Source organism: Neofelis nebulosa, chromosome X (assembly GCF_028018385.1).
Source record: "Neofelis nebulosa isolate mNeoNeb1 chromosome X, mNeoNeb1.pri, whole genome shotgun sequence".
Classification (NCBI taxonomy): Eukaryota; Metazoa; Chordata; class Mammalia; order Carnivora; family Felidae; genus Neofelis; species Neofelis nebulosa.
The window spans coordinates 94,915,443-95,059,621 of record NC_080800.1 but is presented as its reverse complement, the minus strand read 5'-3'; the positions used below and the strand labels follow the sequence as shown (position 1 = coordinate 95,059,621).

Below are 144,179 nucleotides of genomic sequence, written 5' to 3'. Positions count from 1 at the left end.
TCCTCTACCCAATTTTCAATCAGATTATTCATTTTTTTCTGTGTTGAGTTGTATAAGTTCTTTATATATTTTGGGTTTTACCCCTTATTGGTCATATTATTTGTAAACATCTTCTCCCATTCAGTAGGCTGCCTTTTTGTTTTGTTGATGATTTTCTTTGCTGTAGGAAAGCTTTTTATTTTGTTATACCACATCACTAATCATCAGGAAAATGCAAATCAAAACCACAATGAAATATCTCCTCATGCCTGCCAGAATGGCTAAAATAAAAAAGACAACAAATAACAAGTATTGGCAAGGATGTGGAGAAAAGGGAACCCTTGTACACTTGGAAATGCAAATAGATACAACCACTATGGAAAACAATATAGAGGGTCCTCAAAAAGTTAAAAATACAACTACCATAAGATCCAGTCATTCCCAAAGAAAATGAAAACCCTAATTCAAAAAGATATATACATCTTTATGTTTACTGCAGCATTATTTACAATAGCTAAGATATGGAAGCAACCTAAGTGTCCATCAGTGGATGAATAGATAAAGAATATGTGGTATACACACACACACACACACACACACACACACACACACACACTGGAATGTTACTCAGCCATAAAAAGAATGAGATCTTGGCATTTGCAACAACATGGATGGACCTAGAGGGTATCAGGCTAAGTGAAGTAAGTCAGAGAAAGACAAATACCATAGGATTTCACTTATATGTGGAATCATTTTTTTAAAAATGTTTATTCATTTATTTTGAGAGAGAGAGAGAGAGAGAGAGAGAGAGAGAGAGAGAGCACGCACATACATGAGTGAGCTAGGGACAGAGAGGGAGAGAGAGAATCCCAAGCAGGCTCCACGCTGTCAGCACAGAGCCCTACATCAGGCTTGATCTCACGAACCATGAGATCATGAACCAAGCTGAAATCAAGAGTTGGAGGCTTAACCAACTGAGGCACCTAGGCACCCCAAGGAATCTAAAAAACAAATGAATAAACAATAAAATAGACTCTTAAATACAGAGGACAAACTATCAATTGCTAGAGTGGTGGTGGGTGAAGGGATAGGCAAAAAGATAAAGAGGATGAAAAGGTAAAACCTTCCAGTTACTAAGGGTTCCTGGGTGACTCAGTCAGTTAAGCTTCGACTCTTGGTTTCAGCTTAGGTCATAATCTGACGGTTTGTGCGTTCAAGCCCCTCATCAGGCTCCCGGCTGAAAGTGCAGAACCTAATTGCGATTCTCTCTCTCTCCCTCTCTGCCCCTCCTGTGCATGTACTCTTTCTCAAAATAAATAAATAAACTTAAAAAAAACTTCCAGTCACTAAGTAAATAAGTCATGGAGATATAAAGTACAGCATAGAAAATGTAGTCGATAATATTGTATAATGACAGTGGCTATACTTATAATGGTGAGCTGGGAGTAATGTATAGAAGTGTCCAACCAATATGTTGGGTGCCAGAAACTAATATAATATCATATGTCGATTACACTTCAGTAAAAAAATTTAAACACACAATGTGCACATACATACACAAATTAGCAGATCTTTCAGGAAATTTCAGGAAAACTTTGAAATCATTCTTAAGAGCACCTGGACTTAGGGAGCTCCATGTCTCTTCCAATTTTGCTCATCTGTGATTCTAGTATCTTCCATCATTCAAATCATATAGGCATAATTTGAATTAGCATAATAATAATTTCTAAGGATGGCCAGCAAAACACAAGATCGGGATACTTTTTGCCCTGATTACTTAGCCACATTTTTCCCTGGTTGCTTTGCCTCAAACACACAACTTTTGGGTTTTTTAAAAAAGCTTTATTAATAGAAATATAACTGACAGAACATAAACTGCCCCATTTAAGGCGTACAGTTTATGGGTGGCTCAGTTGGTTGAGCGTCCAACTCTTGATTTCAGCTCAGGTCATGATCTCATGGTTCGTGAGATTGAGCCCAACGTCAGGATTCTCTCTCTCCCTCTCTCTGCCCCTCCCCCGCTTATGTGGGACAGCTCTCTCCCTCTCAAAATAAAATAAACTTAAAAAAATAGAGTGTACAATGTATAAAATCAATATATGTTACACCTGAGAAATGATCGCCATAATCAAAGTAACAAACACATGCATTACATCATGCTTCATAATCCTTTGGAACATATAGTAAGGAGGACTACACTGTTGTTCCAAAGAGGTGATTTAGTTATTTACTTCTTGCTTAACCAGGGATAAGTTATTATTAAGGCAATTACATATATACTTTAAAAACATGCACCTGGTGTATTTGAATGCACCTGAGAAATTTCTTATGTACTTGGCACTTTCTGCCATAGATCAAATTTTATTTAAGTAATCCTTTCATAAAAATCCTGAATTAATGAGCGTTATTGTATGTCCTATCACTGATTTTGGTTTAAGGGTACTTTGAGAATTAATTGTTGTAAATATAGACTCTTTGGCATAGTTCCAACCATAAGAAATTATGAAAGAGGGGCGCCTGGGTGGCTCAGTCGGCTGAGTGTCCGACTTCGGCTCAGTTCATGATCTCACAGTTTGTGAGTTCGAGCCCCGTGTTGGGCTCTGTGCTGACAGTGCAGAGCCTGGAGCCCGCTTGAGTTCTGTCTCCTTCTCTCTCTGCCCCTGCCCTGCTCATGCTCTCTCTCAAAAATAAACATTTAAAAAATAAAAATAAATAAATTATGAAAGAAATTTTATAGAATTCTATAATCAGAAAAGTTGAAATTATTTGGAGTTTCTTAAAAATAGCAAGAACCTGGTCAATATATGTTCATGGATGCTTGGTTATGGTCCTGGAGAAGCCTCATGTTAAACTCAGTAAGTCAGCTAAGGAAACAGCAGGTATTGTCTTATGTATTATGTATGTAGTATGTGTTATGTGTGGTATGGCTCAATTTCTCTTTAATGGCAATTGGGAAAGTGACTGTCCGAATAGAAGTATAGACTGGCAGCCACCTTTTGCCTGAGGTGTCTGATACAACAATTTCTTTTTTTTTAATGCTTATTCTTATTTTTGAGAGAGAGAGAGAGACACAGAGAGAGACAGAGCATGAGCAGGGGAGGGACAGAGAGAGACACACACAGAATCAGAAGCAGGCTCCAGGATATCAGCACAGAGCCCGACGTGGGGCTCGAACTCACAAACTGAGATCATGACCTGAGCCGAAGTCGGACACCTAACCAACTGAGCCACCCAGGCACCCCATCTTTTGTGACACTTTTTAAATGTTATTTCAGTTATACAGTGCTTAACCTTTGTGGATTCAAAACATAACCACAGATACTGCTTATTTTTTTGGTAGCATGATAGGTAAGCACTGTAAACAAGTGAAATATCTATCAACTGGCAATAATGATAAGAAATAAATGAGAAATCTTACCAACCATGAAATATGAAGCTATTTATCTGTAGCTTTATAATTCGGAATTATAAGTATTAATACATCATGAAAATAACATATATAATTTACTAAATGCTGATGTATATGCACATCTGTGATAACATCACTAAATCAACATAAGGAACATATTCACTGTCCCCTGAAATTACCTTTTCCACTCTGTCATCCTCCCCTCACACATTCCTGTCCCCTAACCACTCCTGGAAAGTCATTGATCTGCTGTATATCACTATTCGAAATTCTACATTTTCTGGCGTTTTATATAAATGAAATCGTAGACTGTGTGCTCTTTTTCCTCTGCCCTTTTATTTTTTTTAACATTTTTTTAAAGTTTACTTGGGGCGCCTGGGTGGCGCAGTCGGTTAAGCGTCCGACTTCAGCCAGGTCACGATCTCGCGGTCCGTGAGTTCGAGCCCCGCATCAGGGTCTGGGCTGATGGCTCGGAGCCTGGAGCCTGTTTCCGATTCTGTGTCTCCCTCTCTCTCTGCCCCTCCCCCGTTCATGCTCTGTCTCTCTCTGTCCCAAAAATAAAAAACATTGAAAAAAAAAATATAAAGTTTACTTATTTATTTTGAGGAAGGGGGGAGAGAGAGGGAGAGAGAGAGACTGCAAGTAGGGGAGGGGGAGAGACGGAGAGAGAGAGAATCCTACGCACGAACCCCTGAGATCACGACCTAAACCAAAATAAAGCTAGATACCTATGTGTGTGGGTCACTGTGTAAACATTCATTTCATATGCCTTAATTTCTACTGAGATATACCTATGGTAAAATTCATTTGCAAAGTGTACAAAATTGTACAAGTTTGGCAAAGGTATATAGTCATGCATCCACCATCACAATCAAGATATGGAATATTTCTATATGACTCCAGAAAGTTTTCTCAGGTTCCTTTGTTGTCTGTGATCTCATTCTACTTCCAGCCCTTGGCAACTACTGATCTAATTTCTGTGTCCATATAGTTTTTAAAAGTCATATACATGGAATCACAGAGCAATAATCCTTTTGTTTCTGGCTCCTTTCACCTAGCACAACGCTTCTGAGATTCATGCATGGTGCTTCCTATATCAGTGGCTCATTCACTCATTTTATTGTTGAGTGTCTCATTGTATGGATATATTTTATCTAATCACCAGTTGCTGGACATTTAAATCATTTCCAGGATTCGGGGTTTCTGAAAAGCCCAGATATAAGGGAGAACTTCAGATCTTCATATGGGTTTGAGTTCCAGTCTAGAATCCTTTTTATTTCAACCTAAAGGGTTTCCTTTCGCATTTCTTACGGGGCAGATGGAGTGGTCATGAACTCCCATTAGCTTTTGTTTATCTGAATTTCTCATTCCGTTTCATTTCGCTCTTTTGTTGTGGTTTTGTCCCGGTTCTTTCATTTGATTCTGTGTGTGTCTCTCTCTTTGTCCTGCTATCTTTCAACGAGAAGATGGAAGAATGTGGTCTTCTCACTTTGTCTGATCTTGAAAGCAACGGCCTTGTGAAGGAGAGGTCCTGGCGTGGCCTCTCCTGTGGTGCAATGTCCCCTGTTCACCAGAACTAGGCACTTTAGGGGTGTCTCCTGTGTGTGCCCTGCTGTTGTGGCTAAACCACGTGGCATTCCTTCAGGTTTCACTTCCTTTCAACAGGTAGTTCTTTGTAGAACTGCAAGATAGTAACCCACTTCTGTCTGCTGTGGTCTCCAATGTCACTCCTCTCCATAGCCACAAAATGATGTAATCTCTCTTTCTTTCTCTCTCTGCTAAGAGTGAACGCTTCTTGGCTTTCTTGAAGAATCTAATTTAAACATTTCAAATGAGGGGCGCCTGACGGGCTCCATGGGTAGAGCATGCGACTCTTGATCTCCGAGTTGTGATTTCAAGCCCCACGTTGGGCATGGAGCTACTTTTAAAAAAAATTAAATAAATAAATAAATAAATAGGGCACCTGGGTGGCTCAGTCGGTTGAGCATCCTACTCTTGATTGTGGCTTCTCTCTCTCTCTCTCTCTCTCAAAAATAAATAAAAATAAACTTTCAAAAACTATTCAAAGTTATAATGAGGATCAAAGGGGATAACAGATGTGAAAACTTTGATAAGCATATATTACTATACAAATGGGTATTACTTATGTTATTAGAAGACAGCTGGGTCGCTGGTGCTGTGAGGCACACTGTTTAAAGCTAATTGGCTCCCAGGGGAATCAAACCATGACCCTATGTTAATTATCCATAGTTGAACCAACTAGTCTAACAGGCCCAAGCCATATAGATTAATTCTTCTTTATAGTTGTTCATCGTGAAATCTAATTTTGCATTATTTTGGAATACTATTTCACAAAGCTTTTGATCAGGGTGCCAACCCTTCTAGCATTACTGTTAGCAGAAGTAGGCATCCTGCGGAGCTTAAAATGCTTATCAACTATCTATAGAAGTCGTTTGCATATACTGTTGCTAAATACCTTGAATGGTGACAAATAACAAAAAGCACAATAAAATGCTTGCATCACCTTGAATGTGTAAGAAAACACAAATGTCTACCATTATGAATTATTTGCTACATATGAAAAAAAACTTTTTTTGTACATTTATTTATTTTAGACAGAGAGAACACTAGTAGGGGAGGGGCAGAGAGTAAAGGACACAGAATCGGAAACAGGCTCCAGGCTGTCAGCACAGAGCCCGACGCGGGGCTCGAACTCACAAACCGTGCAATCATGACCTGAGCCGCAGTCAAGACGCTTACCCGACTGAGCCACCCAGGCGCCCCTATTTGCTACATATTTTACTGCAAGCATTTCAACACTGGATTATTTGTATTACAGGAACCTGGACCCGCAGGTTGCCCATAAATTTCAGGACCTCTTTGACCACATTCACAGGCAGATGGAGAGCCACATCCACAGCCACCTCTGCACCTGCCCCCTCTATCCTGAGGAGTTGCTCCTTCTCTTCCAACTTCTTTACCTACAACAAGTGGTAAACCATCACCACCACCATCACCTTTGTTGGGGAACCTCCTCTTCCGATATCACCACTTGCTGTCTCTTATGGAATAAAACAGAAATAAATGTGTAAATCTCAATTCCCTGTATTAATTCTTGAATTGCATGAGTTGGTTCTCCTTTGTAGGAATCGACTCGAGAATATAAAATTGATATAGAAAGGAAAGGAGAATTAATAAGGTGGTATAGAGAGGGGCGCCTGAGTGGCTCAGTTGCTTAAGGGTCCGACTTCGGCTCAGGTCATGATCTTGCAGCTTGTGGGTTCGAGCCCCGCGTCGGGCTCTGTGCTGACAGCTTGGAGCCTGGAGCCTGCTTCGGATTCTGTGTCTCCCTCTCTCTCTGCCCTTTCCCCCGTGTCTCTCTCTCTCTCTCTCTTTCTCAAAAATAAATAAACATTAAAAAATTTTAAATAAATAAATAAATGAAGTGGTGTAGGGATAAATATATTCTTTTCTAAGGCTGCCATAATAAATTCCTACAAACCGAATGGCTTCTAAAAACAAAATCTTTTCTGTCAATTCCGAAAGCCAGAAATCCCCCATCAAGGTGTTGGCAGGGCCCCGCTCCCTCTGGAGGCTCTAGGAGACAACCTCTTCCTTGCGCCTTCCAGCTTCTGGTGGCTGCTGCCATCCCTTGACTCATGGCTTCATCTCCCTTTGCTCGGTGTTCACAGGGCCATCCCCTCAGCGTCTGTTTGTAATCTCCTCCTTCCTCTCTCTTATGAGGATACATGTGGTTTAAAAAAAAAAAGATACATGTGGTTTGGGGGCGCCTGGGTGGCTCAGTCACTTAAGGGTCCAACTCTTGGTTTCTGCTCAGGTCATGATCTCCCAGGTTCACGGGTTCAAGCCCTGTGTCGGGTTCTGGGCTGGCAGTGAAGCCTGCCTGGGATTCTCTCTGTTTCCCTCTCTCTCTGCCCCTCCCCCTCACCCACTTACCCCTCTCCCCCACCCCCCATCAATCCTCAGTTTGTTCTCAGTATCCAGGAGTCTCTTATACATTTAAATAAATAAACATTTAAAAAAGATACATGTGATTGAATTTAGAGCCCATTCAGATAACCCACGATAAGACCCAATGCTGTAAAAAAAATTTTTACTTTTAATTCCAGTATAGTTAACGTATAGTGTTATATTAGCTTCAGATGCATAGTATAATGATTCACCAATTCTGTATATCACAAGATGAGAGTGCTCTTAAACCCCTTCACCTCTGTCACCCATTGCCCCATGCACCTCACCTGGTATGATGTCATGCCATAGGAAAGCAAGCTTGAGTAAATCAGAAACGAAAACAATCATGATGATGTCTGTGGTCGATGGGATCACTGGTCCCAATCTTCACTCCCTTGCGCATCCACACCCTTTGTCATGTGACCTTGCCGTTTCTCTCAGGAGAGTGAGTGTATATTTTCACATTTTCCAGTTGTGTCTCAGAAATAGGGTTGGCATTTGCCAAAGCCATGTGAGAAGTGACGATAGCCAGTTCTGAGCCTAGCCACCTGGCTGAGCCTAACTCAGATCATCCAACCACCAGGCAATCTGCAAATGCATGAGCAAAAACTAGGTTTACTGTCAACATCACTGAGATTGTGTAATTTTCTCTAGGCCATGATAGTTACATAATACAGTACACAGCAGTGCTCAGAAATACAGAACAAAAATTGAGAGGCAATGTAAAAAATGGCTATGAGCCCACATTTGGGGAGTTGAAGTCCAGATCTGCCATTTACTATCTGTGGGAACATCAAGAAATCACTTAAGCTCCCCATTCCTCAGTTTCATTTGTAAAAAAAAAAAAAAAAAAAAAAAAAAAAAAAAAAAAAAAAAAAAAGAAAGAGAGAAAGAAAGAAAGAAAAGGATGATGACAGTTTTTTGTACCTTGTCATACCTTGTTGGGATAGCATATGATTATACTGATATATAAAATACTAAGAATATTAGCTTGCACACAGGAATCACTACATGTGTTTGCTATAATTATGATTATAATCATCATCAGGGGCTGAGGATCCAGTGTGATCTACAAACTAGTCTTGAACCAGTCACAGGTGTCATAGAGAACTGCCAAAATGTAGTATAAATATTTGTTCACAATGTACATTCTCCCCAACGCTGGATGAAAGTTGCCTCGGTTTCACCAATACACCTAGATATAATAATCCTCAATACCCTACAAATTGATCTGAAGACTGAGAACAAAGTCCACAACTAAAGGGAGAGAAGAGGCCAAACCAAAGAAGATAAAAAGTGCGGAGATGCAGTTTGGGAGAGAAATGGATCATGGCTGCTGTGTGCGTGGGGGGGTGTGAGTTGCAGTCACATAGAAAGGTAAGAGATGATAACACAGGGGAGCACAGCGAAAATGAATCCCCACAGCAATTGGCTGGGAAAGCAAGCAGGGATGAATTTCTTGACTTCTGACAACCAGTGGGGTTCAAAGCCTGGTTTTCAAAAAGGTCAGTGAAGATGTGGTTTATATATACGATGGAATACTACTTGGCAACGAGAAAGAATGAAATCTGGTCCTTTGCAGCAACATGGATGGAATTGGAAGGTATTATGCTGAGCGAAATAAGTCAGTCAGAGAAGGGCAGATATCCTATGTTTTCACTCATATGTGGATCTTGAGAAACTGAACAGAAGACCATAGGGGGAAGGGAAGGGGGGAAAAAAGTTATAGAGAAGGAGGGAGGCAAACCAGAAGAGACTCTTGGATACTGAGAACAAACTGAGGGTTGATGGGGGGTGGGAGGGAGGGGAAAGTGGGTGATGGGCATTGAGGACGGCACCTGTTGGGATGAGCACTGGGTGTTGTATGGAAACCAAGTTGACAATAAATTCTATTTAAAAAATAATGAAAAATAAAAGATAAATAAATAAAAAAGGTCAGCGAGCTTGACTGAGATAGAGCCCAGAGGGAACTGCACTATTCTTGGAGAGAAGGCAAACAACCTGCAGACGTGCAGCATGGAAACCACAATCTGAAGAATGCCTGGGGCACACACTGGGGAGGTAATTTGCTCATTTCAGAGCCACACTGGGGAGGTGATTTGCTCACTTCAGAGCGCGTCCTGGAGAGGCAGCATTCATGGAGAGACTCCTCCGGGGACAAAGGAACATGTGTGAGTTACACATAGACCCCAAATAGCCTAAGCAATCTTGAAAAAAGTAAAGCAAAGCTGGAGACATCACAACTTTGGACTTCGAGTTATATTACAATGCTGTAGTAATCAAGACAGTATGATACTAGCACAAAATAGACACATAGATCAATAGAGCAGAATAGAACAGCCAGAAATAAACCCACAACTATGTGGTCATTTTATTTAGTCTTTGAGAAACAGTAAATATCCAATAGGAAAGACTTTCTCTTCAACAAATAGCGTTGGGAGGGGCGCCTGGGTGGCTCAGTTGGTTAAGCATCTGACTTCAGCTCAGGTCATGATCTTCCGGTTCGTGGGTTCAAGGCCCCGTATAGGGCTCTCTGCTATCCGCACAGAGCCTGCTTCAGATCCTCTGTCCTTCTCCTTCTGCCCCTCCCCCACTCATTCTCCCTCTCTCTCTCTCTCTCTCTCTCTCTCTCAAAAGTAAAATAAACATTAAAGAAAATAGTGTTGAGACACCTGAGCTTAGCTCAAATCATTTGCAACATGCAAAAGAATGAAACTAGGCCACTTTCTTATACCATACACAGACATAAATTCAAAGTGGATTAAAGACCTACATGTGACATGTGAAACCATAAAAATCCTAGAGAACACAGGCAGGAACTTCTTTGACGTTGGCTGTAGCAATGTTTTTCTACATATGTCTTCTGAGGCAAGGGACACAAAACCAAAAATAAACTAGTGGGAGTACATCCAAATAAGCTGTTGCACAGTGAAAGAAACAATCAACAAAACTAAAAGGCAACCTACGGAATGGGAGAAGATATTTGCAAATGACATATCCAATATAATGTTAGTATCCAAAATATATAAAGAACTTACACAGCTCAACACCCTGAAAACAAATAATTCAATTAAAAACGGACAGAAGACACGAACAGACATTTCTCAAAAGAAGACATCCAGGTGGCCAATAAACACCTAAAAAGATGTTCATCATGACTTACCATCAGGGAAATGCAAATCAAAACTAAAATGAGATGCCACCTCACACCGGTCAGAGTGACTAAAATCAACAACACAAGAAACAAGTGTTGGTGAGGATATGGAGAAAAAGGAACCCTCCTGCACTGCTGTTTAAAAATAGAACTACCCTGAGACCGAGCAATTGCACCACCTAGCATTTACCCAGAGAAACACTAATTCAAAGGGATACACGCACCCCTATGTATATAAGCAGCATTATTCAGAATAGTCAAACTATTGAAGCTGCCCAAGTGTCCATTGATAGATGAATGGATAAAGAAGATGTGGTATATATGGACAATTGAATATCATTCAGCCCTAAAAATAAATGAAATCTTGCCATTTGCAGCTATATGGATGGAGCTAGAGAGTACAATGCTGAGCAAATTAAGGCAGTTAGAGAAAGATAAATGTCCTATGATTTCACTCACACGGAGAATGTAAGAAACAAGCAAATGAGCAAATGGGAGGAAGAGGGGAGAGAGAGAGAAACCAACTCAAGAAACAGACTCTTAACGATAGAGAACAAACTGATGGTTACCAGAAGGGAGGTGGGTGGGGGGTGGGTGAAATAGATGATGGGGATTAAAGAGGGCACTTGTCTTGAGCACCAGGTGTTGTACGTTGTATGTTTAAAAAAAAAAAAAACAAAGTAACTTCTTTCATTTATAAAAAAGCTCCCATTTGTTTACAGCCTCACAAACAATAAGAATTATCTGGTTGTAGCTTTGGCTAGTCTGATAAGGGAACCACCGGATTTCAGTATTGTTTTCTTTTCTATTTTTGAGATGGGGGAGGGGCAGAGAGAGAGAGAGAGAGAGAGAGAGAGAGAGAGAATCCCAAGCAGGCTCCATGCTGTCTGTGCAGAGCCCTACATGGGGCTCAAACTCACAAACCCGTGAGATCATGACCTGAGCCGAAATCAAGAGTTGGACACTTAACCAACAGAGCCACCCAGATGCCCTTCAGTGTTGTTTCCTAAAGGCATACATATAAACACTAGCCAGATGAAACATCGATTTATGTATTCATAGCTTATTCTATTTCCTTTTCTTTTTAAAGTTTTTAAATGTTCATTGTTTATTTTTGACAGAGAGAGAAAGAGAGAGTGCAACCTAGCGGGGGAGGGGCAGAGAGAGAGGGAGACACAGAATCCAAAGCAGACTCCAGGCTCTGAGCTGTCAGCACAGGGCACAACAGTGGAGCTCGAACTCACGAACCGCAAGCTCATGATGTGAGCCCAAGCTGAAGTCAGACGCTTAACTGACTGAGCCACCCAGGAGCCCCTATTTCCTTTTCTATGAGGTGCCTGATCGTATCTATGTCCTATTTTTCATCAGGATGTTTGTCTTTAAATACTTATTTTTCAGAATCTATCATTAAATGCATTCAGCTTTTGTCTCTTCTTTTTGAATTTCTCAAAATTTAGTATTTAGTTTATGGCATGTGTCACAGTTTTTTTCATCTAATCAGATTTGCCAAACTCTTTCTTTTAATCTTTATTTATTTTTGAGAGAGAGGGTGAGCGGGGAGGTGCAGAGACAGAGGGGGACAGAGGATCCAAAGCAGGCTCCGCCCTCACAGAAGAGAGCCCGATGCGGGGCTTGGACCCATGAACCATGGGATCATGACCTGAGCCGAAGTGGCCACTCAACCAACTGAGCCATCCAGGCGCCCACCAAACTCTTATTAATGCAGGGCTTTGGGTGAGGCTTAGGAGCCTGTTGAGGACAGATAGCCAGTCAACACAGGAGTTACACATACAAGCTTACAATCAGGCAGATACGATGTGAAATCTGGCTCTGCCACTTGATATGGGCATGATCTTAGGCAAGTTTCTTAATCACTCCTTACACTAGTTGTCTTCTTCGTAAAATGGGCATAATATACTTAGCTGACAGAGGACTGGTCTCACTAACAAATCTGGCTTTCAGATTAAGCACTAAACATGCTTCTACTCAGTACTATTTTTTTTTGAAATTGTATCTTCTTTTTTAGTTATGTTTTTAAACAGGCTCTCCGTCCAACGCGGGGCTTGAACTTCCAACCTCAAGATCAAGAGTCGTGTGCTCTATGGACTGAGCCAGCCAGGCATCCCGGGTCCATAGACGTTTTAAATAACATGCATTTAAATCATATAGTTGCACGGTTTTTAGTGTAGTCACAGACATGTGAAATTATCACCAGACTCAGTTGTAGAACATTGTCGTGAAATCAAAAAGCAACCCTGTACCCTTTAGTTACTACTCCCCAAACCTCATGCTTCTGTTGACCCTAAGCAACCACTAATTAACTCTCTGTCTCCATAGGTTTGCCTATTCTAAACATGTTATTAAAATGGAATCATAGGGGCATCTCGGTGGCTTGGTTGGTTAACCCTCCGACTTTGGCCCAGGTGATTATCTCATCGTTCGTGGGTTCAGGCTCCATGTCCGTCACTGTACTGACAGCTCCCTCAGTGTATTGTGACATAACTTGCACACCATAAAATTCACTCTTCTTAAGTGTATATTTCAATGGTTTACTAAATTTACAGAGTTGTACAGCCATCATCATAATCAAGTTGATAACATTTCTATGATCGGGGCACCTGGGTGGTTCAGTCGGTTAAGCATCTAACTCTTGATTTCGGCTCAGGTCATGATCTCACAGTTTGTGAGTTCAAGTCCCATGTTAGACTCTGCACTTGACAGTGTAGAGCCTGCTTGGGATTCTCCCTCTCTCTCTCTCTCTGCCCCTCCCTCACTTGTGCACTCTCTGGAGGGCTCTCTCTCTTAAAATACATAAATAAAATTTAAAAAACAGTTTAGAACATTTCTATGATCCCTAAAAGATCCCTCCTGCCTGTTTGCTGTCACTACCCTGTCCCAGCCCCAGACCTAGGGAATCACTAATCTACTCTCTGCCTCTATGGATTTGCCGTTTTTGGATATTTCATATAAATGGCATCATACAATATGTGCTCATGTATCTGGCTCCTTTCATTTCCCATGATGCTTTTGAGGTTAATCCATGTTGTAGTTTGTACCAGTAGATTGTTCCTTTTTATTAATGAGTGCACTCCATTGTATGGAGACATGACATTTTGTTCATTTCATTCATCACTTGATGGACATTTAGATTGTTTCTACCTTTTGATTATTATAAAAACTTTAAAATTTTTAACAATTTATTATGAAAAATTCCAAACATGTGTTGAACTCCCACAGACCCATCAACCAGCTTCAACATTACCAGTAACATCTGCCATTGTTATTTATCTAGACCCTTCTCAGACATCTTGTCATTTTACTCTTTAACTTTGTCCTATAAGTACATGAATTTTTATTTAATTTTCAAGAGGTAATATATTCGTAGGATTCTCAGATCAAAGAGTAAAAAGATATACAGTAAAAAGTTTCTGGAAACATCTATACCCCATCTGCTCCGTTTTCACTCAGTACCTTCCAACTACTTTTATTTTCACGTACTCTTCTAGAATGCATATACAAGAAAATATGAATATATAGTCTGCCTACTTTTTAAAATATTTATTATTTTTTAATTTAAATCCAGGTTAGTTAACATGTAGTGTAATAATAATTTCAGAAATAGTATTTAGTGATTCATCACTTACATATGACACCCAGTGCTCATCCCAACAAGTGTCCTCCTTAATGCCCTTTTAGCCCCATGCCCCCACCCAATACCTCACCAGCAATATTCAGTTTGTTCTCTATATTTAAGAGTCTCTTATAGTTGGGGCACCTGGGTGGCTTCGTCAGTTGGGCATCCGACTTCGGCTCAGGTCATGGTCGCGCGGTCCGTGGGTTCAAGCCCCGCATCGGACTCTGTGCTGACAGCTGGGAGCCTGGAGCCTGTTTCGGATTCTGTGTCTCCCTCTCTCTTTGCCCCTCCCCTGCTCATCCACTCTCTCTCTCAAAAATAAACATTAAAAAAAAAAAGAGTCTCTTATGGTTTGTCTCCCTCTCTGTTTTTATATTATATTTACTTCCCTTCCTTTATGTTCATCTGTTTTGTATATTAAATTCCACATAAGAGTGAAATTACATATTTGTCTTTCTCTGACTGACTTATTTCACTTAGCATAATACCTTCCAGTTCCATCCACATTGTTGCAAATGGCAAGATTTCATTCTTTTTGATCACTAATATTCCATTGCATATATATACCACATCTTTGTCTATTCATCAATCAATGGACATTTGGGCTCTTTCCATACTTTGGCTATTGCTGCTAGTGCTGCTATAAACATTGGGGTGCATGTGCCCCTTTGAATCAGCACTCCTGTATCCCTTGGATAAATACCTAATAGTGCAATTGCTGGGTCATAGAGTAGTTCTATTTTTAATTGTTTGAGGAACCTCCATACTGTTTTCCAGAGCGGCTGCACCAGTTTGCATTCCCACCAACAATGCAAAAGAGATCCTCTTTCTCTGCATCCTCACCAACATCTGTTGTTGCCTGAGTTGTTAATTTTAGCTATTCTGACAGGCGTAAGGTGATATCTCATTCTGGTTTTGATTTGTATTTCCCTGATGATGAGTGATGTTGAACATTTTTTCATGTGTCTGTTAGCCATCTGGATGTCATCTTTGGAAAAGGGCCTATTTGTGTGTTTTGCCCATTTCTTCACTGGATTATTTGTTTTGGGGGTGTTGAGTTTGAGAAATCCTTTATCGATTTGGATACTAGCCCTTTATCTGATATGTCATTTGCAAATATCTCCCATTCCATTGGTTGCATTTTAGTTTTGCTGGTTGTTTCCTTTGTTGTGCAGAAGCTTTTTATCTTGATGAGGTCCCAATTGTATAGTTTTGCTTTTGTTTCCCTTGTCTCAGTCACAGGTCAAGTAAGAAGTTGCTGCAGCTGAGGTCAAAGAGGTTGTTGCCTGTTTTATACTGTAGGATTTTGATGGCTTTCTGTCTTACATTTAGGTGTTTCATCTATTTTGACTTTATTTTTGTGTATGGTGTAAGAAAGTGGTCCAGGTTCATTCTTCTCCATGTCGCTGTCCAGTTTTCCCAACACCACTTTCTTTTTTTTTTTTTTTTCAACTTTTTTTTTTTTTTTTTTTAATTTTATTTTTGGGACAGAGAGACAGAGCATGAATGGGGGAGGGGCAGAGAGAGAGAGAGACACAGAATCGGAAACAGGCTCCAGGCTCCGAGCCATCAGCCCAGAGCCTGACGCGGGGCTCGAACTCACGGACCGCGAGATCGTGACCTGGCTGAAGTCGGACGCTTAACCGACTGCGCCACCCAGGCGCCCCACCCAACACCACTTTCTAAAGAGACTGTCTTTATTCCACTGGATATTCTTTCCTGCTTTGTCAAAGATTAGTTGGCCATACATTTGTGGGTCCATTTCTGGTTCTCTATTCTGTTCCACTGATCTGAGTGTCTGTTCTTGTGCCAGTACCATACTGATTTGATGATTACAGCTTTATAATACAGCTTGAAGTCTGGGATTGTGATGCCTTCTGCTTTGGTTTTCTAATTCAAGATTGCTTTGGCTATTTGGGGTCTTTTCTGGTTCCATACAGATTTTAGGATTGTTTGTTCTAGCTCTGTGATGAACACCGGTGTTATTTTGATAGGGATTGCATTGAATATGTAGATTACTTTGAGTAGTATTGACATTTCAACGATATTTGTTCTTCATATCCAGGAGCATGGGATCTTTTTCCATTTCTTTGTGTCTTCTTCAATTCCTTTCGTTAGGTTTCTATAGTTTTCAGTATATAGATTTTTTTCACCTCTTTGGTTAGGTTTTTTCCTAGGTACTTTATAGGTTTTGGTGCAATTGGAAATGGGATTGATTCCTTGATTTCTCTTTCTGCTGCTTCATTATTGGTGTATACATATGCAACCAATTTCTGTACATTGATTTTGTATCTTGCGACTTTGCTGAATTCACGCATTAATTCTAACAGTTTTTTGGTGGAGTCTTTGGGTGTCCCACATAGAGTATCATGCCATCTGTGAAGAGTGAAAATTTGACTTCCTCCTTGCTGATTTGGATGCCTTTTCTTTCTTTGTGTTGTCTGATTGCTGAGGCTAGGACTTCCAGCACTATGTTGAATAACAGTGGTAAGAGTGGACATCCTTCTCGTGTTCCTGACCTTATGAGGAAAGCTCTCAGTTTTTCCCCATTGAGGATGATGTTAGCAGTGGGTCTTTCATATATGGCATTTATCATCTTGAGGTTTGATCCTTCTATCCCAACTTTCCTGAGGGTTTTTTTTTTTAATCAAGGAAGGATCCTGTAATTTGTCAAATTCTTTTTCAGCATCTATTGAGAGGATCATGTGGTTCTTATCTTTTCTTTTATTAATGTGATGTATCATACTGACTGATTTATGGATATTGAACTAGCCCTGCATCCCAGGGATAAATCCCACTTGATTGTGGTGAATAATTCTTCTAATGTATTGTTGGATCCAGTTTGCTAGTATCTTGTTGAGAATTTTTGCATCCAAGTTCATCAGGGAAATTGGTCTGTAGTTCTTTTTACTGGGATCTTTGTCTGGTTTTGGAATCAAGGTAATGCTGGCCTCATAGAATGAGTTTGGGAGTTTTCCTTCCATTTTTATTTTTTGGAACAGCTTCAAAAGAATAGGTGTTAACTCTTCTTTAAATGTTTGGTAGAATTTCCCTGGAAAGCCATCCAGCCCTGGACTCTTGTGTGTTGGGAGATTCTGATTACTGATTCAATTTCTTTACTGGTTATGGGTATATTCAAATTTTCTATCTCTTCCTGTTTCAGTTTTGGTAGTTCTTATGTTTCTAGGAATTTGTCCATTTCTTCCAGATTGCCATTTTATTGGCATAGAATTGCTCATAATATCCCCTTGTTTTTATTTCTGCTGTGTTGGTTGTGATCTCTCCTCTTTCATTTGTGATTTTATTTATTTGGGTCCTTTCCTTTTTCTTTTTGATCCGTCTGTCCAGGCGATTATCAATTTTGTAATTTTTTCGAAGAATCAGCTCCTGGTTTCATTGATCTTTAATACTGTTTTCTTGATTTTGATATCATTGATTTCTGCTCTAATCTTTATTATTTCCCTCCTGCCTGTTTTGGGCTTTATTTGCTGTTCTTTTTCCAGCTCTTTAAGGCATAAGGTTAGGTTGTGTATTTGAGAACTTTCCTCCTTCTTTAGGAGGGCCTGGATTGCTATATACTTCCCTCTTATGACTGCCTTTAGTGCATCCCAGAGGTTTTGGGCTGTCGTGTTTCCATTTTCATTGGCTTTCATGTACTTTTTAATTTCCTCTTTAATTTCTTGGTTAACCCATTCATTCTGTAGTAGGATGTTCTTTAATGTCCAAGTATATATATCGTCTTTCCAAATTTTTTCTTGTGGTTGATTTTGAGTTTCATAGCATTGTGGTCTGAAAGTATGCAAGGTATGATCTCGATCTTGTACTTGTTGAGGGCTGCTTTGTGTCCCACTATGTGTTCTATTCTAAAGAATGTTCCATGTGCACTCGAGAAGAATGTGTATTCTGCTGATTTAGGATGAAATGTTCTGTATATATCTGTTAAGTCCATCCAGTCCAGTGCGTCATTCAAAGCCATTGTTTCCTTGTTGATTTTATGCTTAGGTGATATGTTCATTGCTATAAGTGGAGAGTTGAAGTCCCCTATTATTATGGTATTATTGCCAATGAATTTCTTTATGTTTGCAATTGGTTTATATATTTGGGTTATTTCATGTTGGGGGCATAAATATTTATAATTATTAGAACTTCTTGGTGGAGAGACCCCTGAATTATGATATAATGCCCTTCTTCATCTTGTTACAATATTTATCTTAAAACCTAGTTTGTCTGATATAAGTATGGCTACTCCAGCTTTCTTTGGACGTCCATTAGCATGATAGACGGTTCTCCATCGCCTCACTTTCAATCTTCGGGTGTCTTTAGGTGTAAAATGAATCTCTTGTAAGCAGCATATAGATGGGTCCTATTTTCTTATCCATTCTGATACCCTATATCTTTTGATAGGAGCGTTTAGTCCATTGACATTTATTTTTTTTTAATGTTTATTTATTTTTGAGAGAGGGAGAGAGAGAAAGAGAGAGCAAGCAAGGGAGAGGCAGAAAGAGAGGGAGACATAGAATCCGAAGCAGCTCCAGGCTCTGAGCTGACAGCACAGTGCCCGATGCGGGACTTGGGCCCACAAACCATGACATCATGACCTGATTTCTTGTCTTAATGTTTGTTTTTGAGAGAGAGATGCATATACAGATCTTTTTTTATTTTATTTTTGAATTTATTTTTGTAAGGTTTATTTTTGAGAGAGAAAGACAGAGTGTGAGTGGGGGAGGGGCAGAGAGAGAGGGAAACAGAACCCGGAAGCAGGCTCCAAGCTCTGAGCCATCAGCACAGAGCCTGACTTGGGGCTTGAATTCATGAACAGTGATATCATGACCTCAGCCACGAAGTTGGATGTTTAACCGGCTGAGCCACCCAGGGGCCCCTAAAGATCTTTTTTTTTTTTTTTTTGAGAGAGAGAGCACGCGTGCATGAGTGGGGGAGAGGCAGAGAGTGAGGGAGAGAGATCTGAAATGGGCTCTGTGCTGACAGGCTGATGTCCTGATGAGGGGCTCGAACTCACAAACTACCGAGATCAAGCCTTGAGCCAAAGTGGGATGCTCAACTGACTAAGCCACCCAGGTGCCCCAATATCTTTTAAAACATTCTTCTAAAGAGCTCCATAGGCCTTTGGGTAACCTCGGCTATTTGGTTACTAAACAATGGACTGTGCTGATATCTTTGTTGACTCTTTTTATTTTATTAAAAAAAATTTTTTTTAATGTTTATTTATTTTTGAGACAGAGAGAGACAGAGCATGAACGGGGGAGGGCCAGAGAGAGGGAGACACAGAATCTGAAGCAGGCTGCAGGCTCCGAGCTGTCAGCACAGAGCCCGACGCGGGGCTTGAACTCACGGACCGCGAGATCATGACCTGAGCCGAAGTTGGCCGCTCAAACGACTGAGCCACCCAGGCGCCCCGACTCTTTGTATATTCATTGACAAATGCAATCTTTGCTTGATTGCTTTTCAAAAGAAAACATTTTCATGAATACAGATGTGTTTCAAGGGAGACTTTGAAGTCATCACACCTTTAAGACCAGTGCTGTCCAGGCTGCTCCCAGCCTGACTCAAGCTCTGACTCACAGACCCTTTTTCTCACCCTTTCCCTTGCTGTTTGGGTTGAGGTGGGTGGGAATTTCTAGGGCCAGAAGGAAGGAGGACAATAACTACGCTGAAGGGCTGTGTCCTGGCCAGGCAGCTGTTTTTTGTTTTTTGGGTTTTTTTTGTTTTGTTTTGTTTTTGAGAGAGAGGGAGAGAGCGCGAGTGGGGGAGGGGCAGAGAGAGAGGGAGAGGGAGACAGAGAATCTGTGAATGTGGAACTCGAATTCATGAGCCGTGAGATCATGACCTGAGCCGAAGTCGGATGTTTAGCCCGACTGAGCCACCCAGGTGCTCCAGGCAGCAGCCTTTTTGCATTTCAGGTCAACACCGGAAACCTCACAAAACCCAGCTGCCTTCCACTCCCAGGGGTGAAGGGAGGGGTTCATTCCCTGCCTCCCTCTCCCCACCTGGCAGAGTGGTAAATGAAAGCATTTCCACCTCCTCCCCTGGTGGGATTACCTGACCAGCGCCTGGGCTCTGGGTCTCGGCTGCGCCTCTGGATTCCTCCCTTCACATTAGGGAGTGGGGGTCATTTCCTCATGCAGAGATCCAAGCCAAAGCCTTTTTCTATTCCCATTCTCCGGGCAGAGACCAGTTCACTAGCTACTAAGTACTCACTGTACCAGGAAACCGAGGTCTAAATGGCTCTGCCGTTGTGAGCCATACACACGGGGCTCTCAAGCTGCAAAATCCATTGCTCTCTCCTTGCAATAAGTGGACATTTGATTTCACCTTAGGGTGGAGACCACTTTGACCTGCAAGCCTCCGAACACTGTCCTATTTCAATACTAATAAAGGCAAGGTCAGTATCCTCCAATTTCTTTCTCAACCACAGGTCAGGCTGAGTTTTGCTCCAGTTTTGCCTGTGCTCAGGTCCTGAGCGAGCAATTCGCCCAGCTCCAAATATCCCTAAGTCCTAGCTGGCCAATGGACTCCTTACACTTGGACACAGGCACCAAAAAAGGAAGATTCTGGGGGCGCCTGGGTGGCTCAGTAGGTTAAGCGTCTGTCTTCGGCTCAGGTCATGATCTCATGGTCCGTGGGTTCGAGCCCCGTGTCGGGCTCTGTGCTGGCAGCTCAGAGCCTGGAGCCTGCTTCAGATTCTGTGTCTCCCTCTCTCTGACCCTCCCCTGTTCATGCTCTGTCTCTGTCTCAAAAATAAACGTTAAAAAAAATTAAAAAAAAAAAAAAAGGAAGATTCTGTACATTCCCATACCTCCACACCTTCCTCCCCTTAACTACAGCCCCCCACCGCTGCCTTCTGATAGACAGTCTCTCCTTTGTGGTCGGTGCTCAAACTTCTATCTCCTTTGTTCTGCCTTGGGTGAATTCTTTCACTCCCTGCGCCTCTGGCCTCCACCCATGAGGGCTGCCCCGCGTGCCTTAATGTGGATGTTTTATTAGACTAAAAGCAATCTTATCTTGACAACAGCCAGACCTCTGGGGTCCTGTAAACCTCACTTTTGGCATGAAGAACTCCTTTGGAAACTTACTTTATCTGTGCCCCACCTCTCCTCCACAAACTTCAAAGTATGTAATCAGTCACTTCTCACAACCCCAGTGCAGCTCTTTCTGCCCACGGGTCCCGTCCCATGCTATAACAAAATCACCTTTTTGCACCATAAAACGTCTCGCGAATTCTTTCCTGACTGCTGTGTTCAGCAATCCTGCATCATTTTTGGTGGCCAGTGCAGGCGGAGTATCTGCATCTTCCTGCTTCCGGACTTCAAGCCTTGTGCAAACTTGGTAAGCTACTCCCTCCACTCCCTTTACTTTCATTTTAAAAAGCTTTTCAAGGAGTACCGGTCTTATTGCATCACTTTCGTGTCTATTGCACAGGCTGCAATCCTCTTGTCCCCACGGCTGTTCTGCAGGGAGGAACAAAAGCCTACCTTTTGACTGGAGGCTAGGACTTTGGCTTTCTTGGGCACAAGGCAGCCACTTAAGTTACTAGGATGGTTACCAACCTTAAGACTCTGGTGTTAGGTTTCCTTCCCATTGGTCCAAGGCGAGCCCCTCCACGTCCCTGCTCCAGCCGCTTCCGGCGTAGGACCTCCCCTGGGAGCCCGCTGAAACCAGTAGCTGATTGAATTAAAACCATTTCCTGGGGAAGTCCACTATAAAGACTACATGTGTTGGATTTGTCAATGTCCCCTACTGACTACTTAATTGTAACATTAGGTATATCACCCTGCAAATTCTTAGTGTCTCCATGAGTTAAAACAGCGGGCTCTCTTGGTCCATCTACTGGTACCTAATTTTTTAATGTTTATTTATATTTAAGAGCGAGAGAGAGCATGAGCAGGGGAGGGGCAGAGAGAGACGGAGACACAGAATCCAAAGCAGGCTCCAAGCACAGAGCCGGACGCGGGGCTCAAACTCACAGAACGTGAGATCATGGCCTGAGCCGAAGTTGGATGCTTAACCGACTGAGCCACCCAGGTGCCCCTACTGGTACCTATTGTGTCCAGGAAAAAATAGGGAAGTTAAGGGACATCCACATCCCTTCAGTAGGACAGCTCAGTGTTCATAACTACTTTTTGAGGGACACTTCTGGTCACTTTGAACACTAGGAAACTTTGACATTAACCTGAGTGGGATACCACACAGGTACAGGGGTAAGGGGGTGGGATTATGGTAATGGACTTTTCTTCTTTGGTCCCCAAGAATTCCCCCTTAGGATGTCTCTTAACCCATTGGAGCCAACTTGGATTCCAAGATTTAAAGAAGAAAAGATTAATCTTCTACAATAATGCATGGACTGAGTACTCCTTAGGAGACGAGGAAAAATGGCCCATTAATGGGGCCTTAAATTTCAATACTATTTCTGCCAAGATCCTATACTTGCCTCCCTCTTTCTCTGGAATTACTCATCTCTCCTTTGTTTGCTTCTTTTGTGTGTCAGATCTGGAATATATCTTGAAGGGACTGAATCAGCGTGGCCGGACTCTTGTTGTATGGAGGGGTCTTCTCCCTCATTCATTTCCCAGGTTAACGGCTTTGAGCATTGGAGCTAATTGTCTGGTTAGTCCACGTCGGGATGGGGACTTTAAGGAATATTCCCAAGCAGCTGCTGAAAACCCTTTTGTTTGGGGGAACTTCCCCATCTTCTCCAGCCCAACAGGGACTGCCTATTTTCACTTTTTTCTTGGTGGGAAAAAAACGTGCATCTGTTCATCTGTCCGAGCTGATAAGCTTTAGGAATGGGAGTCCCCTTTCTTCTGTCTGGGCTTCTATCTGCCTCCAGCCTTGCTGGTGGCACCTCACCTCTTCTGCCTTGCCCTCCCCCTGCTTCTGCACCGTCATGGGTACAGCTTGAATAAGCGGCTCCTAAACGATCCTCTGTGCCTCTGCCATTGGCTCTGGCTCCTCCTATCCTTGCTATCAAAGAGCAAAGAGCACCCCTCCCTGGACTTACACTGCCCACTTCAGATTCTCCCTTTGGTGCCCCAGTTAAAAATTGACAATGGAATACTACTCAGCGATGAAAAGGAATGAAATCTTGCCATTTGCAACAACATGGATGGAACTGGAGGGTATTATGCTAAGTGAAATAAGTCAATCAGAGAAAGACAGATATCGCATGATTTCACTCATATGTGGAGTTTGAGAAACACAACAGATGAACATAGGGGAAGGAAAGGAAAATAAAAACAAAGGGAGGCGGAGCACCTGGATGGCTCAGTTGGTTGAACATCTGACTTTGGCTCAGTTCATGATCTTATGGTGAGTTCAAGCCCTGCATCGAGCTCTGTGCTGACAGCTCAGAGCCTGGACCCTGCTTCGGATTCTGTGTCTCCCTCTCTGTCTGCCCGTCCCTCCCCCCCTCTCAAAAATAATAAATAAACATTAAAAAAATTTTAAGAACCAAGTACATTGAGTAAATAAAAAAGGTTGAAATGAATGGATTTTTAGGGGCGCCTGGGTGGCTCAGTCGGTTGAGTGGCCGACTTCGGCTCAGGTCATGATCTCGCGGTCCGTGAGTTCGAGCCCCGCATCGGGCTCTGTGCTGACAGCTCAGAGCCTGGAGCCTGTTTTGGATTCTGTGTCTCCCTCTCTCTGACCCTCCCCCGTTCATGCTCTGTCTCTGTCTCAAAAATAAATAAACGTTAAAAAAATTTTTTTTTAAAAAAGAAATGAATGGATTTTTAAACTATAAAGATACAGGGCCTCCTGGCTGGCTCAGTCAGTAAAGGGCGCAACTCTTGATCTCAAGGTCATGAGCTCAAACCCCACTTTGGGTGTGGAGCCTAGTTAAAGAATTTTTTAAAAATAAAGTACACTGAGGGGCGCCTGGGTGGCGCAGTCGGTTAAGCGTCCGACTTCAGCCAGGTCACCATCTCGCGGTCAGTGAGTTCGAGCCCCGCGTCAGGCTCTGGGCTGATGTCTCGGAGCCTGGAGCCTGTTTCCGATTCTGTGTCTCCCTCTCTCTCTGCCCCTCCCCTGTTCATGCTCTGTCTCTCTCTGTCCCAAAAATAAATAAAAAACGTTGAAAAAAAAATTAAAAAAAAAATAAAGTACACTGATACAAAGTTCAAATTCTGCATTTCTCTCTGATAAAAAGACAAAATTTTCTCGGATTGTTGGTCTGCTCTTGATAAGAAAATGTAAGTTTTTTTTCTCTTTCCTTTATTTGCCCAGAAAACCAAAGCTTCTATGTTTTGTCTTTATCAGGTCTTTGATTACATGAGAAAGTTAAAACTTCTCATTGTTAAAGGGGCCAAGTTTTGCTAACAACTATATAGCTTCCTGTAGACTCACTTATTGCCACTTTGGTTTAATGTAAATATTAAAGTTATAATGATCCATAATGCTATTCAGGCATGTGCTTTAAAACTGTCTGAAGGTTTTAACAAACTTTCCTGATATTTGAATTGTAAAGTCTTTTTGACTCATTAGGCTGGTTTATTTGGTGTGTTAAGTTACTTTGGAAGCACTGTCAAACAAATAATAAGCCTCAGGTTGTATTTTTTGGATAAATGCTGTAACTGTTCGAGACATGATACGATATTCCTAAGGTTTTTTTTTGTTTTTTTTTTAAGTTTATTTATTTTGAGGGAGAGAGAGAGCATGAAAGGGCGGAGAGAGAAGGTGAGAGAGGGAATCCCAAGCAGGCTTCACACTGTCAGCACAGGGCTCGAACCCACAAACCAGTGAGATCATGACCTGAGCCGAAATCAAGAGTCACATGCTGCACTGAGTGAGCCAGCCAGGTGCCCCGAAATTCCTACAGTTTTTTTTTTTTTTATTGGTTACTTTCATTTATTTTTTTTATTTTTTAATATATGAAATTTACTGTCAAATTGCTTTCCATACAACACCCAGTGCTCATCCCAAAAGGTGCCCTCCTCAATACCCATCACCCACCCTGCCCTCCCTCCCACCCCCCATCAACCCTCAGTTTGTTCTCAGTTTTTAACAGTCTCTTATGCTTTGGAAATTCCTACAGTTTTAATAAATTTTGGTGTGAGGTCGTCACTGGACATTTTAATTATGGAAGTGTTATGTGTCACAGAAATAACCGGATCTCCTTGTCAGCTATATTATAATGAACTCTCATCCCAGGTTTCTAACTGTGGCCATTTTTAAAAGTCTTTTGTCATTTATAGTTATTGCTCTGCTGCCCTTGCAACAGGTGTTTTGTCCTCAAGGAGAGTCATGAAAAGGACTTCTGACAAATACAAGTTTATGGTCTTTAAGATCATTAAACTGGGTAAGAATTTCCTGAACTGATGGAAAAGCTGCATTCAACCAGAATAAGAATTTAAGAACGCGGAACTGAAAGAACTGAGAAGATGATTATGGTTTTCATGACTCGTGTTTGAAACATTATTGGTTCCCTAATGTTTGCTCTTCTAGATTACAGAATCTTTCTGTTAGGATATCTATGATATGCAGAAATATGATAAAATATCCCTTTGCGAACAAATTGAAGCATTTAACTTTTCTCCCTTCCTGAAGTCTCTGAAATTCAAACACTCTCAGTGCATTCTTTGTCTCATGGCAATTGTGTCTGCGTAAGTTCAGTGAGAATCTGTTCTCCTTGTAACAGGACACCATTGGAAACGTCGGTTACATTTATCAAGACTTTGACTGGAATATCATATTTGAGACACACGCATTGACTCAGATATGACCCTACGGCTCTAAGGAACTAAGGTTGACTTTATGAAACCCGGAGCCATAAAGCCCCTTGGAAATGTTGGCCTGATACCTTGCTCACAGGGTTCCCAGCAGGCTTACCAGGTGCATAAAGAATGTCACTTCCTGGCAGGTGCAGGAACCTCAGGATATTTTGGGGACCTCGTGAAGAGGAATTTGCCCAAATCTACAGATTGCAGGCAAGTCTGGTGACTAGTATTTGGCTTGGTTTCTGGCCTTGAGAGGATTTTAAAATTTCAATCTAGAGATTCCTTATAGGGGCGCCTGGGTGGCTCAGTCAATCTTCCGACTCCTGATTTTGGCTCAGGTCATGATCTCAGGATCCAGCCCCGTGTGTCAGGCTCCTGGCTGGCATGGAGCCTGATTGAGACTCTCTCTCTCCCTCTCCCTCTCCCTCTGCCCCCCACCCCCATCCCACCATCCCCCCACCCCCTGCCAAATTTTTCCCACTGGCAGCACTTGAGGCTCAGACACTGGGTTTGTATGTGGCTCCAAACGTTAACCTATATTTTTCTTTTGTTTCCATAAAAGTGCCTATTATTACCCGATTACTTGCTAAACAAAATAGAGTCTGTATGATGGCTAACATCACCTGCTACACAATTAAGGCCTTACACGACTCTCAAAATAGCATTACGTTGTTGTATGTGGAAATAACTCAAATGCGTAAAGCAGCTCTGCAAAACGGAATGGCATTCGCGGTCTGGACAGCTGCACGAGGAGGAACATGTGTCACCATATGACAAAAATGTAACAGGATTGCATAACATAAAATAGAGTAAATAAAGCACCAATCTGAGTAGCCATATCTTTTAGCAATCCTGTTACATTTTTGTCATGGAGCCCGGCGTGGAGCTTAAACTTGCAACTCTGAGATCAAGACCCCATCTGAGTTCAAGCCTCAGATGCTTGACCGACCAAGCCACCCAGGCCCCCCTCAAATTGGTGCTTTAAACCATCCCTCCCTCTCCTTTAATGATTGGTGGGACTGGAGGAGGATTTTGGTCAACTCTCCAGGATCTTTTCATTGGGCCTCTTTGTCTCATAATAATATTTATCTTGTTATGTTGTCTTCTCCAACGTCTCTCTGCCTGTTGCCGAGACTCCCTCACTGCCGTAACCTCAAGCTGACAGATGATCCTTTCTACATAAGGAGATTCCTGTTTGTTGCCTACCTTGGATTCAGCTGCCTCTGCCTTTCAAAACTCCTGCATCCCCAGCTGACCAATGTTGATCCACCGGTAGGGACATCTGTAAGTCCCTCTTCGGTAGGAAGAAGTTACAGAAGAGAAGACCTTCCACACGCAGCAACCTCAAAGACTGAAGGGTCAAAATTGTTTAGGGGGGGGAAATGACGAGAACTAAAACAAGGGAAATGGTAGCTGAAATTAAATCCCCTTACAACTTGCAGCCCACTGACAGACACCTGAGCGTGACCTTCCTCAAGGAACTCATGGCTGCCTTAATGTTGTGGTTTCTTTCAGTAGAGACTAAAAGCAACCTTATCTTGACAATAGCCAGACCTCCAAGGTCCTGTAAACCTCACTTTCAGCACAGAGAAATTCCTTAGAAACTTACGTTATCTCTAACCCCTCATCCTCCACAAACTTAAAAGGGTATATAATCAGTATATCCTTCACTGGGATCTCCAATCTCAGTGAAGCTCTTTCTGCCCACAGGTCCTATGCCTCTGCCATAATAAAAGCACCTTTTTCTACCATAAAACGTCTCAAGAATTTTTCTTGACCATTACCCTTGGTGACCCTGCATCATGTGGACACATTCTGATTTTCAAGTTCAATACTCAGCGCATCAAGTTCACTCCCCTGGACTCTGCATCCCCCTTAACTCCACAGTTCTGTCTGGCCTTCTGGGACACAAATCCTGACCCCCACAGGCTTGGCTGCACCCTTGTGGGGTTGGGGGGAGAGTAGGAGAGGCTAGTCTGGCAGAATGTTCCTGAAGTCTGCATGCTCACCTGTTGTAGGCAGGCAGATGGGTATTTCAGGACAAATACACACCCATGGTTGTGGTCAAAGGGACCTCAACTTGAAGGCCAAATCAAAAATTTTTCCAGATGAAGCCTTTTGTTTTCTCACTAAAGGAAGACTATATCCAAAGGTTTAAAATGTTCCTTGCACCTTGAAATAGACGAGGCTTTGTTATTGTTTCATCCAAGCACGAGGAGCGTGGTGAACTTGCCGGGCTCTGTTAAATCTTTGGCTCCATTTTAGGTATAAAAGTAGCACCCTGTAATTTGGCCACTAGATGGCAGGAGTCATCAAACATAACGTGAAAATGGCTCACAACACCCCCAAGTGGTCACCAGCGCGAGTCCCAGACAAAGCAAGAGGAATTAACCAAGTTTTGATGAAAGGCATTCTTCATATGTGGGTCTTCCCAAGTTTATCCTTATCTTGATAATGATGTTAGCAAGAATAATTCTGATCTAGATTGTTTCCACACGTCTCCATACTTAAGAACCCTTCTAAGAAAAACCACTTTTATCAGAAAAAAAAAATCTGAGACTTTTTATGGAAACATAGGGCAAACCCAGAGGCTCCCCTTTTGTGCAAAAATGTGTTTCCAAGGAAGTCTCCACGAATTAAGCAAATTCCCTGAGCACATGTGAATTCAATCATGAGGAACTGATTCAAATTTCATTCAGAGCAATTACTCACAGGTTGGTTGGTTGGTTGGTTGGTAGGTTGGTTGGTTGGTTGGTTTGTTTTACAGAGAACCCATTCTCATTCATTCATTCATTCAAGTAATCTCTACATCCCACATGGGCCTCGAACTCACAACCCCGAGATCAAGAGTCACACATGTGATCAAGAGTCACAAGAGTCACACATGGGAGCCAGCCAGATGCCCCCCAGTTAGATCTTTAAAATCATTAGTTTCAGAGCACCTGGGTGGCTCAGTCAGTTAAGCGTCCAGTTAAGACCTCGGTCAGCTCAGGTCTTGATCTTAGGGTTGTGAGTTCAAGCCCCACACTGGGGCCCGAACTGCACCTGGCGTCTACTTAAAAAAATTTCACGGTAAGTTCTTCAAACTCTTTCCAAGGTGAAGTGAATGGGTTGCAAAATTGGTTACCTCTTTTTAGAAAATACAGCCAGAGGAGACAGGAGTGGGCTGAAGGAAAACTGGAGACAAGGAGACCAGTGCTGGGCTCTTGGGAAGCGGGTAAAATGTGAGTGCATTTTCTCGTTGCTTTCCTTACAAACCACCTGGAGATGCAGGCAGGGGTTTCCAGGGTCTGTAGTGAAACACATGGGAATTATTGCTTATTGAAGGAACCATGAACTGCCTCCATAAAAGGGTGTTCGAAAGGACTTCATTTAGGGGGCACCTGGGTGGCTCAGTCGGTTAAGCATCTGATTTTTGGCTCAGGTCAGGATCTCGCAGTTCGTGGGTTCAAGCCCCGCATCAGGTTCTGTGCTGACAGCTCGAAGCTTGGAACCTGCTTAAGACTCTGTGTCTCTCTCTCTGCCCCTCCCCGCTCACCCTCGGTCTCTCCCTCTCTAAAAAATAAATAAGCATTACGAACTTTTTTAGATAAAGAAGGGACTTAATTTAGGATTCGAATTTGTATGAAATGGCTTCATAGAGAGCTTAAAGAATTAGTGCTTTGCCCTTGCTTGGATGCTGTGGTCTATTAAGAAATAAATATTTGGTCTTTGGTTGCTGGCACACTGTTCCTATAACCTTTGGAATCTCCTGGGCGATGAGTGTCTTTTATATGCTAATGAGATGACAGGATGTGGGGGCCTCCAATGAACTTCCTGACAGGGGCTGGTCCCAGAAAGACCAAAGCCTGAAGTAGAGAAGTTGAACCTTGCAGCCCCATTCTCTGACTTCCAGGGAGGGGGAACCTACTGGAAGGTGCATTCAGTCACTCTGAGGAGTGACCTGGCATCATCCCATCCGTGGAGAACCTGAATAGAACCAAAAGGCAGAGGAATGCGAATTCTCGCTCTTTCTTCTTGAGGTAGGATATCCATCTAATCATGTCTTCAGATATCAAAGCTTCTGGTTTGGGGGGCCTTCCAACTCTAGGAGGTAACGATATTGTAGTGTCTGCAGAGTGGAAAGGCGATTCAGTTAGAGGATCAGTAGACCGTGAGTACTCAGGTAAGGGAGGACGGAAGGGAGCGGTAAAAGGCTCACAGTCTTGTTTTAGGGGCCTCTTTGATTTTTCATTAGCCTTTTGCAACGAATCTTCCAAAGACGCTCTTTTGGCATTTTGAAGCCTTTTAGAGGCTTGTTAATGCCAATTAAAATAGGTAACCCATTCTGTTTGTTTGATTTACTTTCAAATGCACTTCTTAAACGTACAATCTTGTCTAATTGGAACGTTTCCCCATGATGGCTGTTGTGGTTCTTGGTTGTATTAGTAGAACTTTGCCATTTTTGTAAATATCTACGGCTTCCAGGCACTGTTGTTCTTTTTTTAATGCTTATTTATTTTTGAGAGAGAGAGCGAGAGAGCAGGGGAAGGGCAGAAAGAGAGGGGGACAGAGGATCCGAAGCAAGCTCTGTGCTGAGAGCAGAGAGCCCTATGCGGAGCTTGAACTCACAAACCGTGAGATCGTGACTTGAGCAGAAGTCAGACACTTAACCGACTGAGCCACCCAGGCGCCCCCGGAAAGATTTCTTTATAGTGGCAGATGTCCTATGGTTTTTACTAGTTAAGTTGTGCCTACTTAGATTTTGATGTGCCTTTGGTCAAAACAGTCTGAATTTCTTGTCTTAATTTGTTTCCCCAAGTCCCCCAACAGTTTATGCTGTGGATTTAGCTCAAGGTGTTGTGAATCCCCTGATGGCTGCCTTCTTGCTTTCTTAGATTGAGGGATACCCATTATTTTCCCTTATTGAAATAATCCTTCCTTATTCAACCAGACTTACTGTTTCTGGCTGCCTGTGCACAATTCCTGACAGTTGTAAGGACCTTCCAAAGCTTTTTACCATGTAGGTGAGGCCAGCCACAAACCCAAAGGTTGTGGCTCACTAAGTCCCACCTGGAAAAATCTGGCGCTTCTGACACCCCAATCTCCCACCCAGAATGATTAGGACAAACAAACTGGAAGAGCTCAGGATGCAGAATGAGCAGAACTTGATCTGAGAGAAGCTTACCAGAGATCCCGCAGAGCAGCTGAAGAGTCAGCAAACCAAAAGGGCTCTGTGGGTATCTGCACCGCCATCTTGGAGCCATCCCTGGAATCTTCAGCGGCTCTCCTCAGGTTCCATCTCATTGCCAAAACTGTCAAATGACAAAACTAAAGCAATTTGGCAATGAGTCTGATATCCCTTATTCAAAGGAAAACAATCCATGGCTTGGGGGCATACGCTCCTCACAAACAGTTGGGAGCTCTCCCAGAGGATTTGGGGCAAGAGCAAATTTTACAGAGAGCGTTACAAGAGGCAGCTCGGAAACAGGCCAGGATTGGGTAGGAGGTGGGGGATTTCCCTATGAAAGCTAGCAGGTGTTATTTTCTGGGGTGAAGGGAAAGTAGTTAAAGCTTAGTTGGAGGATGGTGGCTGGGGTATGTTTGGCTTCCTGGACAGGTGTTTCCCATAAGTGCGGGCTGACTTAGGTCTAGATTTGTGATGTGGCCAGACCACTGGGACAACTTCCTTTTTGTGGGTCCTGATGTACAAATGAACTTTATCGGTTTATCAGCAAGCAGTGTTTGCTACAGCATCAATTTCCCCTTGACCAGGTAAGAGGTCATTGAGGACCACGTGATTGCCCATAACAATCCTAGCTAATGCGATTAGGCTAATTTGTCTTTCAGAGTTGAAGTTGTGTTACTTAGGATTTTTGTCAGGGCTGAGGCAAGTTTGGGGCCACGTTTGCCCTAACGGGGGGATTGCAACTTATATGGTATGCCTAAAACCAGAGTCAGGTATGCCTTCTGGGAGTTTGTTGTTGTTGTTGTTATTTTATTTTATTTATTGATTTTTAATGCTTATCTATTTTTGAGACAGAGACCGAGCGCGAGCGGGGGAGGTGCAGAGAGAGAGAGAGTGGGAGACACAGAATCCAAAACAGGCTCCAGGCTCCGAGCTGTCAGCACAGAGCCTGACACGGGGCTGGGACCCACGCACTGTGAGATCACGACCTGGGCCGAAGTCAGATGCTCAACTGGCTGAGCCACCCAGGTGCCCCTGTTTTGTCTTGTTTTTGTTCTTGTTTTTTTTTAAAATAAGCTTGTGTGCTTGGAAGTTTCTGGTAGTATTTTTTCCAGAGGACCATGTTCCCCTGGAGGGATGGTACATTTTAATATCTAAAAATCCACAATTATATGAAAGTCTGCAAAGTATCTAATATCACAATTATCCTGAATACACAGGATAAATTAGTGTATGGCTGAGCAGTATAAGCCTATCCGTATAAAATGTAGTACCCCAGTTGGGGGTAAACTGTATTGGGAATATAAGTATCATTTATCACAACAAGTAAGCCAGTTTCCTGTCCTTAGTGGTAATTTTTTTTAATGGTTATTTTATTAAAAAATTTTTTTTGTAATGTTTATTATTTTTTTTTTTTTTTTTTTTTTTAAATTTTTTTTTTTCAACGTTTTTTATTTATTTTTGGGACAGAGAGAGACAGAGCATGAACGGGGGAGGGGCAGAGAGAGAGGGAGACACAGAATCGGAAACAGGCTCCAGGCTCTGAGCCATCAGCCCAGAGCCTGACGCGGGGCTCGAACTCACGGACCGCGAGATCGTGACCTGGCTGAAGTCGGACGCTTAACCGACTGCGCCACCCAGGCGCCCCATGTAATGTTTATTATTTTTGACAGAGAGAGAGAGACAGAGTGTGAGCAAGGGAGGGGCAGAGGGAGAGGGAGACACAGAATCTGAAGCGGGCTCCGGGCTCCGAGCTGTCAGCACAGAGCCCGCCGCGGGGCTTGAACTCACCAACCGTGAGATCATGACCTGAGCCAAAGTCGGACTCATAACTGACGAAGCCACCCAGGCGCCCCGATGTTTATTTTATTTTTAAGAGACAGAGAGCATGATCAGGGGGGTGGGGAGCAGACAGAGAAGGAAACAGAGGACCCAAAGCGTGCTCTGTGCTGACAGCAGAGAGCCCCATGGGGGGCTCGAACTCCTGAGCCTTGAGATCTTGACCTGAGCTGAAGTCAAGATGCTCAACCGACTGACCCAGGCACCCCCTGGTGGTAGATTTCTTGAGTGAAGCTAGAAAAAATTCAGCAAAGCAGGGAAGGATGTGTTTTCCTGGAAGTAATTTACTGACTTTCGTGGTCAGGAGAGTGTCAATAGTACGGTCTACTCCCGATTGGCTTGGTTTTGCTGATAGTATTATCATATAGCCTTAGCAGAAGCATTCTGATAATGTGAGGTCAAGGTCTATTTTCATAAGGCTGAAGGTCAGGACTAATGATAGGAGGGAAGTTTATTACATACCAGAAGGGGCCTATAAAAGGGAATCTACCTTCTGCGATGTTGAAAGGAATTGGTATTAAATCACGGTCAGCGGGGTCTGCTGGAGGATGTTAGATCCAGCCATTAGTTAAATTCAGAGCAGTTGCTACGACCTGGGAAGAAAACGTATAAGAGAATTTTGTTTTCCCTCAGGTGCCAGAGGAAGACCACTGGGGGGTTCAAAACAATACGATGAAAATAAAGGAGGTCACATTAACGTGCTAGAGGGCATAAAGAAAAGTCAGAAAATTAATCTCATTATGTCACCTTGGCTGGAACCTCTCCACTTCTGATGTCAACGGCTTGTTTTGTCGTCGGGCGTAAGTCATCCACTTCTGCTGTCAGCAGCTTCTGGAGGATTCCTAAGAACCTTCTGTTGAAGGTGTTCTGATCGAATGGATTCCAGAGGAGTGGGAGGAAGTGAGGCATATGTATTAAAAGTTTTATATATTTACAAAAACTCAAATATCAATGTCTTGGGGTTTTACTGATAATGCCCGTTGTTGACCAATACCAAGTAACAAGATACTTAAAAAGTTTATTTTTAGGAGAGAGAGAGAGAGAGGATCCCAAGGAGGCTCCGTGCTGACAGTGCAGAGCCTGATGTGGGGCTCAAACTCATGAATCGTGAGATCATGACCTGAGCCGAAGTTGGCTGCCCAACCGACTGAGGCAGGCACCCCAACATCTCAAGGTCTTTTAACTCAGCATTTATTTTATAGGGGTTCCTGGAGAGGTCAGGAAATCTCTTTGTTTCTAAGCCATGTTGACATCGTGGACTAACCTAAAATCACATACTTTTACTATCCATGTAAAGTATCCTCTTTTTATATTTTGTTAGATGGTAAGTCTGAGCAAGGGCAATTCATTGAGCCATCTGAACCAATTTAATTTCCATGAGAAGCTTATATTTTAAGGAGAAATTTAAGACTGCGATAGCCTATCCTGTTCAGCAATTTTTAGCTTTCCTTTTTTTGTGTTCGAACCGTTAACAACTACAACTAAAGCATCGTCATCGGAGAGTCTTTAGAAGGTCTGTCTAGGGCATAGATAATCTCCTAAGGGGCACCTGGGTGGCTCAGTCCATTAAGCATCCTACTCTTGATTTCAGCTCAGGTCATGATCTCACGGTTTGTGAGTTCGAGCCCCGCGTCGGGCTCTGTGCTGACAGCTCGGAGCCTGAAGCCTGCTTCGGATTCTGTGTCTCCCTCTCCCTCTGCCCCTCCCTTGCTTGCACTCTCTTTCTCTCTCTCTCTCTCAAGAATAAATAAACATTAAAAAAAATTTTCTTTCTTAATTTGAGAGAAAGCAAGCACGCAAGCAAGGGAGGGGGCAGAGGGAGAGACAATCTTAAGCAGGCTGCACGGTCAGTGTGGAGCCTGCTGCAGGGCTCGATCCCATGACCCTAGGATCTGGACCTCAGCCAAAATCAAGAGTCAGCTGCTCAACTGACTGGCCACCCAGGTGCTCCAGAATTGTCCTTTCTTTTACAGGAGCAATCTTTGTATTCTCTAATGGCCATTTCAGGAAACCCAAAGATATTTGAAGCATAAAAGACCTCTTAATAATTTTATTATGTAGTCTGAATTTGAAGCCTGCATTTGGGAAAGGTGAAATCAAGAATAGTTGTTAGAGGGGCGCCTGGGTGGCTCAGTCGGTTAAGTGTCTGACTTTGGCTCAGGTCATGATCTTACAGTCTGTGGGTTCAAGCCCCACGTCGGGCTCTGTGCTGAGAGCTCAGAGCCTGGAGCCTGCTTTGGATTCTCTCTGCCTTTTCCCAATTTGTGCTCTCTCTCTCTCTCTCTCTCTCAATAATAAATAAACTTTTTAAAAATTATTAAAAAAAGTTGCTAGAGACACAGTTTAAGTCGTAAGTGACTAAAGACAAGAAATATTTACAATCAACATTGCAAAACCATACTAGATTATACCCAGGCTCAAGCTGTCCTGGGAATGAAGAAAAAGCAGCAGCAATATCTCCTATCAGCCAGGAGAGGGAGATGTTTGTTCATTTCTGAGAGTTGGATAGCGTTCTATTTTGTCTGCCTTCATCACCAACACAGAGGATGCTGGTGTTCTACGAATGCGTTTATGCTCACAGGAGAACAAGGCATAGCTGTGAGTGCCAGGCCAGTTCCCATACGTCAGGGGCTATTTCCATTTTGCATTGGTGATTTTGGACTGTGAGAAGGCTGTCTTACGTATGTGTCTAAGCTGTCCAGCCTTAGGAGGAGCCCCTTCTGTGAAATCTGAATGCCGCAGTTTTGAAATAGGATTTTGAAACCAGGAAACAAGGATGGGTCAAATCTGGACCTCAAAAAGGAACCTGCAGGATTAAAAACCTACCTACCTGGCCCTTTTTATCGCCCGTCAAACTTGGAAGAAATGAAGGGCCAAAGCATCACGTCGCATTGGGGATTTTACTGATCGCCACCACCTCTAACCCCTACGCATTCTGTCTGCCACTGTAAACATTATATTTTGAGAGAGAGCGTACAAGCAGGGGAGGGACAGAGAGAGAGGGAGGGAGAGAAACCCAAGCTGGTTCCATGCTGTTGGAAATCCTTAACCGACCGAGGCACCCAGGCGTCCCTACCACTGTAAAAATCTATACTTTCTGACTTCGTGCCCCTGCCTGATACAAACTTCCCTTGTTCCATTTGACGTTATGATGAGTGTTTGTGTCCCAGATAAGCAACCATAGCACTCAAGAAAAAGAATGGGCTTCATGCAGCTCTCTATGTTGTTTAATTTCCTGTTGGGTGTGGAGGTTACCTAAATAAAACCTTAAAGAATTTTTTTAAATGGGTGATGGGGATGAAGGAGGGCACTTGTGATGAGCACGGGGTGTTGCATGGAAGTCTTGAATCACTCTATCGTGATCCAACTAATTTTACTAATTTTACACTGTATGTTAACTAACTGGAATTGAAATAAAAACTTCAAAACGATGCAATGGTTTCCAAAACAAGTAAAAAATCCTTGATGTTCCACTCCACCTCCCCAAGTGGAAGTATATTTGTACATACTACCATTAATTTTTTTCAACTGTTTATTTTTTATTTTTTTTTTTATTTTTGGGACAGAGAGAGACAGAGCATGAACGGGGGAGGGGCAGAGAGAGAGGGAGACACAGAATCGGAAACAGGCTCCAGGCTCCGAGCCATCAGCCCAGAGCCCGACGCGGGGCTCGAACTCACGGACCGCGAGATCGTGACCTGGCTGAAGTCGGACGCTTAACCGACTGCGCCACCCAGGCGCCCCAATACTACCATTAATTTTTAAAAGTGGGGTAGAATGAGACATCTTTCCTTACATAGTCATAGCAGTTTTTAAATTTACTTTTTATTTTTATTTTTTAAAGTTTATTTGAGAGTGTGTGTGTGCATGTGTGCGAGCAGGGGAGGGGTGGAGAGAGGGAGACAGAGAATCCCAAGCAGGCTCTACACTGTCAGCCAGAGCCTGATGCAGGGTTTGATCTCACAAACTGTGAGAGCATGACCTGAACCGAAATCGAGTCAGATGCTCAACCGACTGAGCCACCCAGGCACCCCCCACAGCAGTGTTTTTAATGACTACAAAAGTATTGCATTACATAGCTGGACTTGTTTCATTACAAGATGTATCGTAGCACATTGCTATATTTGCTGGCTGCCGAGTGGAAAAATACGACCGTTTTCAGTTTGGCTGTAGTTACCAAATTGCCTTCAACCAGCCATAAACTGATCATTCTTCCATCTGGGCGTTAGAGAAAGCCTGTATTTGCATACCTCCACCAACAGATCACTTATCATTGTTTTTTTAATGTTTGTTTTTGAGAGAGACAGAGACGGAATGCGAGTGGGTTAGGGGCAGAGAGAGGGAGACACAGAATCTGAAACAGGCTCCAGGCTCCGAGCTGTCAGCACAGAGCCCGACGCGGGGCTCGAACCCGCAAGCTGTGAGATCATGACCTGAGCCGAAGTTGGATGCTCAACCGGCTGAGCCACCCAGGCGCCCCAATCACTTTTTTTTTTTTTTAATTTTTTTTTCAACGTTTTTAATTTATTTTTGGGACAGAGAGAGACAGAGCATGAACGGGGGAGGGTCAGAGAGAGGGAGACACAGAATCGGAAACAGGCTCCAGGCTCCGAGCCATCGGCCCAGAGCCCGACGCGGGGCTCGAACTCACGGACCGCGAGATCGTGACCTGGCTGAAGTCGGACGCTTAACCGACTGCGCCACCCAGGCGCCCCCTCACTTTTTTTTTTTTAATCAATGAAAGGCAGTTTGTTAAAAAGGCAGTTCTCTCAAATGTTTCACTAAGTGAAAAAGCCAATCTGAAAAGGCTGAGTACCGTATGATTCTAACTATAGGATATCTGCAAATGGCAAAACTAGGGACACACTAAGATCAGTGGTTTCCAGGGCTTAGCAGATGGGGAGGGATGAATGGGCAGAGCACACAGGAATTTTCGGGCATTGAAACTATTCTGTATGATGCTGTAATGGTGGGCACGTCATTATACATTCGTCAAAACCCACAGAATGGGGGCGCCTGGGTGGCTCGGTCGGTTAAGCGTCCGACTTCGGCTCGGGTCACGATCTCGCGGTCCGTGAGTTCGAGCCCCGCGTCGGGCTCTGTGCTGACAGCTCAGAGCCTGGAGCCTGTTTCCGATTCTGTGTCTCCCTCTCTCTGACCCTCCCCCGTTCATGCTCTGTCTCTCTCTGTCTCAAAAATAAATCAACGTTAAAAAAAAAAAATTAAAAAAAAAACAACCCACAGAATGTACAACAGCAAGGGTGAACCCTAACGTCAACTATGATCTTTGGGTGATTGTGATGTGTCAGTGTAGGTCCATCAATTGTAACAAATATACTGCTCCAGGGAGGGGTGTTGATAGTTGGAGAGGCTATGCATGTGTGGGGGGAGGTGGTACAGAACTCTCTGTACCTTTCCATTTTGCTTCCAACCTAAAACTGCTCTTAAAAGACGTCTACAAAAAAAAAAAAAAGTAATTCTTGGTTCGTTTCAATTGCATAATCCTCATTACTTGTGAGAACCAGCATTCCCTTTATATGTTCATTGGTTATAATTTTTTGAATATCGGACTCCTTTGCCCATTTTTTTTTTAAAAAGATTATTTTTAATATTTATTTTTGAGAGAGAGACTGAGTGTGAGTTGGGTGTGGGCGGGGGAGCAGAGAGAGGGAGACACAGAACTTGAAGCAGGCTCCGGGTTCTGAGCGGTCAGCACAGATCCCGACTCGGGGCTCGAACTCATGAACTGTGCGATCATGACCTGAGCTGAAGTCAGATGCTTAACTGAGCCACCCAGGAGCCCCTAAAGATTTTATTTTTAAATAATCTCGACACCCAACATGGGGCTCAAACTCACAGCCCCCTGAGATCAAGACTTGCATGTTCCACCAACTGAGCCAGCCAGATGCCCCTGCCCATTTTTCTAATGGAGCTTTTTCTTTAGAAGACAGGTCGTAAGATGTGATTGTCCTTATCAGTTACTCCGGTATGTTTGCAGTAAACTTGTCTTGTAGTTATTCCTTAAAGCCGTTTAAAAAAAAAAAAAAAAAAAATCTAATGTTTATTTTTGAGAGAGCAAGAGAGACACAGTGTGAGTGGGGGAGGGGTGGAAAGAGAGGGAGACACGGAATCTGAAGCAGGCTCCAGGCTCCGAGCTGTCAGCACAGAGCCCAACGCGGGGCTCGAACCCACGAACCGCAAGGTCATGACCTGAGCCGAAGTCGGACGCATAACCAAGTGAGCCACGCAGGCGCCCCCACAAACATCGTTTTATATAGTGTGCCAGAAAAAGAGAATGTTGGGGTGGGGGTGGGGGGAAATCTGGCAAGCGCTACTGGCAAACTAAGGGGCAGAAACATGAAGAGACTAATTATTATGTAAATGCCTTTATTTGAACTAATACATTGCTACCAGATTACATCACTTTTCAGAGTTAGAGTAACATTATGATCTTGAAAACTATAGCAAATAGCTGGACAAAGCAAGAGTACATTAAGTCCTACATACATATTTTTATTCTTTAGTGACCACATCTCCTTGTCTTAGGTGTAAAACTGGAAAATTGATGGTACACTTAGCATATCCTGTGTACGGTCCGAGCACACTCTCTCCTCAAACGTGTCATTCAACAACATTTTTAAATCCAAAGAGAGAGTCTGAGGATACAGGTTGTAACACAAAGAAGCATATACTGAACCAAGTGTTTTAAGATAAGATGCGTCAATTGTTTACAGCTTGGGTGTGAGAGGCCAGGGTATGCAAATTGGAAGGTCCGTTTTGTTCCTCTACCTATAATGTATGGTTTTTACTTACTTGAAGACCCCTTAAAAAAAGTAGCAAAATCAGCAGTCTTATTTAATGTAATCAAAATATTCTTAAATGTACAAAAAAGATCATGTAGAAAGAATACTGTAAAAAGATACTGATTTTCAGAATAAAAGAATACGAAAAGCTTCTATTACATTCTGCACAGCCAGTTACTTCTGCCAATTTTCAGTACTACGAAGAGAAAGCAAAAGGTACTCCTATCCAAATACCCTCCGACCACAGGTCTCGAATGAGAACGAGCATACTGGATGGAAAGCAAAATTATGGTCTAAGAATATTCATATCCAATCAACTAAGCACGTCTCAAGATGTGGATGTTCTAGGAGGGAAAAAGATACACAGACATAACATACAGCAATGGGAAGTATCCAGGGCAGCAATCTAGGAGGAGAGAGTAAATGAGTTGGCCGTGAGCACATTTCAGGGGTGCCTGACAAATCCAACCTCGGCGATGGGAAAGGGGAGTCGTTTTCATTCAACCTCTTTCCCCTTTGGGCTCTCAGGATGACCAACAGTTCCTTAAGCCATGAGCACATCACCTGGAAATAGCTGACCTGGTAACCATGCACCTGGGAGCAAGGCTGTTTGTATTCAAATTGGTTATTTTACACTCTCTTCATTCCCCTGCCCATCAAGCATGCAAACACGGTCATGACCATCTTGGGCTTTACTTCCACAAGGTCTTCGGGGAGAGCATACACCCGGGCCCCAATTCTTCTAGCCATGGACACCGCGTACCTGTTTTTGGAGGAAACAGAAATTCAGATGAACTTCTTGTTAGCGAAGGACAGGAGAGGAGACGTCGGTTTCCTCTTATCATTTGGCTGGGATGCAAAACTTTCATAGTGTGGGAGTTCGGATGGGAACATTTTGCTTTTTTTGTTCTCTGTTTTGTTTTAAAGTTTATTTCTATTTATTTTGAGAGAGAGAGAAAGAGAGAGTGCATGCATGTGTGGGAGAGGGGCAGAGAGAGAGGGAGACAGAATTCTAAGCAGGCTCTGCACTGTCAGCCAGAGCCTGATGTGGGGCTCGATCTCACGAACTGCAAGATCATGACCTGAGCCCAAATCGAGAGATGGACGCTTAACCGACTGAGCCACCCAGGTGCCCCTCAGTGCCACTTTTTAAAGGCATACCTATAAACACCAGCCAGGTGAAACATCGATTTATGTATTTATAGCTTATTTCCTTTTCTATAAGGAGTCTGATCTATCCACACATCCTATTTTTCATTAGGATGTTTGTCTTTAAATACTTATTTTTCAGAATCTATTATTATAAGTTCAGCCCTTGTCTCTTCTTTTTCATGCAAAAATTTTTCAAAACTTAGTATTTAGTTTATGGTGTGCGTCACAGTTTTTTTTTCAGACGCTTAATCAACTGAACCACCCAGACGCCCCTGGTTTTGTTTTGTTTTGTTTTGGTTTTTTTGATGTCACTCTTAAGTGACACCAGATTTTTAAGCTCTACTATTTGGGACAGGTTTTATCCACTCCATTTCTCCAATATGCAATGAGAATTAATTTTGGAGCACTGACATGACATGACAATGAAAAAATATGTATATATAAAATATATATTATATATAAAAATATATATAATTATCCAGACTGGCTATATAATCAATGTTGACAGTTTCATTGAACACGTAATAGGATAACAGACACTCTCATGTGATCTTAGAGAAAGGGGGTGGAAATCTGTGTCACATGTCAAATCCAAGCTGCTTTGGTGGATACAATGAATACTTCCAAAAAGTCAAGGGCGGGGAGTCTACACGGTACACGAACGGAGTGGTCAGAATAAGGAACGGAAAAGGTACACAAAGTATGGGAAGAAAGAACTGATGTGTCCAGTGGAGGAAATTTGCAAGAGCACACTTCAATTAATCCATGAGACATTTCTAGGTGTTTTGTGACACAAATCTTTGAAGAGGACCAAGTCACTGAAAAAGGAAAGTTTTTTGGTGGGCTCATTTTCAGTGTATGCTAGTCAAGCTTTCATGGGTCACCTGTAAAAGCAAGTCACAGTCTAGGTCTTTGGTGGAGAAGGGAAGGGACAGGTGGAAAAGCCCTTGTCAATATCGTTGGCTTGCAGAAAATTTTCAAGGCATAGGTAGTTTCAGTGGAGGGTTAAGCATCCTGCTCATTTAGGGACCAAGATAATAAACTCAACATATGTAGAAAAGGTGCTTTATGCCCACTAAAAAAGACATCAGTAAATAATGTGCTTCAAAAAAGAATATTTCTATCTACTCTTATCTATGGCATGAATGTTCTTTTTTTTTTTTTTTAACGTTTATTTATTTTTGAGACAGAGAGAGACAGAGCACGAATGGGGGAGAGAGAGGGAGACACAGAATCCGAAACAGGCCCCAGGCTCCGAGCTGTCAGCACAGAGCCCGACGCGGGGCTTGAACTCACGGACCGCGAGATCATGACCTGAGCCGAAGTCGGACGCTTAACCAACTGAGCCACCCAGGCGCCCCGGCATGAATGTTCTTAGCTCATTTTCCTCTTGTAAGTCTGTAGCTGAGTCACGTTAAAACCCAAAGTATATTATTTCGGTAATTCCCCAAAGCAACAACTGATTGAGCACCTACTATGTCAGGCACAATGCTAGGCTCATATATATTTTATTCATTTCAAAATCTCTAAGTATTATTTGTTCCCAATCTACTGATGAGTCTGAGGCTCAAAGAGGTATCCTCAGGTGACACCATTCTTCTTTTTTTTAAGATTATTAAAAAAATTCTTTTTTAATGTTTGTTTTTGAGAGAGAGACAGAGAGAGTGAGTGAGCATGAGCAGGGGAGGGGCAGAGAGAGAGGGAAACACAGAACTCGAAGTAGGCTCCAGACTCTGTGCTGTCAGCACAGAGGCCGACGCAGGGCTCAAACTCAGAGCTGTGAGATCATGACCTGAGCCAAATTTGGGCACTCAACCAACTGAGCCACTCAGGCACCTCTATTTTTTTTAAGTTTATTTATTTTGAGAGACAGAGAGAGAAAGAGAGAGAGAGAGAGATCACAAGCAGGGGAGGGGCAGAGAGAAGGAGAGACAGAATCCCAAGTAGGCTCCACGCCATCAGTGCAGAGCCCGATGTGGGGCTTGAACTCACAAACTGTGACATCATGGCCTGAGCCGATATCAAGAGTCGGAGGGACCCTGAACTGAAAGCGCCACCCAGGCGCCCCTTTAAAGTTTATTTTCATTTACTTTGAGAGAGACAGAGAGAGAACAAGCAGGGGAAGGGCAGGAGAGAGGAAAGAGAGAATCCCAAGCAGGCTCCACACGGCCAACGCAGAGCCCAATGCAGGGCCCGAACTCACGAAACATGAGATCATGACCTGAGCTGAAACCAAAGGGTCGGACGCTTCACTGACTGAGCCACCCACCTGGGCGCCCCTCAGATAACGCCATTGTTCAGCGGCAAATCTGAGCAAGAATGCGGACGTGCCCGGCTCCAAAGCCTGTGCTCTTGCCAGGATATTAATCACTACTATCATTGGTATCTCTTACTTGGCATTATTATGCTTGTCATCTTCTGTCAGATTGCCACTCTTAACAAGGTCGTAGTTTATGCAGCCCGGCTGGATGGCATCAATTAAATCCACAACCGCCAAGCTGGAGCTGATCGTCTTGTCCTAGTGTAAAAAGGACAATGAACCTGAGAGTTTCAGTATGCACAAATTAACACGTGATTACTTATAGATTACTTATAGATTACAAAGCCCAGTGAATTAAGAGAGTCTTGCACTGACGAAGAAACCCAACGGCTGCCCTTCCAAATTACTGACACTTTCCGGCAAACATAACGTCTAAGAGTCAAATGTGGAACTCTTACCTTAAAACTCTGAATGGAAGTTGATTTTCCAGCCTCACTCAATGTTCTGTTCACCCAGCTTACGATGATGTCGTCATTAGCTTTCTGCCCGTCTCCAAGGTCTTCCAGAACATTGAGGGTATATCTAAAAGAAGAAGCAGTGTTGTTGTAAGTGATGAATCACCAAATTCTACTGCTGACGCCAATATTGCACTGTATGTTAACGCACTAGAATTTAAATAAAAATTTGAAAAGAAAAACATGAAATTTGGGGGGGGGGGAGCCTATGTAACTTAGAACTGTAACATAAACTAATAATAAGGAAAACAAAAATAAAAGAGGTGGAAGAAAAGGTCCTAATCTACTTAAAAAAAATTATTTTTTTTGAGAGAGAGAGAGAGAGAGAGAGAGAGAGAGAGAGAGAATCCCAAGCAGGCGCCACACCGTCAGCACAGAGCCGGACGTGGGGCTTGAACTCACAAACCTTGAGATCATGACCCGAGCCGAAATCAAGAGTCAGATGCTTGGGGCGCCTGGGTGGCTCAGCTGTTTGACTCGGGTCATGATCTCATGGTTCGTAGGTTTGAGCCCTGTATCAGGCTCTGTGCCAATGGTGTGGAGCCCCCTTGGGATTCCCTCTCTCCTTCGTTCTCTGTGCTTTCCCCACTTGCACTCTCTCTCTCTCTCTCTCTCAAAATAAATAACACTTAAAAAAGAAAAGAGTCCGATGCTTAACTGACCAAGCCACCCAGGCGCCCTAGGTCCCAATCTATTTTAGGGAAAAATATGCAAACAATAGAAAGGTGCTTTGTCTTCTATTTCTTTTATCCCTTAGGTTTGAAAGACTAAAGATTTCATGGAAGGAAGTTCATATTATATGAAAAAAAAATTCAAATGGATCCAGGGACTGTTCATAATTTTTGCTTTTTTTTTTTTTTTTTTTTTAATTCACTGACACTAAATGAAGCTCAAGTCTGCATGCCAGGCTTCCTAGTAAAACAGGTGAACAGGGGTGCCTGGGTGGCTCAGTTGGTTAAGCATCTTGATTTCAGCTCAGGTCATGATCTCATGGTTCGTGAGATCGAGCCCCACGTCAGATCTATGTGCTGACAGCCTGTGTGGGATTCTCTCTCTCTGCCCCTCCCCGACTCATGCTCCTCTCTCTCAAAATAAATGTAAAAAACTTAAAAAAAATAAAACCAGGAAATATTCACAGTTCTGCTGCCTGGCTTTCAAGGAGGCATCTCCCACTGAACACCCAGCACGTATTCGTTACTTAAGCCCACTTAAGAGTCTAAATACAAACATTCAAAGACATAGTCACTGACACGTCTGCCTGAAAGTAACAAGAAGTAGATCACAGACCATTATTGCAGCGAAGCGTGAACAGCTCAAACTGCGTACCGCACCTTCTCATCAGCTGCCAGACCAAAGCTAAAGTCAGAGTTTGGTTTCCATCATTCAGGTCCTGCCCTCCGATACCGACCAGGGAGAATTTGGCAGGATGCTTCCCCAGTTCAACGGCATAGTTGCAGTTTTCCAGCTGTAAACGCACAGAAGGTAAACGGTTAAAGATTTCTCATCTGTTTACTCCGCGCACATATGTGAGTACGTGTTTGTGACGTGGGGTGCTCCACACATCAAAAGAAGTCAAGACACAGTTCCTGTTCTCAAGAAGCTCAGACTCAAGAGTGTTCTAAACGAAAGAAACACACGGAGAATAACAACAGCCCGTAACAAATCTGTGTGGCGACTGAATGATCTACCTTTTTCATGTTGGCTCCGAGTTTTGGGTATGGAGGTTTATTGACCTTACTCCAGTCAACAGGAACTTTAATTCGTTCGTACAACTGTAAGATTACCAAGGCGTCTTGTAGGTCACTAAAGATTTAAAAAGAATTCAATCAGTGTTTTCAGACAGCCGGACTTGGTTTCATGAAAAGGAGTAACAGTACAGTGGTGACTAAAACATAGAAAACCTGACCAACGATGGAAGAATAGCTGAAGAAGCTGTGGCATATATACACAATGGAATATTACTCAGCCATCAAAAAGAATGAAATCTTGCCATTTGCATCAACAGGGATGGAACTAAAGTGTATTATGCTAAGCGAAATAAGTCAGGCAGAGAAAGACAAATGTCATATGATTTCACTCCTATGTGGAATTGAAGAAACAAAACAGATGATCATAGGGGAAGGGAAGGAAAAATAAGATAAAAACAGAGAGGGATGCAAACCATAAGAGACTCTGAAATACAGAGAACAAACTGAGGGTTGATGGGGGAGTGGGAGAGAGGGGAAAATGGGTGATGGGCATTAAGGAGGGCACTTGTTGGGATGAGCGCTGGGTGTTGTATGTAAGTGATGAACCACTAAATTCTACTCCTGAAATCGTTATCACAACTATATTAACTAAATGGGATTTGAATTAAAAAAGTAAATAAAACCTAGAAAACCACAGATAATACCCCAGGCTCCTATTTTCTATCAGTCTGTCCCCAAAACAAAGGTAACATCATCTTGCTCACTTGAAATATTTATTGAGAGCTTACTTTTTGCAAGGGACTATTCTAGAAGCTGGGCAATAGGACAAAAATTCCCTGGCCTTACTTTAGAGTTACAGAGAGAGACAATAAACAAGTATATGGATAAACAGGTCATTTGATTTGGGGGTGTATATAACTGCTATGGAGATAAAAAAGAATTAGGGTTAGGGTTAAGGAGCGTTAGGTGCTGGGCCAGGTCTGAATTCGTGGTTTGAATATACTAAGGGAGTAAGGCATTACAGGCAGAAAAGAACATTCCATGCTGAGAGGACAGTGAACACGAAGGCCTCAAGACATCATGGATGGTCTACCTAAGGCATTTCTTGGTCTCTGTTTCAAAATATTAACTATCTGTTCCCTAGGGTGTTAGAAAGACATCCTTCCATTCTTTCACTTAATGATCACATAGAGAAATAATCTGGGCTTCTGCATATCTGGAAAATAATGATGGATGTCACCACTAAGCATTTTCCACTATAAATGACCACTGTAAACTAACTTTTTTTGAGAGAGAGGGAGAGAGTGTGTGCAAATGGGGAAAGGGGCAGAGGGAGGCAGGGGAGAGACAGAATCTTAAGCAGCCTCTACGCTCAGTGTGGAGCCCAACACGGGGTTCGATCTTGAGCTGAATTAGGAGTCAGACACTCCACCAGGCACCCTGTAAACTAACATTTAGAAAATGTTTAGAGCTGTAATTATTTCTGTGGCATCCACTCATGACGTTCCTAATTGTTTATAAGAAAAGTAGAAAAGCTTACGCATAGAGATGGTTTACATGGGGATTAACACCAAGAGAGTTCATCCAGTTACGGAAGGTTCTTTCTTCACGAGTTTCTCCTATTAAGAATATTCACAAAGTTTATATATTAATGCAACACCTTGTATATGTGCATATAATATGAAAGCATATGTAAGATTATTTCATTTCCTCTGTACAGATCTAGAGGTTTTCTCCAATATGAATCTCCAAACATTCTCTACACGTTCTCTCTAGATACATGCTTTTTATTGTTTTTATTTTTTTAAAGTTCATTTCTTTATATTGAGAGAGAGAGAGAAAGAGAGAGAGAGAGAATCCTAAGCAGGCTCCATGCTGCCAGTGCAAAACTTCAATGTGGGGCTCAGTCTCACAAACCATGAGATCATGACCTGAGCCAAGATCGAGAGTCGGACACTTAACCAACTGAGCTACCCAGGTGCCCCCAGATACGTGCCTGTTTTTAAAAATCTATTCATTTTATTTTAAAGTTAAAGAATGCAAATTTATAATCAGTTAAGCAATTTAGAGGTTTATGAAGTTTTAATAATCTTCTGTCCCTTGTAATCCTTCCCCAATATCTCCCAGAAGTAACTGATGTGATCAGTTTTACATTAAAAAATTTTTTGTGGTTAAATGAACCCTCTATACTCATGAATTTACTTCTTCTTTCTACACATTTATACATTCTAAGCTACACACGAGTACTCATTTTACATGCCTATAATACTACACCAATAAGTTACTTGAAACTGGAAAAGCATAAAGAGAGGGAGACACGGAATCCGAAGCAGGGTCCGGGCTCTGAGCTGTCAGCACAGAGCCCAACGCAGGGCTTGAACTCACAGACTGCGAGATCATGACCTGACCCGAAGTCAGATGCTCAACCGACCGAGCCACCCAGGCACCCCATTATTATTTTTTTTAGAGAGACAGCATGTGAGCAGGGAAGAAGGGCAGAGGAGAGAGAAAGAGAATCTCAAGCAGGTTCCACGCTCAGCACGGAGCGTGACGCAGGGCTTGACCCCACAACCCTGGGATCACGACCTGAGCTGAAATCAAGAGTCGGGCTCAACTGCCTGAACCACCCAGGCGCCCCTTAAAGATTTTATTTTTAAGTAATCTCTATACCCTACGTGGGGATCAAATTCAAAATGCCGAGACTGAGACTAGCACGCTCAACTGACTGAGCCCGCCGGGCGCCCCTAGTATTTTTTGAGTAGGGGAGTAGAAAAGGAATCGGGGCTAGTTCTGGTTAGTCCAACCATTGATGAATGAAATAATACTGTAAGTGTATAGGTCAAATTTAATGCATATGTACATTTGCGGGGGGAGAGGTTTAAAAAGAGATCCAATTCTAAAATATTAAAATAAAGCACTGGTTTGGTTTACTAAGTGGCCTTAAGCTAAGTGATCCATGACTCCTTTACAAGTTTCCTTGTATCATCCTTTTCTATCAGCTGCCACTTTTTACTCAGCCTTTGGGTCTACTTCCAGCAGATATTTGCTAAGGGAAAGTGGATAAGGAAACGTATTAAGTCAAGATCCTGAAATCATCGTGGCCTACGTAACATATTTCCACTCTGCAGTCCTGCACATTAGAATGTGAGAAACCTTCAGTTACCTTCCAATAGAGTCCAGTCAATATCCTGGTTCTCTGGCTTCGTTAGTGCTGGGTATTTATTGAACAGGTTAGCCACAAAGGCCAAGTTCAGTTTGGGGTTTCCACTGACAACATCAGCAGGGGTAACAAACTGTCTGCAACCTAACTTGTCTGCTTGTTGAAGCATACTCTCTGCTCTCTTCAAATCATCTGTTTCCTGTTGAAGTAAAGTAAGAAGACATATTGTAAAAGGCTAAAAATACTAAAAATATAGAAACGTTTCCCTACAATGATAGGCTGGATATACAATTCTACTTTCTCTTAGCCAACACATGGTATTTATTATAAAATTGTTTGTGGAATGCAACAGAAAGTTGGCTGTATTTGATTGCAGTACCTTAAAAATACCCTAGGTGGCACCAGATGATTTATCTAAGGATAATACATTTAATTCCATTGGGATTACATCTCCTGCTAAAACTCATCAAGAAAAGAGCGAAAACTGCTCAGATTTTTCAGTTGGGCCCTAACGGAGGTGTAAGACTGAAAAAGAGAAAATAATTATGAGAAAATAATTTAAAAATAATAATCAAGAGTCGCAGTCTCCAATGATTTGATTTCAGGTTTAAATTGTGCATTTCAAATTGTAGTTTTTCTCTTCAGGGATTTTTATTTTAGTTTATTTTATTTGTTTACGGTTTGCTTTACTTAACTTTTCCACCCAGGAAGAAGCAATGTTGTGCATTTCTGCAAAGAATACTTACTTTCGACTAATTCCTAGGACTCCCAACTTGTTACCTTCTTCCCCATTCTATTTTTTTTAACGTTCATTTTTATTTTGAGAGAGAGAGAGAGAGCACTAGGGTGAGTCGGGGAGGGGTAGAGAGAGAGGGAGACAGAATCTCAAGCAGGCTCTGCACTGTCAGCACAGAGCCCAACGCGGGGCTCGAACCCAGAAAATCTGAGATGACTGAGCCGAAACCAAGAGTCAGAAGCTCAACCAACTGAGCCACCCAGGTGCCCACCCCATTCTATTTTTTTCCCTTTTTCTTTTCCCCCCTGGAAAGATGCATGCTGAGCTCTTGATCAACATAGGGTTTGGTGAAGAATGTGAGTTACCCAATCATTTCAGACCAGTGTCAAAATTAGTTTCTCAGACACCCAGTATTCCTGCCTCCCAATGCTACAAGTAAAAAAACCGGGAGCTACAGGAGGCACAGTTGCTTTGGGATTTTCTGTGTCTAGTGACCTATGTTTGGAAAAGAACACAGCAACACTCTGAGAAGTTCCTATATCTGTACACTACAGTTTGTCCCAGGGCAAATGCAGCACTTCTGGACAACAGTGTCCCCTATAAAAAGGTTTTACAATTGGTGGGAAAAGAAGAGATAAAGCTAAAGGAAGCTTGAGGAATGTTACTTTTAAACTAACGCTGCCCAGAATGTATAATTTGAGGGTTTTAACTTTGTCTTCAAATTTTTTTTTAACGTTGATTTATTTTTGAGACAGAGAGAGACAGAGCATGAACGGGGGAGGGTCAGAGAGAGGGAGACACAGAATCCGAAACAGGCTCCAGGCTCTGAGCTGTCAGCACAGAGCCCGACGCGGGGCTCGAACTCACGGACCGCGAGATCATGACCTGAGCCGAAGTCGGCCACTCAACCGACTGAGCCACCCAGGGGCCCCTTAACTTTGTCTTTAATGGGTGATGCTCCTTAGTTTTTTAACCTCCAGTGCGATACCTTGACTGTGTAGGACTCCAGAACAATGTGTGTTTATTGTGTTACCCTTGTAACCTTCTGCAGCCAGTAACCACCAGAAGATTGGCAATTGAGTGGGATTCAACGTTTCTTCAGGATTCTCTGTGAGCATATAGTGAGTTCCTCTCAGAGCCTTTTCTATTTCTTGTAACCTGTCAGTTATTACTTTAATATTGTTTGATTTATGCTATTTACCAGCTTTATCTTAAAATCCCTTCTTCATTGATCATCCTGGCATTTTTAATGAAGCATTGACATAATATTGGAACAGAAGGAAGCTTTAAAATAGATGAAAACCAAAAACTTAAATAGTCAAATATACAATAGTGAAATAAAAATAATCAAATCCAAAAAAATATATATGCAAAAATAACTTCAGTTCCTATCTCGCACTATATTCAAAACTAACTCCAAACATATATTTCTAAATGCAAAAAGCCAAACTCTAAAAACCTCTAGGAGAAAACATAGGAGGAAATACTTGTGACCTTGTATTATGCTAAAATTTCTCAGATACAACATCAAAAGCATGATCCGTAAAAGAAAAATGACTAAATTTGACTTGGCTAAAATTAAGAACGTCTGTTCTTTGAAAAACGTTGGGAGAAAACATTTGCAAATCACATATCCGATAAAGGATTTGTATCCAAAATACATAAAAAACACTCAAAACTTGCTAATAAGAAAACAAACAATGCAATTAAAAATGGACAAAATGTTTGAACAATGATGATACATGGATGGTAAATAATCACAAAAAAATGTTCAACATCACAGGTCACTAGGGAAATACAAATTAAAACCACAATGACAGATCTTTTAACACCTGTTAGAATGAGCCAAGTTAAAAGGGCTAACCACACTGAAGTGTTAGCGAGGACGTGGATGAACTGGAACTTTCATACACTGCTGGTGGCAATGCAGGCAATGTAAAATGGTACAACCACTTTGGCAAATGAATTGGCAGCTTCTTCAAAAAGTTAACCGTCACCAATAACCATACCCCATCACTCAGCCATTTCACTCCTAGGTACTTCCCAAAGAGAAATGAATGCACATATTTACACAAAGACTTCTACATGAATGTTCATAGCAGCTGTAGTTGTAATAGCCCCAAACTGGAAACAATCCAAATGTTCAACAAGTGCGTGGGTTAACAAATTGTGGTATGTCCATTCATTGGAATATAATTCAGCCTTTAAGAAGGAATGAATTTATGATACACGTGACAACATGAATGAGTCTCAAAATAATTATGCCAAGCGAAAGGAGCTACACAAGAAAAGAATACATACTACAGGGGTCCATTTATATAAAATTTGCAAATATTCAAACTAATGTAAAGTGAAAGAAAGCAAATGGGCGGTTGCCTGGGAAGGGGGAGTAGGGGAAAGTGGCAGGAAGGAATTACAAAGGATCACGAGCAAACCTGATGTGATAATGGATTTAAAAAAATCAGTCATCAATGAGGCCCTAAAGAAGGTGTAAGGCTGAAAAAGATGAAGAAGGACACTGAACAACAAGGGAAAAGCGTGAGCACGGGCTCAGGGAAACACCGCTGGATAGGAGACCTGGAACAAGACTGTGTAGGGCCTTAAATGCTAAGCAGAACATTTCGGACTAAAGACTACAGTCAATGGGAATCCTTGAAGGACTCTGAGGAGGGAAGAGACAAAGGAGTGTTTTCAGATCAATCAGGGAAGACTGAATGGAGAAGAGCTGTATCAGAATCAGAATCAGTTAGTATCCTGGTGCCGTTTACACAGGCATAAGGTCATCTGGTTAGCCTTCCCAGACAGCTCCCTAGTGCACAGGACAGCCCCTCATCCACACCAAGTGACTGAACCAAAGAGTCTCACATCTAACATACAGACAGAAATACACGTACACAAGTCAGTTACAAGTTCAGTTCTGATAAGGGCAGTGTAAATGGTTTAGACAGTATAATCCACTCAATCGCACTGCATAATAGGGTAGAAATGTGGATTTTCTTTCCTTCTTCTTCTTTTTTTTTTTTTTTTTTAAGTAGGCTTCATGACCAGCATGGAGCCCAACGCGGGGCTTGACCTCACAAACCGTGAGATCATGACCTGAGCTGAAACCAAGAGTCGGGCGCTTAACTGACCGAGCCACCCAGGTGCCCCCAAATTAGTACAGTGCATCCTATATCTAATAGGTGCAAAGAATAAACCAGGCGAACGTAGAAACTTGAGACTAGTCTAGTCCAACTCCTTACTTTATGGATGAGCTAAGTGAGATCCAGTGTGGGGAAGAAATGTGTCCAAGGTCACTGGACAAATCAATGACGTATGCAGGGAACATGTTCCGTGAATGATTCCCCATATTGGATTTCAGGGATCAGCAGTTTGTAAACATAGTCACATTACCCTCAACACAGGAATATTACAGATGCATATATGAACATGGAGTCACTAAATGTCTTACTGTGATTACAATCCAAACGCCTGGAAAAGGTTAGTTTCTAACACTTATTTCCTCACCCTCCCTTTGAATATTTTATGCAATCCATATAAACCAACAGCGCCATCACTGTGGGGCTCACTAATAAACTGTCAAAATAAACCAAAGCTAATCTTTCTGCCTTTGAATTACACCCACAGCAATACATTTTAAAGTAACGCTTACAACTGTCAACACCACCACACGCAATTATAACAATTCTTGCTATTTAGAAGAAACGGACAATGATTTTGTAAGACTGTAGAATTTCAATACTTACATTGAAACCCGACATGTTAATATCTATCCGTGGTTCCCCTTCTTTTTGTCCTTTTGGTGCAATTTGATTGAGAAGATGGAAATAGGCTTTGGAATCCTACAAGTGAATTGAAAATTTCAGTGAGATCACATTTACAAAGAATGAATGTATCCTCTTGTCCCATGTTTGTAAGGATATTTGCATTGGATTTTGGGAGAACAGATGGCAGAAATCTCTGCCTTCAAATCTAACGGATCTTTCCCCCAGAAAAGTCCATCTATCTGGCCTAACGTCTGCCTTGAATATGGATAACTAGATTTTATCAGGACTTCACAATTGATTAACATTACCCATAATACTAGTAAACACATAACTAGTTCTGTACCTTCACTGAATTACTGAAGTCAATAAGCTTGGTAGACAAAACAAGCAAGAAAAGAAAGTAGGAGCAGAAATCCAGGAAGCATAGGGAAAGAGAAAATAAACAGGTTACATCATTACAAACACGATATATACCATAACCTACGGAGAAGAGATTAGCTGTGTTAAAGATGTATTTAGTTGTAGACTTAAATGACCATTCTTAAATGAGTAACACTTGAGTGGGTGAAATAACACATTTAACACTTTGTGACCTGAATATACTTAGCCAAACAAGATTTTTCTTTTTAAGCTCCTGAACTCATTTATTGTTTGAATGTTTTTGCTTGGAATTCCAATAATTAAAGCGGTGTTGCTCATATGGGGGTGGGCTGCGTGACTTTGGGCTGTGTGGACACGCCACAGAATACAACTTGAAAACCAAACATTTAATAAGGGTCCCCAACACACCTGTCAAGTAAATTGCCTTCAGGGGACTGAAACGGATCACCGCTGGGAAGGTGATCCTCCAATATAGCAGGACTCGGAATTCCTATGTAATATTTTTGTAATCCGAAGTGTTAAACATCATGATAGTAAAATAGAGGATTACTGACCCTTGACAGTCCAGACAGGCTCTAAAGGAATGTTCCTCCTAGTAAGCTCTGTAGATTATGTGCACCTTAATCCCCGGGGGGAAGCTGTCCAATATGCAGATTACTGGATCAAAACCCAGACCTACCAAATATGAACCCCTGGGAGTTACCCAGAGCTGCGTCTTAGATGAGCTAAGGCAAGTGAGTTTGACGCATAATGCCATAAATGATGCCAAGAACGGGGAGAATCAGGTGAGTGAAATCCACTTCAGACCAATTCATGAAATGCAAACCCAGATGCTACCATTAGTGGGCATAGGATTTGCCTCCCTGTAATAGGATATTTACTGTTGCAAAAATGTGTTTGCTCACAATTTCTTTCTAAAGGTGCATAAACAATTCATGATCAAATCCTATGCACTTGAGAACAGGTAAAGAGCAGGCCCAGCATTGTATGTACTATCCTGAAAAGGGCTTCGCACGTGAAAACTGAACTTGAATACAGATAAGTTGGAAGCCCTTTTTCACATTACCGAACAATGCTTTGCTTTTTAAAAAGATTCAAGGCAGGCTTTATTTATTTACTTTTAAACAGGATTTCCTTTTGTACATTTAAAATACATCCCAGAACGGAAAACCCATTTCCAAGTGGTTTTTGAGAACACATCTAATGCATACGGCAAAAATATACCTGGCCAAACATGTTGTGTAAGTTAAAAGAAGGGATGGGGAACCAGCTGGTCTTACAATTTTGGAGCTATCCTGAAGTTCCACTGATGAAATCACTTTGCCAATATCCCATCACTTCCTCTCACCGCTGAACGCATTGATGTGACCACAGACTATTGTTTTCATAGCCCTGTGGGTCAGTGACATCTGGTGAAGATCCTTGAGTTTGTTCCCTGTGGCCCAACGTCTGGATTTTGCAGAGAGTCGAGGCAATTAATGAGGACTCTGTGATATTTGCTATGGTAATTGTGGCCCCCTCTCTCTGGGAAGCCAAAGCAACATGTGGTAAAGGACTTGATTTTCTTTTTCTTTTTTTTTAAGTTTATTTATTTATTTTTGGGAGAGAGAGAGAGAGAGAGAGAGGGAGAGAGAGAGAGAGAGGGAGAGAGAGAGAGAGAGAGAGAGAGAGACAGAGAGACAGAGACAGAGAGCACACAAGCCGGGGAGGGACAGAAAGAGAGGGGGACAGAGGACCAGAAGCAGGCTCCGTCCTGTCAGCACAGAGCCCGACGCGGGGCTCGATCTCACAAACTGCGAGATCACGACCTGAGCCGCAGTCGGACCCTTAACCGACTGAGCCACCCAGACGCCATTTTGCAGGTCTGTTATGTGCCAGGTATCGTGTTAGAGGTGGGATTTAGCAGGAGGGCCCTAGAGCAGGGGCTGAGGTAGGAGACACAGACATATGTTAAGAGCTCATCACTACCCTCCGGAACTCAGTGTCTAATGGTGGGAGCACATGACAGAAGAGAAGCCAAACATGAAAGACGAAGGGGAATCTCGGGGCCCTTTCTCTCTCTTCTAGAGCTATACTAACAGATACACTGAGGTCTGGGAAAGGCAGTTAGGAAGAGGCTAGTCATGGCCCCCCCTTCTATACTCCATGTTTAACAGGAGGAAGAACGTAGAAGTTAGGACTAGAATACTTGTACCCTTTTTCACAGAAGCAGAGCTAGACTTGGGGCTAGTGCTCGTTACCAGGTTTCGTCTCTTACTGAAAACTACCATCGGGGCCAAGGGCCAACAAGGCCTGGTGATACACTGGCAGAATTCCCTCGCTGCTCATCACGTCGCCCAAGAGTGTGACGGTTCCCTGCACCGTTACCTTGATGTCAGCACTAAAGTTGTTGATTTTTTGCCAGCCCGAGTTTTCCAAATGAAAGTTGGCCCATCTAAGCAGAAGCTCTTCGGGAGACAGTTTCATGAGCTCCTCCAAAGTCTCCCCGTCTCGAAGTAAGGCGGCCAAGGCTATAAGGAAAAAAAACCCCACAACCAATGTGTTATCTGACAATGGTCATTGTAAGTTCATTTGGTCTTCTGACGCTCTGTGAAGTAATGGATGTGCAAAAACTAGCATGACCTAGGTCCTCAGTTTTAGGTACGGAGAGTCTAATAAAAGCTAAATACAGAAGTAGATAATTATGCAATGATATAAAGATACTGTGTTATGAAGATACACAGCAAATACACAATACCATAATGTATTGTTTTTATTATTCTTCACATTCCAAATGGCAAATAAGTTACAGGTTTTTGTAAATGCTTCTTTATTTAATTTAGAGAGAGAGAGAGAGAGAAAATGTGTGTGCAAGCAGGCAAAGAGCAGAGAGAGGGAGAGAGAGAATCCCAAGCAGGCTGTGCACTCAGCCACCCAGGCACCCCAAGTTACAGTTTTTGAAACATTTTTACATTATGTCATATACTTACCTAAATTGTCCTTGTTTAATAATATTAACATCAGAGATTGGGGGAAGGATGTTAAAAATATTGGAGCCTTTATACTTAACCTTTTGACTACAGAACAGTACAATACAGTACAGGTACACTACAGTATTCATATTTATTTTTTATTTTTTTAGTGTTTATTTTTGAGAGAGAGAGAGATAGAGTGCGAGTAGGGGAGGGGTGGAGAGAGGGGGAGACACAGAACCCAAAGCAGGCTCCAGGCTCTGAGCTGTCAGCTCAGAGCCCGACATGGGGCTCGAACTCATGAACTGTGAGATCATGACCTGAGCTGAAGTCAGACACTTAACTGACTTGAGCCACCCAGGCGTCCTGGTATTCATATTTAAGTATAGTTATCTTACTCCTGAAGGGTTAAATATGGTTTTTAAAAAATATTTTTACTTTTTAAAAAAAGTAATCTCTACACCCAACATGGGGCTCAAACTCACAACCCCCAAATCAAGACTTGTATGCTCTACAGACTGAGCCAGCCAGGTGCCTGGGTTAAATCTATTTTTAATGGGATATAATTCAACTTTACATTTTCTATAGCACGTAACATGTAAAAGCCCCTCAATTATTATTTTTTTAGAGATGAATGGGTGTTTTTTTATGCTTATTTTAGAGAAAGAGAGAGACAGAGACATAGACAGAGTGTGAGTACGGAGGGTCAGAGAGAGGGAGACACAGAATCCAAAGCAGGCTCCAGGCCCTGAGCTGTCAGCACAGAGCCCGATGTGGGGCTTGAACCCACGAACCGCGAGATCATGACCTGAGCCAAAGTCGGATGCCCAACCGACTGAGCCACCCAGGCACCCCACCGCTCAATTATTTTTTGTTGTTGAATGGAATGTGTAGAAGAAGCCAAAGGTTTTTGGTAAATATTCCCTCAGGTAATAGAGAGAAGCACGGGTGTCTGCATAGAGAACCATCTAAATGTTAGCATTGTTTTAGGAGTAAGTCATGCAGTCCTAATGCAATTATTACCTCCCATAAGATAAAAGGAGGTTTATATTGAACAAGAAGACTGAAATTGCCTGATTTCCGAAGAGGTCTAAGTAATGCTTTTATCAGGCCAGTTTCATCTTTCACGGACTCTGCTTCATGCCATGTCACTTTGACCCTGAGGGATTGAAGCAAGGGCAAAGGCAGCATGGTCACTTGTCCAGGACCCTCTGTTGGCTCCCCATCTCCACCAAGTCAAAGGCTAGAAAGGATTAAACACCATGACATCTGTGCACCTGAGACCTTGGCAAAGAAGAGTCATTTGATCTATTACACAAGCCAATGTAATTTTATTTTGTTGTCCTCTTTTCCTTTTTGAACAGACTTCAACTCCTTTAATAAGACAAACACCACCGTGAAGGTGGCTAGCAACGAGAGGAATTATACTTGTTCAAATATAGGTACCTTGGAGTGGACCAAAAGAGAAAGTGTAATGGTGTCCAAAGTGGCCCAAAAGTCTTACGATGGATGAATGTGCAAAATGAGACGGTCGACAGACAGTCTGGGACTTTGAAACTGCCGAGAACCCCAAATATATATTCCCCAGAAGTCACTAGGATTGAGAGACTGATTTCTGGAATAAAATCGGAATATTTGGAGTGGTGCTTCATATTTTAATTTAGCTTTACAGGAAGAGGGTAATGTGTAAGAAGGATGATGCTTCTGCTGGTTCAGGACATATGCGACCATCAAGGGCAGGTTGGCATGGTTCTGAAGAGATCTAAATCAGCGAGAGAATAGAAAAAGCACTAAAAATAATACTAAAGAAGAAAAGTTGTAATCAGGCTGTTTTCCTGAATAACACTATAGCATTACCTTCTGTTAATTCTAGTTATCATCTAATCACCTCAATTAAGTGAAAGCACAACAGTCTACCTGACTAGGAACAAAATAACCAATAAACAACTTTCAAAATAGTGACGATGTTCCATTACCTTCATTCCTGCTTAATTCAATGTCGGCGAACAAACCGATCTTAATGATCTGCCAGAGCAGTCCCAAAACCAGATGGGGTTTCCCAGCCCGCAAATCCTCTGCACCGATGTTCACAACGTGACACCCAATGGCAGAAGCAGAGTTCAGTGCCAAGTTCAAGTTTTCCTGCAAGACAGCCAGTTTACACATTTGCTTCTTGACCTTTCCATTTTTTTAGGAGCCTACACCCTTCACTGAAAATCATGCTCAACGAGGAAATGAGTTTCAGCCATACAGGATCCATAGAAAACAAACTCCAGACAACAAATTCCAGACTTTGGCGTTAAAAGCCTAGCTGCAACAAATCTCATCCTTATAGTTATTGTCCTTTCCAGAATTCTATGGGAAGTTGACGTGGTATTTTAATTTGGTCTCTTATTTGGTCCTTTCTCACAAAAGGAAATGGACGAGAGACGTAGAGTCAGTATATCCATGTGGGTTAAGTGTTGCATTTTTTTTAAGACTGTATTTTTTAAAGTTTTTATTTAATTTATTTTTTAAATTTACATCCAAGTTAGTTAGCATATAGTGCAACAATGATTTGAGGGGTAGACTCCTTAATGCCCCTTACCCATTTAGCCCATCCCCCCTCCCATCACCCTTCCAGTAACCCTCTGTCTGTTCTCCATATTTAAGAGTCTCTTCTGTTTTGTTCCCCCCCCCCCGTTTTTATATTAGTTTTGCTTCCCTTCCCTTATGTTCGTCTGTTTTGTATCTTAAAGTCCTCATATGAGTGGAGTCATATGATATTTGTCTTTCTCTAATTCCACTTAGCATAATCCCCTCTAGATCCATCCGCGTAGTTGCAAATGGCAAGATTTCATTCTTTTTGATTGCTGAGTAATACTCCACTGTATATATATACACCACATCTTCTTTATCCATTCATGCACCGATGGACATTTGGGCTTTTAAGATTGTATTTTTAAGGAATCTCAACACTCAACACGGGGCTGAAACTTACAACCCCGGGATCAATAGTCGCATGCTCTACTGACTGAGCCAGCCAGGTGTCCCAACTGTTGGGTTTCTCAAATTACCTAAACGAGGTCTATTCCACGCACCTGAAAAAGTTCTAGAGGTTTCAAGCTCCACATCCCAAGAGGTGCTCTTGCCTGAGGGAATTTTGTTATCTAACAGGGTAATACTCACTTGATGGAAAGGGAAAATGCTCCATTCCTTAAGCATGCTAATTAACTAAGAGCTTAAATATTTTTTCTTTATTTCTGCATGCTTGAACACAGTATGTAATGAAAAGAACATAGGGCTTTGGAGTTGGACCTGGATTTGAACTTCAGTTCCAACATTAAGCTTGGACAAGCTCAGAAGCCTTTCAGAGTCCCAGCTCTCCTCTGTCAAATCTGGATAATGGTCCTCAACTCAAGAGTTGTTATACGAATTACACGGGAAGATACACAGGGCAGAACCTATGGTCTACAGAATAGGTCCTCACATGGCAGTTTCCCTGAAGAGGACAGGAAGACCAATGCGCACCTGAATGATGAAGGGCGTAAGTTTCTTCTTGTTGATGGCTCTTTCATCAATTGTATCAGGAACTGAAAGGTTGATCATTTTACTGAAACAAAAATTAAACAAGGAGTTGGTTTACTTTTAAAGAGCCTGTAAACATCACAATATTTTAAGGCTTATCCCAAAACGCCACTCATGTAATCTGAAAACGATACATGCAATATGTGACTTTCATCATATTGATCACACAAGAAAAACTATACATGTGAAAAACTCAAGTTGAAAAAAAAGACCAACGTGTTTGGTCCAGTAGCTGGGTATTTCTGAGTTGGGCATGGGGGCATACTCTCTCATTTAAATTTTTTGTATTTTCCACATTATTTTATAAGAATAAATAATTTGGATAGTGAAAAAAACCTTACTAAATAACTTTAAAACATTTTTTAATGTTCATTTATTTTTGAGAGAAAAAGAGACAGAGCACAAGTGGGAGGGGGTCAGAGAGAGAGGGAGACACAGAATCTGAAACAGGCTCCAGGCTCTGAGCTGTCAGCGCAGAGCCCGATGCGGGGCTCGAACCCATGCACCACGAGCTCATGACCTGAGCCAAAGTTGGATGCCCCACCGGCTGAGCCACCCAGGCACCCCCATAAGCATTTTTAATTGCATTTTACATACAAGTAGCTTTTACTAATATTTAAAAAATTAATTAGACATAGCACAGAATACTAGATCATTTAAAATAGAAGAACTCTTGGATCATCTAGACTAGCGTTTCTCAACTCTTGACTATGTATTAGAATTTATCTGTTGTTTTTGAGGGGGGCGGAGAGGCAGAGAGAGAGGGAGACACAGGATCCAAAGCAGGATCCAGGCTCTGATCTGTCAGCACAGAGCCCGATGCGGGGCTTGAACCCACAAGCTGTGACATCATGATGTGAGCCAAAGTCGTACTCTTAATGGACTGAGCCACCCAGGCACCCCCTGAATAAATTTTAAAAACAGATAAAACGCCACACTGAAATTGTCTCTTCTAGATTGTGTAATTCACAATTAAAAATGACCATTTATTGGGGTACCTGGGTGGCTCAGTCAGTTAAGCGACTGACTTCACAATCTCACAGTTTGTGAGTTCGAGCCCCGCGTCCGGCTCTGTGCTGACAGCTCAGAGCCTGAAGCCTGCTTCGGATTCTGTGTCTCCCCCTCTCTCTACCCCTTCCCTGTTCAGGCTCTGTGTCTCTCTGTCTCTCAATGATAAATAAACGTTTAAAAAACTTAAAAAAAAATAATTTAAAAAAATGACCATTTATTCACAAGGAGGTAAATTCGTTGAGCATGAGATTCTTTCATTCACCATATTTACTGAGCGCCTAAATGATGAGTTAGGCACTACATTTGGTGCTAATTCAGTGGTGAGAGAAAGGAAGGTTCTGCTAATTAGACAAGAATCTAGGACTTCTTTGGAAGAATCTCATCTGGTAAAATTTGGACTGAGATGCTAACATTTTAGATGTTTCTAAACACTGCCTTAAAACATGTTATTCTGCACAGGGAAAACCATGCTTCTTTCCATGTAAAATTTCAATATGAAATAAATAGCATCATGTGATTATTTCTCTGTATTAAAACACAGGGGGGCATTATTTCTTTAGTGCCTATATATAGACAGAAGAGGAGATCTCTTACGGTTTTTAAAAACATTTCTTTATTTACTTATTTATATTTGAGAGAGAGAGAGTGCGAGCAGGGAAGGGGCCGAGAGAGAGAGAATCTTAAGCAGGTTCCATGCCCAGCACAGAGCCCGAGGTGGGGCTTGATCTCCCAACCCTGAGATCATGACCTGAGCCGAAAGCAAGAGTCCCATGCTCCACCGACTGAGCCACCCAGGCGCCCCTTCTTACTTTTTTAAAAAAATTATTTATTTATTTATTTATTTATTTATTTATTTATTTATTTTTTAACGTTTATTTATTTTTGAGACACAGAGAGACAGAGCATGAACAGGGTAGGGGCAGAGAGAGAGGGAGACACAGAATCTGAAGCAGGGCTCACACCCATGAACCATGAGATCATGACCTGAGCCAAAGTCAGAGGGTTAACTGAATGAGCCACCCGGGCGCCCCCTGGAGCACTCTCTTAGCCATCATGCCGCACTGCTTCAACAGAGCCCATCAACCGACAAAGTGTTGGTAATCTTACATCCTTTCTGCCAAGATACTGCTGCCTCTGGGGCAGCAGGAAGAACACCCACATTTTTCAGAAATAAGTAATTGGAGAGTGAGAACTGAAGAGGAGTGTCGCTTCTTTTTTTCGAAGCCACGGTACTTTAGAGATAAGTGGACACCGACATACTTAAGTCCAGCAAAGCTGGTCATGGTCTGCTTGCTCAAGTGATGAGAAGAAGCTGGAAGCTGATGGCTTCTTTATAAAGTGGTCCCCACTCTAAATGACTGAGTTTTAGATTCATATTTTGGTGGTCCTTTCTCAGACACGCTCAGAGATGAAGTGGGGAGAGACCTGACAATGTTTTTAATAATTTTTTTAAGTTTCTTTCTTTCTTTCTTGAGAGAGAGAGAGAGAGAGAAAGAAAGAGAGAGAAAGCATGCGTGGGGAAGAGGCAGAAAGACAGGGAGAGAGAGAATCCCAAGCAGGTTCTGCGCTAATGGCCCAGAGCCCGAAACGAGGCTCGAACCCAAAAACCGGGAGACTGTGACCTGAGTCGAAATCAAGAGTCGGACCCTTAACCGACTGAGCCACCCAGGCGCCCCTGAGCCGGGACAACTGTCAATTCTAGTTATTTCCCAATGTCAAGCATCCAGAAACACATATATCAATCATGTGGAAGACTGTCTGGGAAACCTGGATCTCAAATCAACCAACATCTTACCAAAGCACAATTCCGTCACCAACAGCTTTGAACAGGTCGTCGGTGTTTGGGTTCATTGGTATAACGTGTCTGCAATCGGGATCATTTTCCAAAGCTTTGTTTATCCAGTTAACAAAAGCGTATTTTTCTTCCTCTAGAATTATGTTGAATAACAAGAAATTATTACTTTTATTGCTGTAGAGCTCTGCTATAACAAAGCCTATCCTTGCATACATTCTATAGCATCTCTCGCAAGCTACAGTAAATAGTCATAATGCCTTTATGGCAAGAAGTGATCCCGAGTTGAATACAGGCCACAAAGTGCTTCTACTGTATTCTTAATTAGGAGGCAATGTTTTTCTCGGTCCCCTCCTTGACATGCATTCTACTTAGTTCATTGTGTTAGCCTAACACGGGCGAAACTATTACTATTACCTGAGTAAGAATGCTGTGTTCCTTCACTGGAAAGCTCTGAAGTGCCTCCCAGAGCACAAATCCCTTCTTTCCTGTTGATCGCTTTGCGGAAGGTTTTGGCAATATCACTGCTTTTTACCTCTTGGAAAATCTATTGATGAAAATGCATCGTTAATTCGCGATTCATTTTAAATTAGGCACGAGGAGAAGCCCAGCCCTCTTCTTTCACACTGCGATCAGCTGCATGGTCCCACACAGGTGCCGAGCGTTAAAGGCCACGGAACACTGCGCTCGAGGTTTGAAGCTGGTAAATGAGTACCACGATACTGAAAAATGAAGCCAGAGGCAATTGCACACACTTGTGGAAAACGTTAAGTGCCACATGCATTGAATCCGCTTTAAGCCGAAAACTGGCATGGTTCAAAAGCATACATAAATCTGTTAATTTTCTACCAACAAGTGAGCCTTTGTTCGTTCCCTGGAGAGAAAAGGCTGAGGGATCTATCTCCCTTCTTTAACCACAATTCTTAGTGCAAAGAAAGGTGAAGTTTTTAGGACTCAACCCCCCCCCCCCCAAAACACACACACACACACACACACACACACACACCTTTTTGGATACAATGGTAAGGGCTTGTTCAATCAAAGTTTACAGAGTAATAAGGTGAAAGAATGCATTCAGTTGGCAGCAAAGAGACAACTATGGAGAATGAACACAAAAAAGGAGCTTTTCAGTGATTGTCTTGTTTGAGCATTTATAAAATCCAGCTTCTCTTCAAAATAAGGAGCATGGCTAACAAAATTAACGTGTACATTCTAATTATACAAGAGCAGGTAGTAACAAAGCTTAATTTCACACCCTACCCTAACTGCCTGATTGAATGAATGGACATTCTAAAGGACTACCTGTATATGTCTGTCTATTTATTTATTTTGAGAAAGAGATAGTGAACTAGTGGGGGAGAGGCGAAGAGGGAGAGAGAGAATCCCAAGCAGGCTCCACGCTGCCAGCACAGAGCCCGACATGGGGCTCGATCCCACAAACCGCGAGATCAGGACCTGAGCGGAAATCAAGAGTCGGACACTCAGTGCATTGAGCCATCCAGGTGGCCAGGACTATCTGTATATTTTTCAAGACTGGAACTCCCCTAGGCCCAAATTTGTTCCTGATCTACCAATGCACATGGCTCAAGTAGCCACCTCCAGTAAAATGAGAGCAAGACGCAGTATCTCCATAAAAATTTCTTTAAAAGGTGTTTACAACATGTAAGTGGACTTACAGAAAGAAACGTATGACCCTAATGGAAAAGTTGCTCAACAAACAGAAAAGAAGTAGGCCTTTGGCATTATTGACAAGCACATACACACACACACACACACACACACACACACACACACACACATATCTCAGGAGGTACAGCCTGTGTTTGAAGTTCATAGACCAGGATCACGATATCTAGCAGTTCAGGTTGTATCTGTGAAAGCAGGCAGGAGGAGAAGCTTTAGATCCAGCTCCCTGTGCCATTAACCAAGTCCTGGTTTTGCACAAGACAGTGTCGGGCCAAAAGCAGGGAGGGCCTTTTGATATTTAGATTTTCCAGAAGGGCACCTTTTTGTCCTTAATTCACTAATCTATTAATCCAAATCAGAGTGACTTTTTTGTAACTGGTGTAAAAGTTGTAGGTATTGCTGGTGGCCCTGTCACAACGTCATGCTTTCCTCTTAACCTTTCTAAGATCCTGACTCTCCTTGGACTTACAAACCCAATTTTATTTAGGAAAATAGTTAGGAAGCAGTTAAGTTCCACAAAATCAAGCTTACTCAGTTTCCACAGCTGTGAGGTTTTTTTTTTTTTTTTTTTGCTATAACTGTAATTTCTTGAGGTAGAGTTTTGTTATTTCTTTAATTTAAAAATTTGTAATCAATTAATTTTTTTTTTTTGAGAGACAGAGAGCGCACATGTGAGCAGGGGAGGGACAGAGAGGGAGGGAGAGGGGGAAGAGAATTTTAGCAGGCTCCATGCCTGGAGTCCCACAAGGGGCTCAATCTCGTGAACCCTGAGATCACGACCTGAGCCGGAATCAAGAGTCGGATGCTTAACCAACTGAGCCACCCAGGCGCCCCTATTTTTACGTTTTTAAAGATTTTATTTTTTAAGAAATCTCTACACCCAACATGGGGCTCCAACTCACAATCCTAAGATCAAGAGTCGCATGTTCTGCCGAGTGAGCCAAACAGGCACCCCTCTCGACATAGAATTTTAGAACGAGTATGCACACAACCAACAAAATCACTTTTCCTCCTTTCTGGCCATTATACTGACTCCTATTAAGTACCAGTAGCATAGAGCTGATTACTCATGCAATCTGGATAATTTCTGAATTATTGAAGTGATTTTTATGTACAATCTAATTTTTTAAGTCCAACTTTAATTTCATTTGCCTCAATTTCACAGCCAAGATCATACAACAAAATGGCGACCAGCCATTATCAAAGGGCGACCGACCCCCTTTGATAACAATATATCTACTCAGCAAAAACATAATATTTGGGGCACCTGAGTGGCTCAGTCGCTTAAGCGTCTGACTTCCGCTCCGGTCATGATCTCACCGTTGGTGAGTTTGAGCCCCGCGTCGAGCTCTGTGCTGAGAGCTCAGAGCCTGGAGCCTGCTTCGGATTCTGTGCCTCCCTCTCCCTCTTTCCCTCCCCTACTCACTCTCTTTCTCTCTCTCTCAAAAATAAACAAATATTAAGAAAATAAAAAAAAAACCCCAATGTTCACTATTCTACCTCATTCTGAACTCTACTTCATTTAGTAAAACACTATCTAGTAAATTAAAATCTGAAATGTGTGCTTTTCCTCATGACATAAATCACTGGCATGACAAGAAAACATCCAAATCCAAAATGTTACTGCCTCAGAAATGACCTTCGAAGAGTTATTTATTTTTTTTTTATTGTAACTATTTTTGCCTCAAGGATCATCTGCTTCTAAAAATTCGGTTGAGGAGCGCCTGGGTGGCTCAGTCGTTTGAGTGTCTGACTCTTGATTTCAGCTCAGGCTGTGGGATCTCAGGGTTGTGGGATCGAGCCCCGTGCACGGAGCCTGCTTAAGATTCTCTCTCTGCCCCACTCTCCCACTCGCACTCTCTCTAAAATAAAACAATAAAAAATAAAAATAAAAATTAGGCAGATTTCCATGATCGCACTTGCAGCTGAAAAATAAATAAATCCGAATTTATATACATCGCGGAAAAGAGGAATAATATAAATAATGAGTTAACAAAAAGAATGCCTGCTTTCTCGTATCCTCATGCAATTACTTACGTAGCTCTAGTTAAGCTCACGCTTGGGAATGAAAGCAAAGTTGCGATTAAAAATTAAACTTTCTAATTGCCTTACAAAGGTTATATGACCTTCATCTTCTAAATATTTTTAAATAAATTATCCTAGCCAAGCTCAAATTTTCAGGTTCACCGTATTTTCTTCTGTGCCTTCGAGAAAAAAAAAAAAAAACAACTTTAAAGGGATAATTGAAGATTTATGTATCTTACACTGCTTCACTGCAGGAGGTGATAACGCTATTTGAGCAGAAGCCCTGGCTTAACAAGAATCTCAGAAATCAGAGATAACACAAGGCCAGCTACTGTCTTCTCAATGAATCTTTTCAAAGCTGCCTGTTGTGATACTAATGAGCTCACTGTTTCGAGCTGTTTTCCCTTGCTGAGGAGGGATGGGCTTTGTCAGGCGCGCAGAAGCTCTTGGGTATAAGCTGCTTGCTCTGTTTCTATCCATCTTTGCGGGTCTCTTATGGACTGTATAAATGTGTCTGATTCCTTTTTAAAGTTTCGTCACCTTTCTAGCTCGGTGCAGGACTAGTGAGTGGCCAGACGAAAGCAATCCAGAGGCATAATGACTGAAGCGGAAGGAAAGATTTCAGAAAGAATTGCAAAATATTGACTGGATTCCAGGGTTTGAGGCTTGCTTCCAAAGTGTTTCCAAAGTAATACGTTTGAATTTTTCCCTTTGTGTGTGTGTGTGTGTGGGGGCGGATCTGTTGTAAGCCTAAACTTAGTAATAATAGCAAAAGAACACTGGTTGTTTTGTTTTTTTTTTTTTAAATAGAAATAGCAACCCCCAGCAAGTAATACCTACATAACATTTGCTATATGCCTGGCACTGTTCTAAGCACTTAGGTAAAGTTATTTAATCTGGCGAGGTCAGCGCTATTAGCAAAAGTCCTGAAACAGGTCAACAACTTATTACCATTATGCAAGACCAAGTTTCTCACTGTGAAAATAAGAGTCTAATGCAGACATCTCTGCTGAAAGAAACGGCCATGCCAGTCTTTTTAAAGATGCAGGGGAAAACCCCACTATAACCTTGTAGGTATAAAAATCCAGTAATTTAGTTTTGAAATACTTAGAAGAAACAAAATCAGAGTATTAAATTTAACTTGAATGTGTGAAGTTTACATATAATCTAGGGACTCTTTTCTGCCTGTATATATATATATATATATATATATATATATATATATATATATATATATATTCTTCTCTGAAATTAACATAAACTGATTTTATCTGTAGGCTGGTTTGTAATTAATACCTCTTACGCAGTAATTTAAAAACACCCTAAGATGCACGAACATGTTTATTTCTACTGCTTTATGTTAATACCTGCCAGGAATAACTCGCCTCCTTTTTCATGGATAACTAAGATCTACCCATATTTTGACAATTTTTAAGATGTCTCACTGGTGACAAAGCAGATGTAAATGGATAGATATTGGATTGGACATTGATCTTTCAGTACGGTCATGCTGGTATCATTCTGAAACTTCAGGCAAGTTATTTTACTGTCCTTTATATTTCAAATTTCTTCAATAGAAGGGAGCTAACTGGAAAAAGCATTGGTCCCCTGTGTAAAGTCCGGGAAGCTACTTCCTTTTTTCAGGAATCCAGGCTTTTGTTTTTAATTTGAAAAATGAAGGCGTATAAGCATATTGATTCCTTCCAATTTTAAAATGTACATACGAACATAAAATGCGCTCATTAATATTTTTAAAAAATTCCTAGTGATGCCAGAATTATGATGCATATCATTTACTTTTTAAGGATATAGTAAGGTAATCAAACCTCCTCACTTTAAAAAGCCTCAAACAGCTGTGCAGAATCTGCCACATTTCAAAATATACAAAATTAAATATTTCCCCGAGGTCATTTTTCTCAGAGACACTTTCATAATTCTGTCCTTAATAATACCGGCACGCTGCAAATCTTAATGATTTAGGTCTGCTCTTTCTAGTAGATCAAAATTCTAAGCAGTAAATTATATCAGAAAATAACCAATCATAGTTAACTACTACTGCTCTATGCTGCTTTAAATTCACAATTCAACATGCAGTTATAAGGGGAGCACGTTACCCATCAGAGGACATGCAACTTACTATTGAACACAGAATTCAAAACAAAAGGCTTTGGCAATAACTGAGGACAAAAACAGTGGGGGGGAAATCAGCATTTCAAAAGAAGTCGGCATGAACGATACCATTATAATTACGACGCATGCCTACATTTTTAAAACAGTAGCACCCCCACAAAATGCTATCAGCTCAGTAGACATCATTACTCAGTCAATTTCCTTCTGGAACACTGACAGTGTTTTAAAGGGGTTCGTTCTAATGGGAGAAAATATACCAGAATTTCACTGGCTACACTGAGCCTCAGTTAGCATGGTAAGAGGATAAGAGTGCTAGGAAGTTTGTGATGAACAGGAGGCACGAATTCCCTGTTTGTGATACAGTGAAAAGAATGCCTAATTAGATCTAGTCAAACTCAGCCTTCAAGTAATAATAAATAAAACCAATAAAATCTTAAAAAAATTTTTTTTATGCTTATTTATTTTTGAGAGAGAGACGCAGAGTGTGAGTGGGGGAGGAGCAGAGAGAGAGACGAAGAGAGAGAGTCTGAAGCAGACTCCAGGCTCTGAGCTGTCAGCACAGAGCCCGATGCGGGGCTCGAACCCATGAATCATGAGATCATGACCTGAGCCAGTCAGACGTTCAACCGACTGAGCCACCCAGGCGCCCCTAAAACCAATAAAATCTTAATGGCGTTCTTAATTGAGGGAAGAGGCAACCGCTATTCTTTAATATACATCTCAAATACTCTGCCAATGAATATGGATGGAAAATGGCCTAGGTAACCTCGCCCACTGGCAGCTAAAGCATCAAGCTTCAATCAGAAGAGCTACGCATACACTCTCCAAGCACGGAGTACAGAACTAGAAACTACGTGCTTGGGACTCAAAAGATACGCTTCTAACTTTTAATTAGCCAAATTATCATCCTCGAGAAAATGGCACACTTAAATACTACCACCGCAAGAGAAGGAACCATCTTTTTAATCAGAAAGTTCAACTCAGGAAGCTTCCAAGACTGTGAGTCAGGGTGTAGTGTTAAGATTTGGGAGCACACCGTTCCCCACGGGAGACGGAGCATCTCAAGGGTGGCACGTAGCACCTTGAAAAATGCCCTTTAATGATGCCCCCGAAGGAAACGGTTCGCATTTTACAGCGAGTCGTGAGTTCTGCCTTTGATTCTGTCTTCTTCTCGATCGGTTCTTCTTCTCGTGTTCTTCTTCTCGATCGGTTTAAGATACTCCGATGGCTAAAAGGACTAACTCAATTTGGTGGGGTGAGAGAAATTGCATTAGTTGTAACAAGACGAATACGGTATATTTAGGGACTTGGGAGGACTTATTACCAGAAGATCCCTCTAGACAAAGGAACAATCATTACTCTGAATAATGGGGGATTTTTACATACTTACATAAACAAATTCATCGAAACTTATCTTCCCATCTTTATTCCTGTCACCATCCAGCATGAGTTTTTGAATTATTTCTCTCACTTTATATCCCGGTAATGGCATATTGGCTTCCTTGAAAAGTTCATGAAGTTCATAGTCACAGATGAATCCATTGCTGTTGAGATCTTTGGACGAAGGGAGGGCAGGCGAGGAAGGAGAAAATTTAGGAAAAATAAATTAATCTGTGAGTATTTTTACGATCAGAGTGTTTTTCTTCATTTGAGACTTGGTTCATAAGCTTGCCTAAATATAGTGTTTGTTCTTGTTACTGTTTGGTATCTACGGTTGTTTAAAAGGGAAATGCAACTTTTAACTCAAAGGGCATGGGTTTACATCATGTTTCCTGTATTTTAAACAGTGTATAAGTAGCTTCACTTACAAATAGTAGCCCTAATATTAACAAAGCATAGTTGTCTCATAAACTTATTTTTCAATCATGAAGCTGACAGGACTTTAAAAAAAAATTAATAGGGGCGCCTGGGTAGCTCGGTCGGTTGGGCGGCCGACTTCGGCTCAGGTCATGATCTCGCGGTCTGTGAGTTCGAGCCCCGCGTCGGGCTCTGGGCTGACAGCTCAGAGCCTGGAGCCTGTTTCAGATTCTGTGTCTCCCTCTCCCTCTACCCCTCCCCTGTTCATGCTCTGTCTCTCTCTGTCTCAAAAATAAATAAACGTTAAAAAAAATTAAAAAAAAATTAATAGACTATACACCAAGAAAATGCTGCCATGGCATAAAACGATTTCTATGGTACCTACTTAAAAGTTTTATGCTCCTCATTCTAACATCGGTCCAATAGAATATTTTATGAATTGATGCTGATTACATTACACAGCACACCTGAAATCCAGCTACCCTCTTCAGTGCCAATTTTTTTCAAGAGTTAATGTAAATAAACATTAATCCAAGACAAACATAGAGTTCATAAAAATAAATGCAGTCCTAAAGTAATGCAAATATTTACCACGATTCTAGAAATAATCTTTTTATCTTTGTGCTAGGACAATTCTAACAGTATATATCTTAAGTGCCGAAAATATGTATCTTTAGTCTGAAACTGTTAAAAATGTGAAAAAAAAAAAACAAAACTGAGGTGCCTGGGCGGCTCAGTCGGTTGAGTGTCCAACACTTGATTTCTGCTCGCATCATGATCCCAGGGTTGTGGGATTGAGTCCCACGTGGGGCTCTGTGCTGAGCAAGGAGCTTGCTTGAGATTCTCCCTCTTTCTCTCTCTCTCTCCCTCTGCCCCTCTCCCCAGCTCATGCTCTCTCTCTCTCTCTCTCTCTCTCTCAAAAAAAAAAAAAAAAAGGGAGTGGGGGAGGACTGATGAATGACCAAAAGTTAATTTGCTGGGAAAGAGGGCTAATGTCCTGGGTGTTGTAATCACTCGGGCATATTTTTTTTTTAACTAAAAAAAAATTGGACTTTCACCAGCAATTTCAAACACCTCCTGTTCAACAATCCTTCTTATTCCTTAGGTCACCACTGAATTTCATATGTAAATTTAATTATTCTAATAAAAGGATACGATCTCAATAGAGAAATGACTCAAGATGACCACAGCACTGTTCAAGAAAATATACCGGGCAGTTAATTTACTTGATATGTGACTTTATTAAAAAAATTTTGTTAATGCTTATTGATGTTTGAGAGAGCAAGAGAGGGAGAGCAGGGGAGGGGCAGAGAGAGGGAGGCAGAGGATCAGAAGCAGGCTCTGTGCCGTTAGTGGGGCTCGAACTCTCAAACCATGAGATCATGACCTGAGCCAAAGTCAGACGCTTAACCATCTGAGCCACCCAGGAGCCCCTCTATCTGACACGTCACTTTAAAACTGTACCAGGTACAGTTCTGGGAATTGGGGCCATCACCACCAACGAAAGAAAGTCCTGCTGTCCAAGGGCTCACATTCTAATGGCAACTAAACAGCAAATAACATATATCGTGAGGTAGAACTGTAAAATCACACAATATAAATAAGTGCTATGATGGAAAATAAAACAGGGTAAGGGGTCGCAGACTGGGGGCTATTTTGCCCCTCGGGGAAACTTCAGAAATGTCTGGAGACATTTTTGGTTGCTACGACGGGGGGGGGGGGGGGGGGGCAGGGGGAGGGGTAGTATGAGGGTGCTCCCGGCATGCAGCGTATACAGCCGCCAAATATCCTACAAGGCCCATGACCCCCACTCACGATCCAGAATTATGCAGCTCAAAAGGTCAGTGGTCAAGGACAGCCACTTTGCTGAGGTTATATCTGGATGAAGACCTCTGTGAGGTAAGGGAGCGCATCACGTGGGTATCTGGGGGAAGAGATTTCAGGCAGAGGAAAGAGCACATGCGACATTGGTGATGCGGAAGAGTGTCTGGTATGTTTTGAGAACAGTGAGGATCCAGTGTGAGTTGAGCATTTTAATGAAGTGTACTTCTAGAGTAAGCGAATGACTCTTAAACATAACTAGTACGTTTAAATCCATCACCGAGAGTATGTATACTTCCAAAACGTCATCCTCAAACTACCCAAAACTTCTGAAAATCGTGAATATTTCCTTCCACAAAGGGCACTCAATGTCCCTAAGGCACATCTTTACATTCTTTGCTTTGAATTAATGAAAGGCCATAGATCCAACACTTTATTAGTAAAGTGTTTATATGCAGAAGTCAGTCCAGCAGCAACATCTGCAGTTGCTAAAAAGAACAAAGTAATCCACATGGTACTGTGGCAGGATTTTAGCAATTTTTGATGAATGAAATTCTTGAGTTTAAATAGACCTCCTCCCATGCATATATCAATCTCTTTCTCCCATTTTCTTTAAAAAGTTAAAATAGAGGGAGACCTGGGTAGCTCAGTCAGTTAAATGTCTGACTCTTGGCTTCGGCTCAGGTCATGATCTCACGGTTCGTGGGTTCGAGCCCCACATCGGGCTCTGCGCTGACAGTGCAGAGCCTGCTTGGGATTCTCTCTCCTTCTCCCTCTTTCTCTGCCCCTCCCCTGCTCTCTCTCTCTCTCTCTCTCTCTCTCTCTCTCTCCCTCTCTCTCATAATAAACAAATAAACTTTAAAAAATGTTAAAATAGAAAAATTAAAAACAAATAGAGCTCAGTTCTAGGGTGTAAGTGTGGCATAGTGAAAGATATACAGCATAGTTGAAGGACAAGTGGGAGTACTGTGACATAGGATTTGCATAAGTCATCTCTGTAGGTCTTTGTTTACCCATGTGTAAAGGAGTCCTCTGGATCAAATGACCTCCAAAGTCCCTTGCTGACTCTAACACTCTGATTCTAAATTTGAGCAGCTAAGACTTCAGAAACCACACACACACACATACACACACACACACACACACACACTTTAAAAAGATATTGGAGGTAAAATCATAATGCATCTTAAAAACAAATATACAGTAATAACATTCTTATTTAAAATGTTTATTATTTTGAGAGAGGCAGGGGAGGGGCGGGGTGGGGGGGGAATCCCAAGCAGGCTCTGTGGTGTCAGCGCAGTGCCTGACATGGGGCTCTATCTCATCAACTGCAAGATCATGACTTGAGCAGAAATCCAGAGCCAGACGCTTAACCCACTGAGCCACCCAAGAGCCCCTACAGTAACAACATTCTGATCACTACTATATCACATTATCTAAATACAACACTCCTTCGTTTTTCGATCTTTTAGAAAGAGATAGCTTATTCCTTGCAACTATCAAAAAGTCTACTTGGCAATTTCTGAGAGAAAAATATTTTTAAATGTATTCTCCTTTACCTTGACTTCTGAAAGGACATATCTGAGCATAATTTAACCTGTGATTGATTCCAGTTTCGACCTAGCATACAACAGGCGCTTCATTGTTCCCTTTGTGTTCTCAGTGGTACAATAGAAGCAGAAGGTAGAGAGGTTTTAAAATAAATATCAGAGGGGCACCTGGGTGGCTCAGTCGGTTAAGCGGCCGACTTCGGCTCAGGGCATGATCTTGCGGTCCGTGAGTTCGAGCCCCGCGTCGGGCTCTGTGCTGACCGCTCAGAGCCTGGAGCCTGTTTCAGATTCTGTGTCTCCCTCTCACTGACCCTCCCCTGTTCATGCTCTGTCTCTCTCTGTCTCAAAAATAAATAAAACGTTAAATAAATAAATAAATATCAGAGAACTATAAATGCAAAACTATAGGAAACTGACCAAAGCCCGGAGAGTCTGATCTACTTGGCAGTTTATTGGCCTTAGGTAGACTAGAGGTGTAGGCAATGCGGAGAATGAGCATTTGCGTGAGAGCCCTCTGTGAAATAACCTCTGTTGGGCATTAATTAGAAGACAGCTCGCTGATGTGATTAAAAGATGCGAGGAAGCGTACTCACCCTAAAATATAACTAACATACAATAACCACATGCAGAAACTCCATTTTGAAGTAACAGCAGTAATAACAGATGCTGTTAGTAACTGACAGGAGCATTTGAAAAGGGGGTTGGAGGAATACGACTTGGTCATTACAGAGCCATCTTCCTTATTAGGTTGCAAACCTCTTGGGTAAAGATTCTTTCGCATCTTTTTATCTCCACCCCAATATGTAGCACAGTACCTTGCACATAACAAGCAATGTGAAAACTAGTTTTTGTAGAACTGCTGATTCTCAAGTATTAACTAGGAGAATAATGCTCTAATCTAATGAGCATTTTAACAACAGAATTAAACAATAACAAAAAATACAGAAATAGCACTAGAAGACTGAATGGCAATTCACCAGGAAACCATAACGACAGAAATATCTCTTAAATAACATTCAATCTCATTCCCTTTGTTCTAATCCTGTCCCCACCCGGCAGCCTTCAGATCTGTAATTTGGTTTTCTAAGTGAACACACCCACCAACGAGTACCCAAGTAGACAACCAGTGATGGTTGTCAGGTTGGGACTTCTCCTGTTCTAAATGTAGAAACCTGCTTTGGCTGTATTAAGAAATACCATGTGAACTTGTTTGGGCAGAAGTCGACCTCCAGAGAAAGCTGAGTACCTACTCTGTGGCAGGCACTGAGCTAGATACCAAAGATACAGAAATTAATCCGACAGAATCTCTTTGGCTCTTACTTGAAACTGTGCTTTAAAATCCTTGTGGAAGGGGCGCCTGGGTGGCTCAGTCGGTTAAGCGTCCGACTCTTGATTTCTGCTCAGGTCAAGATCTCACAGTTCGTGAGTTTGAGCCCCCCATCGGGCTCTGCACTGACAGTGTGGTGCCTGCTTGGGATTCTCTCTCTCTCTCTCTCTCTCTCTCTCAATAAACATTAAAAAAGTTAAAAAAAAATCCTTGTGAAAATACGAAGTACTTGGAATATCTAGCTATCCTTTATCTTTCCGGAGAGGGGAAAAGAATCATTGAACATATGCATCTAGTTTGACATATTTTAAAAGTTTAACCTACTCTGCTATCTTTCCATATTTTATCAGCAGATCTAGCTTTTACTACCTCCCGTAATCAAAGACATTTTAGTGTTAGTACTAGTAAATTATCGCAAGCCTTTCTTAGAAGTCCTAAATCATATCTTTTGAAGACAACAATTTCAATTTCAATAAAAAGGCAGAGGGAGCCTAAAAAGGCAGCTTGCAATTAATTTTACAAAATCTCCCAGCTGGAAAAGTACTTGAAAGACAAAATAGGGTGCAATTATTTTTAAAGAGTTTTATGCTAATTTTATTTCCAATCCCTTGCCAACACACACACACACACACACCACGCACATGCATGCGCGCACACACACACACACACACACACACACACACACCCTTGAACGATTATCAGAGATCTAATATGCTGCGCTTTAGAAAGCCAGAAAATGAGATCGCACAATGGCATTTTAGAAAGTTTCTATCTCATTAGTGACATTATTAACCAGGATCTCAAAACTATGTTTGACAGCGAACTTTTTCTATTCTGCATTTTGATACAAACATGAGAATTTAATAATAAACTGACCCCCCAAAACAGAGACCTAGATCAAAAACAGTTTTAACAACTGGAAACTAACATCACAACCTGCTGGCATAATGGTGGCCCTTTATTTTCTCATTAAAGCTGCCGATATTCTGGAACCCCTTTCTGGCTCATTTGTCACTTCCTCATTACCTACACATTGGCATGGAGTTGGCCAGGTTCTGCACTTAGAAGACTCTTCTGTTCTAGCACCCTGTTTTCTTTTTTTTTTTTTAATTTTTGTTAATGTTTTTATTTGTTTTTGAGACAGAGAGAGACAGAGCATGAGCAGGGGACGGGCAGAGAGAGAGGGACACACAGAATCCGAAGCAGGCTCCAGGCTCTGAGCTGTCAGCACAGAGCCTGACACGGGGCTTGAACTCATGGACTGTGAGATCGTGACCTGAGCCAAAGTCGGATGCTTAACCGACTGAGCCACCAGCACCCTATTTTCAACCATCTGATAAGGTAGATACTATCATACAGCCTATATTATCCAGAACATTCTTTTTATTTTTTTAATTTAATTTTTTTATTTATTTTGAGAGAGAGAAAGAGGCAAAGAGGGGCAGACGGGGAGAGAGAGGGGGACAGAAGAGAATCCCAAGCAGGCTCCATCAGTGCAGAGCCTGATGCAGGGCTCAAACTCACAAACTGTGAAATCGTGACCTGAGCCAAAATCAAGAGTTGGATGCTCAACTGACTGAGCCACCCAGGTGCCCCTGGAGCATTCTTTTTTTTTTTTTTTTTAATTCTTTAAATTAAAATTTAATTTTTGAGAGAGATTTATTTTATTTTTGAGAAAGAGAGAGAGAGCCAGAGAGAGAGAGGGAGTTGGGGCGGGGCAGAGGGAAAAGGAGACACAGAATCTGAAGCAGGCTCCAGGCTCTGAGCTTGTCAGCATAGAGTCCGACACGGGGCTTGAACCCATGGACCGTGAGATCGTGACCTGAGCCGAAGTTGGACGCTTAACCGACTGAGCCGCCCAAGGCGCCCCTATCCAGAACATTCTTAATGTTTCTGCAAGCAAGTCTCAACTTTTGGGTTCAGAAAATATGATCGGTGCAAGTTGACATTAATGAATGGCAGGGAAAAAAAACCTACGCATCTACCCACTGAACAAAGTTCTTGCAGAAAGTGAGCAGCTAAATCTCAATAAATTGACAAAGTGTTCCTATTTTTAAAGCAAAATCACTACACTTAAAGGAAATCACTAACAGGTTCCCAATGCTGCTGAGTTCATCAGACAGGAACCAACTGTTTGTAACAACAGATTCTGTCTGTCGCTCTCTCTCTCTCTGATGACACATGTAGGTTCACGTCTGCAGTCTGCTTTAAAAGAAACCCCCTTAATGCTCTCGTACCATATATTATTTTAAAGGCCCGTTAACTCAACGCCCTCCCCCAAGCAACCTTAAAGTAAATAAACTTATTATACGGCCATGTTCCTGCAGAAGTTTGAATCACACCAAGAATGCATATCCTTAAAAGGAAATGTTTTCCCTCCCCTTGCATCCTGTTATTTAAGCTATTTTAAGTACTTGTCTGGAGAAAGCTGAGCCAGAATTCAAGTGGTTTTGATTTTAGCTGCTGTTTTACACTGCCCATGTCCAGGTGCTATGTGGTGCAATTTATCACTTCAAACGCATCTTTTGCGGTGCTACGTCGTCTTATGAATCTGACAGTAAGAAAGAGTGGGATTTCCTTTGACCCCCAGGTTGTGTGTGTGTGTGTGTGTGTTGCTTTAACCACCCTTGAATCCGTCTAAATCTAGTGTCTTTCTCTATAAAAGAGGTTGCATATGTGTGTCCTCATGTGCAACACGTATTCAACGTCTTTACTAACTAACCCTTCCCGGACAGTGCTCATTAGGACTTAAAGAAGAAAAACCAATCAAGTACAGATGCACATCCTTTCAGAAGAGCTGGGTTTAAAAGTTCCATTTAGTTGAGCCAATATATTCCACAAAATTTTTCGCACTAACACAACGATAAAAGGAACCTGTGAGTCTAACGATAACGCATTTGCACACGTGTGCGCGCACACATGCGCGATCCTGAATGCCCATGGAAGCACATGGAATGTTGATTTAAAAGACTTGGCCAAAAGGCTTGTGCCGAAGAATTTAGATTATATTCCATCCTCAGATCTAAGCAGTAAAGTCGAGCTTTCATTAGGCATTAAAACTTTAGAAAAGGCAGCTGCTAAACATCTCCAGATGCTTAACTAAACGTGAGTTTTGCCTCTCACAGCTTATACCTATTGAGGTAGCTCAGTCCAGCCAATGGAAGAGGCAGTTTGATGAGTCCCAGCTAAGGGCAGAAGAGAGGTCGCTACCTAAGAGTTCATCCTAATAGTGGATCCTCAAAGGTGGAGGTCAAGTATAGCTGAAGGCTGGGCAAGATTAGAAGGCTGAGACCAAGCGATCAAAAATGTTGTCTATTGATCCTTTTCCACCTCAAAATTTCCAGCGGTTTGGCCATCATTTGCCACCTGCCGCCACTCTCCCACTTTAAAAACATAGATGCGCCTCCACCCATGCTCCCAGAGCACGTTCTCACGCACATGTGCTCTCGCTCCTCACCTTGCACGTTCACATATTTGTGCGTCTATCTTCCACACCATCGAAACAGGGTTTGCAGCCTCTCCCAAGACCTCCATCTCTAATATTCCCCCGATAATTAACCAGATGGCTCAGGGAAACAGCCCAGGTTAAGTTTCTTTTCTGGGGGGGGGGGGGGGGGGAGGGGGGAAGGGGTTGGGCTATAGTTTTTATTTTTTAAGTCATAATTAAACAAATATGCACTGGTGTAGTTTTATTGAATACTGGAAGTAAATTAAACTAAACCACTCTCCTCTTTGTGGCATCATCCTGATGTGGTTTTTATGTACTACAGAATATCGAGTAACTTGAAACAACTCAGCTTCCTGGGAGGAGAAAATCACCATCACCAAAATTTTTTGACTTAGTGTGGTGGGCAGCCACAAGGGAATATACCCACAGTATTCCTAGTCATTTACAAAACCCCGTTATTCTTTTATTTCAAAAATGCTGAATTTGTGTTTTTTTTTTTTTTTTTTTTTTTTTTTTTTAAAGCTCCGTAGCATGCTTAGGAAAGAAGTCAGATGTCAGTGTTTGCAGGGCTAAAGCCAATCTGAAAAGATTCACATTATGCACATTTATCTTTATGACAACTAATCACCCAAAGGACTTCCAGCTCTGAAAGTTTTATTTATTTTTGTTTTTTTTTTTTTTTTTAGAAAGAACTTCTAGGCGTTTAAATTAAAACGGAAACATTATGAAGTAGGAAAAAAACAAAACAAAAACAACCAGCACCACGGCTTCTGCTATCCCGGTGGGAAATCCTGGAAACAAACATTGAGAAAATTGAAATAATTAAATGAAAATGTACTGCTTGGAGTGTAACACTAAGCAGGTGCAGAAAATGGAAGAGGGACTTTAAATCTTAATACGCAATGTATTGCTAGTAAAGAGAATTTCAAAGCACTATTAATTGATTGGACAAAACCTACGATTAGCAGTAATTACAGAGCGTTTCTTCACACACTATGATTTTGCTGAATTTCTAAAGAGATAATCAAGGCTATTATTGTTAATAGATGGGGGAAAAAAATCACATAATGATTTCCATATTTTGTCACAACCGAACAAAGTAGCCCTCCCTGCCGTCCCCCCACCAATAAGAAAAATTGTGCTTGACAGGAAAATCAGTTCTAGAGCTTGTTTTTAAAATCATGTTTCCCTGGGGCACCTGGTTGGCTCAGTCGGTTAAGTGTCCCACTCCAGCCCAGGTCATCTTGAGGTTTGTGAGTTCAAGCCCCGCATCGGGCTCTGTGCCGACAGGCAAGAGTCTGGAGCCTGCTTTGGATTTTGTGTCTCCCTCTCTCTCTCTGCCCCTGCTCTGCTCGCTCTCTCTCTCTCTCTCTCTCTCTCAAAAATAAAAATAAATATTGAATAAAATTTCAAATCACGTTTCCCTGAATGAAAAACAAAAAAAAAAAAGATTTCCATAACACCTTTGACAGTTGCCTGAGGGCTCTGTAACTAATAACTAAAAACTACAGAGGTTTTAAAGGAAAATCAAAAGATTCAGCTGGGTCTTTAAACACTATTCTAAAAGACACACTACTTACAAGCCTTTATTATGCTGAAAAATATATATAAATTTTATGTGCTACAATGTGATGGCCAAAACCTTTAGTAATAAATTCCACCATGATGAAAATCTTCGCAACAAAGGCCCTTTGAGTTTACAGTTGATAGTGACAAAATCTCAGAGCAAGAAAAGATTATGTATAATTCCTTGGGATTCAGTCATTAAATATTTATTGAGAACCTGATGTGTATGCAACACCGAGCTAGATACAGAGTGGGGAATGCAAAAGAATAATATGCAGAAGAGGCAGGAATTGTGGACTCCGGAATTTCCATTTACAGCATATAGAGTAATAAGGGTCTGCGTATCTTAGGAATTAAAAAAATTTTTTTTTGATGTTTATTTATTTTTTTTAATTTTTTTTAACGTTTATTTATTTTTGAGACAGAGAGAGACAGAGCATGAACGGGGGAAGGTCAGAGAGAGGGAGACACGGAATCTGAAACAGGCTCCAGGCTCCGAGCTGTCAGCACAGAGCCCGACGCAGGGCTCGAACTCACGGACTGTGAGATCATGACCTGAGCCGAAGTCGGCCGCTCAACCGACTGAGCCACCCAGGCGCCCCTTGATGTTTATTTTTGAGAGAGAGAAAGAGACAGAGAGAGACAGAGTGTGAGTGGGGAAGGGGCAGGGAGAGAGGGAGACACAGGAATCAAAGCAGGCTCCAGGCTCCGAGCTGTCAGCACGGAGCCCGATGAAGGGCTCGAACCTACAGTCTGTGAGATCATGACCTGAGTGGAAGTCGGATGCTTAACCAACTGAGCCACCCAGGCGCCCCCACAAACATCATTTTATACAGTGTGCCAGAAAAAGAGTTAGAATATTGGGGTCGGGGGGACATCTGTCAAGTGTTACTAGCAAACTACTAAGGGGCAGAAACAAGTTTTTGAGAGACAGAGCATGAGTGGGGGAGGGGCAGAGAGAGAGGGAGATACAGAATCCGAAGCAGGCTCCAGGCTCCGAGCTGTCAGTGCAGAGCCCGACAAGGGGCTCGAACCTATGAACCGTGAGATCATGACCCGAACCAAAGACAGATGCTTAACCGACTGAGCCGCCCAGGCACCCCTATTCGAAATAAATATATGTCTATTAGGGACATCAGTAGGACGTATGATCCAATCTGCGGTCTTTGGGAAACTCCTCGTCCACCCTAACCCCTGCAGGATTGATTGATTGATTGATTGATTTTAAATGTTTACTTATTTTTGAGAGAGACAGAGACAATGCGAGTGGGTTAGGGACAGAGAGAGAGTGAGACACAGAATCCAAAGCAGGCTCCAGGTTCTGAGGTGTCAGCACAGAGCCCGACGCGGGGCTCGAACTCACAAGCTGTGAGATCATGACCTGAGCCGAAGTCAGACGCTCAACCAACTGAGCCACCCAGGCGCCCCAAGGTGCAGGATTTAAAATAGACAGTAGTTCTACAGTGACTCTTTCCTTCAGTCCAAGCTCTAACTGATCCCTCATGTTTTGTACTTAACCCTGGTTCCTATGTGGAGATAACTGGTCAACCCTCTTTGTGTCTTTAAAGCTTTTGAGGAGCAGTTAAGCTCTTTTACGGATAAGAGTATTTCAGTGCCCTCAAGTAAAACATATTTGAAGAGCTTTAATTTTAAAACGAAATTGCACACAATTGTTTTCAAGGTGCTGCACACGAGAACAAGGCCTGTATTAAACAATAAACATGTATTTGAGGAAACGAGGCCTTTAAGATTCAATAATGGCAATAATAAGTCACGGTCCTTACCCCAAGATTCTATTCATAAAGACAGAAATTAGGCCGTCCCTCATACTGAAAGAGGAACATAAGAAAAAAAAAGAAGGTTCAAAGGATATGCGATGCCGAAACAATTATGACAAGGATATTTCTATAGAATAATGAGATTTAAAAAATCTTGCAGCCAGGAATTCACCTGTCATTTTCTTGCAATCAATCGAACATCAGGAGAGTACCAGATAATACTCTCCTTATGGTAAGTAGTAACTATGGCCAGTTAACAGACTCCTTTTTTTTTTTTTTTCTCATAGACACCCAGAAAATTATGTCCGATTCAGGCCTACCCAATCTTTTCCACTTAGGGTTATTTTTTTTAATGTTTATTTTGAGACAGAGAAAGAGTGTGCACACACGTGAGTTGGGGAGGGACAGAGAGAGAGGGAGAGAGAGAATCCCAAGCAGGCTCCACACTGTCAGAGCAGAGCCCGAAGTGGGGCTCGATCCCACGAACCATGAGCTTGAGAGCCGAAATCACCTGAGCAGAAAACAAGAGTCGGAAGCTTAACAGACTGAGCCACCCAGGGGCACCTCTGCTTAGAATTCTGAGGAGATTATGAATAGTCACCCTGGTGAGGCATCATTATTCTTCCCAAGGCCTGCTGTTAGCCTTAAACGCCTTCGCAGAAAATGCTGTTCCGAAATGTACGGAAATAGAGATGTACATGTCCTGGCTTTTCATTAATGAGGTTTGTAACATAGGTCAGAGAGTCAGTTCTGATTTAAATAACAGATCATTATGATCTAACTTGACACCCTTTGATCAAGGAGATACCACATACTAGAAGCTTACCTCTTTTTTTTTAAATTTTTTTTTAATGTTTATTTATTTTTGAGACAGAGAGAGACAGAGCATGAACGGGGGAGGGTCAGAGAGAGGGAGACACAGAATCTGAAACAGGCTCCAGGCTCTGAGCTGTCAGCACAGAGCCCGACGCGGGGCTCGAACCCATGGACTGTGAGATCATGACCTGAGCCGAAGTCGGCCGCTTAACCGACTGAGCCCCCCAGGCGCCCCGAAGCTTACCTCTTTAGGCCCATGTTGACTCACGTGAGTACATACGTCCATCATCAGTTCTTACCCTGTTTTCTCACTATCTTCTATTGATAGGACATGAGCACTGAAATTTGGAATGTAAATACTATCAACTGCTTCCATAGCTGCTAAATTCTAAGACATGTTCTGTGATGTTTAAGGAAAAACCGAATGGCATGCTACGTCTTCCCATCTTATGCTGCTACTACAGCTTAACGTGAGAAGGTTGAACAGACTGTGTTATCCAAAGGCACAGAAGCTCCATGAAAAAGGCCACAAAGCCAAGCTAATCAGGGAAAGGCAAAGCATCAGCTAATTGAAGGAATCCCCTAAGGTTTTCAGGGGTCACACGTCCCTCTGAGAATATGGTGAAGGCTCCAATACTCTCCTAAGAAATATATGCTATATAATACAGTTAACAACCAAAGATTTGTCTAAGAATTTCAGGAGCCACAGTGGCCCCCAGTGAAGGACTGGTACCCAGGACTAAAAACCTTTGACCATATTAGATAATCTACCTTTTTAATTTTTCTTATTGGTATGCTGTGGAATTTATTTCATAGGACCACCTTTTTTTTTTTTTTTTACAAAGAAGTACATCAGCCTGTTTGTTATTTATTTATTTATTGTTAAGTAATCTCTGGGCACAACATGGTGCTTGAACTCATGACCCCAAGATCAAGAGTCACACGCTCTACTAACGGAGCCATTCAGCCGGCCCTTGACCATATTAGATAATAGACGTAATTAGAAATAATAGTTTAACGTGTTGCTCCTAAAACTTTATCCCGTTGATTTTAACTACCTTGCCCTACGGTTCACGATTAACCATCCATATAATTTTTTAGAGAAATAACTTTTATCAGGGCCACATAATTATTGCTTTACTATAGGCAAACGCTGTAAAAAATACTCACCAACTTTTGCAAAGGCCTCTTTCAGTTCATCAAGCTCATCTTTGGAAATCTGAGTGGTAGCCATCTCGTCCATTTAAAGGTCTAAAGACAAAACCAAAAAGGTTTACGACTGAGCGATGTTTGTGACGAATGTACGATAAGCATTCCTGTGAAATTCTCATCGTAGAATTGAAACAGAATTGCAAACTGCTAAAAGCATCTGAATACGTTCCCATATTTATAGCTAAAGCCATCATGAAGAAAACAAACACATGAGAAGTCATGATTTACCAAAAGTTATTCAGACCAAAAAAGTCTCTGAATCTTCCTTTCCAGAACAAAATCTTATGCTCCTAAGTGTAAGGAAGGGCCAAGGTACCCAGCAATGACAGGAAAGAGATACATCATAGAAATTCTTGGTTATTCATGCCAAAACTAAAAGTCAAAATCGCCTGACCAAAGACTCACGTACAATGGAACTGTTCGATTAAGCCTTTATCTCTCTTTCTTTCTTACTGGCTCTTTACATTTTTTTCCGGCTTTATTGAGATATAATTGGCATGTAATATCGTGTACGTTTAAGGTGTATACCACGATGATTGGATATACTAACATACTGTGAAATGATTACTACAACAAGGTTAGTTAGCACATCCAGCACCTCACACAGTTACCATTTTTTCCATTAAGTCACTTTAAAATCATTCATTGTGGGGGCATCTGGGTGGCTCAGCTGGTTAAGCGTCCGGCTCTTGGTTTCAGCTAAGATCATAATCTCACAGTTTGCGGGACGAAGCCCTGCGTCGGGCTCTGAGCTGACAGCACGGAGCCTGCTTGGGATTCTCCCTCTCTCCCTCTCTCTCTGCCCCTCCCCCACTGGTGCTCTTTCTCTCAAAATAAACATTAACAATGAATAAATAAATAACTAAGGGCACCCTGGGTGGCTCAGTTCGTTGAGAGTCCAGCTTCTGCTCGGGTCATGATCTCGCCGTTTGTGAGTTCGAGCCCCGCGTCGGGCTCTGTGCTGACAGCTGGGAACCTGGGGCCTGCTTTGGATTCTGTGTCTCCCTCTCTCTCTGCCCCCCCCCCCACCCCGCTTGCACTCTGTCTCTCTCTTGCTCTCAAAAATAAATAAGCATTTAAAATAAATAAATAAAACCAGTCCTTGTGAAAACATTGATTTTCAAATAGGATACTAACACCTATCAATCACTCCCATTAAAGGAGCCTTCATATAACTTACATTATTTGGGTTTAACACATAATTGGGTTCCAAACACATAATTTGCGTTCCGACCGGGCCCTATTTTACCCACTTAACCAACAGAGCTGGGGTTGACAAACTGTGGCCTGTGGGCCACATCTGAACTAGTGCCTATTTCTGCACGGCCCCCAAGCTAAATATGGTTTGTAAAGAAAGAAAAACATTTGCAGTCAGTTTTGATAAGGCACATTAACTTTGAGCCCTAATTAAGGGAAAGGTTATCCCCCTCCAAGAGCGAATTCTATTTTTCTCATCAGTAGATGTGTATTACAAAAAAGTACTCTATTATTAGTAGTAGTAGTATAGTTTGAATTTTGTCAGCAAAAATTCGTGGAAATAATATTATTACATCCTTGATATTAATAATATAATATTTTTGATTTTGCCTCTTGGCCCATAACACTTATGATCTGGACCTTTATAGAAAAATCTTCCTGAGCTCCGCAACAGAGGAAGGAGGTCTGTATCACAATGGGTAATCCCCAAATACAAACCTGTCCACATTTTCTGGACAGAGAGGAATAAAAATAATTATGTCTTGGGGCGCCTGGGTGGCGCAGTCGGTTAGGCGTCCGACTTCAGCCAGGTCACGATCTCGCGGTCCGTGAGTTCGAGCCCCGCGTCAGGCTCCGGGCTGATGGCTCGGAGCCTGGAGCCTGTTTCCGATTCTGTGTCTCCCTCTCTCTCTGCCCCTCCCCCGTTCATGCTCTGTCTCTCTCTGTCCCAAAAATAAATAAAAAATGTTGAAAAAAAAAATTTAAAAAAAAAAAAAAAAAAAAATAATTATGTCTTGCTCTGGGTTTGTTTATTTGAGGGGGGAGGGGGATTTATTTTTTCTCAGTCTTTTTTGAGGAGTTTATTTTTATAGCAGACTTTTAGGTTCGTAGTAAAACTGAACAGGGAGCACAGAGATTTCAGGCCTCGTTCAATCCTTCAGCAGTCATATGCACAGCCAACACCATTATCAACATCCCCCACCAGAGGTGGCTCCTTTGTTAGAAAAACAGACTTTTAAAAAACAGAAAACAGAACTTGCTTCTTCATAAACTTTTCTTACCTAGGATGTTAAAATGTCACGAAAGAGGGACAAATGTCTCAGTAGGTAAGTTGGGTAAAAACACCTTTCAGAGTAGTCTGAGGCTCTATAAGGTAAAGAAAGATCTTCAGTTAGATATGAGGTAGGCATTTTAAAAAGTTAAGAGTAAAAAGCGATTTTTCATGTTAAGCTATAACGTAATGACGACAGTACTTTTAAAAAGTATCCTTTATTTTACTATTATGGTGTTTAACACTTCTGATTACAAAAATACTATATAGGAATTACTCCAATTTTCTTTTCTGTTTAAAAATAAGGTTATTTATTTTGAGAGAGGAGCACAAGGGGGGGAGAGAGAGAGAGAGAGAGAGAGAGAGAGAGAGAGAGAGAGAATCCCAAGCAGGTTCCGCGCTGTCGGCACAGAGCCCGATGTGGGGCTCGAACCCACAAACCGTGAGATCGTGACCTGAGCTGAAACCAAGAGTATGTCGCTCACCCAACTGAACGACCCAGGCGCCCTCCAAGTTTCTTTACACAAGTTTTGCGTAGTCAAGTTTTCAATACGAAATCATTAACCATCTCCATGAACTTCACCATGTACAACAAGGGCACAGAAAGTTTGAAAGTGAGACTTCTCAGAAAATCCAAAACACGCGGCTTCTCCTTATCTCTGAAGGTCCTTTCCAGTTTGGGCAGTTTGGGCATCAGTAATGAGTTTTTGAGTAACTCAAATCAGTATTTGAGTTAAAGAAACAAAGACAAGTGATTTATTCTCATACTACCCTATCACTCCCTTACGAAAAGGAATATTAGATAAAGAGGGTTCTAGACATAGCTCCCCCTCCTGCCCCACGCTTCATCCCTGTTGACTAAACCCTTCTCCCCCACCCCCATGGTTTCTCCCCTTTGCGGGTCCGCAAGGCTGAACAGGGCAGAAATCTCTTTCCCTCTTCTTCACGCTCCTCCCCAACGCCAACACACCTATCCTCACACACTTTTACCAATATTTTAGGCATCAGTTGTATGTCTAGTTCCTGCCCTCAAGGAATTTACAGTCTGGGGAAGGCAACGTATAAATAATTATAATTGGACACAAAGGGAATTAGTGGCTGCAATAAAGAGATAGAAGGGAAAAGGCTCTGGAGACTTGGAAGAATATTCATTTCTTTTCAGACAGGCCAGGAAAGAGGTAGTTTTGTTCTTCCTGCAAAATTAGGAAATACTTAGATCTCACAGAAATGACTTCAAGGCAACCATTTACTTACAAAAGAATACTAACAGAGGGGTGCCTGGGTGGCTCAGTTCAGTTCAGCGCCTGACTCTTGATTTTGGTTCAGGTCATGATCTCTCAGTTCTTGGGTTCGAGCCCCACAGCAGGCTCTGCAGTGACAGCACGAAGCCTGCTTGGGATTCCTCTCTCTTTCTCTGCTTCTCCCTTGCATGTGCTCGCTCTCTCTCAGAAATAAAATGGGTAAATTTTATTAAAATATTAATACAGTTGGAAACTACACTTATGGTGGTGAGCATTGAGCAACGTATAGAATTGTTGAATCACTAAGCAATCTACCTGAAATGAATCATTATGTCAACTACACTTCAATAATAAAAATTTTAAAAAAATCAATATGACTCAGCATTAAAAAAAAGACACCAGAATATACTTTCAGGTTTTAATTTTTTTTTTAATATTATTTTTGAGAGAGAGTGATAGAGCATGAGCAGGGGAGGGACAGAGAGAGAGGGAGACACAGAATCCCAAGCAGGTTCCAGGCTCTGAGCTTTCAGCACAGATCCCGACTCGGGGCTCGAACTCACGAACTGTGAGATCAGGACCTGAGCTGAAGTCAGGTGCTTAACCAACTAAGCTACCCAGGCACCCCTACTTTCAGGTTTTCTAATTTCTTATTCTTGTCTAATTATCTCAATGAAAGCCTAAAGTGATTTCTTTTACACTATAGGGGAGCAAATATACCACCCCAAAATATGCCTCTTTGGCATATTATTTTCAGCTGGTTATTTTTATTTTTTTTTTTTCAACGTTTTTTTATTTATTTTTGGGACAGAGAGAGACAGAGCATGAACGGGGGAGGGGCAGAGAGAGAGGGAGACACAGAATCGGAAACAGGCTCCAGGGCCTGACGCGGGGCTCGAACTCACGGACCGCGAGATCGTGACCTGGCTGAAGTCGGACGCTTAACCGACTGCGCCACCCAGGCGCCCCACAGCTGGTTATTTTTAATAGCGAACACTGGTGGGGCTCTGGAAACTGAGAAGTTAACCTTTTGTACAAAATATTTACATTCATAAGGGAACTCTCCATTTGTCCGGGCATCTCCTGGCTATAACAGGAAGAGAATATTGAAATCTCTAGAAACTCTTATTAATGGAGGAAGGCACAGTCTTAAATCTGCATGACAAGCTTACTGTTGTTTACTGCGCTTTTCCTGGTTACCTCCCATGACTGACTCCCCACCCCCAGCAGCTTCTTTTGTTTTTAGCCTAGAAGTGGTATTTAAAGTGGTAGCTTCAGCCATTTCAGAGAGGTGCTCAGTTTTCCAGGGTCTCTCCCATGGATGCAGGAGGTATATATGTTATTAAACTTTTTTTTTTATTTAAAATTTTTTTTAATGTTTATTTATTTTTGAGAGAGAGAGAGAGAGAGAGAGAGAGAGAGAGAGACGGGGAGAGAGAGAGAGAGACAGAGCATGAGAGGGCGAGAGGCAGACACAGAATCCAAAGCAGGCTCCAGGCTCTGAGCTGTCAGCGCAGAGCCCGACAAGGGACTCGAACCCACAAACGGTGACATCATGACCTGAGCTGAAGCTGGATGCTCAAGCGACCGAGCCACCCAGCGCTCCTATGTTATTAAACTTCTGTATGTCTCCTGTTAATCTTTATCATGTCAATTTAATCAGACCAGCCAAAGAACCTAGAAGGGCGGAAGAAGACATTTTTTTTTCTCCCCAACAACACCTACAACTCACAGGAGACTTCGGGAGGCACATCTGAATAAGAATGAAAAGAATTGGAACATGCATATGTCCCCAAAACAACATTTCCAGGCAAGATGGTCCAGGAAAACAGAATAGTTTAGGAGTTTCTCCCTTAAATAAACTCAATCTCCTTTATTTGTAATTACATAAAATAAATGCTACCCTGAGGCACCTGAGCCACTACTAAATACAAAGTCAAATTTAAAAGCCTTGCCATATATGCTTTAGTTGATAAAAGTCACAATTTTTAAAATAATTTTTATTTATTTACTTTTGTGAGGGACAGAGACAGTGTGAGCAGGGGAGGGGCAGAAGGAGTGGGAGAGAAAGGTAATCTCAAGCAGGCTCTGAACTGCCAGCACAGAGCCAGACGCAGGGCTCGAACCCACGAAACCATGAGATCATGACCTGAGCTGAAACCGAGAGTCTGATGCTTAACCAACTGAGCCACCCAGGCACCCGATAAAAGTCACAATTTTTATTTTATTTTTTTAAATGTTTATTTATTTTTGAGAGAGAGAGAGAGAGAGCCCGCGCGAGCGAGCAGGGGAGGGACAGAGAGAAAGGGAGACACTCAATCTGAAGCAGGTTCCAGGCTCCGAGCGGTCAGCCCAGAGCCCGAGGCTTGAACTCATGAACCCTGAGATCATGACCTGAGCTGAAGTCGGCTTTCTAACCGACTGAGCCACCCAGGTGCCCCTGATGGTATCTTTCTTTCCAGTTTATTTATTTATTCTGAGGGGGGGGGCTGCCAGGTAGATATTTAACATTAAGGTTTTAAAAATTAAAATCTTACAAATTAAAATGACAGCAGCTCTATTTCTCTTCACGGGGCATTCCTTGAAATATGGGAAGACTTGGATGTGGGATCCGAAAAGGTCAGTGTCCCAGTTCTGCTGTTTCCTAGCAGTGTGTCCATGAGCAAGATTATTTAATCGGACCCTCAGTCTCCTCATTTGAAGACAGCAATAATAATACCTACTTCCCTCAGGTCCTCATGAAGATTAAGGATGGGATATGTAGGGCGCCTGGGTGGGTCAGGCGGTTAATCTCATGGTTCGTGAGTTCAAGCCCTACATCAGTTAGTGCAGAGCCTGCTTGGGGTTCTCTCTCTCAAAATAAACTTAAAAAATACAAAAAAAAAAAAAGAAAAAGAAAAAGGAGGGCATATGTGAAGGCACACTGTAATATATAAATTATTCTACAGTAACTTCAGATCCTTGATGAAAGAAAACAGGGAATAAATATCTAGATCATTGTGAGAGGCTATATAAAAATAGGCCTAAGTTCTAGTAAGAACCTTTTAAATGGGATCTATGAAAAGTTATTCCATTTTCCCTATAAGTATTGACTACAGCGTCTAAAGATGTCCTTCATACCTAAAAATTCTAAGCCTTTAGTCAATATCATTTCAGAAGGAGGGGCCTAAAGAAAACCTGTCAGCCACTTTTCACCCATGACTCAATTTAACTCCTTCATTAAGGCCAGTTTCCAAATACAACTTGAAGAGTGGCCAGAAGACATTTTTAAAAAATGCAAATTTTACTTTAAGTATTTCAGGACTTTAAAAGACACCTAACAGCTTGTCAATATTGTCATTTTCCTCCCAATCTGCCCATTCCCCCCCCCCCCCATCAGCACTGAAAAATAAAAGGTCAAGAGGTAAAAAGTAAATTTACTTGCTGAAGTTTAACCTTAGGTTCTCGGTATGCGGTTGCCAGGCCAAAAGAAAAGGGTGACTTTTGAAAAAGGTCTTCCTCCCGAGTCTATCTTACCAACGAACTGAACTTTATTTTACAAGGGAGGGAGAGAGCGAGCGAGTGAGAGAAAGTGTGCTGTTTTTAAAAAAAAAGATCTATATTTTCCTTCCATTTAAATGTAGTCAAATGAAATCCCAATCAAAAGTAAAAGCTCCCAGTGTCTCTGCATTTTTCTGAGTTCTCTCACTGTCCCAAATTCTGTCTCCTCCCTTGCTCCTATGCCTGCCTCCCCTAGGACCAAAAAACCACACAAAACAAAACAAAAACAAAAACAAAAAACCCAAAACAACAACAACAACAGCAAAAACAAATCCTCTCTCTCCCTAAACATCTGAGACAAAGGAAAACAGATTTTCAAAAAGGGGAATAAAAGAAAAAGCAAACAAAACCTTGTTTGTTTGTGTTTTTCATAAAAGGATATGGTGTACAACCGGGCCTGAATTCAGGGCGTCACCCATAGAGGAATCTTAGGCCTATGAAGTCATCCCTAATTACAGAGTTTGACTAACAATGCGGCAATTATGAAACCACTCCACTGGCTCGTTTAACTACACTTCAACCCTGAACACAAATCTTTGCTGAGAAAGGCGTACCGACCAGGAGCTACCTGAAACTATTACTCAAATTCTGAAAGGTATGTGGCGGAGATGAGGAGGGGTGCCTGTTTTCATTCCCTAAAGCGATTCACTTGAGGAATGCAGCTGACGGAATAATCTATTTACTAATCTTGGTCATCCGGGACCACGTGGGGCAGGAGGCCCGGCGCCCTGCACTGGGAAACTCACCCGTGGATAATCAGGAGTTGCTGATGAACTCTGGATTTCTTTTTCTCGAAGCCGAAAGGGAACTACGGGATAAAAGTGGGGGCTGGGGGGGGGGAGGCGATTCAACCCTAGACCCCGCCACACTAGCGTGCCAGGGAAACACAACTGGGAAGGCGAGGCAACAAAGGGTGGCCAGAAAACATGGAAGAAGACACTATTTCACAATAAGTGAAGGGAAGAAACCTCCAGAGCCGCTGCGATGTATGAATAATTCGAGATCGGTCACCTTCCTTTGTCCACACCAGGCAGCGCTTTGGGTCACCCACACTTCACGTACCTGTGCCCACAGAAACCGCCGCCCTGCCTCCTCCCTAGTTGGGCAAGTCAACAGCACTGGTCTCCAGGTCACGCGGGTGCTCGACCCTGAGCTAAAAGCCCCGCTGCTCTTACTAGGATTACTCAAGCTCCAAACCTGTATTTCCCAATGGCTTTCTAGATTTCAACTTGACTGTCCGTCCACCGCAGTCACTCACTCCTCCGTTCACATCCCAGCCTTCATTGAAGGCTTGGCAGGCACCAGGCTTGGGTTGGGTGCTGCATATGGAGAGAATTAGGACCCCAAGTCCCCTTCTCTTGAAGGGCTTACTATCTAGTGGCAGAAACAGAAAAACAGACACATGATATTGGTGCTACCAGGCTATTAGTGTTTCCTGAGTGGGGAGGGTCAGGAAAGGTTTTCCAAAGAAGACCTTTGGTTTTCTAAGTTTCTTTATTTATTTTTGAGAGAGAGCGAGCGAGCGAGCGAGCATGAACAGGGGAGGGGCAGAGAGGGAGAGAGAATCCGAAGCAGGCTCCGCACCGTCAGCGAGGAGCCCGATGTGGGGCTCGAACCCACGAACCACGGGATCATGACCTGAGCGGAAACCGAGAGTCGGCCGCTCGACCGGCTGAGCCACCCAGGCGCCCCCAAAGACGACTTGGGAACTTTGGCGTAGAATTCCCCAGAGACCCATCACTGGTGAAGGCATTCTAGACACACAGACATAAAGAGAAGATTATACGCTGGAGCTGGAGAAAGTGTGGCCAGAGCACAGTGCCTGGGGATTATGACAGACACAACTGGGAGCAGAAAAGGTCAGGGTCCACTTTAGAAGGGCTACGCTCAAAATATGGACTTGACCCTCTAGCCAGGGGAGAAGGAAGGTCAGTGAGGAGGATCCCAGTCAGGAAAGCCAAAGCGCCTACGTTGAATTCGCTGCCCCCTTAGTGCCTTTTCAACTGCCTCTCCTGCCGCCTCAGCTTTCCCTTTCAAGTTGCCCACTTTCCTCCGTCTCCAGGGTTCCGGATCCGAGGCTGAAGTTGGGCCACAAGAAACAGAGGGAGGGTGAAGTAAATAATTAAGCGGTCCGGGTTCTCCCAGCATACCCCCTTTATTACCTCAGGCCTGGCCCGTTCCAAAAGCCTTTTAGCTGGTCTATCTCCCCTCGTGTCCCTCCAATGCCATCTTAACACTGCCAGCTCCCTGGGGAGATGATCTAAGACCTGTTCTACACGAAACAAAGTCCCACCGTTTATGCACGACACTCAAGGCCCCACACGTTTCTGTACTGATCCCTGCGTGTCTTTGCGATGTCACTTCCCATCACGTGCCCGGCACCCTCGACTCACTCGAGAAAGATACCGTTTCCCAAGCAGGCCACGGAGCTTCCCGTTCCCATTCCTTCTCCGCTGTGCTTCTCTCCGGTGGAATGTTCTCCACCCATCTCCCATCTGCCCTTCAAAAAGCACCTTTAAGGGAGTCTCTTCAGATTGAACCCACCTGAGAGTAACAAGCCCCTCTGCCGGGTACTGGCTGTGTTTTCTTCTTTCAGACAGCTCCAATTTTATTTTATTATTATTTTTTTAAATGTTTATTTATTTTTGAGAGACAGAGCACGAGTGGGGGAGGGGCAGAGAGCAAGGGAGACCCAGAAGCCGAAGCCGGCTCCAGGCTCTGAGCTGTCAGCACAGAGCCCGACGCGGGGCTCGAACTCCCGAACCGCAAGATTGTGACCTGAGCCAAAGTCGGATGCTTAAACCCATTGAGCCTGCCCAGGCACCCCCGGACAGCTCCAATTTTAAATATTTTGTTTTACTGTCACAGCCTATGTACCAATGTCTGGATGGGAAAATACTGTCACCACAAGGACAGCATTTATAAGAGAGCTCTTTGATGGAAAGGGCCATATCCCATTTTCATCTTCATATTCCCAGCCCCGATCGCAGTGCCTACAGAGTAGGTAATAATAATCATTAAGATAGTATAATAACATATCATTGTAAGCTTACATTACAGCTGACATTTACAGAAGGCTTATTATTTACGTGCATTCTGCTAAATGCTATATATATATATATATATAATGTAAGTTACATCTCTCTAGAGACGTTTTTAGAAAAAAAAGTCTCTAAACTGGGTGATACTGTTATTCCCACTTTACAGAAGAGCAAGTAAGCTCAGAGAAGTTGTGTAACTTTCCCAAAGTCACACAGCTATTGAGAGGTAGAGCCAGGTCTCAAACCCAGGTCTGCCTGCCACTACAGTCAGGATTCTCAACCATTTTGCTATTGTAGACTCCTCCACGACAGCTTATTGAGTGAATTTCTTGCCCCCCAGCAAGACCATAACCTTTATCAGACTGGAAGTACAGCTCACTTATCTCTGTATTCACCACAGCACGTAGAATAATGCACACAGTGCATTTTCAATACATATTTTCTGAGTCCAAAGTGGCCCACAGCTAGTGCCCACGACCATTTCGATCACGTTGGTCGCCCTTTAAGGAAGCTATCATTGCTTATGCCTAAAACGGCTTGTCTAAATCTATGCCTGATATTTATGTCCTCTAGAGCGGTCCTACCAGGCACACTAACCAGTTTTCCACTTCCAAACACTCAAACTTGGCTTTTTTTTAAAGTTTATTTTTGGTTATTTTGAGAGAGAGAGTGAGAGAGCAAGGGAGGGGGAAGAGACAGAATCCCAGGCAGGCTCTAGGCTGTCAGCGCAGAGCCCGATGCGGGGCTCGACCTCACAAACCGGAGATCATGACCTGAGCTGAAATCAAGAGTGGGACGCTTAACCGACTGAGCCATTGAGGCACCCCCAAAATTAGCTTTTGGATCACAACCATCCTTCTGAACATGTCCTGTTAACTTTACATCACTACTGTTTGTTCTATCCGGCCCCGTTCCTCTTTCCCTCTCTCCCACTAAGGACTCCTCTCTGTATCCACCTCTCACGTCGTCGGGTCCCGGGCAGAGGCACGACTCAATGTTTTGAGGGTAGTGCTAATTCCCAGCAAGCCCAATATCCAATGACTATGGAAGCTGTATTGGGGAAGAAACAAGAGCGTAGGGTAGTTACAGGATTTCGCCCAAGACACAAAGCTGTGCAGCAAATGTAAAATTAAAAGCATGTGGGGGGCACCTGGGTGGCTCAGTCGGTGAAGCCTCCGACTTCGGCTCGGGTCATGATCTCAGTTTGTGGGTTCGAGCCCTGCACTGGGTTCTGCACTGACAGTGTGGGGCCTGCCTGGGATTCTCTCTCTCCCTCTCTCTGTCTGCCTCTCCCCCACTCATGCTCTCTCTCTCTCTCAAAAAGAAATAAACTGAAAAAAAAAAAAAAAGCGTGTGTGTGAGTGGAGGTAATTAAGTATTCTTACTGTAAAAGCAAAAACACTGCTTTGTGGAAAGAAGGCCCACGCCTATTAGAGCGTATGGAAGATCATTGAAAAGCTCCTAACAAAAGTGACCGTGGCATTGAGAAGTATGCACAGTTATCAGAAAATGTAGATAGTGTCCCCTGTAGCCAATACTAACTTGTTCTCATTACTTAAAGGATAAGGGATTCACTAATTCTTGTATTGAAACCACTAAAAAGGATTGTGTAAAATATACAGAACACAGGTAACAGGTTCAGTAAAGACTGTATATTATAGAATTCTAAAAGTTCTTTCTTCAAAACATTAATGTTAAAACAGGCTGTAAATTCTTTTAAGTAGGCTCCATGCTCCAACGCAAGGCTCGAACTCACGACTCTGAGATCAGGGCCTGAGCTGAGATCAACAGTCGGACGCTCGACCGACTGAGCCACCCAGGCACCCCAAACAGGCTGTACTTTTGAAAAATCAGGACACAACTGCTTACCACGCCTTGTGGCACATTCATTTCCCCTACGTGACAGGCTTGTGCCTCACCGTATTTAATATTACTTAATTTCAGCCTCTTAAATGCTAAGTACAGTGAAGAACCACTCCCACTGGATGGGTGCTAATAACTTAGTACAAACATAACCAAACACTCAAGTATCTGTGTGATTTACTTTTTAAGGATTCTTTTCATACGTAAGCCATCACTATGGCACCGATAGTTCTTTGTGGGTTTTTTTTTAGTGTTTATTTATTTTTGAGAGAGCAAGGGAGGGGCAGGGAGAGGAGGAGAGAGAGAATCCCAAGCTGGGCTCCCCGATTCAGGGCTCGAACCTGCGAACCGGGAGATCGTGACTTGAGCCAAAACCAAGAGTCAAAAGCTCAACCGACTGAGCCACCCAGGAGCCCCAGTGTTCTTGTTTTGTTTTGTTTTAGCGATTAGTTCTTAAACATAACAGCTGATTTTTCTCAAGGAGCAAGCAAGTTGTCTGCAGTTATTTTTAGAAAACTTTAAGGATTTGTTGCTCTGAAAGTCAAAACAACTGAGCCAAACTCTAAATGCCCCCCAGACGTCACAGGTTCCTAGATCTGAAAGTTCAGGAAAGGTTCAAGCACGAAGAAGTGGTGATGGATTTTACTGTCGACTACTCCAGCACTTCAGCATTATTACAAACGGCTTCTGATGCCGATGCATTTGTACCGCATACTTTATTTAGTGAAGCTGTTTTTCAAGCCTAGATCTTCTGCTAATTCTACTTGACATTGCAGCCACAAATTGGGAAAACTTAACAGAGGACATGGCTAGGTGACCCCAAGTGAAACTGACAGCATTTTCCCATGAGGCACTGTTGTGTATTCTGTTAGGTTATCCAGTACTGAGGACTACAGAGAATAAAGGAACTGGCTGACGGAACTATAATGCACTTGGATTAAAACAGTATGAACACAAAAATACATTGCTTCTGTGGCGCCTGGGTGGTTCAGTTGGCTGAGCGTCCGGTTTCCGCTCAGGTCACGATCTCCCGGTTTGTGGGTTCAAGCCCCGCGCTGGGCCCTGTGCAGCCAGTGCGGAGCCTGCTTGGGATTCTCTCTCTCCCTCTCTCTCTTGACTCCTCCCCCGCTTGTGCTCTCTCTCTCTCTCTCCCTCTCAAAATAAATAAACCTAAAAAATAATTATATTACTTCAGGTAACACAGTATATCATTTCAGGGACATTTGTGAAGTGACCTGAAAAACCTTAACTACTGCCTCCATGACAAAATAGGTTTCAAATTCCAAGTCAATTGAGAAATGGCCTGTAGAAAGCTCATCAGTGACTCAAGGCTAACTCTGATCTTTTTAAATGAATGTTTATTTATTTTTGAGAGAGAGAGACAGAGCGTGAGTGGGGCAAGGGACGAGAGAGAGGGAGACACAGAATCCCAAGCAGCCTCTAGGCTTCAGGCTCTGAGCGGTCAGCACAGAGCCCGACGCGGGGCTCGAACCCACGAACCGCGAGGTCATGACCTGAGCCAAAGTCGGACGCTCAAAGGACTCAGCCACCCAGGTGCCCCTGTTTGCATTGTTTTAAAGGAGGCACAGCACTGGGGCGCCTGGGTGGCTCAGTTGGTTAGGCGGCTGACTTTGGCTCAGGTCGTGATCTCACGGTTCGTGAGTTCGAGCCCCACGTTGGGCTCTGTGCTGACAGCTCGGGGCCTGGAGCCTGCTTCAGATTCTGTGTCTCCCTCTCTCTCTGCCCCTCCCCTACTCACACTCTGTGTCTGTCTCTCAATAATAAATAAACGTTAAAAAAAATTTTAAAGGAGGCACACCATGGAGTTCTAGCTGCTAGCCACTAACTCCCCTTCCCCAATTCCCGTAGCCTCGCCCCTTTCAGTATGAACATCTCCTTGTCTATTTCTTCCACTAGTCTGTGAGCTCCTTGAAAGCAGGGTTAGTATCTTATTTGACTTTGTATCTTGGCCCACATTAAGCACCTACTAAATGTGTGTTGAAGAAACTTTGATGGAGGCAAGTATGGAAAGTGAACATACTTAAATAGCCTACATAGTTGCCTCCTGTGGTTTTAAAAAAATGCAGTCTGTTAGAGAAAGCTGTGAACAAAGTAGTCAAGACATAATAATGTTCCCACATTCTTCCCATGCAATTGCCTTATTAGCATGCTTTAACTATCTCCTCTTGTTTAATGCTTCGAGATACTACAAAACTACTCAAGATGTTTGCAGCCTGTCCTTTGAATTGAGCTGAAAGTCAAACAGAAAGAGTTGCTCCCCCCCCAACACACACGTTTGTACTTGCTACAATTTTGACAATCAGGCAGCACAGTTCACCTTTACAATGACACACATCACGCGGCAAATCATGTTTCGACAGATCTGCAATTTCTAGGTAAAACTAATGTTTGGAAATAAATGTCAATTGCCCCCAAACTAAAGCTATGCTCAAATGTCTTATTATGAGAACGTTTCAATATACACAAAAGAGGAAACAGTACAATAAACACCCATGAACCCATCACTCCAGACATCTCATGATTTTGCCCTACATAGCTCTCTTAAGAAACAAGTTCAGGGGCGCCTGGGTGGCGCAGTCGGTTAAGCGTCCGACTTCAGCCAGGTCACGATCTCGCGGTCCGTGAGTTCGAGCCCCACGTCAGGCTCTGGGCTGATGGCTCGGAGCCTGGAGCCTGTTTCCGATTCTGTGTCTCCCTCTCTCTCTGCCCCTCCCCCGTTCATGCTGTGTCTCTCTCTGTCCAAAAATAAATAAAAAACGTTGAAAAAAAAAAAATTAAAAAAAAAAAAAAAAAAAAAGAAACAAGTTCATTTTCTGGAAACACCTCTATTCTATTCTAGAATTTAGCATTGGCTAGATTTGAATTGATCTTTTTTTTTCAAGTACCAATATCTAGGAGTCACTTAAACCCCAAAGGGTGGCTAATCCTGTGTCATTTCCTGGAGGCATATCAAATACTTCCATTTAAAGTAAACGTTGCCTGTCTTCTTTTTGTACTTAATAATAATAATAATAAAAGGATAAGATCTTGAAGTAATGGCTATTTAAAAATAGGTTAGTAACCTTTCCAATAATGGAAACATTCACTTCAATTTAGTCAGATTGAAGACATTCTTTAAATTCTTACCAGGCAAGGGTTCCACAGATATTTAATATATGTCCTTATCATAGTCGAAAAGCCCCTTTCCCTGTGATGGAGAATACTATCAAAGCCAAAGATAAAACATCACAGTGACACCTCTCCTTCTCCCATCTTTACAAAGCTAAGGTGGTATTAACTCCTTGGATTGAAACTGCCTTCTCTCCTTTTCAAAGGTCTAAGCCCGTCCATATTTCCTAAGTAAACATCAACACTCCCAAAATATCTGAATAATTCATGACAAAATGTCTCTGCTGCTGATGAAATTAATTGACCTCTGAGGGGTATTCCCATTGTCCTTTCCTGTGAAAATTAACACTGAAGCCAAGGGCAACCTTCAGGTGTGTGTGTGTGTGTGTGTATGTGTGTGTGTATATATATATATACACACACACATACACACACACACACACACACACACACGGAGGCAATATATATATATGTATACCCACACATATACACACGTACACACACATCACAAGATCAGACTAGTTAACTAACATGCTTCAATTCAAGGCAAAATATTATGATGTTACAACTCAAAAATCACTAGTGATACAATTTTAGCTTTGACTTTGAGCTAAACTGAAAGCCTATCTATTCGTCACTGGACGTGTCTCCTGCATTGTTACATACCCTGCTTATACGTTCTCAGATATAGCACTTGTTAACCGAGAAAACACTTTTCACTTCCGACGGGTATCGGAGTCAGAGGTTTAGCTTTGTTGAAATAAGGAGAAATAAAACTTACATGATCCCCACCTGATGGAAACCCGGGACGAATACGTGGGCACCGAAATCACTATCAATACCACGATACAGTAACAGCACCAAAATTCCACCACCACCGATTTTCAGGTACCTTGTAAAGTATAAGCAAATACTCTCACAACGTTTGTCGTGAGTCATTTTATAAGAGTAGAATACTGGTCTAATCATGACAGCTACCTCATCTCCTTCACAGAATTCTGAAACACCATTTATGGCTCAAAGGCATCAAAGACATTTGAAATTCCATCCCCTTCACACACACACAAGATACAAAGTAATAGTTTCTGTCATTTAAGCCTTTGGGCCTCTAACTTGACAGATACGGGTATATAATGAAGATTTCAAGACCAATTTTTAAAAAAGCACAACGTCCCTAGACTCTGCCCCAAATGAAGAAAAGGCAGAATATAAAGAGACATTTGGAGACTCTCAAACTTCAAACATGTTTCTCTTCGAGTTGATTCTACTTGAATAAGTAAGGTTTCAAATGCATCTCCAAATGTTGAACTACCCAAACACAGAGGGAGAATTTCGAACTTTTTAAAAGGAAATTTCTGCTTAAATATCCAGTCATCTAAAAGTTAGAGCCTAACAAAATAATATGAAAATAGTTACCCTTCCACGACGACGAGAGCAAACCTGTTTCTTTCTCTCTGGCAGCACTAATAGAAGGAACCTCCCACGCCCAGAAACGCCAATCTGGAAACCCAACATTCTTCTTACAATTGCAACTTTAGAGAGCAAGTCATAACACTTCCTGCTAGAAAAGGAGAACACCCTGACAAAAGAGTGATACAATACTTACGAATCCCCTTCCTGACAGCCTCCTGGTATTTTGCCAAGTATTAGTAAACTCTAACTTTATGACATTAGGCAAAAAGTTAATTTTTTAAAAAATGTTTTATTGAGTTTTGAGACAGTGTAAGTAGGGGAGGGGCAGAGGATCCAAAGTGGGCTCTGAGCTGGCAGCACAGAGCCCGACGTGGGGCTCGAACTCACGAACCGTGAGATCACGACCTGAGCCAAAGTCGGATGCTTAACCGATTGAGCCAGCCAGGCGCCCCAGTGAAAGGTTAATTTTTAAAATTCCAGCTTCACTCAAATCTTGCAAGAGCATAGGGGAATTTAAAAGTTGGTTTAGGTCAAATAGCTACAACCCACATACCTACTTAGAGCTTGAACGTTAGCCAAGTAACCTGCTTATTTTAGAACACATGGAACCAGCTTCTCCCCAGTGCCCCAGTCACTCGTCCATAGGAAAGTACAATACTCAGAAAGGCAAATGAACCGTCTCAGACCACTTATATTCTCCATTGTTCGTTTCAATCTATACCTAATCATGCCTTCATACAACATTTATGCTCCTTATGATAGGCGTTGTAGGCATTGATTGCAAGTATCTGTGTCTTGTTTTCTTTCGAAAATGTAAGCTGTTAAGTATAGGGATTGTATCTTCTACCAGCATAGCACAAAGGAACTAAAGCCAATACTCGGCTGAACGGAATAATTTTGTATTCAGAGGCAGTGTCACCCAGCAGTTAAGGGCTATGTGAGTCCTTGGGCAAGTTGCTTAAGCTACTGTGCCTCTATTTTCTCCTCCAGGGATGGTCATGGTAACAACTTCCCCTAAGAATCACTTAAGACACGTTCAAAATTTAGATCACGTCCTGGCGCATGGTAGGCATTAGGTTATGCGACACCTGCTATTCTTGTTATTGAAATTTGCTTTAGAGCCAATCAAGCGGTATCTGATCAGTAAACTGCTGAATTAAGCCACCAGGTATCTGAGGATGCCCATTAGGGGAGAGGACAGAAAATCAATAGGGGTACTGTGCTCAAGAGACCACTTCTAATACTGACACGGGGCAAGTGGATCGTTTGGAAGGAAATGGAGCACGGTGCAAGCATCAGGGTCTCAGGATCGAGCCAGCCTTGAATTCCGTGTGACCTTGAACAATTCCTTAGCTTCTCTGAGCCCTAGGGTCATACCTGTATCAATGGAGCTAATTCCACATACTTCAGAGGGTTACTCTAAAGATGTGATGAGATGCAACAGCCAGAGAATACCATCTGCCCTATCTACCTAATATGAATGAAAGGGACGTAACAGATACTCCAGTCTTTTTGAAATAATGTAAAGCAACCCGAAGCATTTTCTGACATCCTGAATTCTCGAAAACAAGGAGGCAGCTCGAACCTGCGCTCACTCGTGACAAGGTTCAGGATGGTCCACGCTATGAGGCAGAGTGCTCTCCTGTCCTCATCAGGAACCGCCACGAGCCACCAGTCGATTACAATTTGCCTCCTTCACGGAAGCGCTTTCTTCCATCAGTCACAAAAACTGCGTGAAGTATCAAAAGGCAACAAATGCAGAACAGAAGGAACCAGAGGCTGTGTGTTTCCATCTGTCTCCGTTGCTGACTCACTAGGTGAAGCCTGTTCCACTTTCTGGAGTCTCAATTCCTCCATGTGTAAAAGCAACTCGCCAACACTTTGAGCTGACTGGAAGGAAGGAGGCACATGCATGCATTATCATGCGTTTTACCGACAGAAAACGGGGGCGCAGACAACTGCCTAAGGTAAGAGGACTGTATCAGTGCTGGATCAGAAATGTTGGGTTTTCCCAGTGTTACCTTTGCTGTGTCATACTTGTCCCTTCAGACCACTCAGATGGGTCTATCTCAAGCACTGTTAACCTCTTCAATAATAACGCTACCTGGAATCAGCTTCCTGGACTTTCCCTTCCGTGGCCGTCTGGATTGAATGCAAATGCTTTCTAGCTTTCTGAAGGCTATGGCTTTTTTTTTTTTAAGCTTATTTATTTATCTTGAGAGAGAGAGAGAGAACACAAGTAGAGAAGGGGCAGAGAGAGAGAGAGAGAGAGAGAATCCCAGGCAGGCTTGACGCGGGGTTTTGAGCTCACAAACCACAAGACCATGACCTGAGCCAAAGTCGGACGCTTAACTGCCTGAACCACCCAGGCGCCTCAGTACAAGGACATTTTCTTAAAGACTGTTCTATCACATCAGTAGTTCAGCCAGTTTTAGTCTGTGGCCCATTTGGTAACCTAAATGTCTCATCATCGGGTATGTGTGGGTGTGCAGGGTCGGGGTGGGGAGGCGGAGTGCGTTTGTGCGTGTGCACGTCTGAGACTCCGTCTGCGAACAGAATCTCTGATTTTACGGTGGGCAACAAAAGCTGGTTTGGGAACAGAAGACGGTGGCAAGGGTTGTGTAAGATGCTTCACGTGTTTCTAAGCAGGCCACGGAATGAAAACCACTTTTACACTGCATTCCAAGTTCACTACGATGAGTGCTGAGAAAAGCCAATGGAAACCAACCTGTTTTATCTGCACGCGTAAAGCTCTCTCTCTCTCTCTCTCTCTCTCTCTCTCTCTCTTTCTCTCAGACGGTACAAACAAATCCATAAAGTTAAAAGTTCACACACACATGCACCTCTGAGCACACACACACCCCGAAGGGCGGAAAGGAAGGAAGGAGGCACACCCAAAGTTGCCTGAGCCTTTCACAGACTTATCAGGGTAACTTTCATTCAAACGTCATGCTTTCTACCCCGCCCAGTACCAGGTATATTCTTTCCATGTGTGACATACACGCTGGAGGCCTCTTCCACTGTGCTCGGTGACGCACCTCAGGAACACTGACCTATTGTCCTCTAATGAAATTGGATTTTACCCATCTTCATGACTTACAAAGCAAACAAACAAATAAGAACACCCACAGTGAGTGAAGCATTGAAGCCAAGGGATCTTAGGTCAATTACCATGCTGGGAACTGCTACCGTATTTTGGACTATACGGCAAAGTATAGGCAATTTATACCGGGAGGAGTATTAGGCACACAACCCTCCCGCGGCACGGATGTGTCCGTTTTAACAACCAAGTGTGTCTGGTTTGTGTTATCATTCTTTTCATACCTGAGGGGGAAATAAGCCACAAATATATCTTAATTATTCCAGTAATCCAAGGGATGTCTCCTCAGTAGTATTTATTAGCTCTGCATTTGTGTAAGAAAGTAATCAAGGTTTTAAAGTGCGGTGTCTTGTTACACGTTAAATTATACACTTTGCCCTAATGCACTGAAACAAAAAATGGAAATAAATAGAAGGTAGATGTACGTAGGAGTCCTCCAAAACTAGTCAGCGGAACTACAGACGGGGCGAGGAGCCGACTGAAAAGACGTCTGTTGGGGCTACAGTTAACAATACCGAATTGTGTATTTGAAGTTTGCTAAGACAGTAAACTCGGAACGTCTCATCCTAAGAAAATGCCTACCTATGTGAGGAGCTGGAGGTTAACCAGCCTTTTTGTGGTCGTCATTTCACAATGTATATAAATATGCAATCATTATGCGGTACGCCTGAAACTAATGCTATGTTAATGTCAATTACATCTCAGTAACACTGGAAAAGAAGCCATCTGTGTTCTGTTCATAGCTAATAAAACCATATAAAGGAACAACTCAGACGTCCCACACTTTTCTATCCTGAGGGTCTCTCATTCAAAAAAAAAAAAAAAAAAGAAGGAAATGGGAGAGGAGAAAGGAAAAGACTGGAAACAACAAAAACTCAACTCAGAGTTTCCTGAATTTTTGGCCTCAGGACCTGAGGACCCCAAAGAGGTCTTTCATATGTAGGTTTGATCTATCAATGCATTTATCATATTAGAAACTACAACTGGGGGGTGCTTGAGTGGCTCAGTCGGTTAAGCATCTGACTTCGGCTCAGATCACGATCTCGCAGTCTGTGAGTTCGAGCCCCTGCATCGGGCTCTGTGCTGACAGCTCAGTCTGGAGCCTGCTTCGGATTCTGTGTCTCCCCCTCTCTCTGTCCTTCCCCCACTCGCACTCTGTCTCTCTCTCTCTCTCTGTGTCTCTGTCTCTCTCTCTCAAAAATAAATAAACATTACAAAAAAAAAAAAAGAAACTACAACTGGGAAATCTTAAGATATTTATTTAAAAATAACAATAAACTATTATGTGTTAACACGAGTAACATTTTTAATGCAAATCACTATATCCCCCCCAAAATGAGTGAAGAGTGTATTGTTTACATTTTTGCAAACTGCTTTATCATTTAACTAAATACAAAAACAGCTGGATTTCCATGTATGCTTCTGCCTTCAATGTTGTTTTAGGTTCAAGTGTAATGAAGAAAATACAGCCTCATATAAGATACATTGTTGAAAGAAGTGTTTTAAGAGCCCTTTCAGATAATTATGGATAGTCTTCCTTGTAATGCTACAGCAAAACTTGAGAAGTGGGAGTTTTGTAAATGTTCCTTGCAGTGTGGAATCTGATACCAAACCTATGAATTTTTCATACTCTGTTACATTAAAATCCATTGGTCTACCTTGCACATTAAATGGACCTTTTACCCATGCTTGATTTTGTAACATCATGCACCGGTCATTTGGAACAATATTGTGTGACTAATGCACCTCTTCCAAATGTTGTCTCACTTCATTTTACGATACCCAATCAACCACTTTCATTAAAAATACCACCACTATGACTTCACTCACATGAGGACTTGAAGAGACAAAACAGACGAACATAAGGGAAGGGAAACAAAAATCATATAAAAACAGGGAGGGGGACAAAACAGGAGAGACTCATAAATATGGAGAACAGACTGAGGGTTGCTGGAGGAGTTGTGAGAGGGGGGATGGGCTAAATGGGTCAGGGGCATTAAGGAATCTACTGAAATCATCGCTTCACTATATACGAACTAATTTGGATGTAAATTTTAAAAAATACAAAAGGAAGTTAAATTTAAAAATAAATAAATAAATAAATAAAATAAATAAATAAGTAAATAAATAAATAAATAAATAAAATAAAAATACCACCGAGCTCAGAAAAATCTAAGTATTGACACTTGATGCAAGTTTTCAAAAATTTGAATTTTTGCTTGAAAGCTCTAATTTTACCATTGGCAACAAATACGCTCAGTTGTTTTCCTTGCAGTAACAGGCACACCTGGTTCATTTTTGAAAGTTTTTAAGTAATTGCTGTGGCCCAACGTGGGGCTCAAAATCACGATCCCGAGATCAAGGGTGACAGTCTCTTCCGATTGAGCCAGCCGGGCGCCCTTCACTTGGTTCCTTTTCGATAAAGTATCTGCCAGATACTCAGGTCTGAATAATCAGTTAATGTGCCATTCAATCTTTCAAGTAAAAAGTTTGCTATTTTTTTAAAAAAAAATGCGGCTAATTTAGCTCGCAACCCTAACAACCGCACAGGTACTTTTCCTCAAGGCGGCCGGTGTACGTCCACTCCCCGGTGAGAAAGCTTTATGCGTGCTTCCCGTCTCATCACACAGAATAGTGAAAGATGTATGCCCAGGGGTGCCTGGGTGGCTCAGGCGGTTAAGCGACCGACTCTTGATCTCAGCTCAGGCCTTGATCTCAGGGTCGTGAGTTCAAGCCCCATGTCGGGCTCCATGCTGGGCATGCAGCTTACTTAAAAAAAAAAAGAAAAAAAAGATGTATGCCCAAGAGTTCAGATTTAATAAAATTAATTTTTCTTGCTTCCTTGAGGACATTCATAAATGAAACGCTAAAGCGTCGGTAGTTTTACCGTCCTTGCTTTCCCACCGTCCTTGCAAATGTTAACACGGATGAAGAAGCAGGTAACATCTTAGTGTCGGTATGCAAGTAATTTTGATCCCCAAGGGCCTGTATGCCAACACTTTTTTTGAGAACTGGTGCTTTATTTAGCAACATGTATCACGGAGTCATCAAATTTTAGAGAGACAAAACACGTACGGTGTGTAGGGCTTGACAAGAAATTTCAAAACTGAAAATATAATGGCCAAAAGTGCTCTTCTAGGGTTTAATGGGAGTTCTGTGGCTGTTGAATTATGAAAAGAAAAATTAATGCATTAGTATCAATTCTGAGAGGACCATGACATAGCACATTTTGCAGAATCAGGTTAATGCCCGTAAGACGTGAATTTATCATGACGGTATAGTTTAGAAACTTGCAATAAATTTTTTTAAAAGATGAAGAATGGCGATACATTTCTTACAAAGTTGTTTCAAAATACCCGGCTCCTAGGTGGCAAATCATTTTCCTTCTGATAAACAGGAAGCGTTGCTCTGACATCAACTAAAACAGAAAGGGTTTGAAAGCTAAAGTCTGTGTGAAATGCAGAAATTATTACTATTTTAAAATATTAAAAACTAGGGGTGCCTGGCTGGCTAGGTCGGTGGACCATGTGACTCTTGACCTTGGGGTCATGAGTTCAAGCCCCACATTAGGCCTGGAGGTTACTTAAAAATAGAAAAAGAAAAAGAAACATTAAAAATCAGGTGCGCTGTAGTATTCATGGGTAACATATGGGGTATTTTAGAGCAAGCCCCAACAACAAATATAAAGGAAGGGAGAGAAAAGATGAAATAAGAACGGTAAATATTGATCATTGTTGAAGCGGGGGGGGGGGGGGGGGGCGGTTCATGATGTTATTTTTACTTTGTGTTTGAAAATTTCCATGAAAATAAGTTTTAAAAAATTCCGTGTGCTTATAAGAAAGTATTCAGTATACTGGCAAGCAAAAACAAAATTCCTGGCTCGTATTCACTCACTTAGACAAACAGTGTAAAAGGCAGTGTATTAGATGGCATCAGGAAATATAAAAGTTATGAAACATGCCTTCCACACCCCTCAGTCAGAGCGTCTGTGCCCATATATGTAAAGGACTCCCTAAAATGGGTATCATGCCTCTGCCGTGGCCACCATAAGTGGTACCCACACTACTGCAAAGCACAATGGGAGCCGATGGAATTCCAAATCATCAATGCAATTTTCAGAAAAGGGAGAGGAAAACCGGCATGAAAAGAAAATGCGAAGAGGAAACGTAAAAACTAGGAAACGAAAGTCTCTTTGGTATTCCTCTATAAAAGGAAACGAACAAGGGATGTGAGCAAATATGGGCATGACCTCGTCAGTTTTCCACCCCAAGCCATCATCTTATTTCACTGCAGGACAGGAACCATCATGTCATCTCCTTTGAGTCAGCTCTTGCAAAAATAACTGAGCAATACATTCATTTTCCATGGGGAACACGAAGTATGCTAGAATTCTTCAGAGGACCGAAGGCAACATTTACAAATGCCATATGTTAGCATTAATTTCTAGGGCTAGTGAGTCTTTTCAGCACCTCCCTGCACACAAACGAAGCCCATCCTAAAGAATAAATCCCCATGTTAAACTAGTACCCTTCCTCGGTCACCCAAGGGGTCTAATGAGAACACTCGTTAATGAAAAATGAAAGTGACAGCCCAAAAGTCAACTATTTACTTATCAGTTTCCAGTTTATTGCCATATATTCCAAACAAATTGTCAATTTTTCCCTATTCAAACTTCAGATAAAATGTAGAACACTGTTCTCGAAACTCATGCCCTGGAAGTCTTTAAAAGTTGAGAGCATTAAATAATTTAAGATCGCTCTACTGCCTTAATATTTAATATTTATTAAGCTCCATGAAGGCAATGATTTGTCTGCTTTGTTTGCCAATGTATCTCAAGCATCTAGAACACTGCCTGGCACACAGTAGGGACTCAGTCAGTATCTGTTAAATGAATATATGCTAATGACATTGTATCAAAGGAATGAAAGTCACCTGCTATCGTGGTTTATTACATAACGAAGAGCAAACATAGCTCTTTTAATGCACACCAAACAAATAGAAACGTAAAAGGCATCTACTCTTGTCACATTGGGTAACTCTACAAAACAAGATGATTCCTGAGAGCTAATGTGGCAAAACAAATGATAGGTTACGTCTTTCCAGTGGTCCCGAATCCATGATCGTATCTGAATGAAACATGTAGGAAAGGATTTTTAAAATTCTCCACTTTGAGAAAATGAAGGCACTTCAGAGAAAAGAAGGAGAGTGGAAAGTATAAAGAACTCTGAATTCTATCGAGTTTTCCCTCAAACTTTCCACACAAAGAAAGAGAAATCTCACTTAGCTGTCAAGACACCACTGCTTTAGTTTTCTAAACTTTAAAACGAGCACTTTTGGACCTCACAAGGAATACTGAAACCTTCAAAAGAAAGAGCGGTTTTTGCATTTACTGCCTGCCTGCCTGCCCTAGTCCAAGATTAACCTTGTCGGTTCTTAGGAAGACATAGAAAACCCCTTTAAATGACTAATTCAGATGAAGTGGTAACATGAAACCATAGTTTATAAGACGCTGGTTTCTACTTGTTACCAGATGTCGCCATCACCTCAAAGTGTTAAATGCATTCATGAAGAGGTTCAGATATATTTGCATATGAAATAGTTTCTGACTTCCCCTATTATTGTGGAGACATGTTCCCAGAGAAAAACTGTTGCCTCGTTGTCTAATAAAACGTCTCTGAGATTGCCAATATTCACTTTAAGAATCACCAAGTACTCCATAGGAGCCTAATTCTTCCCTGTAATTCTTGCAAGCACATATATACGTTTTCAGAACACAACACAAATTAATTCCATTTCACTGGGAGTTTGTCATGAACAGCTGGCTTAAAGGTCTAGCTGAAAATTCCAATTTTTTGTGCATGTATACGTTTGGAATTCTTTAGACAAACAGTCCCCAGCTTTAGACAGCTTAGGGTTCCTGTACTAGGTATAATTCCACAATTGCACTAGGTTTTCAGCTCCTATCCATTCTCTTATATTATGTTAATTTCTTTGGTTATGTTGCCATTAATTTTTATTAGCTTCATGAAAAGATTTTTTTGATCTCCAGAGAGAGTTTAATTCAACAACAATGGCTGCTATTTTCCACACATAATGGTCATTTGTTAAATTTAGCCCAACACAGAATCCTGAGCACAATGTAGGGTTATCCCTCTGATTGGCCACAAAAATACTGGGGCGTCATAAAGTGTTACAGGGCCTTACTCTTCAAGCATATGGGAGATGCCCCATAAATGTTATTAATTATATTTTTGCTGAGATGCCCCGGTTTTATTTCCTTGAGAATGAAGTTGGATCCATAAACATTATACTTAGCTGGCTCACATTTTTAGAGACTGAATTGTAACTGACCAGTGTTGCTCGCTCAATATTTTATTTGGCAATCTGTTAACCTGGTACAGCTAAAAAGTCTCATTATGATTCTGCCACAAATCAAATGGCTTGTGTGGCCTTCACTTGGTAAAAATCATATTGTTAGCAAAAAGTCATCCACGCAAGGATAACTTCTTTCCTCTCTGTTTATCCCTCTGCCTGGTACTATGCTACCTTGAAAACTGGCTAAAGCCATCAGCAGTGTTCTTTTGATGGGGTAGATTGTCATAGGCTTACTGATTCTGAGAACTCACTGCCTTAAAGAATGAACTATTAAGTCCCTCATTAGAGCAAATAAATACCAAAAAGTGCAGATAACCTATGTGTGAAAAAAGAAATTAGAATATCTGTTTATGATGAGTACCATTTCACTGCATTCTTCCTTAAATCACACTTTTTTTTTTTTTTTCCAATTATGGGGAAGGTTATGGTGCAGCTGCGACCATCACCTAAGGCAAAGTTAGGTGCTGTTGCGGGAAGAAACTACGGTTGATATTAGCAGTAGTAATCCTCACTGTAATGATCGCACTGAAACTATCAGCCATTGGCTCCAACCCAGGGAAGTTTTCATTATTGAGAAGTAATTCTGCTAACCGTATTTAAGGTAGTAGAATTGGACTGTGTTTTTCAAATTCCTGCTTTCTAAGCCTAACCACTTAATACCACATTCACAATGTTGTAGGCCACCAGCAATATATTTTGTTAAAGCAATAAAAGCCAGTCTAGAATATAAACAGGACAGGAAAGGTATCCAGAGGTTTGGGTTTTTTTTTTGTTGGGGGGGTGCCTCCACCCTAAATCATTTAGCAGAAAGAAGCATGGAAAAGTTTTATCTTGAGAAAGCAAGACAGAAATGAAAGCATGACCTCATTCACTTTCCCTCACCCAAAAGCAACAAGGTGACATTTTCTCTTCCATTCTTCTTAAGCCCTAATCAATTTAACAGTCCCCCCCCCCTTTTTTTTTTAACACCTATGGGTAAGTTTCCAAGTGTCCTACTTAAACTAAGAGGTTTACCAGATTCTTTTTGTAATGTTTAAGTTTTTCTTTTGCAGAATCAAAGATCAAAGCATGAGAATAATAAGCACATCCCAAACTGCAATACCCTAAATCCCAATGCTTTAGTGGCATATCCTCTTTTGCGCTGAGGAAATGTATTTGTTTAAAACAACGGGAGAGGTAAACCATAACTTCCTTAAGGCAGAACAATAGGTTTAGGAATCTTGTACATAAAAATCTGATGCGGGGGGGGGGGGTCTTAAAAATTCTGGAAGTAAGCCTTCAAGAAAGTTTTAAATTTAAAAATAGATCAATAATTTCGAACCTACAAGTTATATATGTAAATCAAGAATATGGTAATCCTTGGGGGAAAAAAAAAGGTAATTTTCGCAATTAAAAAAGACACCCAAGTTATATCTGAAGCAAAATGACCAATTAATAGTCATTCAGTGTTTTAAAAATCATAGCAGTTGGGGGGCCTGGCTGGCTCGGTCGGTGGAGCATGTGGCTCTTGACCTCCCGGCCATGAGTTCAAGTCCCACTCTGGGTGTAGAGATTGTGTAAATAAATAAATAAATAAATAAATCTTTAACAGAACAAATAAGAAATGAAAACCATAAAAATTGGGATTCCTGTAGAAAATGAGACCCAGCATGAGACCACAGAGGAAAATAAATTGTCTTCCTTATTGGAATTACCCTTTTTTAACTTCTTTAACATCACATACGCCATCACAAAATTCTAAGGCATTAGAATTTCTAGCAACACCCTAGCACGGTTTTGTGGAGTCACAGACCGGCTTGTTCTAAAAATTTATGTGGAAAGAAACAGGTCTTAGCATAGGGAAAATACCTTGAAAAGTAAAGTGGGTGGGATCATTCTGCCTGGTGTTAAGTCCTGCCTCGTGGCTGCAGGAACCAAGATAGAAGATGCAGAACAATGCAACAGTCAACAGAACCCAGAACCAGACTTACGCGAATGTGCTCAACCGATCTGTGACAAGGGTGAGGAAGTACTTCAGTGAACGAGTGGTGCTGGGGCAAGTGGACAACCACAAAAAAACAGAACTCTACCCTGAGCCTCACACCTTTATACAAAAATTAACTCAAGGGGCGCCTGGGTGGCTTGGTTGATTAAGCGTCCGACTCCTGATTTCAGCTCAGGTCACAATCCCAGGGTTGTGGGATCTAGCCCTGCATCGGGCATCCATACTGAGCATGGAGCCTGCTTAAGATTCTCTCTCCCTCCCTCCCTCTCTCTCTGCCCCTCCACTGCTCCCCCCCCCCCCCCGCCGCCACGGCTGGAGCACAAGCACACAGGCACTCTCGCTCTCCCTCAAATAAAAAAAAAAATAACTCAAAATGGGACACATGCTTAAATGTGAAACATAACATCACAGAACCTTAGAACACAAATTTGAAAAACTCTTCAGGAACCATGTTTGGTGAGGAGGTGTTAGATGGGACATCAAAAAGACAATCCCTAAAAAGAAATAGTGATGAATTTGGCCTCGGCAAAATAAATACCTTTGTTCCGTGAAAGACCTTGGTTCAGAGGATGGAAAGAGAAGTGATGGATTAAGAGAAAATAGTTGTATACCACATATTAGACAAAGGGCTATTATCCAGAATATATAAAGACTTTTGAAAACTCAACATTTAAAATATACAGTTAGAAAAATAAGCTAAAGACACGAACCGATATTATGCCAAAGGGGATATACAGATAGGAAATAAACACATAAAAAGATGCTCAACATCGTTAACCACCGGGAAGTGCAAAATGAAAACACAATGAGATATCCCTACACACCTATCAGAAGAGCTAAAATAAAAAAAACAGTGACGCTACCAAATGCTGGCAAGGATGCGTAAAAACTGCTGGTGGGAGAATACATGGCACAGTCATTCTGGAAAAACAGCTTGGCAGTTTCTTACAAAACTAAACATGCAACTCTCCTACAACCCAGAAACTGCATTCTTTGGGCATTAATCCTAGAGAAACAAAAACTTACATCCACACAAAAACCTATACACCAATGTTTACAGTGGCTTCATTTGTAATAGCTCCAAACGGAAATGGCCCAAACATCTACACCATGGAACACGACTCAGCAAGGAAAAGGAAGCGAGTGTTGATATACACAGCTTGGATGAGTCTCTGGAGAATTTATGCGGACTGAAAAAAAAAAAAAACCCAAGATGTTATATACTCTGTGATTTCATTTATATCATATTTTTGAAATGACAGAATCATAGAAAGGCAGAACAGATTAATGGTTCTCAGGGGTAGAGACGGCAGAGGGGGAAGGAGGTATGTGTTGTTATAGAAGGGTAACAAAAGGGAGTCTAGCAGTGATGGGACTGTTCTGCATCTTGGCCTGAATCAGTATCAACACCTTGGCTTTGATAACTGCACTATGGTCATGGCAAAGTAAAATTTAAAAAATCTAATTAAGACTTAAACACAGACTATAGTACAACTAAACTGATAAGGAAAAGAGAAGAAAATCTACTCTCAATAATTCCATGTTCTGTTTTTCTAATTAAAAAAAAATTTATTTGTTTTGAAAGAGAGAGAGCGGGGGAGGGGCAGAAAAAAGAGGGAGAGCAAGAATCCCAAGCAGGCTCAGTGCTGTCAGCATGTAACCCGACTTGGGCATCGATCTCAAGACCCTGAGGTCATGACCTGAGCTGCAATCAAGAGTCCAATGGGGAGCCTGGATGGCTCAGTTGGTTAAGCGTCCAACTTCAGCTCAGGCCACGATCTCACGGCCTCTGTGCTGACAGCTCAGAGCCTGCAGCCTGCTTCGGATTCTGTGTCCCTCTCTCTCTTTCTCTTGCCCCTCCCCTGCTCACGCTCTGTCTCTCTCTATTAAAAATAAAGAAACACTCGGGGCGCCTGGGTGGCTCAGTTGGTTGAGCGGCCGACTTCAGCTCAGGTCATGATCTCACGGTCCGTGAGTTCGAGCCCCACGTCGGGCTCTGTGCTGACCGCTGGGAGCCTGGAGCCTGTTTCCGATTCTGTGTCTCCCTCTCTCTGACCCTCCCCCGTTCATGCCCTGTCTCCCTCTGTCTCAAAAATAAATAAATGTTAAAAAAAAAAATAAAGAAACACTAAAAAAAATTCTTAAAAAGAGTCTGATGCTAAATGACTGAGCCACCCAGGCGCCCCCCATATTCTGTTTCCAGCATTATTCCCACTAATCTTTCCAAAACATTATTGATATAACCATTAACATAGTAGTCTTAGCATAGATGGTCAAACCATGACTCCATTAGAGTATCTGATCTGGGTAAAAGATACTTTTTTTTCCCTCTTCGATACCAAAATAAAAAGCGGAAACAAAGGAGAATTTCAGGGCTAAAACACATCCATGCATGATAAGTTAGGTATCTGTTATTGGAATTTTTTACTTAAGTGCCACTTCTCCCCAGATATTCATGTGGCTCACTCGTTGGTCTCCTTCGTGTCTTTTTTGAAAGTTCGTTTATTTTATAGCGCTGTAAGTGCAGAGCCTAACTTGGGGCCCTCTTCCCCGTCCCTGTAACCTTAATCTTGCTGTAATTTTCTTCACAACACATTACCATCGAATACACTACACCATTGCTTACTTTTTGTCTCTCCCGAGTAGGATGTAAACCTCATAAGGGTGGTAATTTTTGTCTGTTTCAGTACATGTAGTACCTGATCTGTAGAAGGCACTCGGTGAATCTTTGAGTAAATAAATGAAATGGATTTGTGTGTGTGTGTGTGTGTGTGTGAGGAGTAAAACAAAGAGGAAATACTGGCTCCCCAAGATTGATAAAATCCAGTTTCAGAGAAATCAAGAGTGATAAATCCTATAACGTATATCCAATATGTGTCGGCATTAGAGTTTTCAAAGTCTTCTGGATGCATCACAGCGTAAGAAACTCTTTAAGACTGGTAATTAAACCTGCAGCTTTGGTAGCGTAAGAGTCACCCGGACTGAATATATGGCCTAGAAAAATAATTTACCACTCGAAAGCTATTGCTAATGAATTCCCATTAGCAACGGCAGAGCTGGTCCAGTTAAACCAAGCTGCTGAAGTTACAGGTGAAGCGCGTCTCGGAGAGTTCATGTCAACACTAATGACTTGACACCTGCCATTTTGTTAACATCTGAAAGAAAACACCATTTAAAATAAGCTAATTCAGAGAGGAACTGGTTTTCCTAGTAAACAAAGTTGGCTTCTGGCTGTGGTGTTTACATTTAAAGCGAGAAGAGCTACTAGACCTCCGTCACCTCATCTGTAAAACTCCGTGGCCGGATTAGACGCTGAGCTCTTCAAATGATGGCGCATTGCTTTATTTATCTTTTTTTTTTTTTTTTTTTTTAACGTTTATTTATTTTTGGGACAGAGAGAGACAGAGCATGAACGGGGGAGGGGCAGGGAGAGAGGGAGACACAGAATCGGAAGCAGGCTCCAGGCTCCGGGCCGTCAGCCCAGAGCCCGACGCGGGGCTCGAACCCACGGACCGCGAGATCGTGACCTGAGCCGAAGTCGGACGCTCAACCGACTGAGCCACCCAGGCGCCCCTGCTTTATTTATCTTGGTGATACCACTGCCTGGCACACTGTTGACGATTCATAAAGGCCTGTTAAATGAATTAAGTAATTATACAGGAAGTTCCAAATGGCTCGCCTGGAAATGATATCTTTTCTTGACTGAACTACAACCCTTCTCTTCAGGGCTGCCTAGTCTTACTCAGTGCCCATAAGAGTAAGGAGCCTGGGTCCAAGAACTTCTCTGTGGGTTGACTCGAGGACATAATGGCAAAGGCGGTTTCTAGGTATCATTAGCTATTTTGACCCGATGCCATGCAGGTGAATCTGGGGTGGTCAAGGGTGCTAGAAAGAAAATCTCTGATCTGAAACTGAAGGTGATTCTTTTCATTCTCCTTTGATAATCTCTCATTCTCACAGTTAAGTCAAAAGGTAAAGAATCCCTCAACTGTAACATCACACTTCCTAAATGTAAAACACCAAGCTCTTCTGAACATGTCAAGCGTTAAATGTACTCGATATTGGGGTGCCTGGGTGGCTCGGTAGGTTAAGTGTTCCAACCCTTGGTTTCTGCTCAGCTCATGATCTCACGGTTCGTGAGTTTGAGTCCTGTGATGGGCTCTTCACTGACCATACAAAGCCTGCTTGGGATTCTCTCCTCTCTTCTGCCTCTTTCTCTCTCTCTCTCAAAATAAATAAATATATAAATAAATACATACATAAGTAAATAAATAAAATGTACTCCATATTATTTCTGGATGGATACACAAGAAACTAGTTCTAATGGTCACCTCCTGGAAAAGGAAATCGGAGACTGGGGTCAGGGGCAGGAGACTCATTTTCTTTTCTTTACGTCCCTTTACAGCTTTTGAATTTGATTCTGTGAATACGTTTCATGTTTGAGAAGTAAATTAAAAAACAAATACATTAGGGGCACCTAGGCGGTTTAGTCGGTTAAGCATCATACTCTTAATTTCGGCTTAGGTCATGATCTCACGGTTTGTGAGATCGAGCTCCAAGTTGGGCACTGACAGCGGGGAGCCTGCTTGCGATTCTCTCTTCCCTCTCTGCCCTTCCTCTGCTCGTGCTGTGCGCTCTCTCTCTCTCAAAATAAATAAACTTCCAAAATAAATAAAAAGTAAAAATATTAGATGTGCTCAATAATGCTCTAGGTCAACTGAAACCATTACGTTTCAAAGCATTTAACATTTAGTTGTGCACTACTTAATATTTAAAACTTAATAGTAGGTGTTCAATAAATGTGAATAAGAAATTTTATACAGCTATATTACTATAGTAACTTTTAGCAAAGGTGATTACACAATTTTTGTAGGCTTTCAATTATTCAAGTACAAATATTACTAAGGAGGGGGACCTGGGTGGCTCAGTCAATTAAGTGTCCCACTCTTGGTTTCGGCTCAGGTCATGATCTCATGGTTCGTGGAGTTGAGCCCCGGGCTGGTCTCCATGGTTGACAACATGGAGCCTGCTTGGGATTCTCTTTCTCTCCCTCTCTTTCTGCACCCGCCCCCCCCCCCCCCCCCACTCATGCACGCACTCTCTCTCTCTCTTTCTCAAAATAAACTTAAAACATATTACTAAGGAAAAAAGAATTAGGAACAAGTTGATAATAAGCTACTAAACATTAGGAAACTAAAAATGAGCTACATTTAGACACAGAAATCAGTATTGCTCAGAGTCAATCAAAGCAAAGATTTACAATAACAGCAGAATTGGAATAAATGAAATGTCATCTTGTCAATACCACCTCGACCTCATTAGCTGACCTGTGGTTAGACATTTAATATTAAAAAAAATTTTTGTGGGGTGCCTGGGTGGCTCAGTCGGTTAAGCGTTCAACTTCAACTCAGGTCACGATCTCGCGGTCCGTGAGTTCGAGCCCTGCATCGGGCTCTGGGCCGACGGCTCAGAGCCTGGGGCCTGCTTCCGATTCTGTGTCTCCCTCTCTCTCTGACCCTCCCCTGTTCATGCTCTGTCTCTCTCTGTCTCAAAAATAAATAAACGTTAAAAAAAATTTTTTAAATATTTTGTAATGTTTATTTAATTTTGAGTGAGAGAGAGACAGAACAGGAGCAGGTGAGGGGCTGAGAGGGAGGGAGACAGAATCTGAAGCAGGCTCCAGGCTCTGAGCTGTCAGCACAGAGTCCGACGTGGGGCTCGAACCCACAGACCGCGAGATCACGACCTGAGCCGAAGTCGGACGCTTAACCGACTGAGCCACCCAGGTGCCCTGACATTTAATATTAACATTGCCCATTATTCCTAATAGCCAAAAAGCGGGAACAATCCACATGTCTCTCAACAGATAAATGGACAAATAAAATGTGGTACAATGGAATATTATTCAGCTATAAAAAGGAATGAAGTACATGCTATCATGTATCTTGAACCTTGAAAATACTATCCTAAGTGAAAGAAGCCAGTCACAGAAGACCACATGGCTATATGTTCCATTTATATGAAAGTCCAGAATGAGGAAACTTATAAAGACAGTTACTTAAGGTTGGAGAGGTGGGAGGTTGAGGAGGTAGGCGGTTGGGGAGAATGAGAGCTTAAGTGTATGAGGTTTCTGGGATGCCTGGGTGGCTTAGTCGGTTGAGCTTGATTTTGGCTCAGGTCATGATCCCAAGGTTGTAGGATCGAGCCCCACGCTCAGCATGGAGCCTGTTTAAGATCCTCTCTCCCTCTGTCCCTCTCCCCCGCTCTCCCTCTTTCTCTCTAAAATAAAAAAAAAGAAGAAGAAGAAGAAATAACTGATTTTAAAAAAAGAAAAAGAAAAATGGGGCACCTGGGTGGCTCAGTTGGTCACAAGTCTGATTCTCGATTTTGGCTCAGGTCGCGATCTCATGGTTTGTCGGTTTGAGCCCCAAATAGGGCTGACAGCGCAGAACCTGCTTGGGATTTTCTCTCTCTCAAAATAAATAAATAAACATTAAAAAACAAAAAAAAAACAAAAATGAAATCTTTAGGGGCACCTGGGTGGCTCTGTTGGTTAAAGGTCTGACTCTTGATTTTGGCCCAAGTCATGATCTCATGGTTCGTGAGATTGAGACCCAGAGTCAGGCTCTGCGTTGAGCATGGAGCCTGCTTAAGATTCTCTCTCTGTTCTCTCTCTCTCTCTCTCTCTCTCTCTCTCTCTCTTAAAAAAAAAAGAGTATGAGGTTTCTTTCTGAGGTAATGAAAATGTTTGAAAATTGACTGTGGTGATGGTTATATGTATCTCAATACATTAAAATCCACTGAAACTGTATACTTTACTCAATAAAACTGCTTCAAGAAGTATATATATATACATATATGTATAGGGGCACCTGGATGGCTCAGTCGGTTGAGCGTCCGACTTTGGCTCAGGTCATGATCTCACAGTTTGTGAGTTCGAGCCCCACATCGGGCTCTGTGCTGACAGCTTAGAGCCTGGAGCCTGCTACAAATTCTAGGTCTCCCTCTCTCTCTGCTCCTCTCCCGCTCATGCTCTGTCTCTCTCTGTCTCAAAAATAAATAAAAACATTTAATAAAAAAGTGTATATACATATATATATGTGTATATACATATATATATGTGTATATACATATATATATGTATTTCCTCTTTGGTTCTAAAATTAATCAGTTATCACAATGCAGGTGCCATCCATAACATTCACTCCTGACCATTTGTTTAAAACAACTGAAAGAGAAAGAAAACCAAGGAACCCATTTGCTTAGTCTTCTTATAGATTTACATCATTATGTAGTTTATTAAGTGTGCTTCATAAGTTACTAATTTGCTGATTAGGTTTTCCTAATTTTATCATTATCAGCAAAGGCCACTCACAGCCGTTTATTTTTTTCACTCTTTCAAATGTATATATAGAGACCTGCCTTGTACCAGGTACGGTAAAAGAACCAGGAGAATGGGGCTTGCCCCTCGGGGTTTCTTTTCCTTTCTCCCTAGAAGTACGGTTCTTTTCATGGTGCATCCACAGTACAGAGAGCATTCGATGCTCTCCCACCAAAATGAAACAACGATGAGACTTTGAATCCTGGCTTCTCCTGCTCAATTTAAAGCCTGTGGCAATCAAGAAGTTTAAGGCAGGAAATGAAGGAGTAGTTACCTGCTACCTTCCTGGAGTCAGAGAAGACTGACCAGAATGCTGTGCCCCAGAAAGTATGAGAACTGCACGTATGAATAATGGCTTATCGATGTTTCTTAGGGCTTCTGCACACATGGCTGTTTCCACAGCTGCAGGATCATCTACTGCAGAACTACATGCACACATCTACAATTTAGTGAAGCTGGAAAGAATTTTATTTTTGCAAAAACGAAATGGGGTGTGGCTCATTTTCTTGCCAAAGGGCTATTTTATTCCAAGACACTGCTGTCTGCTGACCTTCATTTATAGGCTGAGCAATGTTCTATTTAAGTCAAATTAACTCATAGTGGGCACTTTTTTTAGGATGCAGTAATTATTGCAAAGAAATAACAATGTTTAAATTTGATTTGTTCTTAGTTTAGATTTGATTACATTGGGTTATAAACGCATGTCTTTGTTCACACAAGGTTTAAATTTAGGAATATTTTACGTTGAGAATAAGGGCCATATTTAAGTTCATTTTACCTTTTTTTTTTAATGTTTATTTATTTATTTTGAGGCAGAGTGAGTGCGAGGGAGGGGCAGGGAAAGAGGGGGAGAGAGGGAATCCCAAGCAGGCTCCGAACGGTCAGCGCAGAGCCAGCCGCGGGGCTCGATGCCATGAATGGTGAGATCCTGACCTGAGCCGAAACCGAGAGTTGGACACTCCACTGACTGAGCCACCCCGGTGCCCCCATTTTCTACATGTCAGAATATTTTTAGGCTTCATGAAATGCAGTATTTTGTGTTTTTCTCGTCTACGAGACTGCAGGTGTATCTTATCCACCTTGGTGGCCGTGGCACCTAACAGTCTTCATTAAACATTTTAGTTGAATGATGAAACCACCCCACAGACTAATTGAGGAATTGTCTGTGTCCCCTTTTTTTTTCCTAAAGATTTATTTATCTGAGAGACAGAGAGAGAGAGAGTGGGGGAGGGGCAGAGGGAGAGGGAGAGGGAGAGGGAGAGGGAGAGGGAGAGGGAGAGGGAGAGGGAGAGGGAGACGCAGGGCTCCAGCCCATGAACTATGAGATCACGACCTGAACCAAGAGTCAGATGCTTAACCAACTGAGCCACCCAGGCGCCCCATCCTTCCCTTCCTCTTAACACAAATCTCTGGTTAGGGAAGTTTCCCATCTTTGGCTTGCACCTATAAATATACTCTAGTTTGCTTTTTTTTTTTTTTTTTTTTTTTTGTCAGCGGGCCAACAAATCCCGGAACACTTTGATTCAGGGTCAGACACCCAACGTATGGGTCAGCTTATATTTTTAAACATGTAAACCTGTCAATATTACTTTTTGCTTATCTACGGTCATGACCATTTGGCTGTATTTGTTTTTTAATTATCCTAAGATGAAATAACACACTTTTCATTCTACGTAGCCACTTGTAAAAATGATTCAACTGTAGCTTTAAACCGGAGACCCACAAACTGCTCAAAATATTTGTTGAATGTGTCAGTGTCCTTCATCATTTCCTGGTTTTTGCTTTTGAAAACTTCCATTACAGGAAATAACGGGCATCATAAATCTAAGATTAATACCTTTTGGATTCAACCATTTCTAAAGGCCACACGTCTGTCGTCTTGGAAAGAAGTTGATTTCGTTTATAACCCTCTGCCTTCCCCAGCACTTGAATTTTTTTACTAGTTTATTTTCTCTTTTCTCATATTTTTACCAAGGTAAACTTTTTAACATTCGCGTGTCTATTTATCCTACGGTAGTAACACTGAAGATTTTGAAGCTTTTTTTCCCCTCTTCCCCCAGTCAAGCATCAACATTACCTATTATTACCTTTTCTCCTGATCTAGTTATATTTGTTAGTAGTAAGTTCATAATGGTCTCTCTAATGTATGAATAGAGTCATGTTTCCAATGGTCCTTTGAGGGCAAACTCTTTAAACCGTTGGATGGCATAACTTCACAAAAGGATACACTAAATGGTAAACAGTTTTCCTTGCTTAAGTCAAGAAGCTTCTTCAACCTACATCATTGTTAAAAATCTTCCTATGTACAATAAAAAGCAATGGAAAGCAATATTTTCACAATGCCATTAAGTAAAGCAGAAAAAATAAACTCCCTGATTTATCCTGAATGGTGATACGTAAAGAAAAACAGTTTGAATTTGAGGGAAATGACCAGGTAGGTATCTAGACACCTGACAAGATCATCTAAGGCAACATTCATTGGCCTGTAAAAGGGAAATATTTATGGAGCACCTACTATCTGCTAGTTTCTTTATAAATGTTCTCATTCGATTTTGTGGACAACACTGAAAACAAGTCGTATTAGCCCCATTTTGTAAATGGTGAATCTAGAACTTCCCCAGTGTCACAGAGATATAAATTAGCAGAGCCCTTGGAACTCACATTTCAAGCTAAAACACATCCTAACTATAAAACACAGTTGGAGATGATCCCTCTGGAAAGAAAACACAAGGAGGTGGTAGGACTGAGGTGTCAGGTCAGACCCATCTTCCACGTTACTTCTGGGTCATCGTGCTATGTCCAGGCCGGCATGGCACTTAGTGAGACTGCTGAACTGGGAGACAGAGAGAAACACCAGGGGAGAGGCTGTGTAACAGCACGGGATACATTTAGAGAGGGACATGCAGTGTATGTACTATGAGCCATTCAAATATACGAAATATTTGGGGTTTTTTCCATTTTTTAATGTTTATTTGTTTTTGAGAGAAAGAGAACACGTGGGGTAGGGGCAGAGAAAGAAACAGAGGATCCCAAGCGCAGAGAACCCAATGCGGGGCTCAAACTCAGGAGCCATGAGATCATGACCTGAGCTGAAGTCAGATACTTAACCAACTGAGCCACCCAGGCGCTCCCCACCCCCACCTTCAAAACTTTTTTTTTTAGTATTTATTTATTTTTTAATTTTATTTTACTTACAAAATTTTTTTCATGTTTTATTTATTTTTGAGAGAGAGACAGAGAGAGACAAACAGTGAGTGGGGGAGGGGCAGAGAGAGAGGGAGACACAGAATCCGAAGCAGGCTCCAGGCTCCGAGCTGTCAGCACAGAGCCGGACGCGGGGCTCAAACTCACGAACTGTGAGATCATGACCTGAGCTGAAGTCGGACGCTTAACCAACTGAGCCACCCAGGCGCCCCAATGTTTGTTTATTTTTGAGAGAGCAAATATACAAAATATTTGTTAAATCTAGTGTTTGTAATCTGGGGAGTCACCACACACTGAAACTAGGCACAAATTAAGTGGCAGCATCAGAATTCCTACCACAGTTGGAGCTCTGCTTATGAATGAAATATAAAACTTTGAATTTGTTGAGTGACATCATGGTAATTTAAGGGACCAACAGCCTGAGACAAAAAAAAAAAAAAAAAAAAAGCCTATCGAGAAACACAGTCATGTTACCAACTCCAAGATTAAAAGTTCCTTTAGGATATGGAAGGTACACGGTCACAAATAAGCTCTGTATACTTGAACTGAGTTTTAGAACAACCTGAAATCTAAAGGCAACTTAAAAATAAACCTGTCTCCCCTCCCCCATTAACAGTTCCGTTTTAAAAAATAGAACTTCCTATGATTGTATATACCCCACACGATTCTCCTTCATCCTGCTTCGCACCTGCGAAGTAGATCAGAGGAAACCAAAATATTTCCGAGACATATACTTTACCTAAACTAGCTTCAGTTTAGAGTCAAATACCATATACTATATAAAGAACAGCCTTTTTTGTTTTTGTTTTTGGAATACACTGTTTGCAATCAAAGCTCTTTTCTGCTTAAGCCAATGTTTAAATTTCAGAGATTGTCAAAGGACTTCATCTTTAAAAACAAAAATCTTTGCAATTTCTCTTCTAAACATTTATCTCAAAGAAACAATCTGAGTTGCAAAAATGGTTTTGGCCCAAGGATGTTCACTGAAGCACTATCTATAAGAAACGGAAGCAACATAAACTTGCAGCAACCTGGAATTAGTGAAAAGAAATGAGGAGATGCTCATTATGTGGAAGATCACAGTGATTTAAAAATTTTGCAAAAATATTTGATTACGTGAAAACATGTTCATAACACAGTGAGTGGAAAGAATGGAATACAAACTGTATACACAGTATGATCCCAATTTTTAAAATATCTAACTTTCTCGGTGAGGGATGGGCTAGCTGGCTGATGGGTACTGAGGGCACTTGCGATGAGCACCGGGTGTTGCATGTACGTGATGAATCACCGAATCCTACTCCTGAAACCAATGTTGCACTGTATGTTAACTAACTAGAATTTAAATAAAAAATTTAAAAAGAAAAAAAAATACCTAACTTTCTTTCTACACTGGAAAAAGATAAAAAATATGAACAGGTGGTTTGATTATGAGTAAGTTTCATTTTCTTTTTTATAAATCCTTTTATAGTTTCTTCTAACATTTTTACAGTGACTGTATTTTTTAACCCAAAGTGATTAAAAAAATTTTAAGTATGCACTACTTAAGATACTTTTTCAGTAAATTAAATCATACATGTGGATTATTATAGCATTTCCTATCATTCGCAGTTCTAGAAAACACTTTGCAGTCTATAATAGTAATTCTCTCTCACCTGAAATACAAGCCCCCAAATGCCCAAAAGAATAAAAAGAAATGACAAAAATGGGAATACACAAGCTAGTTATGAAATACAGAAAAAAAATGCTGAAAAATTACACTAGTCTGTGAAAGATAGTGTCAATTACAGATTCAGTGTCAATTACAGAATGCTAATCTGCATGCAATACTATGTAATCAGCATATAACGAAGAATGCAATAAATATTCAAAGCTATTACACTGATTTTACAAATTTATTTCACAGAAGATAAAAACTTTATATATGCATTATGTAAATTATATCTATAATGTATATATAATGTATATATATATAATACATGTGTGTGTATATATATGTGTGTATACATATATATATATACACACATATATATATACACGTATATATACATATATACGTGTATATATATATATAGATACACACATATATACACAGCTTAAAAGCATCAGAGTTGGATTTTCAATAAATGGGTTACAAGATTACAAAAAATAATTTGCTATTGAATCTTAAAAAAACTTTTTTTTTTTTAAATTTTTTTTTTCAACTTTTTTTTTTTTTTTTAATTTATTTTTGGGACAGAGAGAGACAGAGCATGAACGGGGGAGGGTCAAAGAGAGAGGGAGACACAGAATCGGAAACAGGCTCCAGGCTCCGAGCCATCAGCCCAGAGCCTGACGCGGGGCTCGAACTCACGGACCGCGAGATCGTGACCTGGCTGAAGTCGGAAGCTTAACCGACTGTGCCACCCAGGCGCCCCTTAAAAAAACTTTTTAATGTTTACTTATTTTTGAGAGAGAGACAGAGTGTGAGCAGGGAGGGGTACATAGAGAGGGAGACACAGAATCCGAAACAGGTTCCAGGCTCTGAGCTGTCAGCACAGAGGCCCCCGAGGGGCTCGAACCCACAAACAATGAGATCACGACCTGAGCTGAAGTCCGACGCTTAACCGACTGAGCCACCCAGGCACCCCACTATTCAGTCTTTTAAAGCAGAGATAGTAGAAATAAGAGATGAGATTTTATAAAAGAAATTGACTTCTATTAGCAAAAAGAGCCCACTCTTCAGAAGTAGTCACATGGTACCAGGTTATTTCAAAAGTCCTTTAACTCCTGGCCTTTTGCTTATTTCATTTTAATTAAGTACTATCACTTTACAACTGCTTATTTCATTTTAATTAAGTACTATCACTTTACAAATGATATTTTGACAAATGCTATCGAATACCGTATGATTCCACTCATGTGTGCAATGTAAGAAACAAAACAAATGAACAAAGAAAAAAAAAGAAAAAAGTCTCTTAAATGTAGAGACTGGTGGTTGCTAGAGGCGTGGTAGATGGGGGATGGGTGAAATAGGCAAAAGGGATTAAGAGTTCATTTCTGGTGCTGAGCACTGAGAAATGTACAGAACTGTTGAATCGCTATTATCGTACAGCCGAAACTAATATAAACACCGTATTTTGCTTATACTGGCATTTAATAGATAAAAACATAATTTTCACCAACAAAATAAAAATGCATGATAATGCAAGGAATGACAATGGTTAATGCACCAGCATATAAATGGCAAGGTGACAATAAACACTGAAAATTAATTCCGTGTTAACCGTTTTAAGGGTGGGAGGTAAAAAGGACACCTCAGAAGCCAGCTATCCAACTTGCTTTTCAAACACAGATCTACCTAACTTCTTATCTTTTCAGTGTTAATGATGGCACTCCACTTCAATATACAGATTATCTCCTCCATTAGGAGCTTTTCCAAACCTGCACTCCTTTAAAGGGTACTTGCTTAAGGAGAAGCACTTGGCTTTCTCCGTGGGCAGTTTTACACAAGACCTCCCATTGTGGGCAGTCACAAAACTAAGAATGAAGTAGGATAAGCCAAAGGAGTCTGTAATGATTACCAACAAACACTAAAATACTGCTCAGTAGTTACTTGAGAAGGAGGGGGGGAAAAACCCCATCACATTAATGGCTTTACCAGGCTGCCTGGCATAATATTTGAGAGGAAAAAAAAACATATAAGAAAGTATTACATATAGGTTTTTATTCTCTTGTCATTAACCATTTCTCTTATTTTTCATTTTATTATGTCTGCCTTTATTTCTCCTTTGCTTGTAAAACTGGAGGGCTGGAGAATATTTACAGACAAGTTAAAATGGGGCGAGACTGCAGTGATGAGATTTCTACCATTTCCGTAAAACTTTGTTGACGTTTTAGCGTTTCAGTGATATACTGTTACAGTACTTTGATTTTATATAGCACCTGTCTGCTGAAGAACCAAGGCTCACTTATCCATATCTCACTTATCCTTTCAGCATGCCTGGGAAATACATAGATTGGAAACAGATGGCTTAATAAAGTAAGATCCAAACATGAACACCGAGAACTTGTGTGATTTACCTACAATGGCCTGTGTGTCCCAACCGTAGAGAGCGAAAAGCCGCTGCCTTCCATGCTCAGTGCCTTTTCCAATAAACGACACTACCTCCTTACCATCAAACACATTTCCAGACCTTTAAGAAAAACGAAGCTTTCCTGAAGCTACCAGTCTGCCAACAAGGTATTTGGCTTGGTTCCATACAGGTGCATTAAAAATTTTTAAATCAACTAATGTAACTGAAATAAGACTATAACTATTTGAAAAAAAAAATCGAAGCAAAACAAAAACCTGGAGTCATGCTCTCAGCCGTATAAATGAGAAAATGCAAAATGTATTCAATGTTAGTTAGCAACATAAGCTTAAGTGACTTTCTCAAGGTCAAAGTAGGAGTCAATAGCAGAGCCATGTCTAGAATCGAGTTCTTCTGAAGCTAAGTCCAACATACTTTTCCTTAGGTATTTTAATTTTCACTTAAAGCCATTGTTTTTTCCTCCCTAAAACATTTCATACTGACAGTTGCCTTTTGAGTGCTAAGATGAAGGTAAATTACATATTATTAAGCATATTGAATTTTTATGACCTTCTAAGACTGACATTTCAGGAGTAGACAGTTTATATTTTTAAGCCATAACTATAACCAAAGCTATATCATAACTAAAAACAGCTAGGGCTGACCATTCGTATCTAAAATAACTTCCAACAGTGTAATGTATCCGAAAAGCTTTTGAAACCTCCAACACAGTGAAGGTACATTATAGGGTATATCATTCTCTAGAATAATCACACAGACTCAAAACATGATCTGGCTGTTTTCTTCTAAACTGTGTTTTATTAGTTTCACAGATCAAATTTTTCCCGCTCTGGATTACTTTTAACCAAAAGAAAACTTATTATATGAGCAAACATGAAATGATTCTAAAACCAGATACCCAAGTTGTCATGTACTGATAGATGTTCATTTTCAATTTTATACCAGCATCTTTTGGAATCTGTCCTAAACAGCAAAAAAGAGTTTAGCAGTCATGTTTCACCTAGATTGGGCTACATGAAATACAGTAAGAAATTCATGACTTTATCATATGTGGTAAGAATATCATGTCAGTAAATTTCTTGGAAAGGCAAGTGGAAGTAATGCCTAAAACAGAATATGGAATCATGGAAAGTGGTCTTTCTTCCTATTTCCCGGTCAGTTTCACCAAAAAGAAGTCACTTGCGTTCTCCAGCACCATGGCCAAGGTACCCCTTCTTTTCAGTAACACTCATGTGGTTTGCCAAGGAGCAAAATTTCATTTGGTTCAGATAGTGCTCTGGATACTGACGTTCTGCCAGTATAAACAGTTGGGTCTAATGTGCATGTAACCATTTGCAGAAGAGATGTAATCTCAACCAAAATATTACTTACCAATTATAATTAATCCTTCCACCCAAAATGCCGTAAGCCAAGACATTTTTAGCAATGGTATCTAAATGATGGTATCAGACTAGAGACCCCGGACTTCAGTGTGGAGTGTCTGTACTAAGTCAAGGCAGAGCATAATTTGGCTCCCTACCCCAAATAAAGAAAGAGGTTGACAACTTGCTAGATCAAACAGAGATTCAGAATTAGACTCACAACCCCCTGATGGTAAAACCTGAGTTCACTAAACGATACCCCCCAAATGAAGTCAGTAACAAAGTCAGTGGTTTTAAATGAGTGCACATCTGAAGACAAATGAAATACTGTGTAGGCTGAGAGCCTAGAGATGATCCCGTTTTGACATGAGTTAATAATATTTTTTATGAGTTTTTTTTTTACGTTCATTTATTTATTTTGAGACTGCGTGCGCACCGCCCCCAACCCAGCTGTCAGCAGGTGGATCCCACCGCGAGATCATGACCTGAGCTGAAATTAAGGGTCGAACACTTAACTGAGCCCCCCAGGAGCCTTGGGTTTAATAATATTTTGAAAAGGGCTCATCTCCCTTCCACTTCAACCTCATTGGATAGTTGTACTCTCTTTTTGAGGTTAAATATTTATTAGGAGTTCAATCTAAAATGTTATTATCACCTCACCTCCACTAGGGGGTTCTATCAACCAGCATAGTTAACTTCAATAACCCAGGTGTAGCTTAAATCCACTTTGAGCTAATCTGTGCCACAAGGCTAGCCTTGGGGTCAGAACTACATGCTTTAGAGGAGTTCTTGTTTTTAGGCTCAGGAACCCAAGCACAGCACAAAAAAAAAGAGTGCTCAAGTCGTTCCGAGGTTGCTGCAGTGGACGAAGGGTTATTTTGGCTAATGCATACAAAGCCAAAATGTCTTAACTGTTCCCAGTTTCATTTATAGCTGCCCTAGTTTCAAGGCTGAATATGTATCAACTGGATCCATTTTTGTAAATAAGGAAAGCTTTTAAACTCCTGACCTCAGAGATTCCTCTGCCCACTGCCCACTTTTATTATTTTTTTTTCCTCTGCCCATTTCAGTACTCTGGGGTATATTCTCTATCAGCCCTGCCACGTTTTTCCAACAGCAACCTTATCTTGGGCCACCTGGGCAGGTAATGGTCATTATGGGAGTCGTTTCAGGGTCCTCTCATTACTGCATCAAGAATCTGACGGCTAAAGATACTGAGTGGCTCAGCTGGTTGAGCCTCCCACTCTTTTTTTTTTTTAATGTTTTATTTTTGAGAGAGCACAAGCGGGGGAGGGGCAGAAAAAGGGGGACAGAGGATCCGAAGGGGGCTCTTGGCTGACAGCAGCGAGCTGACGAGGAGGTCCCTCCCACTCACGAACCCGGAGATCATGACCTGAGCCAAAGTCTGAAGCTCAACCGAGCCACCCGGGCGCCCCAAGCCTCCCACTCTTGATTTTAGCTGGGGTCATGATCTCCTGGTGGTGACATCGAGCCTCAGCCTTGGGCTCTGGTCTGACCGTGCAGAGCCTGCTTGGGATTTTCTCCCTCTCTCTCTGCCCCTCCCTGCTTGTAGGAGCCTGCGCCCTGTCTCTCAAAATAAATAAATAATTATTTAAAAAAAGAGACACTTTTTTAAAAAACAGATTCTGACAGGCAAAGTCGCAACCAGCTCAACTTATCAAATTTAGAATCCACAGTTTTTGTGCCTGATTTCTGATCCAATTAATTCCAAACCACAAATAACTGGTGGTTAATTTTAGTCAAGAAATGATCCATCACCTTCAAGTAGATGCCTAATAAAGAGAACAGTTCAATTAGAATATAGGCCAGAACCAGGAATATGGGTAAATCCTAATTTTTTTTAACACCATCTTACAGAATACAGCTTCAAAAGTATCATTTAGGCATGATGTGGGTGTAAATTAGAAGGATGATTTTCCTAGAAAATAATCAGTAAGATATGCTTTGAATTCAGGAAAGCCTTAAGTAGATTGAAAGGCCCCTGGGGAGGTATACGTCCCAGCACAAACACAGTTCAAGCCCTTATTTCAAAAACAGCTCCTGTCTTTATTTTGGGTAAAATCTGAGCACCAAATTCCCTTTCTGTTCCCCTCATCCAAATCCAAGCAGAATTCCCTGGAGTACGGGCTAGCTCACACTCCCCCTCTGCTTTTTTGTCGCTGTTGTTTTTGGAAAATGGGCTTCAGCCATTACATTCCAGTTTTAAAGGCAAAAGAAGTCATGTGACCATTACCCTAGGGGCATCAGAGATTTGCGGCACGTGATGCCAATCAGCAAGTGTGGGACATCGGTCGCTTCGGTGGAATTCACTGTAAATTGCATCTCCAGGATCACGTTGAGGCTCCCAAACACAGTGGGACATCGGTACAGTCGAGTTTAAGTGCTTACCTCTCAGGAGTCTGTCATTTCGCTTTACGTTTTCTACCTACAGTGCGGCCAGCCAGGCTCTGTGCCCCCACTCCACCCCCTCCCTCGAAACAGGCCAGGCACCCCGAGCATCCCGTCGGGGTGATCCTATACGGTGAGGCTCTCCAACGCAGTTAGTTCTAAGCCCAACCTGCACCACTAGGGATGGTGTGCAGAACTGGTGAGGAGCAAGAGGCAGCGCGTCGGGCAAGTGTCAGAAAGCATTAACCTCATTCCACCTCCCAGCCTGGGATCGTCTCCGGTGCTGGAGCCGGGCCGTCGGAGCCGCCAGCACGCTAGAGCGGTAGCAGCGGCGGCGGCAACTTTGGGACTGGCAAGAAGCCAGGGAGGGGGTGGTCAGCGTCCCCCGGCCTCTCATTAGAGCGCTTAAGTACCGCGGGTGGAAAAAAGTAAAACAGCGGCAAGTGCAGCTGTGGGGGGGGGGGGCGGGGGGAGGCGGGGAGGGCACATCACCCCCTCCCACTGCCCCCGCCGCTCAGCCTCTCAGGGAGCCCCGGGAGGTCCCGGGCTGCCGCTGCCCCGACCGTGCGCTCGGGGCTACAGAGCCCGAGGAGCCGAGCAGGGAGCAGCCCGAGGGCGCGGAGTCGGGGGAGACGAGAGCCGAAAGGTTCTGCCCTACTGGCCCGGAGATGTGCTACTGAAAGGAAAAAAGTGCTTACTCATAGGGAGATGCGGTGCGATCGCGGCGCTCTCGCGAATGGCCAGGGAAACGAGCGGGAGGCCGGCTCCTTCCCTGGGCCAAGGCAGCCGCTCAGCGCCCCGGAACTGGCGTGAGCCCGCGAGGTCAGCCGAGGCGGGCGAGCCGGGGCTGGAGGCGTCGCAGGCGGCCGGCTCCGGGATTTCCTGAGTCCGGGGCGGGAGGGGGCGGGGGGCGGGGGATGGCAGTAGCCGGGGAAGGACGACGGAGGGAAGTTAGGCGCTCGGTTTCCACTTCGGGGCGGCCGCCACGGAAGGGGAGAAGGGCAAGGGTTGGCGTCCAGGACTGCAGCCGCAGGTAGGCAACAAGTTAAGAGCAACTAGCGAGAAAGCACCATCCCTGCGGTTAAGAGCAGAAAACGTGTTTGCGGCGGGTGGTCGTGGGGCCCGCTGTCACTCCCACCCATCGCGGTTGCCAACGATCGCTTTGGCGCCCGAGGGCTGGGACTGGAATTTTTGCAGCCCCCTCTCCGCCCCGCGTCCCCGCGCGCGGGGCACGTTCCGGCAGAGGTGCCCGGAGATGCTCTCCCCGGGACCCACGCCTGCCCACGCCCCGGGTACTCGCTCCCGTCGTGCCCTCCCGTGCCCACAAAGCACTTACATAAAGTCGCAGAGTCCCGGATCTGGCCCGACAGCCTCCGACCGACGCGCCCGGACAACTTCTGCCTCTCGGAATCTTTGCGGCAGTGGTTCTAAAGCCAGCGCTCCCTCCGCCCCTCGGCCGCCGCCATTGGCTCGGGTGGTGCTAGCCCTCGGCCTGGGAACCTGGAAGGGGATTGGGCCACGAGCCTGTCACATCAACTGGGTGGGGAACTGGGAGAAGAGTCGCCAGGGTGGACACCCCGGTGGGATGGGGACTCTAACTCTGCGGCGGGGAGCGGAGACCGGTCCCTCGCGCCGGCTTCTCCCCCTCCCCAGCTAAAAAGAGATTAGAAGTCCACAGTGCCTGGCTCAGCGTAATGTGCAAAAAGGAAAAAAAAAAAAAAAAGTGGAAACAATGTAAAGATGTGAATGTTGGGAATGGGAGTTTGAAAGTCACTAAGCCCCTACTTAAGTCTGAGGGTACAGTTTTTTCCCCTGAATGGCGAAGAGAGCCTGGGCGCGGAAAGGGACATTTCTAGTAGTTTCGACTGAACGCAGAGGGGAAACCTCAGCAATCTTCCCTTTAACCTTCCGAGGTCCAAGGGGCAGAATATGGACGGGACCGGCTCTCGGGTCTTTGGTTTCGTGCCAAGTACATCGTTGACCCCAGTCACCTTGTGTGGCCGCTTTGTCCAAGCGGCAAGGGGTGAGAAGTCGAGGTGGGAAGGCATGGTGCAAGTAACCTCGTTCCGCTCGGTTGGCTGGAAATGGATGTCAACTCTCATCCGTCTCTTTCCACCAGAGAAAACTTGGGAGACGCGCTTCCCGGATTACCTTCTCTGTTACCCAGAGCACCCTTTCTTCTTCTTTGCCCAGCAGATTGCCTCCAGGTTACCACAGCTGGCTTCTTGCAAGAACAGACGCGGAGGTTTCCCCTCCGGATCTGCATTCCAATCCTTTGGCTCGCTGCAGGTCCAAAATCAGCTCTGAGGGCCAGAGTTGGAGGGATTCTCCAGGGTCAGGTCAAGGGATTGGCTTGTGGGACAGCTGCGGAGGAGAAAGTCTAAGCCCTTTCCCGTTCCAGTCGTAACCATTTTGTTCCGGAAATGTGTGCTTGGAATTTTTTTTTTTTTTTTTTTGCGAATTTAAAATGGGTTCAATTGCATCCCATTTTACACGCATTTTAGGAAAAATGCTAAATTAGGAGTGGCCTCAAAAATTGAATGCTCCTGTAAAGAAGCCCCCGCTTGATCTGCCGTTATGAATTTGCTTAGAGAAATTAACCCGTAGTGAGTGCCCGGACTTCTTAAATGGGAAGAGGTACGGGGGTCCATAGACTGCCTAAAAGCTACATAACCAGAGAAGGACTTGACACGGAGAGGGGGGAGGAGGGAACCTGGAAGGGGATTAATGATTAACCAACTAGAAGGACTTATGAAAGGCACGGGAAGGTGAAAAAGAAACGAGAGGGCAATCATGCCTTCAGAAACATTGAGCTTCTGTTATGAGAGATTTCTTACTGGGTCAGGTTTGGGTCAGCACGAAAATACTGATTTCAGCATGTTGCTGTTACGTTGACCATGCCACACACATTTACAACAGGCTCCAGAACGAGAACCCTGGCTTCCAATAATTGGCCCAAGGTTTGGTATGGTTTCTATAATTCTTTGCACAAAATCTCTAGACACACTGAATATGGTACTTCAGTTGTCCACCTTGCGTCAGTCACCACGGAAAAGCTTCCACCTGCTTTTATTTATTTTTAATGTTTATTTATTTTCGAGAGAGAGAGAGAGAGAGAGAGAGAGAAAGGACAGAGTGTGAGTGGGGGAGGGGCAGAGAGAGAGGGAGACACAGAATCCGAAGCAGGCTCCAGGCTCTGAGCTTGTCAGCACAGAGCCCGTCGCTGGGCTTGAACTCACCAACTGTGAGATCATGACCTGAGCCGAAGTTGGCCGCTTAGCGGACTGAGCCACCCAGGTGTTCCCCCCCCTCCACGTGCTTTTAGACTTCAACGTACAGACTTAGCCATAGCTTGAGGGGACTCTGCAAGCTAAGTTTTCCAGTATGGATATATTTGTCTCAATTGCTTCACTTAATTTTCTACTTCCGTTTACTTCTCAAGTTTTAGAATTTGGAGTAAGGGAAAATATTAAGAACCCTATGCATATGCTATTTTTGCTTTCCTGTTTCTTAATCAGAAAACCTTACATCGGAAACTTTAATAAAGGTCTTTGTTCACTAATTAACACTGAGGTTGTCAGAATTCAGCAAGAGTTTGTTGCCAAGAAATGTCACTTTATTTTTAATTTTTTTTAATGTTTATTTATTTTTGAGAGAGAGAGAGAGAGAGAGAGAGAGAGCAATCAGGGGAGGGGCAGAGAGACAGGGAGCCTGCTGAAGCAGGCTAGGCTCCAGGCTCTAAACTGTCAGCACAGAGCCCCCCCTCCCCGCCTGGGGCTTGAACCAAACTGCGGTGGGATCATGACCTGAGTGGAGGAAGTCGGAAGCCCAACCGACTGAGCCACCCAGGCACCCCTGAGAAATGTCACTTTAATAGAAGTGTAGTGGTCTATAGTTTCAAAGCCTCAAGGTTGCCCACGCAGTGACACTAGTCAGGGTCTCAGAAGTCTCCACCAGAAAAAAGATGCCTTAAGCACGGAAGCACCTATTTGGATGCTAATTAAGATCCCTAACTCAATAGTATAATCCGAGTAGAAGTGCATTTTAATCAATATTATTAAAATAGGCATTTTGATGTAACTAAGCTACCTTTGTGTTGCCCCAAATTTAAAAGTCTCTTCAGAGCCAAGCGTTCTCCCTAAGAAAGGAGCTTCAGATTCAAAGCTTTACTCAAACTGCACTTCGTTTTGATTGAACTCTTACAGGATCATTCACAAACTAACCCCAAATTGGTCATTTTCCTATCTATGTAGAAAAGGCTTGCACAGGAGGCCTCCAGTGTGCCTCGTAGATGCTTATAGTCAAGATAGAGGCAATAATTCATCTTTTTAAAAATGTCTATTTTGAGAGAGAGAAAGAGAGAGAGAGCAGGAGGCAGGGAGTGGCAGAGAGAGTGAGAGACGGACTCCTAGCTGTCAGCACAGAGCCTGCTGCACGGGCTGATCCCACAAACCGTTAGACCGTGACCTGAGCCTAAATCAAAGTCAGACACTTAACTGACTGGAGACTCTAATTCAGCCTACAGCACCTTGCATGTTGCAGTTCAGTAAATGATTGTTGAACTAATGGTTATTTTATCGTTCTATTCTTGTAAAAATGAAAACAAAACAAAAAGTCTATTACGTATATAGATTTCTCACAGACCCTGTGAATCAACAGCCTGAAAGTTTTCACCCTTTCCTTCCATCTCCAATTTTCAATACCACGGACCTTTGTAATAAATAGCTTAAAATCAATATCACACAATTTTGAAAACCACTTCTTCTTCCTGTATTTGTTTGATGTCATAGAAGGCTTGGGTCTCACCCTTAGGTTTTCTCTCTGTCCAACATACCTTTCTTTCTTCCTCTCCATAAGCATATCCTCCTTTTCTTTGCTGTGTTTTCTACAGAGCTCTCCCCAGTCCAGTGCACAACTTATTATGTGCACATATTCTGACTTTTTTCCTGAAAATTTCTTAGGGTAAGTTATGTTTCCCATTTACCCATTTTTTTTAAAACCTCTTTTCTATAGTCTGTTAAAAGGTGATTTTGCAGGGCGCCTGGATAACTCAGTCGGTTAATCGTCTGACTCTTGATTTCGGCTCAGGTAATGATCTTGTGAGGTTGAGCCCCAAGTCAGGCTCTGGGCTGACTGAGCAGAGCCTGCTTGGGATTCTCTCTCTCCCTCTCTCTCTGTCCCTCCCCCACTTGCACTCAAGCTCTCTCAAAATAAATAAATAAATTTTAGGGGCACCTGGGTGGCTCACTCGGTTAAGCATCTGACTTCAGCTCAGGTCATGATCTCTCAGTCAGTGAGTTTGAGCCCCGTGTCAGGCTCTGTCTGTCCCTCTTGTGCTCATGCTCTGTCTCTCAAAAATGAATAAATGTTAAAAAAATTTTTTTAAATAAATAAAATTGTTTAAAAATGTGATTTTGCTACACAACCATTATATAATAGAAGAAATAAACAATCCTGATCAGTTCAATGCAAATAATTTCTTCTAATTCACTTAATTGTTTTCTTACTGTCTAAATGTGTAATTGTGTACCAATCTAATTTAAAGTTTTTTAATGTTTATTTATTTTTGAGAGAGAGAGAGAGAGACAGAGCACTAGCGGGGGAGGGACACAGAGAGAGGGAGACACAGAATCTGAAGCAGGCTCCAGGCTCCCAGCTGTGAGCACAGAGCCAGACGTGGGGCTTGAACTCATGAGCACGGAGATCATGACCTGAGCCAAAGCTGGACGCTTAACCGACTGAGCCACCCAGGTGCCCCTGTACCAATCTGTTCTAATTAATTGCTTCTCAATTTATCAGTTCATTTCCAGGAACTAATATATTTTGCTTTCATCTTATGTTTTAATATGATAATTCTATTCCATATCATGATATGTTAGGTTCTTGGATTGATTCTTGATTCTACTTTTTATTCACCGTGTTATTTCTGGTTACAAATACAGCCTCTATGATAATATCCATAGCAAATACTGACATGAAAAATTTTAAATTAAGTTTGATATTAAAGATTTCTCTTATCCTCAAAATATTAGACATGGAGGTGATCTTAGTAGACCTGGAAATTTCTTAAAAAATTTTGACCCACAATATAATAATTGCAAGTTATTTCCGTTGTTTACTAAGTGAAGGTTGTTTTCATGTTTCCAACTCAAAATGTATGCGTGTATAACACATGAATGTTAATTCCATGTATAAACACTTTCAAATATTTTTCAAGTCTCAGTGATTACTATCAACCTGAATGTCTGATAAAAAAAAAACCTGCCAATTTTAAGCACATTCTCATAAAGAAATTATTATGATATGTCCAAGAGTATTTTCATATTTTCACTTGCTAAGAAGAAGAACAAAAGATCAAAAACCTCAAGTAAAATGACTTTACTAGGTTTAGGACATATTTGATTAACATTAACCTTCTATTATGTAGATCCTATGAAGTTCGCTATCATCGCTGGAAATGCTCAAAATTAAAATGTTACCCTCAGGTTTCCTGTCAAATATTAATTGATAATATCCTTTTTTTTAAAGTTTATTTATTTTGAGAGAGAGAGAGAGAGAGTCCAAGTGCGGGAGGGTCAGAGAGAGAGAGAGAGAGAGACAGAAACAGAAAGAATCTCAAGTAGGGCCCACACTGTCTGCTTGGATCCTGGCACAGGGCTCGAACCCACAAACCATGAGATCACGACCTGAGCCGAATCAAGAATCAGACGCTTAACCCAATGAACCACCCAGGCACCCCAATTGACAATATTCTTTTAAGTGCCTATTATGTTCTTGGCATTGAATTAAATACTATAAGCAACATAGAAAAAATATAGTCTTAATGCACATAGAATTAAAAGGCTAATGATAATTCGATGGCAAAACCAACATACAAGAAATACTGAGGAAACCAGATAGAATATATAAGGGGTGTTGTGTGTATTCTGTGAAGAATGGGAATGATTAAGCTGAAGCAGTCAGAGAAGGCATCTTTTGTGTCACTGGGAGCTTGCAAATTACAGGTCTTCCTTTTGTTTACAGCAATTTTGATAGTTGCTTTAGATATAGCCATGTGAGTGCCGCCCCCCCCATGAGGTTTACATAACCAACTGGTACATGTCACATTTTGATTTGGGAGGAAAAATGCCCATGCCTGTAAATTACAGGGCAAGGTAGGTGAGTGCACTAGCTCGCACACATATCTTGACTTCGCTGTTTTGTGCGTCTGGGTTATAAGAGCATCCTTTTCGATGAAATAGTCAACCTAAACCTACATCCGAATGTAATTTCAAACCCTGAGGGTTTCCTGTAAGAAGGGTCTGTTAAAGATATCCTGGAGAACTTTCAGAATAAATTGTACAGCATATTCCAAAATTCATAAGGATTATGCATAATTTTCCACACCACTAATCAGGCTTCTAAAGAAACAGTCATGTCTAGCCTATTATGTATGATTGTTTGGTTCTCTTTCCGTGTGTGTGAATGTGTGTGTGCGTGTGTGCATGTGTGCATGTGTTTGTGTGTGTGAGAGGGAAAATGTAATCAGATTTTTAAATGCCCCCAAATTTTGGGGTCCATGTCCACTAAATATGCAAAATGTGATTCTAAAAAGAGATTGACCATGTTGCAACATGGATGAACTTTGAAAACATGCTAAATGAAATAATTCCGTTACAAAAGACCACATATTATGTGATTCCATTTATATAAAATACACAAAAAGGGAACATCCATAGAGACATCTCTGGAGGAAAATGGGGAATTACTGCTAATGAGGTTCCTTCTCGGGGTCCTGAAAACGTTCTGAAATAGATTGTGATAGGGGCACCTGGGTGGCTCAGGCAGTTCAGCGTCTGCCTCTTGATTTCAGTCCAAGTCACGAACTCACGGTTTGTAGGATCGAGCCCCGTGTAAGGTTCTGCACTGACAGTGTGGAATCTGCTTGGGGTTCTCTCTCACTCCTTCTCTCTCTGCCCTTCCCCTGCTCACGTGTGTGTGCGTGTGTGTGTGTGTGCGTGCATGCTCTCTTTCTCTCAAAATAAATAAATAAGCTTTATTAAACAATAAATAGATTGCAATTAATGGTTGTACAACTAAAAATCACTGAGCTGTACCATTTAAGCAGGTGAATTGAACGGTACCGTGAATTAGATCTCAATAAAGGTGGTATTAAAAAAGGGAAAATGACACAATTAGTCTGCTTAAACACAGGAAACCCATACTAATGAGGGTATGACATGTGATGGCAGAAAACAAGTATTCTAAGGATCTGCACTCCAAGAGACAAACTACACTCAGAAATCCAGAGGGTTTCGGAAGATAAAGGAGTCTATGTCCTGGTCAAGTGTGAGCCCTTATTTGCCAGTGTCTTTGAAAGAAGGGCAAAATGCTTTGATATACAAAAGAGGGCAAAATGCTTTGATATACAAAAGAGACTTAAATGTTGCAAAAACATTTTAAGCCAGAAACAGAATCCAGGTAGCAAAAGATGATATATTTCTTTTTTTTTTTTTTGGCACTTTTAGAATTAAACATGTGGCTATATTGGTTTAAAGATTTAAATCGTGCCAAGGTTTTAATAACTCAATGCAGTTAGAAGATCTTGTCTAAATAATCTTAGAAAGTGTCACAGAAGTTTCATTTTTTGGTTTGTTAAGAAAATTTTTTAACATTTATTTTTGAGAGAGACAGAGACAGAACGCGAGTGGGTTGGGGCAGAGAGAGAGGGAGACGCAGAATCTGAAGCAGGCTCCAGGCTCTGAGCTGTCAGCACAGAGCCCGACGCGGGGCTCGAACCCACGAACTGTGAGATCATGACCTGAGCTGAAGTAGATGTTTTAACCGACTGACCCACCCAGGCGCCCCTGTTTAAAATTTTTGTTTAATGTTTATTAATTATTGCTGAGAGAGGGAGACAGACAGAACGTGAGCGGGGGAGGGGCAGAGAGAGAGGGAGACAGAATCGGAAGCGAGCTCCAGGCACAGAATCTGATGTGGGGTTCCATCCCACAAACCGCGAGATCATGACCTGAGCCACCCAGGCACCTCACAGAAGTTTCATTTTGAATCAACACACATCTTTGATCATTCAGAACCAGGTGCTTTCACGTGTCTGTTTCTTTATTAGTTTCATAGGGTCACCAGAACCAGGATGTAAATGGAACGTAAAGCTGTCCAATCAGGGAAGGATTTCTTTTCACCCATGGGGTAACATTCCAGGAAGATACATTTCATTCAATGGATGGAATGGTCTAGGCCTATAACTAATTCAAGTTGACTAAGCTTTTGAAAAATTTTTAAATATTTGGGAGTCCCCTGGAAAGGACATCATCTGAAGTGAGATCAGACTCAAGGAATATTCTAGCTCAGGAGTCAGCAGACATTCATTGTGTATGAAGGGCCAGAGAGCCAATATTTTTGGCACACAGGTCATACAGTCTTTGTTGTAACTGCTCAACTCTGCTGCTCTAGTACAAAAGGACCCATAGACAGCAAGTAAACAAATGGGCATGGTGTTGTGCCAATAAAACTTTATTTATAAGAACAAGCAGCAGCAGATTGGGTTTGCTGCTGCAGTTTGCCAGTGGACCCCTGTCTAGGCTCCTGTGTTTGCTCCAATATGGATTTGGCACCCGGATACGTTTGTGTTCTTAGAGGAGTGTTTAAGTAGGAGTTGGTTCACCACTGGCGATACGAAACAGAGCAAGGTAGAAATTGGCTCCCTTCCTTCATTACCATCTTAGGTCTTTACAATCTTTACTACCAAGCAATAGACAGATGGTTACATTCCACTCTCATTTCTTTCTCACCTTCCAAAGTTGAATGTAATCACAATGACACAATGTCACCGAGGGAAAAAAATGACAACATTTACAATTGCCCCTTACTGAGTTCTTCAATGTGGTAGGACTTGTACTAGGAACTTGGTGTATATCGCCTCATTTAGTGCTAATAGGTAGTCGGTGAATGGAAATATTATTATCCCCATCTTCAGATGAGAAAGCTAAAGCTTACAGTGTAATTCAACTTTTTGCCCAAGGTCATTGGGCCTGTAATGCAGGAGCTGGGTGTATGTGGGAGTGGGGAGGCAAATACTCCATCCCGACAGCCTGTGAGTAGAACCATAGGATCCTGGGGCACCTGGGTGGCTCAGTCAGTTAAGCTTCTGACTCTTGGTTTCAGCTCAGGTCATGATCTCACGGTTCGTGAGATCGAGACTCACGTCGGGCTCCACGCTGACAGCGCAGAGCCTGCTTGGGATTCTCTCTAACTCCCTCTCTCTTTGCCCCTCCCCCTCTCAAAATAAATAAATAAAAACTTGGGAGAAAAAAGAACCATGGGACCTTACAGGAAATGTTCACTACTTTTCCCAAGAAATAAAGCACCTTTCTTCTCTCTTCCATGGAAAATTGGTTACCCATTAGGAGTAAATATCATAGATGAGCCATCATGTTTATTACATGAATGCCTAATCTAATGTTACATACTGTTTTCATAAATCTACCCTTGGTGTTTTCCTTCCAACAAAGGGCAATGTCAGGTTTAAAGAGTAAGGAATGGATCCACGTAATAGCAATTTAGGCCAATGGCAACAGGACGACTATGATTCTATCTTTCTCTTTAGTGAGATTTGTAGGCGATGTCTAGAATTAATAACAAAGATGTTTTAGAATTATGAAGACTGGAAGCTTCCGTCACTCAGAGTACTTTATGAGCCATTTGCTTTAGAAGTAGGTATTTTTACCCTGTGTTGGGTTCTGTGCTGACAGCTCAGAGCCTGGAGCCTGCTTCGGATTCTGTGCGTGTCTCTCTCTCTGCCCCTCCCTTGCTTGCACTCCATTTCTCTCTGTCTCTCAAAAATAAAGAAACGTTAACTGGGGGGCAGTGGGTGTGTCTCACATGGCCCCGAACTTTCTGGGCCTTCCTCAGTCTGGATGGCACGTCGGCAGCGCAGGCGAAAGAGCTAGGGTGGCATTTTGAGGATTATAATTTTCTTTCTGTGTAATTCAACTTTAAGTGTGGATTTGCAAATATGCTGGGTAAAGATGCCTTCCAGTGACGTTGCCATGTAGCAGGGTGGAGTCCCTTGCAGCTGTTGGTTGACAAAAGGAAGTCAACAATAGGGCACTGGCTGAGGTCAAATAGCATGTAGGGCAGAAGTGGGTCTCCGAAGCCTTGCACCTACAGAGCAAAAGCAGGGCCAGGACTGACCAAGATCAGGAACTCTGTCAACCAAAAGAAATGCAAAACGCAAGCTTTAAGGACCTAAGATGAGCGCTTGAGAGGAAGGAAGTCCCCATAAGGTAAAGGAAACCTGAATAGTAACTAAGCAGAGAGATGATTTGGACAGCTTTTGGAGTCTTCTAACTAATTACTCTGATTTTAGGAGGCATGGAAGGACCGACATTACTCCTTGGGAGGCTCGAGGAAATTATCTACATCATTAGGAGCAATTCAGTGTCTGCAAAGAGGTCACTTGTCAGGTCATTCTGCCCCACAATGGAAAGACTTCATCCAGTTTGCTTCCTTAATTTTCTTTTCTTCCCAACTGTCGACTCTACAAAATTCTTTCTCTTCTGTAAAAGGACAATGAAGCCCTTTGTCTTCATTAAATCTGAGAAATAGATTCTAGTTTTATCCTTTCCAGTTTCTTTTTTGACCTTGATTGAAGCAGGTACTGATCATTAAAATGGCATAACCGTTCTGGATCATGGTGAGGGACGACTTTAGCAGAGCAGAAAACCCCAAGGAGAGAGGCATAGGTAACAGATTGCAAGACATTGGAAGGACTTCTTTAAACCCAAATATGAATACCAGCCTCTCCTACCTGCCAGCAACACATGATTATGTGTTAGAGCTCCCCAGATGCACCGAACGGATGTGCAAGACTAGAACCGGTTGTTCAGGATTTTCTTCTTGAAAATTTGTCTCGGAATATTTAAAATAGTACTATAGATCATTCTTCTTTACCAGAAATGATTCAGAACGTTAAGGTCTTTCCTATGGCTTTTTTCCATGTTGAATTAAATATAATTTTTTAAAAAACAGGTCAATACTTCAATTAATATTTATATCAACCCAGTTTCGTGTGTGTGTGTGTGCATGTGTGTGTGTGTAGGAAAGAAAAATCCTCTGAAGGACGGAACGGCTCAGCCTCCAAAGAGCAGGTCAGATTATCAGGCTAATTGAATGCTTATCGGGAAGAGTATCATTGTTTCCCAATGTCTCATAGCTTTGTATAAATAGTTAGAAATACAAATTCAGTTTCTAAAAAGGAAGTTGATACGTAATTTATAATAATGTGTATGATGTGTATGAAAGCACGAAATATTACATAAATTCAAGAAATGCATAACCAATGTTAGGTTTTTCAATTACTTTTTTTTTTTTTTTTTTTTTTTAACGTTTATTTATTTTTGAGACAGAGAGAGACAGAGCATGAACGGGGAAGGGTCAGAGAGAGGGAGATACAGAATCCGAAACAGGCTTCAGGCTCTGAGCTGTCAGCACAGAGCCCGACGCGGGGCTCGAACTCACGGACCGCGAGATCGTGACCTGAGCCGAAGTCGGCCGCTTAACCGACTGAGCCACCCAGGCGCCCCAGGTTTTTCAATTACTTTATTTCAAATGAAAGTACAATGCTTGGAGCTGATTTCTATGTTTTCAGATATTCCTATTAAAAGCCATTAAATTAATTATAGTGCTTTGGTGCTCCACAGAAGTGAAATATTTGCTTAAACATTGATATCAATAAACTGAAAGCCAACATCTTAAACGTCAGTGCACGGTAAAATTCTTTTCCATGATCACCAAGATCGGTCATTTCAAGTTTTGCCCTGAGGGCTAAACAGAAATCTCATGAAATGACTATAGGTTTGCGCTACTCAGCAACTCAATCTTTACTGACAAACGTTTTTCTTTTATTTTGTTATACTACTCAACATAGTTTTAGATCTTTTAACGAAATTGGATTTGGTAAGAAACGAGTTTTCAAAGTATATGCAGACCTGGGTAATGGGTATGAAAACATGAAACTCCATAGACACGATACAGTTAGGATGCATTGTGAAGGTTGCCGTTCGCATCATTTTTATTTGGTACTTTTCTCCATATTGGTCTCATATAGCTGTTCCCTCATCGTTGGTTGGATTCTGGCGTATTGTCTGGAAAGCCGAGTGATAAATATTCATGATATTTTGAAGTAATTGCAAGTAAAAAATGGTTGCCTTGAGAATCGATTTTAATTCCTTCTTGTTTTTTCTTCCCCTCTCAACATGGTGGGGTCATAAGTTTCTAAAAACTTGAAAAAGTTATTATTGTACCTGTTCCAGGGCCTTCTTGGAAAGGCATAAAAAAGGAATTATTTCTCCTCTTGTAAAATCAAATGCAAATGATCAGATATGTAAACCTTAACATGCAAATTAGTGAAACATTCCACAGATTTTCTGCTGCCACTTCCCACCCCCTCCCCACATTCCCTTATATTCTAGCCAAACCAGAAATTTCATCATTTCCCAAATATGCCTGTATACCTATACAATCCCGTTTTGGGGGTGGAATGGAAAACATGTGTGTTTTGGAGAGAGTCAGAACTTGGTTTGAATCTGCCTCTTCCTATCTGTGTGGCTTCGGAAAAGTCACTTAGTCTCTGTATGCCTTTGTGTCCTCTCGTGAAAATTCAGGGAATTAGTACTTCAGCACAGTGCTAGGTATAGAGCATGTGCTGGAACAATTATTATTGAATGAAGGATCAAATATAGCATATATAATAGTATGAGTAAATAGTTACCTCTTATCATCTATCCTCTGTCCCCTTGTGAGGTCTGCTCTCATGTTCCTTTGTAATCTAGCAAATTCCGACCCAGTCTTCAAGTCCCACATCAAATGGCGTATCTTTGGAGATGATTTCTCTAGCCCCTCCAGGCAAACCTAAATGGTTCTATCTCGGCGTCTCCATAGCCTCTCAGAGCATTGTGTTGCCATTGTTGATTTGTCTATTTCCCCAACTAG

At 42.1% G+C, this 144,179-nt stretch overlaps 1 protein-coding gene across 5 annotated transcripts; it reads right to left on the bottom strand.

Moving 5' to 3' along the window:
- Positions 1 to 39,253: 39,253 nt before the first annotated feature.
- Positions 39,254 to 131,654, bottom strand: PLS3 (plastin 3). 5 transcript variants are annotated; one of them, XM_058714590.1, is made up of 18 exons: positions 131,524 to 131,654; positions 86,084 to 86,168; positions 83,784 to 83,864; positions 69,898 to 70,061; positions 63,084 to 63,213; positions 62,670 to 62,802; positions 59,807 to 59,888; positions 58,273 to 58,438; positions 55,713 to 55,855; positions 53,308 to 53,334; positions 52,944 to 53,039; positions 48,465 to 48,660; positions 46,842 to 46,920; positions 45,302 to 45,416; positions 44,945 to 45,078; positions 43,557 to 43,680; positions 43,232 to 43,356; positions 39,254 to 40,449 (listed from the first exon to the last, which is right to left on the bottom strand). In XM_058714590.1, the coding sequence occupies exons 3-18, from the start codon at positions 83,854 to 83,856 to the stop codon at positions 40,317 to 40,319; spliced, it is 1,920 nt and encodes a 639-aa protein (XP_058570573.1). In that variant the 5' UTR covers positions 83,857 to 83,864; positions 86,084 to 86,168; positions 131,524 to 131,654; the 3' UTR covers positions 39,254 to 40,316. The 5 variants fall into 5 exon arrangements, with proteins under 5 accessions (XP_058570573.1, XP_058570575.1, XP_058570574.1 ...); XM_058714592.1 differs by lacking the exon at positions 131,524 to 131,654 and adding an exon at positions 130,886 to 130,904; XM_058714591.1 differs by lacking the exon at positions 131,524 to 131,654 and adding an exon at positions 100,304 to 100,412.
- Positions 131,655 to 144,179: the final 12,525 nt, after the last annotated feature.

Coding starts and splice junctions, on each gene's coding strand:
- PLS3 (XM_058714590.1), bottom strand. CDS start 83,856: ATGGACGAGATGGCTACCACTCAGATTTCCAAAGATGAGCTTGATGAA. Junction 59,889..62,669: donor GGTGACGGAATTGTGCTTTG/GTAAGATGTTGG, acceptor TTTTTGTTTCAG/TAAAATGATCAACCTTTCAG. Junction 53,335..55,712: donor ACTTTAGTGCTGACATCAAG/GTAACGGTGCAG, acceptor TTGTCTACCAAG/CTTATTGACTTCAGTAATTC.